The sequence below is a fragment of the Pollachius pollachius genome (assembly GCF_949987615.1).
Source record: "Pollachius pollachius genome assembly, chromosome: 2".
Classification (NCBI taxonomy): Eukaryota; Metazoa; Chordata; class Actinopteri; order Gadiformes; family Gadidae; genus Pollachius; species Pollachius pollachius.
Window position 1 is genome coordinate 41,837,188 of NC_136935.1, and position 127,436 is coordinate 41,964,623.

Genomic DNA, 127,436 nt, shown 5'->3' on the forward strand with positions numbered 1-127,436 from the left:
CATATATACACATGTCTATCCTATGCTTTGGTTTAAAACCAAACTGATTGTCACAGGAAGAAAGATACCCAGTTACTCTACCAAGTAGGATTCTTTCCACAACTTTTGATGTATGCTGGCTAGCGCTATTTTGCCTATAATTATCCATGCAACCTACTCTACCAGCTTTGTCCTTAAGCACTGGGACAAGCAAGATGGATAACATTGAATCCAGTTCTATGCCACGGATCATAAAACCAGTGAGGCTGAGAGCTAGGAGAGGAGCTAGCCTCAAACTGGCATTTTTGAGATGTTCAGCTGAAATAAGGTCCAAATCACATGCTTTATTGTTTGGCAGTGTATGCATGGCATCAAAAACCGCATGATTACTTATTGTTTCAACACTCATATCAGAGTCAACCACATATGGATCCCTCTTCGTGCAGTTAAACAAGGAGCTGTAGTGCTGTCTCCATAATGCTGCAATGTTCTCTGTACCAGAAATCCCTTCAACATTACATGGGAGGGATGGTTTACATTTGTTAAGAGCCCTCACCTCCAAAAATCAGTGCTGTTATTACACATAATTTTGTTTGCCATAGAATCAGCCCTCATAACTTGCTCATCTGGCATTGGCAAGCTTTTTATGCTCCAGCTCAGGGCTTTGCCTAGGTTTTCCAGCCATGTCCCAGAGTTAATAAGCTTCACGAGCCTCAGTATGATACATTGCTACATGCTCATTCCAACCAGGTCTAATGTTAGATTTCTTGTTCTAAGTGTCATGTTTATAAAAAGGTTTACCACCATCATACAGGGCCGACACCACATTGTCATACATGGAACAGAGGTCTCTCTTATGCTCAACCCTCTTACAATTGGCATCTTTACACAAAATAGCTTCTTTATGCAGATGTATATTACTTAGATTGTCTGTGTTGTTATAATAAGCCATCAAGTTATCTTTAGTGAGAGATGACCAGGGCCCCGTTTCCCGAAAGCATCGTTAGCCTAAGTGGATCGTGAAGTGCGTTGTACGAGCATCGTACAGTTTTCACACCGTTTCCCGAAAGCATCGTTGGTAACGAACGTCGTGAAAACGCTCGTAGGTAACGAGGAATCCAGGGATACTCGTAGGATGCTAAGAGCATCGTTAGCCTACTATAGCCTCAGTGGCGTCACCAGCGGACATTCCGTGTATTGGATGCGTTTTATTAAAACACATCCAATACCACGGAATGCCCTGCCGGCCCAATTTCTCAACCAAAAACAGTGGTCACTGCCGATATATAATTTATTGCAGCAATTTAAAATTCCAAAAATACATGCGCAGCCGAAATGTACCGATCAAACGCCACGTCCCAAGACATATAATAAAATCAAATGATTCCATTGCTCTTGTGTGGGAGGTCACTTTCGAGCTGCACTTGTTTTCTCCCTCTGATATTAATTCAACCATCGTGGTTAAAATGTCCTCATATTGATCAATGACAGAAGACATAGGCTACTGTAGACATGCATCATGCTGAGACCAGCGGGTTTCGGAGAATTTCTGCAGGCGTTTTTTGTTGCGATTGTTTGCATTAAGCACTGTAGGCGCTTCGGTGAGGCTGTGATGAAGTTCACTATTTATTGGACCCTGTCTAGACAGTAATGAACATCCCTGACCATAGTTAATCGCGTTTGTAGTCTATACTCAGACCTGAACTCATTATTGCATGCGGGTGTCTTCATTCATAAAAAAATTAAAACATTCGGGAGTATGCAATAATACAAATTATTCTAAAGAGGTCAGAGACTCCGTGCGCAGCCCCGCCTTCCCCAGTGAACCAAGAAAGCCCGCGCCATGACGAACGGGGGATTTGACCCCCTCGGTTTTACACAGGAAACTTGAGATAAGAAGGTGAAATCTCCGGCCGTGCCAAGCTGCGACCGAACCGGCTTGGCAGTGTAAAAAGACCTATAGCTTACTTCATCCTGCCCAACAATATGGGCAGGATCTAGAACAAGCTCTCCTAATCGGGTCAGCAATAGCGTGTGTCAATGCCTAGCCTCTACGTTTGAATGATAATGAATGAATGGAACGTTGCATTTTTAATGTCTACAAATATCCTAGACTAGAGAGTGCACGCCAATAAATGAAACCTTATGTGGAATCAGATAAAGTCTGCTCTCTTTGCTGTGCAAAGTATGTTTCGGAAACCAGCACATTCAAATGTATGTAGTTGTCACACAAGCTATTTTGGATTTTGTAATATGGAATTATTTCAGGGGGGAAATGCCGTGGAAAAAATGTATGCACAGTGCGTTCAGGATTAGGACTGATATAGCATATGTCGGCCTAGGCCTAATCAATTGTGTTTTAATATCTTTAGCATTCATATTATTGCAGTCTATTCTTTTCGTAGGCTACTCTGATGTTGGCCTTGATGGGGAGATATTTTAACCCTTTTTAACCTCATTTTCCTGCGACATTCCTGCGTCTCCCCCTCCTACATAGCCCATTTCAGCACTGTGTCAGTGGACAGTTACAATCCTACGAACGTCGTGAGTGCAGTGAACGCGCGTTCATGTTAAGAGGAGTTTCTGGAAATTCACAATGGTTCGCAAGATCCATCGTGAGAATGATCGTACGAGCGAAGATCCATCATTATGGGGAAACGAGGCCCAGCCCAATTTTGCAGTGAACTCATTATTCAAAGCACTTTCATTACTGACTGTTGTTGGAATATCACCAACCTTTACAGTAAATGCAAGGGGTATAATGTCTGTCACTGCCACCCCATACTTTATGCTCATATTCCCTAAAGCCATATGCCAATCGGCTTTACTAATACAATGGTCAAGCCAAGATGTAGTGTGCCAGGCCTCACTTATGTATGTGTAACTTTCAATGGGCAGCAGCAGTTTGCTTGACAAAACAAAAATGTTTTCCACACAGAAGTGGGCCAGGTGGTTAGCAAATACAGAGTTATTGTCTGCAATATCAGCATTCATATCCTCAATAACATATACGCTGGATGTATTGTTGTCTTGTATAAAAGCACTGATAAAAGCCAGCCTGTTAAGATATTCTTCTTCATTTACACAAGACTCATATGGTGTATATACATTTAGGATAACAATACCATTATTTTTATATGTATATTGTAGACCAATACACCAATCAACATCCAGCCTCATTGGCTTCATCACAGCATCCCGTTTTTTTGTCCCAAAGCACAGCCACTCCCCCTGGTATCCTGCCTCTAAGTACTGCTGTGCTGAGATCAGTCGTTGGTTCCCCCACTCCATGGAATTTTGGGTTAAAAGAGTTCAGTTTTTCCAGTTCTTGGACAGGTTAAAAAAGTCTCTTGCAGGCATAAGATGTCACATTCCTCTAGCAAACTGTCAATAATAATGCGACCAGCTATATCCCCTGCACTCATCCCCAAGCGCATGCCACGGCAGTTGTATGAAAGTACCCGAATAGACATACTCATAGTGTTGAATTGACCCCGGAGGGCACATTTACCTTTCCTACGGAAGGCACATTATTTGACCCAACAGCACTGGCCTTGCGTGGTTCATAATAACGCCGTACTAGGGAACCCTCAGGCCACAGCTCTGGAGTGTACATTTCACTGATGTCATGATAGGAGGCCGATGAAAATCTTGGTCCGGACGTGGATGCGTCATCTGAAAGTATTGAGGTACATTTTTCTTGCCAGTTACAATTAATTTATGATGATTAAACTAAACTAAGCATTGTTCACATACCCACTTGTCTCTTAACAGACTGTGTTCTAGGAAGCTGCTCTATCAAGCTCGCAATATGAGCAATATGAGCACGTAAGACATAGGCCTGCTCACTTTATTGGCCAAGCAGATATTGCTTGAATTTTAAAACAATATTTCCCTCTATTTCAGATGACCATTAAAGAAATATACAGAGTTCATCTCCAGTGGGAAATCACGAAGGCCGATATGGAGATGCCCTACATGAAACAGCTGATAGAGGTATTAAAATAGGAGGCTAATGGGCAGAAATTCCACGGGGACATGCTATTGTGATTCATTGAACTAATTATAGCCTATTATTTTTACTCCCTCAGCAACTAAAAAATATATGAATCAGACAAATTTGGTCTCGCATCCTTTGTCCAGCCCTTCCATCCATTTGTGGAATTTGTTCCTCCTCGAGGAACGGGTCAAAGGGGGGAGGCACGTCTTTGCGTAGGATGGCGATGTTGTGGAGGACGGCGCATGCAACAATAATATCACATGCCCGTTCCGGGCAAACCCTTAACCCATGTAGGCATTGGAATCTGGACTTCCAGATTCCAAATGTATTTTCTATCCTGACGCGGGTTCTGCTGTGAGCAAAATTGAATGCTGTCTGTGCTGTCTGTGATAAGTGTTGGGAGGTATGGATACCCTCGATCCCCTAGGAAATACCCATCAAATTGGCCTGCAAGCAAATACAAACTTTGAGCTAACTTGCACAACAATTATATGAGGTTGAGATATGTTCATAATGCAACACACCCTGTTGTAATTTATAGCTCAAATTGGATTCCTAGCATCGTGGACCGAAACAGGCCATTTTGCCTCCACATTGGTAATTAAGTAGCAAGCATCACAAATCATCTAGAAATGACAATAAATAAATAAATCGAGATCGACAGCGATTAACAAACCATCATGAAGATATTGGAAATGGCCAATATAGGCTGCGTATACCTACCTGAACATTTATGCTGTGATAGCCTTTCCTATTCACATAGTTGGCCTCATTTATGGCTGGGGCCTTTATGGGCACTTGCGTGCCAACAATGCACCCAATGACATTCGGAAATTCGGAAATATAACACCCAGACAAAAATTTCATTCAATTTCAAAACATTTCTGGGCCATTTGGGAACATTAAAATCATCTTGCTGACCTGCGAGTTGGTGGAGCTCTATTTTTATGACCCTCGTGGGTTTGTGTCCAGGGAAGCGGATGAAGTCACGCATGTACCGTTTCAGTGCAAGACACACTTCACGCACGGATCGGCACACCGTAGCTTCCCCAATGTGCTCAGCATCTCCAACATTATAGAGAAAACTACAATTTGATAAAAAAAAAAAACTGAGGGCTACTGTTACGTATTTTAAGCACATGGGCTACCATGCATAGCCACTAGGAAGTAGGATCGAACACATAAACTGTAATTACTATACATAGCCACAAGGGGGGCAGGACACGACATATAAGCTGCAATAACTATTCCAGCCACAGATGGCAGCACCTTTAGACAGTTGAGGAGGGCGGAGCCAATACGACACATAGGCCACGCCTACTCGGTATTAAAGAAGGGCCTGGAGCCAACAAAATCAGAAACATCCGGCAGTCCATACTAGGGAGTTAGATACAGAGGCCTGCTGTTTGTCGCTCACACGCGTGTCCATACAATTCCCCTCCTTTTGCTTCATAGTTACCATACCAAAATACTTTAACAAATAAAGTGAGTTAAAAGCGATCCGGATTAGACTACTTTCTTCAAGAACGCAACACTACGCAAATAGTCTGGAGTGAACTGAGGCCAGGTCCTAGATTGGGAGTATTGGCTATGTAAGGCTGGAGAAGGCTATTTAAATATATTAAAGATTCGCGCGAGTATCTATATCTCTCCAGCAAAAAGTCAACCGGATATGCCAAGATGTCGAGCCGTGGTCTTAGTAATCGCTCCCGGTGCATTGCACAAATAATTTGCGCTCCGATATCAACAGGCCTCCATCAAACGGGCATGCCATTGTGAACACATGAAATCTGCGGTGAACGCGGGTTTAAATACCCAAAACCGGTTATGTTCCAAACTTAACCTGCTCCGACCAGGTTTGGTTCAGAGCATATGTTTCTATAGTAACTAACATATACCATGTTCATTTTGGAACGGAAAACTTAGGGTTACCGCAAACCCTGGGTTAACTTACCCGGTTATGTGATAAACCGGCTTTGTGGAATACCCCTCAGGGGCATTAAGTGTATGCCGAAGTCAGCTGCAAGATCCTACTCCAGGGGGGGCTGATTGGGGTTAGGGCATGTCTGACTTTGTCAAATGTAATTCCTGTCACATTGTTGTGCACATTGTACCCATTCTCATGCAAACAGACAAATTGGGCTGGATTTCATGAAGAAAAAACAAAAAGTTTCACATTTTTGTTCACATTTTGGGACTTGCTCCAAGTTTATACCAGGGGGGGGTGGAGGGGGGTGTAATAAACCCTGTTGTCCCAGTTGGTTTCACTGCCACAGACTCCGCTCTGCCAAGTTTTTAGTTCATTTGTTTGTTTTCCGCAGCTGTCCTGGTTCCAGTAAACAATGGAACCGAGCAGGAAGGAACACGGCTCGTTCAACTTTGAATCCTCTCATACAGCTTTAGCAATAGGACCGTCGCCCGTCGTTCATTATATTTCTTCCATTATTTCTCCATAAATTCTGTCTTCGTAAGGGATGAAATGTCTCTTAAAGTGATTTGTGTCCAACTTTGTAAGGAAAATATGCTCAATTTTAAGAACACGGCCAACTTTTGCGAAATGCATTACATATTTAAATTGAAATAATTACAAAGACATCTTTGTGGTGATCTTTAATGTCCCTGAGGAAGGAAGATAAAGAAAAATAAGTCAGTATGTATCCCTTTATACCTTATTCATATGTAATCCAGGTATGTACATGGACTGTCAAGACAACACATACAAAGACCCGTGTATGGAAGACCGAAGGAAGGCAGTTATCTGTCTCTGTGGCAGTTCGAGATTTCAATGGTGCAACATTGACACACATAACAGACAAGATACATACATATGTGTCATAAAAGATACACCAGGCAAAAAACTGTGGAAATAATGGTAAGCTTATGGAAAGTAAGTGTTTGTGTAAGACAGTTATTAATAAATAAATTACGTGCTTCCATGCATTCATGTGTGTACAAAAGATGCGCTGTCGTGTTTTATTTAGGTCAAGTAAACAATATTCCGGGTAAGTATACATATTACATCAGTGTGTAAACAGAATTGATTAAGGAAATAAGGCATGTGGGAAAGTTGTATAGAAGAAGCTTGAGCATTTGTGTATTGCGTGTGTGCGGAGGGGGAGTACATTGAACGAACTCGATAAACAAAAAAAAGCTCTTGGATTCTATTCATGTGACAAGGTCGTGTGGTAATTCAGACAGAAATTAAAACACAAAAAAAATGTCTCACTTTCCGCGCTTGTCTTTTTAGTCAGGGGCTCCTCTGCTTTCTCTTACATCGAGAAATGAAGGCAACTTATTTTCCAGTCACTATTTTTTAATTGTCTCAAAATGAAACAACACGTGATTTCATCACAGATCAGACTATTAAAGGCAAACAAAAGTCATTAGAAAGAAATAATAAGAAAGAGAAATAAATTATAATAACAGACATAGTAATTGGCATCAGGTGGATTAGGCAGTTTTGAACAGATGTGTTTTGAGTTTGATGATTTGAAAAGGAGGAATGAATCGATGTTCTTGAGTTCGGGTGATAAAATTGAATTGCAGAGATGGGAAGCAGAGCGGCTGAATGCTCTGTGCCCCATGGTGGTGACACGGCTAGAGGGGACTGACAGGTGTATGGAGGAAGAGGATGGGGAGGGAGTGGGTACATGGACGAGGTCGGACAGATATGGGGAGCGAGTGGGTACATGGACGAGGTCGGACAGATATGGGGAGCGAGGTTGTGGTTGTTAACATCACCTTGAATGTTAACAGGAGGACTTTGAATTTGATACGGAACTGAACTGGGAGCCAGTGGTGCTGTTGGAGGACAGGGGTGATGTGGTGGATGGATGGGGTTCGTGTTTTGATGTGGGCAGCTGAATTCTGGACCGGTTGGAGTTTATGGAGGGATTTGTGAGGGAGGCCGAGAAGGAGAGAGTTGCACTAATCTAGACGGGAGGTGACGAGGCTGTGGACAAGAATTGCGGCAGTGTTGGGGGTCAGGGAGGGGCGAAGGCGATTGATGTTTCGTAGGTGGAAGTAGGCAGACTGGATATTGATGTGGGATTGAAAGGATAGTGTACTATCCTTTCAATCCCAGTTATGGATGGTGAGTGAAAAGCTGTCAGTTTTGGGTAAAGTTGATTTTGTACCAATGAGGAGAACCTTGGTTTTGCTACTAATTAATTTGAGGAAGTTGTGGGTGAACCAGGTTTTTATTTCAGAGATGCAATCAATGAGGGAAGGAGGTGGGTGGGAGAGTGGACGAGGGTTTAGTGGTGAGGTAGAGCTGGTTGACGTCAGCATAACAGTGGAAGTGAATGTTATATTTATAAAAATGATGAAGAGGAGGGGCCCCAGGACAGAGCCCCGGGGCACACCTGAAATGACGGAGGAAGGGATGGATTTAAAGGACTTCGGAGTGCGGCCATATAAGTACGATTTGAAACAATCGTCTATCAGAGTGGGTGATGGCAATGGAAGATGGCCTGCTAAGGAGGGTGTTGTGTCAGAATGTGTCAAAGGCTGAACTCCGATCGAGGAGGATGACGATGGGGAGGAGTCCAGAATCAGCTGCCATTAGGTGGTTGTCGGATTTTTGACGAGTGCTATGGAGTTGGCGGAAACTGGACAGAGAGAGAGAGAGAGAGAGAGATTTTGTGAATGCAAAGCTTCAGTCCACAAACAACATGCTGGAATATATTTGGACAAAGGATTTCCACTGCCACTGATGTCAACGCCTGTACGGGCCTGTAATCATTATGAAATCTGATCCTGGCCTTATTCATAAATAGGGTTTATTGTTAGTCGGATTGTTAGGATTTCACAGTCTCTGTGCTGTGAAAATGTGAAGCGAGATTTTCCGAGCCCCCTACTCCTACTGTCGACTATTTTACCAAGTGACACACAATTCAGTATATGTGTAACGGGTCCACACACACACAAAGGCGAGCAGGCAGGGGTGCTGTCCCTCAGCGGGAGGTCTCTTTTATTGTTTTAAAAGCGAGAACACAAAAACTCGTAACGGTAACGAAAAAGGGGTTCGTTCCCACAATGTCTCTCTCGGGACTCGTGTGGGTTTCCCTCGTGCGGGATCTCGGGCGTACGTGCTCCGGGTTTTCTTCTCCTACTACAACAGAAAGCAGGCACATAAGTACACCCTCCCTGATTGACCCGAGTGCAGACACCTGCTCGCCACCAGGTCCAATCCCCCCGGCCAATCCCGTGCGCTCCCAACCTGTCCATACTGCAGGCCAGACGTTGCACGTCCCCCCACAATATGTCACCGGATGTTTGCTCCAGACAGTGAGCAATATACATTGCAAAAAGACTTGGATGAAAGAGATGCGTTGTTCAGACAAGGATATGCTTTAAGACTTGAACAGCATTTCCAGCAAAAGCTGAAGCAGAAATCCAGTCTTAACGTCCACAAAGTAATTTACAATAAAAAAATAAGTCAGCTGGTCTTATCCCACAGTCTAGACCTTAACTGCTAAACAGCGTTTTACTCATGAGAGACATCTGCTCCCCATCTCTGTGCCTGATTTTATCCTGTTATCCTGTGATAAGAACAGAGTATAATTAATAATCTGTGACTCATGTAGCTTTCATCTACAATGTTTTCCCTTTATCAATGGACAAAATGTGTTTCATTTAATATATGACATTTATGATAAGCAGACAAGGAAATTAAACATGAGACAGTGTTCGTATCAATAGTTCATTGGTAGTACAGATGTAGATAGGCCACTGTATCCCAAGCGTTCCTGACAGCCACGGTGGCATTCCGTTTGGGCTGTTTTAATGGTGATTTTGGATGCCGGTTGCCTAGCAGTGAAGAAATGTTTTTGAGTAAGGAAAGGGTAAGAGTTGATGGTATCATTTTCTTTTGTAGTTCTTTCAAAGGACATCCTTTGCTATTAATTAAGACCAAGGTAAATTTAGCTTTTTTTTATTAATTAGAGGGTTACAGCTGTTGCTTATGACAACAGGTAAATGAGATCAAGGAGAGACTGCTACATTTAGTTTGTTTCTTCAGTTTGAAGTTGCTGTAGGAGTAGATCATTAGAATAACTAAGATTTTAGTAGTTACGATGACTTAATCATAATCAAAGCCTATGCTCTGAGTGAGTAGTAATGCTCTGCGTCAAATCATACAAATATATATATTTATACACATTCTATAATGTGATTGAGAGAATCGGTTCTCAAGCGTAGAACAGAGAGCACGAGAGTGAGACAAAGCTATGTTCAGGAAGTAGGGCTTCTAAAACAGTTTCCCTTTCATCTCCAGCACCATTAAACCGTGCCACACCAACGGCTGGCTAAAGCCAGTCGGGTGAATTTTCCACTTTCCTCCTGATAGATATTGGTGCCCTTTGATGTTGAATCAATAGCACTGGGAGAGGTAGAGCCAAGGAGAAAACGGTGACATTGTTCAAGAAGATACTAGAAGAGTCTTTTGTATTCTACACAAGCATCATTCTCACCAAGAAAAGCCCAAAACGTAACGTTATGCAGAATATATATATATTTTTTTTTTAATAGCCTAACTAATTGACATTTTACATTTACTATCACTTAAATTGAGCAGATGGTACAGTGAATTTTGACACCATATCTAACATCATGCATCTGTATCATTCGCATTATGTTTATTTTAATTCCTGGTTTTCCCCCTGGTTTAGACTTCCCTTTGTTTGGCAGGCTCTGATTGCGTGTGTGCTAGCGCGTGATCAGTGTATTTATACTCTGCGTGCTTTGGAGTTGCTAGACTTCTCTCAACTGTTGTGTTTCGTTGCTTGTTATCCTGAGAGCCATGCAGTCCTTGGTTTTGGGCGAGGTATTGACGTGTGCAACAATAGAGCTATAGCATTGTCTGTCTCTCATTATCACTTGTGGTTGTAATGGTTATTTCTCTGCTTCTGCTCAAAAGACCAAAATGATGAGGTCAGCATCTGGTTCCTACAATGCACTTTTTAGGCATTTTATCCCAAGAGTTTTGCACTGATATTTCGTTTAGATGTCATTAATGAGCAGGTAAGGGTTAGGTGTCTTGCTGAAGGATTCCTACATGTATACTGCTGTTTTTGTGGTACAAACCTTCGGCTTGGAGTCAATAACCCTAACCAACCACATTGACGTTTCTGCCACCTGAAACCTGATTTTCCTTTTGTAAAGTTATTTTAGCCTGGTCTGTGTTCAAGCCCAGCATGTTAACCTAGAAATCACTTCAGACTCAATTGAATTAAATTTTATTTGTATAGCCCTTAATCACCATTATAGTCTCAAAGGGCTTAAGAGGCCATATATGACACCCAACTGACCCAAGCCCCCAAAAGGGCAAGACAGAACTCCCTTATTCAGCAAATAAAAAATCTTGAGGTTGAACGCAGAGTGGGGGATCCCTCCTTCCAGGGATGATCAGGAGTGCAGTGGGTGCCACAATTGACATACATACATACATACATACATACATACATACATACATACATACATACATACATACATACATACATACATACCCCCCATGAAGCAATATAGCCAGTGCCATCTTGACAAAAGAAAAACTGGTATTCCAACTGAAAACCATTTCCTCCATCCTATTACTGTTGCTTTATCCCCCAGAAAGCAACACTGACATTATGCTTGGTGTTGGTATTTCTCAAAGCCACCCACTCTATATAAAACAGCGCACTCCAATGTTATGATGTCTAATGTCATGTTTGTTCCCAAGGTTATTTCATTGTTGAACGTTCTGCCGTTCAGCACTCTCAGAAAGTTCTCTGTTACATATTGAGATCTCTATTTTCCCGTCCATTTGCATCCATTACTTCAGCAGATGAATTATTTAAATGGACTTGGAGCTTGAGTGCACTATCCACCAGCTGGAGGGCACCGTTGGTTTCACAGCAAACATCCCGGATACAGTGTGAAACACAATGACATGTGTAGAATGGGCTACAACACACTCTCTACTGTGGTCCCATGCAAAGGGAGTTCCCCTTTAAGCCAAAAGCTTATGGCCATGTCAGGGCACACAAAATCCTGTTTCTGACCTTTCACATCCAAAACAGACTGGACATACAGACCGCTACATTCGCGCTCTGTGTTATTTTGCTTCGTTGTAAACAATGATTATATTTATTATTTGGGTCGTGCTACAAACATGAAGGGAAATGTTGCCTTTGGTGTTAAGAGTCCTTCCCGTAGATTCAACCAACCACCATTTCGATATTTCAAAATGGTTTCTCATCACAGCTAATAAAAACAATGCACATACAGCCATTCAAGATTCAAAGATTCAAAGTGTTTATTGTCATATGCACAATAAGAAACATGTTCTCAGTCATACAATGAAATTATTTCTTTGTTTTCCACAGACTGAATACCAAGAAAGAAATATAAAAAATATGCAATATACAAATAAAATAGAAAAAAGCAGCAACAATATAGAATATATTTACAAGGTGAATAGAAGAGCAGCAACCAGATAAAATAATAAATTTAAGTTAAAATAAATAAAACGGAATGGTGCAAATCAAAGAAAGTGTTCCGTGGTGCATGAGCAAAATGTAAACAGTGAAGGCAGTCCTGAGGTAGAATAATAACAACAACAGACTCCTATCTGTTGTTAAGGAGTCTGAGGGCAGTGGGGAAGAAAGAGTTCTTTAGTCTGGTTGTTTTGGACTTCATACTTCTGTACCTCCGTCCTGAGGGTAGAAGTGTAAACAGTCCATGCTGGGGGTGGGTGCGGTCCTTGAGTATGGAGGCAGCTCTCCTGTGGACTCTGCGGTGGTAGATGCTCTACAGAGAGGGCAGTGGAGTTCTGATGATCTTCTCTGCAGTCTTTACCACTCTCTGGAGTCGTCTGCAGTCCAAAGCAGAAGTGCTGCCGTACCAGACGGTGAAACAGCCGGTCAAGATGCTCTCAACAATGCAGCTGTAGAAGTTTCTGAGGATCTCAGGCGACATGCCAAACTTCCTCAGCCATGTTAAATTAATTATTTAATTACCAAAATTTCTTACACTTCCATGGTCTCAGTGTGGAAAATAGATTTTTAAGATGAATACTTCTCACTTGCTCTCTCTCACCAGTTGCTCCTCATTTCAGAAAATCATATCTTACAATATAATGCAATGAGTTCAATCTATACAATTTAAACCACACACACACACACACACACACACACACACACACACACACACACACACACACACACACTATACATATAATTTTAGCAATCACAGCTTAAAGTAAATTGAGTCCAGAGCCATATATGTGATTTAACCTGGTATCAGATACACTGTAAGTAATTGCTTTTTAATTGAACACGTTATAAATAGGAAAGCCAATTTTCTAGCGATTCTCTTCGTACGTGCAGTGAATATGAAAGAATGTGTGCTGTCAAGATATATCGTGACTTCAAAGTATTCACGACATGTGCTATTCTCTCTCAAGGTTGTTCTTAACTAATGCTGTATTTATTTATTTATTATAATTTTTTTATTTTTAACACCTAATGGCAAGGATGGAGAGTATCAGTAACCCACTCAGCTCCATTGTGCAGATCTAGGGTTTAGGGATTGAGTCAGGGTGATGAACAGGGTTAAGGTAAGGTTTTGGGTTAGGGATAGAGTCAGGATCATTGATAGGCTAAGGTGTTGGTTAGTTTAGGCTCATTGTAAAGGCGAGGTGTAGGATTTTGGTTCTAATTATGCTCTTAGTAATGTTTAGGGTTAGGGTCAGGGTTATGTCATCCTACCCCCAAATACAATGCCATGCAAACTGGGATGCCATACTTACCTTTAGCAACTAATCCAATTCGGCCTTTACTTCAGTTTAAAGGTCACATGGCATGCTACTTTATGGATGCTTTAATATAGGTATTAGTGGGCCCCTAACACAGTATTTGAAGACGTTCCCGAAATTCAGCCATGGTACGGAATTACAGCCACTACGAGCCAGTCGCACATTGAGCTTTCCCCAAAACGCGTCATTTCGGTGTCTGTAGCTTTAATGCAAATTAGGAGGAGAGAGGCGGGTCAAAAAGGAGGCTGGGGGTGTGGCCCTGAGCAGCTTTTGGCCACGGTACCATGCGCTCTGTTTACAGTTGTTGTATCGCCATGGCGAGGCGCACACAGCCTTTGGCCGTGTTCTGTAAATATTCTAGAACACTCCGGGTGCTCTGGCGGGACTCCCGGAGCTCTATATCTAAATAATATCACATTATACATAGATTTCTATGTATTTTCAGTGGCAGGCGGTGGGCAGCGGGGCTCTGGCGGGAGACAATCACGGGCAACAATTCTTTTTTCCTCCTTGTCGCGGTTCACGTACTTCAGGGAGTCAAAGCCAAAGTTCCTTTCCCCCTAATTCATTCTCAAACATGGCTGAGATAACCCCCACTACGAGTCTTGTTGTGGAAATACCAGAGACGTCAGAGAACCGACGCGTTATGCGCCATAACATCAACAGCAGAACGGTTATCCAAATAACAAAGAAGTGCACAACGCTTGCGTTACAGTCCTGGAGCTCTATATCTAAATAATGTCATATTATACATAGATATCTATATCATATAATACATATTATCACGGCCAAAAGCTGTGTGCGCCTCCAGACGATATTATGAATCTCAAACAACTGCGTCAGGTTCTCCGACGTGTCTGGTTCTTTCACTTCCACTTCCACGTCAATCTGAAGTAGACTGAACCATGACAAGGAGGAGAAAGGGATTATTGCCCGCGATTTTCTCCCGCTGCCCGCTAACGAGGCACCACCGCCTCGGAAGAGGGCAGCGTGCCTCGCAGTGGTGGTGCCTCGCGGTTCATGTACTTCAGGGAGTCAAAGCCAAAATTTCTTTCCCCCCTAATTCCTTCTCAACCATGGCTGACTGGTTGAGAATCCACAACGAGACGAGTCTCGTGGAAATACCAGAGACGTCAGAGAACCTGACGTGTTATGCGCCATAACACCAACAGCGGAATGGTTATCCAAATAACAAAGAAGTGTACAACAGTCGTAGCTCATTTTCTCATTGGCGGGCCAAATTCTCTGGGCGGGCAAAGCAGAGAAGGTGAGGTAACATTTACAAAAACTCCAAATCGGCGCGTCTGAGCTTTGTTTTTTTCAAAGGCAGAGCAGGATACCTAGTGCTCGTACACACCTTACACCTAACGCCATTTCTAGCTACTGGGGCACCATAGTCAGGCTAGGGGAACTCATATTAATGTTAGAAAACCTTATAAACTGACATTTTCATGCCATGGGATCTTTAAAGCAAGAACAAAGGGGGTGGGTGTGGGGGTTTGGGGTGGAAAGTGACTGCATGGAATAAGTATGTTACGTCATGTTTAGACAGCTGAAACCTCATCAGACTGCCTTCAGCAGGTTGCTGCTGTATGTGTTGTGTCCTCTGCATGGATTGAAATCACATAAGAAAAGCATCATGAATCCCAGGCGGGGGGGAAATAACATGAATGTATGGAACGTGCGGTGCCTCTGGTTATAGCAGTTTCATCCCTGACCTTGATGGAAGCAGTTTGAAAGGGGCTTGTTTTAAAGACTACTGCTAACTATGAAATGTGTCTCTGGAGCAGGGGATGTTGCTGGAACTCTAGTGATGACAGGTAGAACAGTCCCCCCGATTGGTTGAGAAGATGCAATGCATAATATCCAACAACAAAGAATCATTATGGTTACCTAACACATTATGTAAATGTGTGTGTGTGTGTGTGTGTGTTTTTTTTAATGCTTCTATATTGAGGCATCAATAAGAGATATTGCAACAGAGCTATTGTTACAACATACAATGATTCATATATATTCAGGTCATAACAGCCGTAATGGAAGGGATCATTTACAGACAACTGGTCTTTATCACCAAATGACGTGATGCTAGAGGCCCCGATTCTGGTTACACGGCTACTTTCTAAAGAATTCAATAATTTCACACGAAATATATCACGAAAATATTCAGGCATTTAGCAGATGCTTTTATCCAGAGCGACTTGCAACCTTTCATTCACAATAATTTCAATTCGATTCAAATTAATTGCATGGAAAATAATAACTTTATTACAAATATCAACCAATTGACATAAGTAAATCATATCAAAAGGGTAATGCATACACCAACAGTTTGAAAAGATAATCTGTACGTCATGCCTAGCAGTATACTCATGGTACATATCGTGGAAGTATTAGCACTCCTTCCATTACTTCCTCAGGAAAGGCTTTTAACTCCTGTGAAATCAAAGTGCTTCAACAGTGTACGTGACTGAGTGTGAGGCTTATCAATTAGTAAGGGGAGGACATCTGTTAAGACTCACATGAAGAAGTCACATAACTTTAACACAGAACTCCCAGATGCCAGTGCGCCACATGATGTCACCAGATCGAAACCATGATCCCTCCTTTAATCTGAGCTCTGCAGCCATGTGATTCCAGACCTCCACCACTTCCTCCTCGCCCCCTCCCCCTCCCCCCAAGAGATCCAGGCATGTGGGACTGCTTATTAAGTGAAGTCACCAGCTCTGCCACCTCCATCTCAACCCTGACCTTCATTCATCCCTCGTCGAGAGCTCAGATTGCAATTATTATCACCTCCCCGAAGGCTTAACCCAGTGAAACATTTATCATGTGAAGATTGGTGACTGCCAACCATTTACCGAGAGGAACCCTTCACTTATTTGACCTGAGTATTCAAGCTGTGTTTCGCCCTTCATTGCTTGCTACAACAAATACAAGGAAATGTGAGTTAATTGCTCTCCTTGGCTTTGACCAGAGCCGGGGAGGCCAAATGGCTGAGTTCCATCCCACACAATGTTGTGGCTCGGAGCTCTCCTCTTTGCTAACAACAGAGACACGAAAGACAAGCTGATTCACGGAGGAAGTTCCCGGATTAAATATATTTAACGATGGGATTTTGTTAAATTCTCATGGATTTTCATGCACTAAAAGTATGGCCACACATTGTCCAGTGATGTGACCTCACTTGTACATCAGAATACTTCACTGGATTTTTTTTAAAGCGATACTCCGCCATATTGAGAGGACTAAAGATAGTTGCGGCACTGTAAAACCCAAAATCATTGTAAATATACTAGTGCTGTTAATCTCACCCTACTGCAACTATAGGGCTTTGCCAATCTAAATGACGTGCGTGGTAGAAGACGATGGATTGAGATATCATTCAAATTGCATCGGGAGACACCTCACATCTACCCTCGAGAAAACATTGTGTCAAGAATACACACTTTGTATGAAGGCGAGCAGGCAGGGAGGATGAACATACAGTATTTGAATTTAAATACTTCCTTTGTGTTGATTCTACAATAATTCCATAATTTTACATTTAAATATCCATTATTAGCTTAAATGTTAAGAAGAAATGCGATTAATTGTGATTAATCACAGCAAATTGTGCGATTAATTGGTTATTTTTTTAATCGATTGACAGCACTAAAATATACCTAAAGCTAGGCTAATGAAGAATGGAAAACGCTGCAGCAATTTCAAACACAACAGTCTCCCGCTAATGACAAATAATTTTACGATTAATTACAGAACAATTACCAAAAATACATTATTACTAACATTATAATTAACATTCCAAATGTTAAGCTCCAATGCTTCCAAAATGAGGGCAGTAGTTTTCATGTGACGTCGCCATGTACAAGCCCTATTAGTGATAAGGTCAAGGAGGTGTCTCCTAATGTTGTAATGTTAACACTGAGTTAATGAGCTGCTTCTCCCTTTTGATGATGAGACCACTGTGGCTGGGGAACCACAGTGGTAACAAATGAAGCCCCATTCTGTCTGATCTGTGTCCCACGCGGGCTTCCAATTATCCAGATGCATGCACAATACACGTGCACATGTGTTCTCGAACTCACGCACACACATGCACGTATGCCCTTTGGCACACACACCAACACATACACGCATGCACGCATCCACACACACACACACACGCCACCATGCATGTGCACACAGACACTTGCCGGCACACTTTTTTTCTTGTGCACATAGTCAGACATGCACATAGTCAGACATGCACAACACAAATCCCCTTGTGCGGGCACACAATACACAAGCACACATTTCTTGCGTGCACACCGAACGCCCACCCACACATGCACATGCACATGCAACACACATATGACTAACTCACTTGCGAAGGAAGTCGGAAGGCAGATGCGACCACACACACATGCACACTCCCCACACCCCTGTCTGAAGTAGATCCATACTTTTTTGAGTGCCAGAGGCCTGGAACCATGAGATGTGCTTAGAATCTGTGCAGGGACCTTAGCCAGTTCAGTTGTCTGTGCTGAATCACAAAGCCAGTGCTAAAAATAAGGAGAACAGGTGCAAGGGGCAAGCCATAGGTAAACAGTTGGACAAAAAGAGGATATGGTGACAGAAGAGATAGCTTTCCTTAGACACACGCTCTGAGGTTTGTCACAGCTCACACCATTGCACCTCCTGCTCTCTCTTTACATCTGTGGGTATATCTCACAAAGGACTGGCAATTATTGTTGTTGATCATACGACACTCTTTCTATCCGTCCCTAGGGTTCTCACTAAATTTTGGCTATCAGGTCTTTGTTTTCCGCCTCTGCAGCCTGAAACCACCTGCAAACAGATGCAGCTTGTCTTGAAGGGTTCGGATGCAAACTCAATTGGACTTTGTAATTGCTTCACTAGCGAGATCTGTCTCAAGCAGTCTGTTGGCCATATGGTTCTGTGAACAGCATATGTTTTGTTTTATGTACTTTTACATTTGTTGTATGTTGTCTGAAAACGACATTGCTGCTTTCTGGGTCAGAGCTCCCTTGCAAAAGGGATCTTTTGATCTCAATGGCACTTACCTGGTAAAATATAGGTTTGATGCAATGAAATATTGAAATAAAAGACAACTATGTCACTCAATGACCACAAATTTGCAGCTGACATTTAAATATAGACTTAGAGCATTTATTTGTTGTTAGTATTAAGTAGTTGAGTGGAACTTTAATGGATACCATTAAAATAAGTGGACACCTTTTGGCATATCGATGTAAATGCTGTGTCAGCGAATCACAAAGTCACGTGTCGCACATATTGACAAGGCTTACAGTAGACGCTGCATTAAGGTACTCACAGAATTGACCCACAAACCACATTGCCCAAGTGCATGGATAAAAAACCCTGACGTCTCAGCTCATGTGTCCTCCATGTAGGCCCTGGGTTGCTGACACCCACTTTGATGTGACTTTGAGAAGGTGAAGACGTGACTAAGAGACGTCACTGACCTTGGCATGTGAGCGGGGGCACGCACGCACGCATGCACGCACGCACGCACGCACGCACGCACGCACGCACGCACGCACACACAGACACACACATACCACAATGCACTAAGGTGGGGGGAAGCCCAGTGGATGTTGCACCTTGCTGATTGGGGTGCTGTGCTCACACCCTGGGTGTCAGCATAGTGGCGATGAGCAGAGTCAGCAGCACCTAGCATGCTCTGCTTGGCTTCAACCAATGATACACTGCCCTGAACATCCTCTCCAGTGGAAACAGTTATTTTGTACTTAAAACAAGAGAGTCGTTTGTACATTGTGCTCCGAGTTGGCCTAGAGGGGGGCATGAGGCACTTGCATCGCCTTGGAATTGGATTTGGAGGATCTGCAACAAGATGCCTCTACAAAAACAACAACAATGGCTTTGGGCCATAGCTGCTGGGACCTGGAACATCAAAAATAATATATAAAAAAGACGTATATTTATTTATTTATCATACAGAACACATAGGAGCAAGAGCGTAGCTTACAAATTATAAGAGACCGAACCCGACATGCACACAGTCACGCACACACACACAAAGGAGATAGAAAATGTCATTGCTTGAGGTCACACGGGACAAGGGGAGACAGTTACGAGGCATGGTCATTTTCTCATTAGGAAGTGTGTATGGGATCTCATTACTTATTAATATTACTAATGTATGCTAATCTTTCTTAATTACGCAAGAGATTTTTAATTAATTATTGATTGGGTAGCTTCCATACCATTGATCCCCCGACCCCTAGCCTGCAGACAGCTTTTATCTAGCCAGGATTGACATCACCAAGGGCCTGACTAGGAACATTAGACCTTGATTGTCAGGCCTTCATACAAGCAGAATCCTAAAAGAGCACACATCATGACTGGTGATTCAACGTCTTGTGTGTTTCATTTAAACCTTTTTTTTCCCAGCCGCTAATACTTCATGAAGAATATTCTCTCTTATCCGTTTCTTGGCAGTTGGTTAATAATGCAATAATGGCTGTCACTGTTGTGGTGGCATATTCAAAAAGTTGAATTAGAGTTAAAGAGACACACATACAAACAGCTTATTATTAGGGTATTTTGCAGGTGGGTTAAGACCCCAGATTACTTGTTGACATCGTCTATGCCCAGATGTAAATCCGAAACTGGGCAGTTGGTGAGTCATTGTCATCCATTATATTCCAAACGAGAGTCTGGCTACTCCCATAGCTTTAACTGTGTTTTGTCCAACCGAGGTAAGCGCCTGCTAACGCCCGGACTAACAGCTCTCTGAAGTAGTGGCCAAAAACAAACCACAAGTTTTGATTCTGTGTTTACGTGCCACTGCTCATGCAGGCCAACAGCTACCATGCTGTGCAAAGATAGTGGCTTTGTTGTAAGCAGTCTGATCATTTCAGAACACAGTCTTCACAGCAAGAGGGGCACATGCATCCACACACACATACACACACTCACTCACACAGACGGACACAAACATATTCACACATTCCAATATCTACACATAGACATGCACTAATCCACACATACACGAATGCACACAAATAGACACTTGTATAAACATACAAACATCCAACCCCCCTACGAAATCCCTCCTAGCACATAGACAGCACTGAGCTGGATTAGCACTTGAAACATTGCAGCGTGGGAACCACTTCCTCGCCTGCAGCTCCTTGAAGACCCCCTCCAGAGGGGAGGGCCTCGTGAGGCTTGAGGGGACGGGGGACATTAAATCAGGAGTAATGTGAATCAATTTAATTGTTTCACTGCCTGGAAGAGGAGAGAGAGAGTGGGCGGGTGGCTGATTGGCAGGGACGTAGGAAGTCGTCCCCCCCCCCCCCCCCCCCCGGCGGCCCCTGGCTGTAACTGCAAGTGAGAAAGTTTTCTGAACAAATCAATACTTTTTTTGTTAGAGTATAATTTTATCATACATGATTTTTCATTAAATTATTGACATCCACCCTTTTTATGATATTTATCATATTATCATTTCATTTAGAACATGGTCTGTGTAGGCTGACGTAGGCTATGACGGACAACGCAGAACAACGCTATGCGCGGCGGGAAAATTCAAAAATTCAAGCTTGTTACAAGTGCAACATGTCGCAGAAAAGATGTATTTCAGTTTTTTTTGGCCCGAAGAAGGCAAAACTTCATCAAAACACCAGCCGGTCATCCGATTCCCTGTCAGCAGCCCGCTGTCTCCCCAGCACCCCTGAGGAAGAGAGTTCATGTTCACAGACGCTATTGCTGCAAGACGGCGCCGGCAACAATGGTGCTATTGCTATCCCCCGCCGGGAGCGTATCTATGTTCCCCGGGTCCTATGTTCCCTGCTTTGTATGTGACCGGGGAACATAGGACCCTGTGAGCAAATCTTTTTTTTTGTAGGATGGTAGGGGCAAGTACCGCCTTTTTTTTCGCCTCTGATTCGCCTGTGATGGGTTAGAATGTCTCTCCTCAGATTGGTTATGGTTAGGGTTAGGTTTAGGGTTAAGCCTCACCCTAACCCCAACCATAACCCTAAACCTGACCCTAACCCTTTGCACCCGGGGAACATAGGACCTGGGGAACATAGGGATGACCCCCCCGCCCTCCAGTCGAGCCTAATATCGACTGCGCCGGCAACAATGATGCTAAACCCCCCTCCGGCTTTGGCTAACGTGCAACTGCCGGCAATCGCTACAACTAGTTATTCTGTGAAGAGCCCTGCCAGCCAAAGGATTTTCACCTCCCAGCCAAGCGATCGGCAAGTGAGAACTTTAGCCGGTCATTTAAGGTTGGTTGGTTTGGCCAGTGGACGTGGCTACACTACGTGAGGGAAACCGACACCGTGTTATGCTTCGTGTGCTGCTCTGCAATAGAGAAAAAGCTTGTCAGGGCAGACGGGACAATTAATGCTGGTAACTTCATTAAAGGAGGGTTTGACAATTGGCGGAAGTTTTGGGAGCATGAAAAATCTTGTTTCCGTACAGAAGCCATAAGCAAGCTGGCGGCATTGAAAAGCACCCCAATTAATGCGCTTATGCACTGGTGTAGTCCAGGGTATACGCGGGTATACGGCGTATACCCACTTATTTTTCAGTCAGCATTGCGTATACCCACTTCTAAATCCCCCTAGATGCGCACCATTCAGTAGTATCTGCAAGCCAAATCGCCCACTTTTTCCTTAGGATGGTGAAGCCACGACCCACGCTACTCTGCGTCTTATTGGCTAATACCCGCTGCCTTTACTGATTAGATTGGTTAATTGTAGGCATGACGACGAATGAGCCAATCAGAGGGAGAGAAGGGCGGGTCATGCCGAGGTATATATTGCGAAAGGCAAATTTACTTTTACAAGTATACTTTAAATGATTTGCTATAATAATCCGGTAAAATGAATTGAGCTATCCAAACAAAAATTTAATTTGACAATTTCAAACGTCCTCGCGAATCAATATCAGCCAGCAGCTCAGCTAATGTTAGCGATGCTACACCGGTACAGTTAACGTCGACGCCCGCTCTGACCCCCACCCCCGTCGGAGAGGATGCTGTCAGTGAAGGAGATGCTGCCTCTCCGCTCACAGCCAAAGATGCCAGTACAACTTCGGATGAAGACGTCAACTACGGTAGGTGGGCGTGGGCCCTTTTTTTTTTTTTCTTGCTGGACCTTGTAAATGATGTTAATAACATATCAGGGCTCGACAGTCACGGATATAGCTACAGCTACTTCATGTGTAAGTTACATGAAGACAGCATCCATGTCACCTCCAGGACTCCATAGTAATTGACTGTTTACTGGGGGGGGGGGGGGGATTATGCAACTTAAAACGAAAGGGATGATGCAACTTTACACTTTCGAATGGGTTGTGGTCATTGTTCCCCTTGATACATTTAGCCTATAGTTACTCAATCACTTTAGTTATTTTATAACCTGTAATTCAATTACTTTTGTTGTTTTTCTGTATACATTAATATTTACTGGCCAGACTTGTGGAATGCCAAACAAAAATAAGATTTTAAATCCAAGAACCCCTGGTTGGGATCCATAAACAAAAAAATGGGTAAGTTTAGGTAGATTACTAGTTTGGGTAACTTCTGAAACAGTGGACACAGAGAAATATTGTGTGTGTGTGTGTGTGTGTGTGTGTGTGTGTGTGTGTGTGTGTGTGTGTGTGTGTGTGTGTGTGTGTGTCCTTGGATGTATGTGGAAGAAATGGACCATGCACACATACAGCTGTGGATAAAGTACTTCAAGTTATCTCAGGACACTTTTCAAATAGAGAAGGTCTAGACCGAACTCCCTATAACATTTACAGAGACCCAACAGTACCACCATGAGCAAGCACTTGGCAACAGGGGCAAGGAAAAACTGCCTTTTAAGAGGCAGAAACCTAGGACAGATCCTTCGGCTCTAGGTGGGTGTGTGAGAGAGAGAGAGAGAGTGAGAGAGAGAGAGAGAGAGAGACAGTTGCACAGCAACGACACTAGCAACAACTACACTAATAGTAGATGATGACGATGACAACAGCAATGATGGGGAACAAAAAGCAGTGACAATAGTAACTAGTAATACATTTTTGTACTGTCTGTATTTTTTGCATTGTTTGTTTATGCTTCACAGAATGTCTGGTCTGTAGAAGTGTGAACTCCATTGGGATCAACAAGGAGCAAGGTGTATCACTCTCAAGAGAATGGATGAACTTTGAAATTCAAGTGTCTGGCCAGGGAAGTAGAACAACAAGTCTGTCTGCCTTGAGAAATAAGGTGAGGAAACATGCTTTGTCCAAGGCCCACACTAAGGCAGTGAACGTGGCAGAGCAACAGGACAAAGCTGCCATTGAGAATGCAATGGAGGCTATGACTGAGTCCTACATGAAGGAAACTGAAGCCGTGTTTCGAACAGCCTACCATATTGCCAAAAAAAACTGACCCTTTTCTGACCATGAGAGCCTCATCGAGCTGCAGGAACTGAATGGTCTAAAAATGGGCAGAATACTTCATTCACGTTATAGTGCAACACAAATAATACAACATGTTGCCGGTGAGATGCAGAGCAAAATCGTCAGTAACATTATAGCATCATCCAGTAAGTTGGCTGTCCTAATTGACGAGACATCTTCTTTAAGTCACAAAGCTGTCGTGACAGTTTCAATTAAAGCATCAATTCAAGAAGAAAGCCCTGAGTTCATGTTCATTGAACTTGTTGAACTAGAAAATCAGAGAACAGATGGCATAGAACAGGCGTTACTCACCTGTTTGACTAATGCTGGCTTTGCAGAAGAGGGGCTACATGAAAACTGGGTAACATTTGTATCTGATGGAGCCAGTGTCATGTTAGGAAAGAAGTCAGGAGTAGCAACCAGGCTGACCTCGAGATTCCCAAAGCGTTTTGTATGGCACTGTATGAACCATAGACTTGAACTCGCTGTGTCAGATGCAGTTGATGAGGTAAACTCTGTCAATCACTTCAAAACTTTTATCCAGAAGCTATATTCTCTGTATAGTACGTCAAACAAAAATGAGCGTGAACTCATAAATGCAGCAGCTGAAGTAGGCTCACAACTTCTTCGCATTGGCAGAATCTTGGATGTACGCTGGGTGGCCAGTAGCTTTCGGACTGTTCGTGCTGTTTGGACATCCCTGGGAGCTCTTGTGCAGCACTTTAAAAATGCTTGCTGTGATGAGACGAGGTCCACCAAAGACTGGCAAATGTACAGAGGTTTACTAGACCGTGTTCAAAGTCCAGAATTTATTTGTGACCTTGGGCTCATGTATGACACACTCCATGAACTAAGTCTCCTGTCACAGGAGCTTCAGTCTCGTTCGATAACTCTGCTCAGAGCTGAGCATCTGCTGAAACGCTCAATCAGAGTGATCCAGTCATTCAAAGAGAGTCCAGGTGAGAAATATAGTGAGGCTTTAGAAGCAAAAAAGACTGGGGAGTATCGGTCTACAACACTGAAAACAATGGCAAAGCTGAAGTCTATCAATCCAGGTCAGTTCTTACAAAGCCTTGTGAACAATCTGGAGAAACGCTTGTCTTTTGAGGATAAGACCATCAAGGACCTCAGCATCCTTGATCATAGTAAATGGCCATCAAAGCCCAGCATCTGCCATGGTGAAGAACAAATTAAGCGACTGTGCAAGCGATTTTAACCTGTGCACAGACCAAGCACTGAATGGGATGCGGGACCTACTGGAACAGCCCACTAGTGAGCCCAAGGACGTGAAACCACTCATGAACTGTATGAAAACATTCCCTGTCAGTACAGCAGAGTGTGAGAGGAACTTTAGCCTTATGAATAATATAAGCTCAGACAAAAGGGCTGTCCTACTGATCTCAAACATATCAAACTTGATGATGATTAATATCAACGGCCCGCCTACTTCCAAGTTTGATCCTAGAAAGTATACAAGGACCTGGTTGAAGAACCATTGTGCTGCCTTTTCTGTGCGTTCTAGACAGTGCAGTGTGAAAACTCCTGCAGAAAGCAAGTCTGTCTGGAAAATACTGTAATATGAGCAAGGTTAGAAACCCAGTACTTCAGAGAGTTTATATCACTGTTGATGTGTTGTAAATGCTTTTTTTTCTTTGTAAACTAAATATTGTTGTTTTGTTACATATTGTTTTGTTTAATAATTTCAATGATGATGTTCAATCATCATATGATATTTATATATATATTGATATTATATATATCTAACAAGATGATTGATGTGGAAGAGAATGATGTGCGTTTTTTTAATCTAAGGTGAAATATGAACAAGGATGCATTGTCAAATTCAGATCTGAAGTATTCTATTTAAATAAATGTTCAAAAAATTACTGAAACACCATGTTTGCACATATGCAAATCCACATATAAATGCAGACCAGTTCACACACAAATGCAAACAAGTTCACAAATGAAAAGCGTCTTGTTAATTCAAGTTTAACAGTTTGTATATGAATGTAACAACATCCAAATACATTTTTTATGAAAATTGCATTTTTTATTTTTATATTACATTCATTTAAAACAAGACACATTTGTGTGTGGATCAGAAATGTGTCTGTGAAACCTATTTTTGTTTATGGATTTATTTTACAATTATACATACCGATATCCATTTGTGTGTGCATTGAAATGTATTTGTGAGAAGAGTCATTTATATATAAATCACAAATACATTTGTTAATCCTTCTCTGTGCATTCATTATTAATGAGACTGTTCTGACCCCATACATATGCGATATGAACGACATTTATCCAGAGTGGGCCAAGCGCGCCAAAATAGCGTGTGTGATGCCTGTCTCTAGTGTTTTGTGTGCTTTGACCGGCAGTTGGTCTGCTTATAGGTCAGAATGAAGCGGCCACCGATTATTGACAGGCTGGGTACTTAATTCTACCGGACTCGTTTGTTTCTTCACTAGACACACACAGGCTACCGCTCGCTCTCCTCGCTCGTCCACTCACTCGTAGACGTCACTCACGCACGCTGCCATTCTCGCGCACACATACGCTACTCGTAACACTATGCCTCGTTATTGCGAATCAGACGTTCATGTTTTTTCCCATCTATTTGAAAGTTAGGCTATTAAACATGTTGCATTCTATATGGCCTGATTATGTCATTATTTAAGCAACATAGCCTAATAAGAAGCGATAATGGGATATTTGACTGAAAGCGAATACTATGCAGGTCACTTTGACCGTTTTTTTTTAGCGGGAACGCTGGTTAGTGCTACCAAACTATTCAAATTACTATTATTTATTTGACATTTATATTTTCAAATATGTAAGCCTAAACCATAAAACTAGTTGAGGGTTTTTGGCCTACCTGCAAGCATCCTCCAACTGCAATCTTTGGTTATTTATTTACTCATTTTGCTATGGGCCTACTTTAATAGTATTCTTTCTTTTCAAATCTGTTCACTGTTCAAGTGTTGTTTGAATAAAATGCTTTTTAAATTTTAAAAAATCGTGGGATGAATCGAATCGTGGGTCAGAAATTGTGATACAAACCGAATCGTGAGTTGGTGTATCGTTACAGCCCTAGTTAGCTCCCATGCTACAAACTTTAAAAAAAGGCCATTAAAGCACTTTTGACCAAAAGTAGGTCAGAAGGGAATTTGTGGACAAAATAACTGTGACTGTGAAGTACTTTACAACCGTCTTATCATAAAGAAAAATGCTCTTTATTGCTATGTGCCACATAGGACCGTTATCGCAAAGTGCTTATTTGGCTCTTGGCCAAAGAAGTGCTTCGACAAATTGTATCAGAGCGACAGAAGCCAGGAGAGAAAGTTATGATGGTTTGATCATCCAGATCAATTTGTCCAAAAAGAAAATACTACACCATACAAAATATGCTGAAATATTCCACTCATTAACAGCAGCAGTTGACTTGTTATTGATTGATATAAACTTATTCCACAGCCAATTTTAGCATTGTTTTCTAGACAGATACTAATCCATTTCTCTTCATCTCTTGTGGGCTGCCGGTGAATCTCTCCTGGAGTTGGCCCTCATCCACTCAGAAATCCTATTTTCTCACAACATAGCTTTTTTCGTTTTTCTGTCCTATTCTTACATATTGATTAACCTTTGGTAGTTAACCATTAAAGGTCCCATGGCATGCCACCAGGTGTGGTGTGATTAGCCGCTACAAGCCGCTTTGGAAATCTGCCCCTTATGACATCACAGGTGGGCGTGTCCACCTAGATGTGTGACGGATGTCACACATCCGTCTTGCCATGTATGTCAAGAGGCAGATTTCCAAAACAGCCTGTACCGGCTAATCACACCACACCTGGTGGCATGCCATGGGACCTTTATCATTTTCTTCTGTTGCTTTTTAAACCCTTCTAAACACTCACCATTACCTGACGAGAGAGAGAGAGAGAGAGAAAGAGAGAGAGAGCGCTTATAATTGAATTGTTATGCATAAATGAAATGCCTACTCTCTTATTTTCTATATTAAACTTCAAATATATAAAATGAAGGATAAATAAAAATATATAATAATAACACTTGTATTGTCCTTGTATGTGCCCTTAGTATTACCAATACTATCCAATGCACTCATGTGCTTCATGATCTGAAACAAAGAAAAGTTGTATGGTTTCTATATTTTATATCTATATAATTTCTCCAAGTCCCAGCAGCTAGGGACCAACGTCTTTGTTGTTGTTTTAGTTGTAGAGGCAGCTTGTTGCGGATTCTCCAAGTCCAAGGTTATGCCAACGGCTCACACCCCCCTGTAGTACAACAACTGGACTCTCTTGTTTCAAGTACAAAATAACTTTTTCCACTGGAGAGGACACTTACTGGGAGAAGAGGGTCCAGCCTGATTCAGGGGCTCCTCCAGGGGTTTAAAGGGACCCTCGTAAACTGATCAATACTATAAGGGCCCTCGTTGTTGTGTTGTGTATTTGTTTCAAATGATTAAGCACATGAACCCTGATAAAATGGCAAATGTTTGGATCTGCGTGTTTCTATTTATTTGACACATAATGCTGATGCTACACAAACCCTTAATGGGGCAGTGAACCGAAAATGTTTAGATATAATTTTCTTTACGTGGTTATATCTTCAGCATAGTAGCCTAATATATGTCATTTTGTCACTGTTACTAAAATAGGACCATCATTTGGAGAATCTGTATGTTTCTGCCAGCCAGTTTTTGAACAGTGTACTCTACAAGGTGTGGATATGTCTGAGCCAATTTAGATTTCAGACTGCTCCCAGGTCGGGTCAATCATGGTGCATGAATGCAACAATTCCCAATGATGGAGAAATTTTGGGAGGGAGCAGAGAACAAGGTGTCCATTTTTTTTTAATTTAAATTCTTGCTCTTTTCCGGTCATTTCTGCGGGCTCTCTCCACAACTCTCAAATCGTACTTACTGTCTCCTTAATGCATGTCGAAAAATGCATGAAAAAAGAAGGAAAAAATACTACAGACTGGAGTATGACTTTGTAGCGAGCTGGTGGAAACCTTTCCAATCGGACAGGGATATGGGAACGTGACCTGTGATTTTTACAGTTAATTTAGCTGTGAGATTAGGTGCGCCCCCACTTCAAAGGAGCCCATGATTGCATGACCTTGGTACCTTGAGGGGGGGAGGGGGGAAGAGAGAGAGAGAGAGACTCTAGTTAGTCCAGTCCAAAGTGAGTAGCGTAGGTGTGTTGAGCAGACAAAGCTATAGGGTCTACGCTTTGTGTAAGGTGTGGTGTAAATCTTAAAAATGTCAAAAGCAATAACAACTTCCTGTTATTGTGTGCACCCACGATTGCGTGGGAGCGCCCTCCAAAACACAATCACGTGAGAGTCCCTGACAAACTATCTTTGTGTGTAGCGTTGGATGCACAAGTGCACAATGTTTGGGTGGAAGTCGAGGAAAACCCTGAAAAAGACTTAGTCAGTAGGCTTACTCACCAAACGTACGCAAATGTTGAGTGACATTTTTTGATTACTGGATATACTTTATTTAGTACACTTTTTTTTACATCAAATGTGTTATTCAAAAGCAGCCCTCTTACAATTGTGGCCACTGAAAATACCATTTATTATTCAAATTCAACCTCAACCTAAAAGTATTGCTGCTTAATCAAGACGCAGCTCCTCTGTCTTAGTTGAGGTGAGGTTTCTCCTCGTCGGGAGGGGGGAGCAAGCTGGTGGCAGCTCCCAGAGAAACAGCATGGGACCACCAGAGATCTACTCCCTCCTCTCCAGCTTGATGAGGATGCCTTTCGATGGCCGCAGGATTAGATCTGCGAAGGGGTGGAGCTCCTCCCGTTTCTGACACGCCTCGATGTTGAAGGAGCGCAAGATGGACGCCAGAACCACTTTCTCCTCCATCATGGCGAAGCGCTGGCCTGCGCTCAGATACAAAAGAAGAACAACGATTCAAACCAGATTTTTAACAAGCACACAAACATTTTCACGACTCACTCATGACGTGGTCCTTTTCCACTCTTCCCCCTTCTCAGATAGTTATTTTAAGTTTGAGTGTCGTTACAAACTCATGTCGTTACATTTCCATTTCTATTTAGGGGATTTAGCTGACGCTTTTATCCAAAGTGTCTTACAACCATTCATTCACACATTCACACACCGACGGCAGAGTCAACCACGCAGGGTGACAGACAGCTCGTCAGGAGCAGTCAGGGTGAGGCGTTGTGGTAGAAAATAACCGAGTTCTATCACTTCTAAACTAAATAAGAGAGCAAAAGAAATTGAGGGGTCCGGAGCAAGTATGACAAAAAGACTTTATCGTTACAAAGGCAACAACAAAGCCGAGTAGTTTGCAAAGCACTGCCGGTCAACAGATCCCGGCCTCTTTTTTATCCTCACGTGCAAAGCTGTTTCTTGTTTGAGGTGTCCGCCCACGGCCACCCATGGCCGATCAGTCATAAATTCCTTTAAGCGAGTGGCCGGCAACACTAATCTAAAACACCAGGCTGAGGTCAGCACGCATTGACCCCATAGCCTCTGATGTCGGGTTGGCTTCTAACTCACTCTCTGACCCCAGACTCCCTGGCACTGTGCCAAGTCCTAGATAAGAGTCCAGAGGCGTTTTTAGATGCTTTCTACCATTAGATATATAGGCCTAATAATAATCATTGTTTACCTTAGAATATAATCATTAATTTCTTCCACAGCGTCTTGCTCAGAGACACCTCAACACTTAGCTTGGAGGAACCTGGGATTGAACTAGCTACATCAAAGGCATCACCATTTACGACGTCCACCAGACTGTCTAGCAGATTGAAACCAATCCACCATATAACCCCAGCGACTCCTTCTGCTCTTACCGATGCAGTTCCGAAGGCCAGCAGAGAAGGGTATGTATGCGTATGGGGGTCTGCCGACGGAGTTCTCTGGCAGGAAGCGCTCTGGCTGGAATTCCTCAGGGTTGGGGAAGTAGCGGGGGTCCCGGTGGAGGGCGTAGGTTAGGACGAGGGCGTTGGCTCCTTTGGGCACCTTGAAGCCGTCTGCAGGCAGAGACATAGTTGGAAGATTGGGGTCACGCTCAAAATGGCCGCCAGTTGTGATAGATTGTGGCACGTGTTTGTTTAATATCAAATAACTATATAGTTATTGATGATGAAGTGAAGAGGCACTTTATTAATCCTAGATGGGAAACGTGGGTGTTACAGCATTAACACAGGACAGTATTATAATTAAATGACATCACATTTCATTCATTTCGCTGACACAGTTATTTAAAGCGACTCACAATAAGTTAATTCAACCATAAAAATACAACTCCTTCACACCCTGTCCTTTTCGCCTGGGAGTTAAACACACGCACCACTTATACATCATCCGGCCCCCCCCCGAAGAACTGCAGAGCTTTTGTGTTTTAACTTACTAATGACGATGTCGTCACAGAGTGTCCGGGCGAATAAGGGCACTGAGGGGAAGATCCGCAGGGACTCCTTGATGACGCAGTCTAGGTACTTCAGCTCCTTCAGGTCCTCCATGGTAATGGGTCGTTTGGACCCGCCTGAGCAGAGGTGCAAAGTGTCAAGCCCATTAACGGTGATTCATAATGTAGCAGTGTGATGCTGTTGCTCTACGTTAGAAGCAGATACCCTTGTTTAAAGTTCTATCACTAGATATGCAGGGGTCTTTTATTTTGAAGGAGCAGATTGGCCAAATTAACAGAAATTCGGGAACGTGTTAGTTTGCGATCTCTCTGTTTTGCTGACTTTGAATGAGAAGAAGATGCAAGGCTGGTGATAATGAATAGGCCATCATCTACCCGGTCGTCGAAGTGTCTTCAATTAAAATACACAATGCAGAGTGAACCCCACTACAATAATATTATTATTTCTTTATTCAAATTTCTTTATTAGGAGTAACCCCTTGAGATGAACCAATCTTGTTTTCAAGATGAAAAGTGGTTTGTCTGTTACCAAGTATCTGTCATATTACTTGGTGGGCAGCCAGTCCAAGCCAGAGGATCCATCTTTTCTGATAATCTCACAGGGCTTGCATGGCCTTGTGAGACCATCCTGATATTCAAGTATGCCCTTTGCAATGTATTTCAGTCTGGCCGTGGCCTCAGCAGCAATTCCTTTCCACATATAGGCACATCAGAATGTTGTGCTATAAACTCGAGCCAATCAGATTCATTAACTAAGAGAATCTGATTAACTTAGTTGCTATCTTTGCCCTTGTCGAATCCGGTTGGAAGTAAAACAAAAACATCTTCCCTTCCGAGAAGTGTTCAAATTTACGCTAATCTTTAACATTGGTATTCAGTCAGTTTCGGATAAAACTCTTTTGATGGCTCTGTCAATTTTTTCAATTTATTTTGGTTCTGCTCTTGTTTATTTTGATTCAGTAGACTGCAGCATTCTTATCAGTTTTTAATCTTGAGAGAGGCTTTTAACAGGCTTGAGGCCTGTTAGGCTTGAGAGATGTGCTGTGTTGTGTACAAACGAATCCTGGAATTTACGTGAATGCAGGGAATGCAGCTCTGACCTACAAGTTTTTGTGGGGCAGGTTACGCCTCATTCATATTCATCATATAATGTTCCAAGGCACAAGGGCAGAACCAAAGGTGGTGGGGAATGTTTGCATTGCACCTGCTCTTGCCACAGGCTAATCTATTTTACATTGTGGAACTAGAGCGTGGAACAACCTTCACACTGCCCGGACTAAACAAACACACTGTTTGTTTTGGCACACATTTCCTGGGTGCTTATTTACACATAAACCTACACCTCAATCTTCTCTACCTCTGATCCTCTCTCTCACTCACTCTCGCTCTCTCTCTCTCTCTCCCCTGAGAGGAAATGGATCTCATCAGCGATGAGTAAGAGGAGGGGGCCCCGTGGGTCATGGAAACAGGTGATGTCATGAAAGTGAGAAGGTGAGAGGAGCCATTATGTTTATTTTAAAATCCTTTTTTTACCTAAAACCTTGTCGATCTCCAGATGTACCTTCCTCTGCACCTCTGGGTGTGAACCCAGCAGGTGCACGGCCCAGTTCATGGCGGCGGCGGTCGTGTCATGGCCCTTGGGAGACGAAAGGAAAACACAATATTAGAGGAAAGCAAGAGAGGTGTGAGGTGATTTCCCCTGAAATGTCCCCCAGGCATCGGTGAGCAAGATGCCCTAACCCCCCAACCTGCACGACTTCTGAGATCATTAAGCCGCTTTGGATAAAAAAGTCAGCTAAAGGGTAGTGTATCAGCTAGGGGTGTTCCACACCCAGCCGTTAGGTACTGGCTTCAATCCCCAAAGTCCAAAGCCTAACCTGTAGGCATCCTTGAGCGAGATGCCTTACCCATACCAGTTCCTTCATAACACAGATGACTTAATCACAGCTAAAAGAATAACATGGTGAAGGCAGTATGATTGGCATTCATATAAATCTCTGTGTGTTTTGATTGTGGTTAATTAGTGACACCATACTGATAGTTCACATATGTTTCTCTCTGCTGAAGCCCCCTCAAAGCCTTTTTCTAAACATAACAAAATAAAAGGGAAAATCCTTTAGAGGGAAGGAGTTACAGGTAATGAAGGACAAGGAGTGCCACAGTCCACGTCATTTCCAAACATTTGCAGCACTGGAGAAAAGATCTAAACTAGTGCCGCAAATGTTTTTTTATTTTTTTATTTATATGTGATGCTGGATCACTTTATTTTATTATTGCATCTTTTATATTCCATGGGCTGCTGTAACAAGATAATTTCCCATGTATGGGATGAAATAAAGTTCTTATCTTATCTTATCTTAGAGGGATAGATTAGCTGGAGCAACAGATAAAGCAAGGGATAGTTCAGAGAAAGTGTCACTCATAAAATGAACATCTGTGTTTTTCCATTTAAGTTAATCGTCTTAATTCGTTTATTTGAAACTCTTTGATGCTGCGCCAGATGCACTGGTCTTGGTCATCCAGATGTTAACTGCATCATCTAAGTGCAAAGCACAAGACAAAGTACTCCAAATGCAAGCTAACTTTTTAAAGGCTGAAAGCTTTTGGTCATTCACAAATCTAGTGGGCTCAGTGTAGGGCTTCCTGGTAGCAGGTTTGTACAGGAACTTGGTCTTCTTTGTGCTGATTATTAGGCCAAAGGCCTGAGGATAGGGGCTCATACTGTCCTGTCCTGTAATTCTTCATTTAATCTAGCAGCCAGAGCGCAGTCATCAGCAAATAAAAGTTATCGAATAGTGACTTCCTTTTTTGGCTTGTATCCTCTGCAGATTGAAAGCCCGCCCTCAAAACCATAGACGAGGCATAACCCAGTGTTGTTGTTTTGAATGTGTCTTGCAGCACGGGAGACATCCCCCTGCTGAAGAGCATTGGCACTATGACCCCCTCGTATCACTCCATTTTACGAACTCCACATGCCATTGTGGATTTTTTGCATTGTACCGATGAACTTGCCTGGACACCTGTATTTGGCCTTGATTTTTTTATAGGCCCCCCTGCCATATTCTTTCGTCCTTTCCTCATCTGCTCCTTTCCAGTATTGGCTAGCCGGGTCTCAATAAGGGCAGCAATATCCACATTGAATCCAGCTACCTCATCTCAGCCCATGAGGGTGGTGCGTCTCTAAGGTAGTTTTGATCAAGAAGTGTACGTCAAACTGGGCAAATTCCAGTTACCAACAGAGAGCTTGACTTTCGGTGGGTGCAGGTTTGTGTCTGCAGCCTTCTGCGTATCCATGCCTGCTGCTTTGTGACTTTGTCCACGCCACAGGATTTGGATAAGTGACGGTGATAAGGGGCCAAGACTTGAGAAAGAGAACGTGCATTTCAGGGAGGGAGATTTGCAAAACGTTGACTTGACTCTCTCAACCAGCCCCATCTGCCCGTTGGCGAGACGTTGTCAGACGACAGCAGATGGATGGTTCCAGAAACCCCTTTGGGATATCCTCTGCCATTGGATCCAAACGCCTCCCGACTCAGACAGGCTGGGTCTTTGGGGTGGCTTACCACAGTCCAGTGTTGGGCGGTGGCAGCTGCTGACTGCACCACCTCACCAGGGATATTCCACCCGGTGTATGCCTTGGGCACTTGCACATTCTCCCACACACACATGCTTACCCCTAAACAAATCCACAAATCCACACATACACCCACACCCAGGTCGGTCCTAGAGACTCCTCACCTCGAACATGAAGGTGTCCACCTCCTCCTGGATATCCCTGTGGGTCAGCTTGTTCCCTCCCTCATCCACTGTCTTCAGGAGCATGTCCAGGAAGGCCCGCCTCTTCCTGGTCCCGTTCTCCGGAACACTGTCAGAGTCCTCCTCCTCCAAACGGAGGTGGTCCGCCCTCTCATGAATCACCTGGGGGGAGAGAGAGCGAGAAAGACTCTTTTAGGCTTGACTCTCTTTCATCCTCCAGTCCGTCTTGGATAATAGATGTGGGATGAGATCAGGGTTGTGGGTTGGTAGGGAGGGGTTGAATACATGATTTATTCTTCAAAACTAAATTACCGGACCCACATGATCAAATCGCCAGTCATATGAACCTCCTTAGGCTGTTGGCTATCAAATGACTCGATGTTGGAGTGTCCCCAATACCAGATACAGCTTCTTCTATTTATTCTTTCCTCCTCTAACACTGTATAAACAGTGGAGATAGCACTCACGTTTGAGGTGACTTCATGGAGGGTCTTCAGTCTCCGGTTGTGCTCCAGCCCCTCGCCAAAAAGGTTGTAGCTGACGTCCCACCAGAACCAGGGTGCCTTCTGCCTCCGAATGATGATGTCACTCATCCTTGGAAAGTGAGAGTGAAAAACGTCATGAGAAACGTCATGAAAGGCTTCAAATGCATCAATGTGAGGCCTTTTGGTGTGTGTGTGTGTGTGTGTGTGTGTGTGTGTGTGTGTGTGTGTGTGTGTGTGTGTGTGTGTGTGTGTGTGTGTGTGTGTGTGTGTGACTCACTTGTACACACTCTGGACATAATTGGATTCTGAATTACTTTGGGCATACATTTTCTTCCCCATTGCAGTTTCTGAAAGACATTCGATTCGAAATGAAAGAACCATGCTTTTTTACACACACACACACACACACACACACACACGCACACACACACACACACACACACACAGTTCAAGCACCCTTTATTATACAACGACAATAAAAACGTTGTACTTGGACCACCAGTGCACCATTACTGACAGGCCAGGGACAGTCTTAAGCTGTCCTCCTCACCACAGATGATGTCCAGCGCACACAGGGTAATAGTTTGGAAGCAGTCAAAGGGGCCCTCCCCCACCTCCCTGCCAAGCTTCTCCACCAGGATGTCAGCCTGCTCGTTCATCACCTCCAGGAACTCCAACAGGATGGAGAAGTGGAAGGTAGGAGTCAGCATCTTTCTTCGCTGGCGCCACTTAGGCCCGGTGCTGTTCAGAGAAGGGGAGCCATGGTCAACTCATGGGCGCTTGACTCGACGTGATATGATTTGGCCGTTTGGAAGTCATTTCGTGAAACATACTGTGTGGCTGGTTTAAGCAGCCTCACCTAGCCTTAGTCTGACATTTTGGTCTCTGGGGCTGGGTGAGGCTGCAAAAACGATGATCTATCAATGTGCAACAGGTTAAACCAGCCATCCCCACACACACTCGGGGAGATCTTCTACATGGCAGCATGGTCAATGGATCAACATCTTCCTCTACCACTGCCTTCAAACTCTATAATAAAGGGGTTCACCATCACCACACCACTGTGACCTTGTTCAGGAGGAGCCCTGTAAAAGCCACCTAGGTTGAGTGGGGCAGCCACCCAGGTGACTTGTAGCAGCAAACATGCTACAAATACAGTATATTGTCTGCATTGCTCTGCAAAAGTACAGTTGTGAAAAGTGAATAGCAAACTATGAAATACAAATGACACGCATACCATGTCAGATTATTCATGACATCTGAATCATGTTTGATAACACAACATTGTTGTGTACTGAAAAAGCCATATTTACTGTAATGTAAAACTGAGCTATGAGGTTGGACAATACCTCTAAACACCTCAAGGGGGAGTTAATCCCACCACATCAATGTATTCAGCATGGCACTTTGGGCAGTGTTACATACAACAACAAGCTTAATCTGTCCATGTAATCCCCGGGATAGGTTTTGGTGATATGTTTTGGGGTTGGAAAAGCACAGAGATAAGGTAGTAATAATGAGGGAAATATCCAACTGAAAAAGGAAACAAACAACTATCTAAATTATCTTGTGAAGAATATTAGCAAATTACATTACAGAATAATGATGTGACCTGATAAAAAAATATTACAAATCTGCATACTTGGAAGCGGGGAAAATATCAAGGGGTGCGCTGTATGCCTCACAGGTCAGTATGTAGCCTACAATGGACTCAATGAACTCATTTGCAATAGCATTGGTTCTGAGCATTTTGTGCAAGTTCAGGGAGGCCATGGTGGTGGTTAAGTACAAGATAATTAAAGTAATGGGAAGCAAGCTCTACAATAGTAGAGGATGTTACAATCTACTGACACTTAGAACAACATCACTAGCACACATTGCTAGTGATTTGATTCACCATGTGTAATAAAGTATGTAACACGTATTGAAAAAATGGTGTAATCTATGTTCATATTTTGTGATTAATTTGATATTGTGTCTTTTAATGTAGGGCCGCTGTGGTTGACTGTTTTGTTTGTTTAATGTGATAGCATTCAGAATGGTACAGCATTTTGACAGTAGTATAAGTATAAAGTAGTCATGTGTTTGTCGCTGTACATACCTTGTAAGTAAACCTGTGCCAAGCCATGGGTGAAGAAAGCTGTATATGTGGGCCTTGTCCATGTGAACTGAGTTATTCAGAAGAGCCTAAATCCATGTACAATAATTAAAATAAATTAAATAATTAAAATCGGATTATTGGTTTTGTATTGAATTATAGTACTGCATCCCATACATAAAAAAAAGAAATATAGAGAAGACAATAATGTAGGTAGGTAGGCTTTATGTCTCACTGTACTGTGATTTCAGAACAGAACCGATGTGAATGTACCTCAACCGTTTCCGGATGGTAGAGCATCAGCATGGGGACCGGTCCGAGCCATATTTTCAACAGTGGACTGCTACGGAACTCGTCTGTCGCCTCCACAATTTGGCAGAAGAAATCTGGGAAATGCATTCAAACATATAGAACCGAAACCGGCTGTGAGTGTTCAAAGTGATGCACCTTGAGGACACACGTCCCTGGCATTCAGGGGGGTTATTGTATCTTGGTCCAGGATGCCTACACAGCAAACTTTGTGGATCGCAGTATGTTATTGGCTGGCCGTCGGAACACAAAACTCCACAACTTCTACCAGTCCATAACCATAGCCAACACAAGCCAGAATAACTAAATAAAGTACCATTAATTTTCAACCCGGGTCCATGACCCCTAGGGCGACCTGCAGAGGTACTATTTTGATTCCCATTTAATGCAATGGCAACAAACCAGACCCAACATGATGAATGTGAATGAGTGATTAGCATAGGTAATGCTTTATAGGTAATAACCTGTGACCTCAGTTGTAGCTCCCCAAATGAACAGCTTTACCACACAGTCAACATAGGGATGATAACAGCGTGTCAAGGCAGAGTGGTGGGGGTTCTGTCCCACTACTCCATAAATTGTTGAACAGTACCACATATTCAAGTCAAAACTGAAAATAGTTTATCATACACATATCATTAAACTGCTGGTACAAGTTAGACGTCTTGCTCAAGGCAGCCTACATTTGGCTTGCAGAACCCTTGGGCTGCTATGCTAAAGTGCATTTGTTTTATAATCCAGGGGATCCTTGCTCTGTTTATCTATCCAACGAGGGGTCCTGCTTGGGCAGATGAAGGTCATACACCCCTTGCCTAAATCCCTCTGCACTCTGCTAGCCTCTTTACTCTATTGAGTTGTAATTTCAGTGAGAGTCTCTTTGGTTCCTCACCTCCAGCATTTTTTTTTAGCATCAGCGCGTGTCCAATGAAGGGGTACGAGGTTCCGAACTCTGGAATACTCTTCAGCTGATAAAACTGGAGAAGGTGTCCTGTGAGCAGGCGGTAGGTTAAGTAGCTCAGGATAGCCACGAGAATACTGGTTGCGACTACAGTAACTGAAAGATCACTCAGCAAAAATGCCATATTTACACTCAAAGCATGTCTGAGGGGAAATAGATATGAAAGAAAACGATTACAACTAAAACCGTCTTTGAGTACTTAGAAAAGCGCTATAAAAAACTGATAAATTATTATTATTATTATTATTAAAAGTACCACTCTGAACTGCGTGTCAGGAAGGACGCTTGCCCAGTATATATGCTGTTATCTTTTCTGTTTGCCAGTTGGACTCTTGAACTGTTGTTTACCTACCCTCCCTTTGGTGTTATAAGGCCTTTACCTTAATGCCTTATCTCATCAATGACGTATTGTGTAGTATGTTACTGTTTCATAAACATTAAGACACTTTAATCCAAAGTATCAAATCCTCAACACAATAGGATGAGCCGGGAATCTAACTAGCACAAGGGTGTAGGTTTGGTCTGAGCTTTGGTGGGGACACTACCCAGACTTAATTTTTTAAAATAAATTAACAACCCCACTCACACTCGTGCTATATTGCTTAAAGGTGTCAATGCATCGTTTTTCATTGATTTTGCAGTGGTCACTAATAGCAATGAATGCCCTCTGAGTCGGTTTTGGTGCAAAATATATTAAAAATATGAATGAATATTCATGACATGCAAATGTCTCACCTCTGATTGGCTAACAGCACTGTCCATCACTGTAATAAGATAAGATAAGATATACTTTATTTATCTCAGCAGAGAAATGTAGGTGTTCCAGCAGCCAGCATACATACACAACACAACACAACACATGTATGCATACATATCCCACCTAAACAAAACCATGCACCCACAATACCTAGCCTAGGATAGAAAAAGTGGAATGGATGGTCCATGTGCATAAGAAGAAGTAGCTGTTACACAGACATAGCAGTACAAAATGTGTGCAAATATACATGTGTGCAAATAAACAGGTGTGCAATAAACATGTGCAAAAAAGATAAATAAATAAATATATATATATAAGCATATATAAGTATATATAAGTTTGATATATATTAGCAGCGCAAGCTAAAGTTTAAATGAATATTCTTTTGTCTTTACTAAAAAGGGGAGTAATTATAAAGTGCAATTGCAGTAGGTAAAAAAGTATTCTTAAATCTGTCCTTTCTGCAGCTTAGCTGTCGTAGCCTCCCACTAAAAACACTCTTTTGTTTACTCACTAGATTTTGCAAGGGATGCGTGTTATCATCCATAATACTCAACAATTTCTGTACCATCCTTCTCTCCATCACCACCCTCAGGGACACTACAGCAGTCCTCAGCACATAGCCAGCCCTCCTAATCAGCGTGTTAAGCTTTTTAGAGTCACAAGCCCTGATGCCGCTGCCCCAACTGATCGCTGCAAAGAAGATGGCATTTGCCACAACAGACTGATAAAACATACATAACATTTTGCTACACACATTAAAAGACCTAAGCTTCCTCAAGAAGTAGATTCTGCTCTGACCCTTCTTATAGACAGCCTCCGTTTGTTGCTTCCAGTCCAGTTCATGTGCACACCCAAGTGTTTATAGCTCTCTACCACCTGCACTTTATCCCCAAGGATAGAGATAGTCCTTAGCTCAGGCCTGGCCCTCCTGAAGTCCACCACCATTTCCTTGGTCTTTGTTACATTTAAAACAAGGTGGTTTTCCCCACTCCATGCAACAAAGTTATCCACCAGCTGCCTGTATTCTGTCTCATCTCCACCACTGATACACCCCACTACCGCAGTATTGTCTGAGAACTTTTGTAAATGACAAGCCTCAGAGTTATACTGGAAGTCTAAGGTATATAGTGAGAAGAGGAAAGGGGACAGCACAGTCCCCTGCGGCGCTGCTGTGCCACTGACTGCCTGCTTAGAAACAGACCTCCCTAGCCTCACAAACTGGGGTCATTCAGGTAATCCATGATCCATGATATTGTGGTGGTGTCTACCTGTATCAGCTCCATCTTCTCAAGTAACAGTACTGGCTGTATGGTGTTAAAAGCACTTGAAAAATCCATATAATAATAAATACAATATTATAAATTATTATATTATATAATATAATTATTTAAATATAATAAACCCAATTAAACTTCCAGAGCGACACGGGGGGATTGAGAGAGAGAGAGAGAGAGAGAGAGAGAGAGAGAGAGAGAGAGAGAGAGAGAGAGAGAGAGAGAGAGAGAGAGGTGAGGAAGAAATGGTTGGATTGAACATTCATTCACCGTGACCGCGGTGCGGGCACTCCCGCGACTCCCGGCCGCCACGTCTCCCGTCGTGCCCCGGCAGCGGCACCCCGCGGCCCGGGCAGCGTGACCTTGGGCACCGCGACCACTCCCGCGTCTCCCGCCGTACCCCGTGAACGAATGAAGTAATGGCCCGGGCACCGCGGCACCGCGAAAACAGATCGCGCGCAGAGGCCTAATTCGGCCTATATATTTTGTATTTGAAATGCAACGGTCTTGTCGTGGAGACTACGCTCAGAGCAGCTAGAACTGAACAACAGCAAGAGGAAGGAGGAAAACGGGCTAAACAAAATTTGTTATTTTTTTCTTGCTATCGGCCATGTTTGATTGTGTTGTGTTGGTTATTGAACTGTTAACCCGCGAACTTGGGTTATGTTTATCAGCGTTACTAAAGAGATCATGACGATAGCTGATGTAACGGGAGTCCAGGCGTGTGCAGGACCGAACCGCGCTGTATGACCACTGTTCCACTGCGCATAAAGTAGCTGAGACGGTAGAGGGGTTAGAAACCAATAAATGAAAATAGGCTATTTATTCACCCAAAAAAATTAAAAACAATGAAAGTTTAAAATCCCCCCCCCCCCAAAAAAAAAATGGAATCACGTTCCCAGCGCCCCCATAGGTTGTGCGAACGCCCCCGTTGAGAAACCATGACCTAACACTAGACCAACCTGTCGCCTTCCCCTGTCTGTCCTGATTCTTTGTCTCTCTTCTTTTCTACATTCTCTCCATCCTCACACCTGAATGATATGAACTTTGTGTTTAGGAGGTTTCACAAACAAGTTCCTTTATTGTTCTTGTCATGATATGTTATATTGTAGGCTCAATTCTGATCAGTACACAGTTGCAAGTCAACAGTTTAGCTAACCTGAATATTTACAAGCCTCCTCTTGATACAGTGACATAAAAACTACTGTCTTTCAACCACTTTGAAAAGCTTTCTTTCATCCCTGCGCACTCTTTCTCCTTCCGAATCTTTCTTTTTCAATTTTGTGACCCCGAGAGCTTTCTTCTCTGCCTCTCCGTATTAGGTACCGGTCATCAGATGACAATTCAAATGAAAACACTCTGGCGCTCGCCTCCAGCGCATGCTCGAGGGGGCGTGCACTGGAGCGCTGTGTGAGGAGGAGGAGGAGAAGGGGGGAGGGAGGCGATGAGCGGGGGGGCGCCTTATCCTTGACGTGCCTCTGTTATTAATCATCATATCATTTACACAAACGCTGTTAAAAACAGAAAATGCCGACTCAAATAATTTTACCTCCATCGCTTTGGCGCCCCCTCTAGTGCGGCGCCCCTATGCGCCGCATATAGTACATACCCACTTTTTGCGCCACTGGCTGTACCGAAGTGGGGATTTAACGCTTTTTTTTCGTTTCAACCTGAATATTGGTTGGGGCACGTCCCCTGGTCCCCACGTAAATCTACGCCCTTGAACTAGCAACCGTCCAGTTCTATACTTTGTCATTTATAAATGTTGGCTGCTGGGTGATATGTTAGGTGAAGAACAGGGGGAGATTTTGCTTATGGTTTAAAGAGAATACCATTACTACCATTACTACTACTACCATTAGTACTACAAATTCAGCTACTACTACTACTTCAGCTATTACTACTACTACTTCCGCTACTACGACTACTACTTCATCTACTACTACTACTACTACTACTACTACTACTACTTTAGCGACTACTACTACTACTTCAACTACTACTACTACATCAGCTACTACTACTACTACTTCAGCTTCTACTACTGAAGACACAGGCGGGTGGTAAGGACAATTTCCTTAAGGAAAGTTGTGGCATACTGTAACTGACATCCACTCAAGCAGTCCTTTCAGACATCCATACATAGTTTATATGCCACACTTGTCAAGGCACAGCTTAACTAACTTTAGGGTCACAGTGGTGCATTCCGTAGCCTACTTATACAATTCAAACCCACCGTCCATTCTCACTTCTCCTCTGAGACAACATAAGATTTCGGCACATGCGCATTATAACACTTTTGAAGACAGAAACAATGAACATATCATAACTGTATTGATAAGAAATTACACTGTACATTAGAGTGTAATGTTGAAATTATGATCAATAGCCTAATAATGACATTATTAAGTAAAAATACATGGTGACTTGTTCAGGACTTGAAAAAGTTTGGGACTTGGACTCGACATGGCTTTGGTGTGACTTTGACTTGGACTCGACTTGCCTTTCCCTGTCTTGACTTGGGACTCGACTCGGACTTGACTGCTAAGACTTGGGACTTACTTGGGACTTGCCAAACAGTGACTTTATCCCATCTCTGGTTATAAGTGATACATATTCACGTAAAGCAATCACAACATCAGACATTACTTTCCAGTCAGGTTGCAGCTCATTATATAAACCACTAGATGTCAGAATGATTCTGTATTTTATTATATAAACTCCAGTATTGAGCAGTCTCCAAAAAGTCTCACAAAAGAGTCATAAATAGTGTTGCCACCCGTCCCGTTTTTTCCCTTAATTGTTCTCTTTTTTCACCAGCTGTCCCGGGAAAAAAGAAATCTCTCCCGGGACACAATTTGTCCCGTTTTTTGGGGGGCAAATGCCAAAACCTCATTTGATTACTTTCGTTCTGTAGTCTAATACGGTTCCTGTGCTTCTATGGCTCTTAAAATTGTCCCCGTTCTCTTCCCGTCTATGCGTACGTGACCGTGACGTCCCAGGCACGCGCCCCCATTTTTGCGCTCCTCAGACAGAGCGGGAACACAAACATAAACATATTAAAGTTGAGGAAAGTCACTCAGTGGGAGTGGAGCCAAGCGCTGCGTCTTCATTTGCAATGGGAGGAGAGACTGACGAGGAAGGAGAGGAAGCAAATAATACATGCAAGCCACCAGTACGAAAAAATCAATCCTGACTGGGCGAAACTTTCAGAGTTTGAATGGGTACGGCCGACCCAGGGAGGCCATTTTTCAGCCACATGAGTTTTGTGTCCGGCGAAAATCTCCGTAAAATATGAAGGGGAAAAACGCATTGGAAATTCAAGCAAAAACAAAAACAAATCAAGTTGTGCTATCAAGCAAACAAAAACAGGCAGCCATTGCAACCTTTATGACCAAAAAAGGTTCACCAGAAGCAGCAGGCCAAGGAGTACATCCAGAATCAGTGACACAGAGCATCTGTGTCAGAGGGACAACCTGTGTCACAACAAAGAGGTAAGAGGAGCTGTGGGAAGTCCTAACAGTTCACTTAGTATATCTGATCTGAACATCTAATCACTAATGATGTTTTCATCTGTATTTCTTCATCTATTAATGCAGAAAGGAGCAGCAGCAGACTAAGGAGTCCATCCAGAATCAGTGCAACAGAGTCAAAAGCATCTTTGTCAGGGTCAAGAGCATCTCCATCAGGGAGAGAATCAGTTTCAGGACGACAAATGGGTAAGCAAAGAAATAGGGAGTCTTACAACTGTCAACCTAGTATATTTGCATGTCCAATCATGTTTTCATCTGTATTTTTTAATCTATTAATACAGAACAGAGTAGCAGCAGCAGACCATTGAGTCCATCCAGAATTATTGCAATAGAGCCAAGAGACAACCTGTGTCAAGAATAAAACAAAGGTACAATAAGAGAGGCAACAGGGATTCCTATTACTTAGTATAGCCTAGATAACTTGGTAGTCAACGTATACGAGTCTCGTATAAACATAAACACATACTTATCTAATCACATACGTATAATCAAACACACACACTCACAACACCAAAACAAACAAGAAATACAAAAATATAAATGTTGAAATAATAACAATGTTAAAAGTTTGTGATCAAGTCTCATGTGATGTCTCTCTGCGTTCTAGTGTGTTTACATGGCTGCTGGTCTGAAATTATCTGCTGGTGTACATCCACCCTGGTGAAAATAAGTTTGCGGTGGTCAATAGTAGCAATGAATGCCCTGTGAGTCGGTTTTGGTGAAAAAAATGCTCTGGTGCTCCTGCTTCATGCTGTTCTAGTGTGGTGGAGGAGGTGGGCGGGGAGGAACGACATGATTTTGGATCTTACTCACGACATGCAAATGTCTCGCCTCCACACCGGCCGCCGGGGTACCGACGTGCCACGGTAATGTCCAATCCATCCATTTCTTCCTCAACTCTTCTTTCTTGGCCAAGAGATGCAACGTTGATTTGTTATCGCCACAAATATCACATGCACAAACTAAATACTGTCTTCCCGTGGGCCGTCGCAAGCCAAGGTGGGCGAGGCAATAAATACTTATTCTCCAATTGACGTCAGTTGGTGAGGCTTTTCTGATTCACTCGTTTATGCGTCTATTTTCTTTCATTTGGTAACGCAGGCAATCGAGGTAGAAGAATCTTTTCATGTGTAGCATGCATATGCAGCTCCGAGTGACCTCTCGTATTTCAAAAGGAACAGCACTATATGGTTTCTCGGGGAACGACACCTTTAATATTGAAAAGGCACAAAGTAATATCAGGGAATAAAGTACATAAATAACAATGTAAAAAAGTATTCCCAAATTATCAAAAAGTAGAGAAACTAAGTCTAATGTCTAAATATTAAGAAGGGGCACAAAGTATTATCAGGGAATAAAGGACCTAAATGTTTCTATAACAATATAAAACAGTATTCACAAATGATCACAAAGTAGAGAAATTAACTAAGGGTGGAGCATGTGGCCTGATCTGAATATGTCCCACAAGGTGTAGTTCTGCTTATGAACCTCCCCATGATGTCCCAACGCACACAAGAGGAGAACTGGAAGTTCTCATGACATGCATTTCCCCTCTTCATGACCTGTAGATCCTCTTGTAATGTGTTACATTAATTAAACACATAACTTTTGCATTATGCCTGATGAAAATAGTCAGCCAGTGAATATACCCTCTGACTTAACAATGTATACATATAACAAATATTTGTGGAAAAACAGCAAATACCATTGCAAATTTATCATATTTTTTATGAATTAAATGGCATGAGACATGCTGCCACAGTACAGTATAGTAATAGTAACAATGAGAGAAATAACCAACAGGAAAAGGGATCAAACGATAAATCTAAACAATCTTGTTTAGATTATTAGATTAAGGCTATAATTACAGATAATGATGTGACCTAAAAAAAAAAAGATTACACAACCTCATATCTGTATTAAAGAAGTAAACACATTATAAACATCATCTTGGGTAAAGGAGAGACCTTGCCTTTGGAATGGCGTGAATCATATTGACATGGGCTAGTGCAATAACAAACGCTGGTGCGCTGTATGGCACAGTTCAGGTTACAAAAGAACGCGCTGCATTGGTTCCATCGAGGGAGTAGTAGTAGCAGTAGTAGTAGGGAGGGTGAAGCAACACAGCGAGGCCTGGGTGGTGGTTAAGAACAAGATAATTGAATATATTGAATACTAGGAGCACAAAGCATTGCATTTATTAAATATTACACAGATAATTTCAATCCGCTGGGATTTTCTTTCTTGAGCTATAATTTCCAAAGTGTTGTAAAAACCATCTTTGACAATAACCAAGCTCTTCACTGGGGACGATCCCTCATTAATCCCTTCATCTTCCCTTCTCAAAGAAAACAACAACTGCAGTTGTCGTTCTCAGGGCTTCGGCGTGTTGGTCGTCCCTAGTGCGATGTGCAGCTTCTCGTGGAAGGCCGGGATCCTCTCCTTGTGGACGGGCCAGTAGAGGAGGCAGCGCAGCCGCAGCATGCCCCTGCGCAGGAACAGGGAGCGGGACAGCCTGTAGTCGTTGATGTCCTGCAGAAAGACCAGGATCACAGCGTCCCGCCTCTCCTCCATCACCCGGTGAAGAGCGTGGTGGGCCTTGAATCTGGACGCCATGAACGGAAAACCGTTAGGGGAACAAGAATCATGTTAGGGTGACCGAGAGAACGAATGGAAAGACAGGGACACATGTTGACGAACATGTCAACATGTCAAAAGCATGGTGGTGCAAACGTTTTCAACATTTCTTGGATTTAAGATGGAACCAATAAACTCTATCTTTCACCTTCCGTCCCCTTGTTTTCCACACTATTGGTCCATTACTCACTCATTACAACATGTATAAAACATATTTAGTTAACCTGCTAATTTATTTAATATATTTAAATTCACTGCTAGTTGTAACTGTTACTTGGGGTTAATGTATCTGCTATATGACAAAAAAAGTATGATCATTTAATAACGGAACAAAATATTTACCCTCTACACCAATGATCATTGAGGAGACTCTCCGTGACAACAAACAAATACTTTCGTGATCTTCTCATGTTATCCACGATGGCTTCAATGCGGGATGTGCCGGGCAGAAAATCACGACCCTCCATGCAAAACACATATTTGTCAGTTTCCAGAGGAAGTAAACTACGCTCCACCCATTTCTGGTCTTCATCGGCGTGTATCACATACGCGTCGAATTCAAACTCCCTTCCTTCCTCAACTTTGGCATCGCTGAAACCCAACGTACGGTTGATCAGGACATTCCAATAGAACTGAATCCTCCAACCGTGAAAGCGAACCAAAAGTGCGCCTAACATCACTGCGATGACAATGGTGCTGCTGAGTATGTACAGTGCCTGGAAGGGAGTGGAGTCTTTGCAGGACAGCAAGTCAAAGTCCATGACCGAGCGGTTGAAGTAGGCAAGCGGAGTGTTGCACGTGAACTGGTCCTTGCCTCCCGTCACGCTGGCCTTTGTCGTGTTCAACCATGTCACGAACCACAGGATGCTCTCGCAGGTGCAGTCAAATGGGTTCCTGCCAATGTCCAGTAGAGTGAGGTTCTCCATGGCTGGTTTGAACACCTGGGGCCTCACAGATGTAATCAGATTTTTCTGGATACTCAACGTCTGCAACGATAGCAAGTCATCGAAGACCGAGTCCTTGAGGTTGTTAAGGAGGTTGCCTGTGAACCTCATCTCTTTAAGCTTCTTTAACCCTTTGAGTGCATCCGTAGGGATCTCATCCAATCCATTGTACTCCATGTTTAGGACGGTTAGGTTCCCCAGGTCTTTGAGGAATAACACCGGCCCCCCGACATTGGCACTTTTCCACACACGCGCCAAGTTATTGTGCTGCATCTTGAGTACCATTAGGTTTACAAGACCCTCTAGCATGCGTGCATTGATGTTGGCAATGTTGTTGTTGCTGAGGTCGAGAAATTTGAGGTTCTTCAGGGAAGCAAACGGAGATGGAACCAGGTCCAAGCTGCCGGTCAAGGTTCTGCCCAGTGTCAGAAGCCTCAGCTTAGGAAGCTGGACAAAAGACAAGGACCTCAGTTCAACATTCTGGCGGTTGTTGGAGAAGAAGAGTTCTTCAAGCTGACCCAACCCTTCAAACTCTGTCCCTTGGAGAGTTTGTCTGATGAAATTAAAGTCCAACAAAAGAGTGGTGAGGTTTGGAAAGGCAGAGAAGGAGCTGTTGCCGATCCTGGTTATGGCAGTGCCCGTCAGGTTAACCAACCTGAGTGGGGATGCTGCGAGTGACACAAAGGTCTTTTCGGTGAGGGACTTGAGGGATGTGCAACTGCACCAGCCAATGTAAAAGTACTGAAGACTTGTCAAACCTGTGAACGTGTTTTCTGTGATTGAGCGAATCGCGGTGTGCTCCAGTATGAGGGTCTCCAGTGCAACCAATGGGCTAAAGGTGTAATCGTCAATGATTGATGTGGAGGATGTTTGACTTTTCACCAAAGCCTGTCTTAAGTTGAGTTCTTTCAAACTTTCAAGCCCCACGAAGGTATCCTTGGTCAGGTGCTTGAAGTTATTGTTTTCCAAATGGAGAGTTTTTAGTGTTGGCAGCCATTGAAATGCCCCTTTTTCAATTGCACCCATTTTATTACTTGAAAGGTCCAAAATAGTCAGATTGGTTTTATGTAGGCCTTTAAATGTCATGTTGGTGAGTTTGACAAGGGTTGCATCTTGAAGAGACAGGATCTGAATAGCTGTGTCTGATAGCTCTGTGCAAAGTTTAGTGATCTGAAATGCCAAATTACATCCATCCATTTTCAAAACAGATATATTAGCAATTTGTTGGAAGCATCCATCCTCAAACTGTAAGTAAAGAAAAAAACGAATTACCACAGTGTGAACACAAAGTTAACAAAGATCCACTGATACCATGATAAGGAACAGTGACATTATAATTTCCTGTTTTTTTCATTACCTTTTTAAGAGGCAGATATGACAAGTTAAGAACACGCAGCGACGGTGTGCGACTGAGGAAGTAGAAGTCCTCTTTCTTCAGGGTAGAAATCGCATTATGTGACAATGTCAGTGCCACGAGACGAGGGAGCTGGGGTTTAGATCCCAGCTTGGCCGTCGAAAGCATGTTTTTGGATACATCGAGAGTCATCAGGTTCTGTGAATTATGCAAACAGAGACACATGACGGGGTTTATAGAGACATAGGCTTCAAAGGGACATTGTCATCTATTACTTGTACCACCATTATCATCATCATACTATAAAGGGATGGTATATGGATTGGAGGAAGAAAAAAAAAAAAAACATTTCATTCTGTATTACCATTGTTTTTATTTTCCCCTTAGTCTGCAGCAATTTGTTGAACTGCTAGTTTTTCTTGCATTCATGCCAACCCCTTGTGTTTACCGATCTTATTTGCAGTGTGGTGCACACTGTGAAACCTGCTTACAAATTACTTGTTACTTAGCAGTCTCACCAGGCCCATTCAGGAAGATGAAGATGCGACGCTCCTGTGTTGTTAAATAATGACTAGAGATTTAGTACAATGCATGAAGAATAAGGAAACAAGCAGCTATATAATACCTATAAGCAACGGTATAATAACATAAGAGCACACGTTTTTATTATTGGCCTGTGTTCATGCATGTTTTTTAACCATGTAATGCATGTATATCAACAATTTCCATCGGCTCATTGATTTAAGGGGAATGCTCCAATCCTCCCACAGTGGCCTCACCCTTCCCTTGCTATGATCGCGCGATCCAAACGTCCAAAACCTTCTGAAGGCCCAAAAAAAACAACGAGGTTGTGCACCTCATTACCTCGAGGGCGGCAAACGGGTCGGGCGACTTGGCCTTCAACGCCAGCCTGTTGCTCGCCATTTTCAACACGGTGAGCTGGACGCAGCCGCTCAGGTCCTGATCCCGCAGCACGTGCACTTCGTTGTGCTCCAGGTTCAGCGTGCGCAGCCGCGACAGTGTCCGACACAGGCTGGGGTCCAGCTTGGTGAGGCTATTGGAGGTGACGTCCAGGTCGAGGAGCCCGGCGTACCGGGACAGGTTGGTGCCGGGTAGGCCGGTCAGTCTGTTGTGGGACACGTCCAGGCGCGTGATGTTCTGGGGAAGGTCCTGGGGGATCTCGCTCAGGCTCATGTGGCTGCAGTCGGCCGAGACGCCCCGCACAACGCAGGCGGTCTTCTTTGGGTCCAAGGCCGCCCGGCCGTGGTTGGTGGCGGTGAGGTGAGCGAAGAGGGCGAGCCAGCAGAGGAGACGGGTGTGCCTGTGTGGGAGAGGCATTGTGCTGGAGGAGGGTTGAATGAATTACTGTGGGCGAGAGAGTGAAAACACGACTTTCAATAGTAGCAATCTAATAAGAGAGTACAATAGGAAGATAATTTATGTTTTAGGATGACATCGTTATTTTGGAATAGGACAGATGTCAATTCTGAATTCTATCATTCTACGTATATTCAACTTGTAGAAACTCATTGTCAAGTTATCAAGTTTAAATTCGTACGTAGTATGTTCCTGCAATAGAGGCTGCAGTTTCAGGACCGCTGTTCTAGGACCCTAGTTCATCGTGACTTCGGGACGCGAGTATAGTTTTCCTTTGATGGATAACTCATGACTCATGAGTAACTCAAGAATAACGTGTAAAACATAATGAAGCACAACACGTAAGTAACACGTACCTAATACCTAAACTTAACCATATCGAACCTCATGAATTAACCATCTCAAACTAATAATACCACAAATTAATCATCTAACCAGCCAAATTAAGTAATATCAATGTAGAACTTAACCTAAACATATAATTTGCAACGCCCTCAATGAAAAAGTCTAAAATAATAAATCATATAATAATGAAGCATAATGATGATAATGTATTGCGTCTATAAAGCACTTTTCATAAGCCAAGCCTTTCAAATGCATCTGTAATTCACAGATTCACCTGCCAACATTTATTTTGCATACCTCAGATCACCTCTGGGAGGCTGCCTGGACCCATTGGAGGTGGGTGGAGACAGGGGAAGGATGACAAAGCTATCTTCCCTGATGGACAAGATATTCCTGCACAGTGCAGTATGCCCACTGCAGCACGACAGGGAGGGATCCAGCAGGCCCTTCCTTCCAGCTGCTTTCAAAACTTTTCAACCGACACTGCTGACTGCTACACTCATGTGTAATATCAATATATATTATACTGTGCAATATCAATATTCCCTATGTGCAATAATGTGAGCTCAACCATTGAGACTGTTAACTCATTTATTGTATCTTACTTTGTACTGTATCTGCTATTTTTTTAATATATATCTTGCTGTTTTACCTGCCGTTGCACTATACCCTTTTGCTGATGTAACCCTGCACATGTCCCTGGTGGGATTAATTAAGGATTATATAATCTAGTCTACCGGTAATTTAGTCATTTTTTGCGGTTATTTAGAAGTTTCCTCTTTCCTTAAAAAGGTTAAAGGGGAACCAAGTATTTGCTACACAATGTATCCCTCTATAATTCACATGTGTTTTATTTGCAGATACTTCAGATTAAATTTCAGACTATACCTAATACCTATTTTGACAGATGAGCCATGTGTAAATTTAATTTAAAAAAACATCGTTGGTACAACCACAATACTAAAACGATTAGACCAGTGGTTTTCAAACTGTGAGGCGCACCTCCCCTGGGGGGCGCCAGAGTTCTTCAGGGGGGGCGCGACGTGAGAAAAAAAAACACAGACACATTGCGTCTTCACAGCGAAGACGCGTTGTGTTCGAAATCGTTTCCTATTCACTCACTCACTATTCCCTATATAGTGTTTATGATATAGTGCACTGTATGGGGAACGAACAAACGAGAATTCGGACACTACGCTAACATTTCTAAACGTCATTTAGGTCAGTGAATGCGCCGGGTATTTGTGTGACGCAGACAGATGCGCCCACATCATGTAAACAAACCGGGCACCCACGAGGAAAGCTGGAGGTTGTATTGATGTTGAATGTTACATTTCCTTGATCAAGTTTTTTTTTTATTGATTTTGAATGTTATATTTTCTATGTTAAATCCCAAATAAATTGTTGACATTTCTAAACTAAAGCCGGAGACTCCATCATTAAGTGTATACGTTTTCGTTATTATTCAGCTTCTTCTCCTCCGGAAAAACACGACTGCATTGCACTGTGGTATACGGGAGTAACATGTAGGGAACATCGTATGTTCACTCAAATTTTGGGTATTTTAAGTCTACTTTATAGTGTGTGGAATTTACCACGGAGAATTCGAACACCACTACAAAATGGTGAGCACCCTATATAGTGCACTATATCCGTGATGGGGAACGATTTCGAACACAGCTCCGCAATCTCATTGCTCCCACTAAAGTTGAGGTGAGCTAAAAAGGAGTCTTAACTGGCAGTTTACAGATTAACATGTTCAAATGTATTTCAAAAACGTTAAGCAAAAACATGCTTGGATGTTGATCAGATGTTTAAAATGTGTAAAATAATTAAAAGATCTTTCAAAACAGGGATTTAGAAAAAAAAAATTGGGGGGGGGGCTCAGCTGAAATTTGTTCTCTGAGGGGGGGCTCACTCTCATACTTTGAAAACCCCTGGTTAGACTATTAAACCACGGGAGATCACTTGAGTCAGTCTTAAACGCAAAGGGTCATAGAAATGCGTTAACAGGAGTGCAGTCCTGAAACTGCAGCCTCCGCTGTTGCAGGAACAGACATGTTTTGGCGAAAGCATGAGCATTAAGCCTACTCGTATCGGTTAAATGAACAAGCAAATTTGTAATTACCTTATTTGTGTTTAATGTTGTTTGTTGTGGGAGCCACCTCCAGTAGACTTCCGTACTCCCTTCTATTCAGGAAACGAAATTTATCTGAGGATCTGGAGACGAGCCATACAGACGGTTACCTGTGTGTACAAGGCTGGGTTTGAGGAATTTAGATACGTTAGTGAAACCTTTTCGACTTTAAATTCAGCTCGCAAGCACTACATTTGTCTACAGCCACATGCAGTAGCGCGTAGCTGTTGCAGGTTGGTGAATAAAGACACTATATATAACCAGATTCAGATTGCGTGTCACGTTTTATGTAGGCCTACGATGCAGCTTTAACATAGTAACTAACCGGTTACTGTCATACTCCATTTGATCAAAGGGGGAATCACTTACACAGGCAGTTACAATTAGACACAAGAGCTGCTCGCTGCAGAGCTGACTTCAGAATGGTGTATGACCTAGTCCAGCTCCAGCGCTATTTCCAGCTCTACTTCTATGTCCAGCCCCTCCCAGGCTGAGCGAGCCAGCCTATCCATAACTCACCCACTCGCTCACAACTTGTTGAAATATGAAATAAGTTAATGTAGAACCACAGCCTGTCTAGAACCCGATATAACCACTGCTTTGTCGATTATTGTCGCATTGGTATATTCTATTACTATTCATGTAATCCAATTACTTAGTTACTTAACTGAACCTGCTCTGACTGAACGTTTCAACACATTTCTATGGCTATAGCTACACAAACATATTCAACCACTAGAGAGCAGCAAAATACAACGTAACGCATAGTCCTACATTTTTTAACTATGTTTCAGGGACTTGGAAGTAAGGTATTCAGTATGAAACGAACTTGAAGTCGAACTTCGCCATCATGGTGGCCTTTCTTCCCTTTTTAATTGTTATAGCTTGTTTTGGAAAAGGCTTTGTGCAACAAAAAAAAATAGGTGCACTATTGGCCATTTCCATGGAACATGATTATAGCAAGAGATGTACAGACGTGATACCATGTCTATAAACACAGTGACTAATGCAGTCATGTTGAAAGCACAGGAAAACAAACATTGTACCAAATTACCTCAATTTCCCTTCAGTGTTTTATAAAATAGCATCTTATCATTCCATGCCAGTCTAAATAAAATAAAAAAAATGTGCATGGTGGGAATTCATGACATTCACTCGCTTGGATCTGGCAGTGATTATTATAATTGTTATTATTTTGTCTTACCTCTAACCAACCCTTTGTATTAACTCAACCAACTCCAAAACAAGCATTGATCAAAGGATGTTGTTGTGGATGTACTCTCTATCAAGATGTTATTACTAGGTTATTATGATTACTATTATTTGTAGAGGATGTCTCATGGCTTTTTTTTGACTACATAACATATACGTGAATACTGGTAGGCCCAGAGATTTGGACGCGAGTCACATGACTTGGACTCGAGTCAGACTCGAGTCATGATTTTGATGACTTCAGACTCGACTTGACAAAATTACGCATGACTTGCGACTCGACTTAGACTTGACTGCTATTGACTTGAGACTTGACTCGGACTTTGCGTCTTTGACTTGTAATGACTCGACATGTCTTGAGTCAAAAACATTTATTGTTTTAGATATCTAACCTATTTCCCGCCTAAAGGGCTAGACGCCCAAGACGCATTCACTTCCGTGAAGATGAAAAAAAAAACAGCGAGCGAAGACAAATCTACACTTCAATAATATCAAAACGAAATTTCGATATCGTTTATACTTTATTCAGAATAACAGTTTTAGTTTCATATCAGCTGCGTTTTGAGTTGGTCCCATTGAAGCCGTCTGGCCAGCCTCTGACACTTAAGACATCGTAACTAAATCATTGTTCAACCATTTACCTTCGTTCAAAAAATATAACAAATCTACACACTCGTATCTTCAAAAATATCTAAACTGAATTTCGATATAATTTATGCTTTCTTCAGAATCACAGTTAAAGTTTCATATTGGCTTCGTTTCAGTTGGCCTCATTGATTTACGTTGACGCTGGAGGTGAGGACTTTCAGCAGTGTTGCCAGATTGGGCGTTTTTTACCGACCTATTGGCCTACGTTTTGATGACGTCCAGGCAGTGTTGCCAGATTGGGTGGTTTTCCCACCCTATTGGGCTACTTTTAAAAACTTAAGATTTCGGCGCATGCGCATATCATAACACATTTGAAGACAGAAACAATGAACATATAACTATTGATAAGAAATGACTGTACATTAGAGTGATATGTTGAAATTATGATCAATAGCCTAATGATGACATTATTAAATAAAAATACATGGTGACTTGTTCAAGACTTGAAAAAGTTTGGGACTTGGACTTGGACTCGACTTGGCTTTGGTGTGACTTTGACTTGGACTCGACTTGCCTTCCCCTGTCTTGACTTGGGACTTGACTCGGACTTGACTGCTAAGACTTGGGACTTGCCAAACAGTGACTTTGTCCCATCTCTGGGTAGGCCTACTGTAAACTTTAATGGAGTCACAACTTCTGAATACTTTTTGGTTCATTATTCAGACCACCTGATTGGTTTAGCCAACGGTAAGCCAGGGCCAGTTTAGGGCATCTGGCTTACCGGGCGCCAGATGCCCTAAGGACTTTGGGCAAAAGTCCTTAGGACTTAGTGCATTAGTGAACAAAGTCCTCTCATTCATTAAGGGATGTCAAGTTCACACGTTAGACTTGGCACAACAGCAGCGCAATAGGTTCATGCAATGCAATGCAACCAAAACATACAGTTTAAGTTTGTTTAATTGACTGCAACAAACTTAAGCAGTGGCATTAGGTGATGAGTACACAGCCAAGAGGTATTTTGCTGGCAGGACCAAAAGATGAATGTATGTCCTCCAGAAAAGGAACATCACGCACACACGCAAACACTTTCCCCCACACAGACACACACACACAGGCGCGCGCACGCTCAATACACACACACACAGCAGAGGAGAGGAGTAAGGTAACATGATTTAAGAGATAGGCATACAGGTTCAGGCATACTGTCAGGGGCATTGCTGTTGCACTTACTCTCATTGTGTGTGATGTTGCATGTGGATGTGTGTGTTGCGGGTACATGATTAAATGTAATCATTCAAAGGGATAAGTGAGGGTGGCAGCAGTGGCTGTTTGATTGAATGTGTGTGTGTGTGTGTGTGTGTGTGTGTGTGTGTGTATGTGTGTGTGTGTGTTAAGTGATATGTTACTCGTATTACTGGGAAACCTTGAAACTGAAACTGAAAAAACTACATACAATACAAAATTGTTCTTGTAAAAAGAGGGTACACTGTACACTGTTTGATTTGAAAGCCCCTAGAACAAATCAAATGTTGAGTTTGCCCCAACCCAACTGTGTGTGTGTGTGTGTGTGTGTGTGTGTGTGTGTGTGTGTGTGTGTGTGTGTGTGTGAGTGTGCCTGCAAACCCATATATGTTGTCATGTGTTGTACTATCATTTATGCTTCTTAATAGTTTCTCTGAGAATAAAAGATCCTTCTTTAATACATGATATAAACCAATGTTCATTCAAATAAAAGAAGGACAGGGGGTGGGGGCCTGTCTTGCGTGTACCATAGCAGCAGTCGTGACTAGGCATGTTACAGTATGTTCCCTGTCTAACCACTGCAGGAGGCGCTGCAGTAGACCCTCCCCCGCCCCTTCTCCTCATGATGCTGACCAATGATGTTTAGAGGTCAGATTCACTATAGCTCTGTCGCTTGGGGCAGCCAGTAGGCTACATGCACACTGACATGTGGTGTGTTCAGCAATACACTGGTGGTGTAGTGGCAGTAAAGGGATGGATGATGAGAGTGAACCAGCGGACTCATGCCACAAACACTGCCGCTTCTGGGGCAGGGGGATGCACGGCCCGATTAAGTTAAACCTTGGCCCCTTCCGTGGCTCTCCTAAATGTGAAGTTCAAAATAATTATTAGTGAATATTATTTGGAAAAGGATGATACACAGACTTATATTGGCACATTGATGTTCTTTGCAGCTAAGAAATATCTAACCTTATTTCATAATAGTTACAATCAACATGGCATTAAGAAACAAACCGGAGGAAATTAAAATGCAATTTAATTTCAATTGCAATGTTCTTTGCTTAAAGATGTACCCTATGTTAAAGTAAAATTTTATTCTAACATGTAAAAACAGAAGGATAAACATTGCTAAACACATATGAAATAAATTATCCTATATTCTAAAAAGCGACGGCCAAAGAACCATTGCATGGTACTCAACATGGCTTCATGGCCCCACGAACAGATCAACTGACCCCAGCCTGGCCCCCCTAGATGAAATGGCCTAGAACCGCCACTGGCTACACACATGAAGCCCTTGTGTCTGTTCGACAGTGAAGAAGAAATACAGCTCATTTTGTATTCATCTGTTTCGCAGCATAGTTTCTCGTTCTTTCATGTTCGTCCCCATTTAATTCATCTGGATTTTTAAATTCCCTTATAAATGGGCAATAACTCTCTCGTAATAGTAGTATTTCATTGGTTGAAATTGATTGGGACTTTCTAATCGCCGGGCAGAGCGTGCTTGGTAGGGCTGGGTATTGCCAGGTACCTCACAATTCAATTCTATTAGATTCTTTAGGTCTCGATTCGATTCGATATCGATTCAATTCGATTTGATATTGATCCAATTGCTTCGATATCTATTCAATAATACGTGCAGATGACAAAAATGCCTAAATATTATTTAGAATTAACCATTTCAAAATGAATTAACCATTTCATTGTGCTTTAACTAGCAAAAATGGAATACACCATTGTATAGTATTGTTCCTGAGCTAAACTTGCAGCATAAAAGTAATAATCATTGCATGGACAAATGTAAAAGGGCATGTACATTTAGACATACTCGCTTCTAGATTACATGACTGAGTATGTTTTGTTTTTTTCATCGAAATAATCGATTAAAAAAAAATCTGAATCGAAATTGAATCGAGAACAAATAAATTGCAGTGCATTGATGAATCGATATTTTTACCCAGCCATAATGCTAGGTGCTGCTGACTCTGCTCCTCTCTTACTATGCTGAGACACTGGATGTGAGGACATCAATATTGAACAGCATTCTGCAGGCTGCATCATCCACTGGGCTTCACCCCACCTTTGTGCAGAATGGTGTGTGTGTGTGTGTGCGTGTGTGTGTGTGTGTGTGTGTGTGTGTGTGTGTGTGTGTGTGTGTGTGTGTGTACGTGTACGTGTACGTGTACTGCTGGGACGCGTTTAATATCACAGACGGTTGAAAGCACTGTAAGCGTTGTTGTTGAGGCTGAGTTCCTGTGTGTTTTTACAGTTAGCACTCCTGTCTCTATTTCCTGGCAGCTCGCTTTTCTTCTAACTATTCTTCAACTCTGTGTGGTTTCCGTGTGAGGTTTTGTAAGCCACTCCTGGTCAGTCAACACTGAAATCCTGATCACTGCAGAGGGGACTTGGAGACCCATGTTCTGGACCAAATACTTAATCAGTGATGGCTTTTGGAATATAGATCTACCTAACACTTTTTACAACAAATACATATTGCTTGTGTTACAGGGCCTTTAAAGTAATCGTGATGGAAAAATATGACTTATGAATCACGGACATCAAAAGAGGGGCCTTAAAAAAAGGAAGACAAACCCAATGCTTGATAGATAGATGCCAACATAAATAGATACAGAGATAGACCGGTTATTAGCCAAAGCATTCATCAACCTCTTTAACACATAAGGCCCCTGTGTTCATTGATTGCTTCCTCTCGCTTTCGCCAGGGACAGCTGTGTGTGTGTGTGTGTGTGTGTGTGTGTGTGTGTGTGTGTGTGTGTGTGTGTGTGTGTGTGTGTGTGTGCATGTGAGTGTGCATGTGAGCGGGTGCATTAATGTACCCTTGTTTGTGTGTGCTTCTGTGTGTGCTGAGTGGTTCTTGGCCCTCTCAGGAGGTCTTGGCAGACCTTCTTGTGAGTAGGGCTGAGTTCTGGGCATCGAGCACAGGCTTGAAGCTGCATGGCAATTGGCCTTATCGCAGGCAGATTACAGATGTCCAGCCCCAGACGAAGCACATGGAAGGGAGTGCAGCATGCCAAGCTTAACTATAGCCTGGCTCTGTCACTGTCAACTGATTTAGTCTGTCAGAGATAGTCGCTGCTACCTACTTTCACCAGTTATTTTGGTAAACAAAGTCAGAAGCTTATTTGAGGATATTTGTAATACAGTATAAGAGGTTAGCTGAGGTATAAGCTAGCTAACTATGTTCATTGACTGCTTGCACTGAAAGAGATAACCTTAGGTGTCTCATAGGACTAATGCCTTGCTGTAATAAGTAAATAAAATATCATGAATTAATTGGGTTGAAAACAAGTTTGCTGACACTAACTTTTGAAAGGTTTTGATATTTGGAAGAATGTTCTTATTTTAAATTATATTGTCAAATGGATGTTTTAAATATGTATATCCCATCCTTACAAAACTGCGTCATCACACAGAGCTTTCCTATTGGGCCTGTAGTGGAATGCAGGCTGCAGACTGGAGGATTTGCAATAATTCCATTGAGGAAACCGAAAGGTGGTACCACAATGGAAAACATGCTTTAAGAATAACAAATGTTAGTATAAGTAAAACAAATTATTTTAAAGAGAGTCTCTCTATCCTCTCTCGACTTTACTTCATTCAGTAACGTGACATAACTTGACTCAAGTACAACATTCTTAAGCAAATAAACCCAACCTAAGACATGTCAACGGAAGTCTAAGAATACAGTATGAGTGACATTTATTAGTCCCTTTACCGCCCCATTTCAGTTTTTCTTCCCTGATTTGATGGATCCTGTCTGGTTTAGCACAAATACTTCCCTGCATTATGTGGTCCAATAGATCTTGTGTCTCATCTCGCTGCCCCTGCTGAGCGTTGACCAAAGAAGGAAGAACGCTCCAGAACGACATTCCTCAGCCCAAACCATTAGGCTAAGCAGATTGCTTTAATAACACACTAAGCAATCTCATGCACAATGGCTGTTTCAGATGCTGTGATACAAAGTTGTTGCAACACTTTGTCTCTCCAGTACTCTGAAATTGCGTGTATTTTTGATGGTTAGGGAAAAAATAAGCATAATTTAAGCATAATAATTAAGCATTATTGTTATCAGTGATACAAATAAATGTGCTTATTTTTGTTGTATGCCAGGAACAGATCACAGTTAAGACTATAAAATAAAACCTTCTACCCATATAACCTGCCAACTCTACTTGAATCTGTTCCTCCGATATGCAGAGAATCATGAACTAAAGACACACTCAAAAGATTTGCACATAGTTTGAATGTTAATATCTTAAGTGGGACCAGAGGCTACGGATAACATCAGATACCATTCCATTGTGTGTGACCCTTATTCATCTCTTTCCTATTGGCTTGTGTAGAACAGGCCTGCTGCTCTACTTGGCAATGCAGGTTTGATAGGATTAATTGAACCATTACTTAATTACTGGCCTGAGAAAAAGCTGCAGATTGGTGAAAGGGATTTATTGGTTTTCCAATAGGCACAGGACTGAAGAGCCGATTTGTAATAGTTCTTACTGAAAGACTCTTTATGAAACGTCCACATGTAAATTAGGTGACTCATGGCATTGTTGTTGTGCACGGTAGGATTCTAAATGTAATTGTTTGTGTGTGTGTGTGTGTGTGTATATATATGTTCGTTTATGTGTGGGTGTTTGTGTGAGGAGAGAAAGATAAATAAATTATGAAATTAGGCAATGGGTATTCAGTAAAATGTATGGGGAATTTATTTGACAGAGGTTTTGCAGTCAATAAAGATATAAACAACGGCGCATAGCAAAGTTAAAGAATCATAACTTTCCTGGTGGATGTATAGCCTCTTGTCTTGCTAAAAGGGAATATTCGGACCACATACATAACGCAATACTTTGGCTCTTTCTCTTGACTTTGTATACATCAATGAATATGTATTAATAGTTATGTACCTGGTCAATATTTTATGTACACATGGTAGGATACAAGTTTAGGTACAGATTGCCCTCAGATTCAACCAACTGAAAATGATTTGAAAGACTCTCTGATGCTTATGAAGCAAAATCTCCCATCAGTTTGCAAATTGTGCCTCATAATCACTTCCATTGTGCTATCACCTGCTAAAGCCCTAAAGCCATAAAATGCTCAGTTTATTCATATTTCATGAACTAGGCCTTACACACACTGTTCCCACTTTTTCCTCTATAGCGTGCCTCGATTCTGCTCTTCCGTCTTTACCCTTACAGTCTCACTATCTTGCCTCCTCATCGCCTTGCTGTTTTTCTCGACTCGCCCTCAGTCTCACCTTTACCCCTCGTCACCAACCCACCACATGGTCCATCCGTCATGACTCTTGCCACCCCAAAGGGCAGACACTGCAGCGTCCCCCTAAACCACCAGCAGCAGCACCACCACCACCACACTTATCAGGCCTCTTAACTGTCACACAGGGAAGCATGGTGTCTCGACATAAAGCAGAGGTGAGGCTGAATCAAGTTGGGGGGGAGGATATAATAAGGCACACTGGGGAGACTGTCCCTATCAGTTATCGTGTTTGAAATACACATGCGTGAGCCAGGCCTGCTTCTTCTGCCATGCCTCCATAAGGACATTTGCAGAGGTATGTGATGCCGTGATCTTTGGTTGTGGTATGAGAAGGATGCATGGTCCTGGGGTGGGTTAGTTGTGGGTTAGATGTCATGGAAGAAGTGTTTTAGGAATAGCTCTATATAACGGCTTGAAATGATCGGGGGCACCTATCAACGTATTGGTATGGAATCCAATCACTTGGATGTTGGCATGCATTGGTGTCTGGTCATGATCACAAACCCTGGACTTCAAATGGAATATGTTTGGGGTCTGTTGAGATAAAACCAAGGTCACATTCTCATATGCATCACTTCATTGTATTATCTTACTGCTATTGGAAATTGACACAGACGCTCATAACTTAGTCTTGGATCATTTGCTCGTTACAATCTCTATAATTAACTATCTCATCCTTGAGTTGAGCAATCCTAATTACTTGTGACAGACACATCATCAGCCAGCGTTATATAACAGAGCCGCTATCTCTAATAGTGTTGCATATTTTAAAGTGACAAGAGAAAAGAGAAATGTCTTTGTATCTGTATTGAATGGTGCTGAACAGCCAGTAGCTGTCGACTTTATCTGTGGTATTGATATGCTCTATAGGGAAAAAAGAGAAAAGTGTATTTGCTGTTTCGCAAAGCAATCTTTTCTTCCCTAGATAACACAGGAAAAGGCAATTTTTTCAAAGTGTGTGTGTGTGTGTGTGTGTGTGTGTGTGTGTGTGTGTGTTTGTGTGACTATATACTCGCACATTGTGTCATCAGAGGACACAAACAAACAAAAAAATCCAATCCTCTCTCCATAGCAAGGTGTGTTTTGGTTTTGACTCACCCCTCTGATCTCTATTGTGCTAACTGTCCACATCAGTTTCTCCCTGGCCGGTTTCTCTTCATGTGGATACACTACCATCACAATAGACTAACCCAGATGGGCCAGGGACCTGACTGTCTCCAGACCTCCGGCTCTAGGCAGGACCTTTGCTCACTGGGGCTGTTAGGTGATAGGACAATTAAATTAAGGATGGCAAGTCAATGACGGAATACCTTGGTCTGTCCTACTCCAAGTTGATCAATCACCGTGCCGTAAATCAATGCTATGAGCAATGATGATGTGAAATGTGAATGTATCAGGGTAGCCTGTGACAGCTGGCGCCAGTTAATCAAGGAAATAATGTCTGCTGACTTGCAGATGAAGAGAGGAATTCGGTAATGGATCTCTATTACAGGGATACACATTGTATTGATCATCAAACTTCTGGGCAGTTGATCATGGATTCTCTTTTTAATAACTTTTCATATATGCAGCTACGCTGAACCTGCTTGAATGGGATAGTGAATTATGTTTGAAGGGGAAAGGTTTTATTCTCCATGTACTGTACTTTCAATATTTGATGTAATCGTAGATCTTATCCATTTAGGGGACAGGATAGTGTTCTGGGTTCTGGGTTCCAATAACTTGGAACCCGGATGCCTGACACCTTCCTGCTCCTTATGACATGAATCTGAATTCACTGTCGCTTAAAAAGAGACTGATGAATAACTGAATAGTGAGACTTTCCACCATTCGCAACGAAGAGGCTGGAACCTGACCAAAATATTAAACTCCCTCCTCTAAACAGTGGACGCTGATTAAGACTGGCACAGCTGAGATAAAGAGGTATTTTCTTTGACAGATCCATCAGCTGGTGCTGGTGTTTTACTGTGGACTATTGAGGTATGAAAGTCTACAGCCACAGAGTGGTTGTATTTATAGGGTGCACAGGCCTGAGCTTATGGTAGACCTGCTGCTGATAGAGGCCAGTGTGACCCTCTAATGCAAGACATTGTGGTAGGGGAGGTGCTAGTGCACCATGAGTGTTTTAGCAGCCCATGAAATGCTTGATTTACATGGAATGTGCTAACATGGCTCAGGAGGTAGAGCAACAGAGGCAGATGCCTGACACCTTCCTGCTCCTTATGACATGAATCTGAATTCACTGTCGCTTAAAAAGAGACTGATGAATAACTGAATAGTGAGACTTTCCACCATTCGCAACGAAGAGGCTGGAACCTGACCAAAATATTAAACTCCCTCCTCTAAACAGTGGACGCTGATTAAGACTGGCACAGCTGAGATAAAGAGGTATTTTCTTTGACAGATCCATCAGCTGGTGCTGGTGTTTTACTGTGGAATATTGAGGTATGAAAGTTTACAGCCACAGAGTGGTTGTATTTATAGGGTGCACAGGCCTGAGCTTATGGTAGACCTGCTGCTGATAGAGGCCAGTGTGACCCTCTAATGCAAGACATTGTGGTAGGGGAGGTGCTAGTGCACCATGAGTGTTTTAGCAGCCCATGAAATGCTTGATTTACATGGAATGTGCTAACATGGCTCAGGAGGTAGAGCAACAGAGGCAGATTGTCTGGCACCCATGGGGGGAGGGGGGTGGGGTTGCTGGTTTGATCCCTGCTCTTCTTTGTGATGAGTGACACCTGACCCCTGACTGCCTCCGTTGAGCTGGTGGCTCTCAGTGGAATAGTGCACACCTCAGGTGGTGTGAGGGTGAAGGTTAAGCATTAAAATAGATTTAATGGTTGTTTTAGCTTGTAAAAAAGCATATATTTATCTATTGATCAATATATTAAATACATATATAAATTTGTTTGTCGGTGTGCACACGTATAGATTTGGAGCTGGTTGTTGAACGCGATGCTCTACCCACGATATTGATACAGTCCTGCACATCATAGTTCTACCTTTGTCCTCTAGGCGTGATAAAAACGAGCGTTGCCATGACTACGTACACGAAGAGACTACCGGTCGATTGGGTCATAAAACAAAACCTGACGTGATGAAAAATAGCACAATCCATTTTCCACGTTGAATAGACGCTCTTATCGCTCATGATAATAACAAAGCTGTACGTGCTTTAAGTCGCGTGCTTAAGCGCTTTATTATTTTGGCTAGTCGCAACAAGTGCAGAACGCGAGAAGAGCAAGACGTGCATTCAAGTGCCGCCGCTACCACTCGTTTCTCCGCGTCGTCGGTAGATGTCGTCCGGATGGCTCTATTCTAGCTCGGCAGCACCGAGCCCCAGTGACCCGCGACGAGGGGAGGAGGAGGCGGAGAAGGAGGAGGGAGCAGCTTCCACTGAGCGGCAACATCTATGCGCGTTTTCACCCCGTTCGGCAAAGAGAGCGTCGAGTAGCAGGTGCGCGGTTCATACTTAAGGCTCCGGAGTCTACCCCTCCTGCGAGCTCCAGGTCTATGCCGGCCGGTGACGTTATCGTCTGGCAGAGCCGGAGAATTTGAGACATTATTTTCTCTCATGGACGCGAATGCCAGACACACTTGTTCTCAAAGGTGAGTAAACAACGCGTCGTTAGCTCTGATGTTGTCTTCTGGCAGCAGCTGGGTTTAGCCTCTCGTGGTCGTCAATGAAGGAAGGGCTCGCCTCTCCCACATCCAGTAAATCTGCAAATCTCATCTGGTGTGTTCATTATTTAGTGCTATAAGCGATGGCATAGCTTTTCTGTCAAACCAGAGGTGATGTTACGTGCTCGCTGTGTGCTGGCCTTTTTTTCCTTCTATTTTCTTATGGTAGTAATTGCAGCGTCGTCGCCTCTGCTGCGGTAACGTCACTTATTGCTTTCCATGCGAAAAGAACCGGGCCGATGGAGGCCATGCTTTGAAGGCAGCTGTCTTTACATTCCAATGGATAGGTGCCATTTTGGATGTAAAACATCCTATAGCCTATTGTTGTTTGACAAGGTTTATGATTCGCCCTAGACGGATGCTCCTGGCTAGTTTTTGGCTGTAAAAACGGACCCCACTAGAAAATTGCATCCTTTAAACTCCATTTCACGTCAACCATCTCAGCACTATCTGGTTTGCATGTGGCCTATACAATGTGTTCAGCATTGGATGTCCAATGCTGAAATTGTGGATGTGAATGCATTACACTTTGTGTGTGTTGTTGTGTGTCATATATCCACATATATTGTTTAAGCAACTATATGTCATAGTGTACAAGCTTGAATGTGATGCTTCTTGCTACTAGATCTATTATACCAGTGACACTGGTCATTATTATCCATCTGTAGCCATATCCCAAATGTGCTGATCCTAGTTTAGGCAGGGGGGAAGCAGGGATGAAAAAGGGTGATGTAATGAGGAGAATGTACCCTGCAGGTCACTCACTGTCTACTGTCACTCAGCTGGATCTCGTAAAGAGCATATAGGTGTTGAGCATAAATAGACTATGCCAGTTATTTGTACCACTCCGGCCACAGTACAGCATCTCATTGCTAAACACCTGTGTGTGTGTGTGTGTGTGTGTGTGTGTGTGTGTGTGTGTGTGTGTGTGTGTGTGTGTGTGTGTGTGTGTGTGTTTGAAGCGTAGTCCTTAAGTCATTGGATCAGGGGTAGGTGTTCCCGCTGTGCGAAATATCTGTGATGTTGGATCTTGTGTATTTATTTATGTGGTGGAAATGTACCCCGGGATGCATGATGTGTAACTATTTTGAGAGAGAGGGAGAGAAGAGAGCTCACTTTACCAATAAACAGCCTCACAGTTAGACCTAATGATAATCGCTCACGCAAATGTCCTTGCATTACATCCTGATAAATGACACTTTGTGCGGCAGGGAACTATGTCTGTGTTCGTGCTATTTGGATTGCACCTGTTACCTGCTAGTTTAGGGTTACGCAGCGAGGAGGGAGACACAGAGACAGAGAGGGGGGATACGAGGGGAGGGGATCAAAACGGGCCCTACAGGGGGAACCTGAGTATGCGATACATTTCCCTCACTGAAGTGGAGTGTAACGTGTGGTTACTTTATGTATGTCCCTCGGTCACTCTTATCTGTCTGCCTGTATGGCTGTCTCCCTGTCTCTGTCTCCCTTTACCTCCGCTTCTCCCAACAGTCTAATACTGTTTACCGTCCTCCTGCTGACCATTATTATCATTATCAACTCCCCATCAACTTCCATATTGTATACTCTGCCTTTTCTACTCTTTTACCCTTCCCCTCCTCATTTATCTTACCCCTGCTCCTCTTGCTTAAAGACGAGAGTGATGTCATGGAACTAGTGGTCTGTGAGGATGAAAGCCCCCCCCCCCCCCCCCCCCCCCCCCATGAACAACCAGGGGGTCCACCAATGCTCAGTGTAGGCCTTCTCTGCTCTTTCCCACAGGCGGTTTAAGTAAGGACTATGTGAAAAGCAATTTATCGATTTATCGATTTATAGTAGTAATAATGATAATAGTAGTACTACTGGCTATGGAAGTCAAATGTAATATGCCTATACTGTGTAAATGTGTGCCGTCCCTCCTCAATATTGTACATTAGCCTCCTTCACCTCTCTCTGTGGAATAACACTTATTTGAAACATGGAGCTTCCCTTTACAGTACAATTTTTGTTTTTTTCAGATATTTTGTTAGAGAGAGAGTGTTGCTGAGGCTACTATTTTGTTTAGACTGAAGTCCGGAGTGAGAAAGAGAGATGGTGAGGGAGAACATGAGAGAATGAGGGATAGAAATAGAGCATTTGAGCCTCCAGCAAAAAAGAACAAAAGGGACAACAGGGCCAATAGGGCCAACGCTACAACTTAAAATTCCTAAATGTTTAATGGACACACTCCCCCATCTCTTCTGTCTTGTCCTTTGATGAAAGAGGTCCTGCGACATGGAGGAGTCCTGCTAAAGAAAGTCAGCTCAGACCCTTAACCCTACACCAGGCCTGGACGTGCGAGTCCTCGGGCTGATACAGCGTAAGCCAAAAAGGCTTATGGCTATAGCTCTGCCAACACGCAGATACTGTTACTGGTTCGCAGCAGGGCTTCCTGAGCCTGTCATGCGACGTTGATTGGCTGTCTTAATGAGCTAACGGAAGATTTGGAATGGAGGGGGCGGGGCTGTTTGTTTTTTGTTTTTTTGAAAGGTTTGATGGATGGTGTTGTCACTATTTGTTTACGTTGGTCTAAACTGGGGTTTGGAGGGGCTGCTTCTGTTCGTTTGAGGTGGTAACAGAGGTGGATTACATTCAGGCTTTTTTTTTTATTCTTCACTGTATAGATCATAACAACATTTTAAGTAGAGTATCACATGCAAGTCGGAAGACTCAAAGCCTTTTTAACTAAGTGAAATAAGAGCCGTGTACATTAACTCTCTATAAGAGGTGTATTTTATATCAAAGTACTTCCATGTTAGTTCCCGACTTACTATACAAGATATATGATGTTGGGAGAAAGCAGTATATTTTGTTTTTACATTTGTTATTTATATAGATAAAAATATATATTTGTATCTATATGCAAAAAAAATATAGATACATATATAAATAACACATCTAAAAATAAAAATATGTATATATATTTAGATATTTGCATTTGTTATTTATATATTTTATTCATTTGTTATTTCTATAAATATATAATTTTTTTATAGAATAGCCAAAACAGTGCTTCTTTTGAACTAGCGGCATTGAAGACGTGGAACTGCATAGCGCGCCTGCTTTTAATATCCTGCCACTTACTGAGCTGGCAGGGCCCTCACTGCAGCTGATAATGAATTGGGTGTTGAAGCTGTACTGGTGCGACCACGTCGACACGGCCTGGGTAGCTATGGTCTGCTCATAGGGCTGTGTGTTTATGTGGGTGTCAGAGTGTAAAACAGCCATAACAAATTTTGATGTGGTATTTTGTGTGGGCACCTTAATGAGCGGATTAATAGGCAAGATAATCATTTCAATCCATTTTTGGCCTCTCACACTCACAGTAATTGATTGCAGAATGGTTAACAGGAGGTTGTGTTCCCAGCTACTGAGCATTAGCTTGCTTGAGGACTTGTGTCAGGAATGTGACATCAAATCATAATTCAACAGCCTAGCCGTCTGTATTATGGCTAGATACGTTCTGATTGGTCAAATATGGCACTATACAGTCGGTTATTTCTGGACTGTTGTGGAAACAGTTAACGGACCGTTTGGGAAACAATAAAATAATTGTTAAATCAATAGAATCATTTGTTGTTGTATTTTACATCAAATTATTGATTTCTTTAGTAAGTAGCCATATATTATGTGGGATATTGTACAGCGAACCAACCCCTTCAGGGTGATTCAAGACCCTTCCCCTTCGTGATGGGGACTTCCACTCCTGCACCACCTGTCAGAGTTTATTCCGCAATAATGTCAGTCTCGCTGTAGGTTATCACTAACTAACTGTAATGCAAGTACTGTTGAAATGTACAGTTGAGAGCGACAGGTGAGAATACTATTTTGACCCTATCTGGTCGACACTGATCTCCCCTGTGATTCTGTTCCCAAGGTTACCACATTAGCACTCAGCCCACTTTTGAGTTCTCGGGTTAGACGACCATGCCAGCACTGGAACCAGCAGCTTCTCTATTGGCTTGTTGATCGCGTCTCCTGACACGCCGGGTCATGGAGGCAGGCTATAAACATCTCCCGGTTCTCATCTTGAATGTTTGAGGGATGTACTTGTCTGGATGGTGTGTCATGTGTGTGCTAGCTTGGTATAGTGTTCTCAGACTGTTGCCTTTGCACCGCGGGATGGCTACATTAGTGCTATAGCGATGGCTTCTTAGCAGACGTAGGCGATACAAAGAAAACTACAAGAAAATGAAGCGTTGACAAAGTGCCGGATTGATGCTTGTTTGTTTCATCTGGTACACATAATAAAGGAAGGAGCAAGCCGTTGGGTTAGTTTGACTGTTTCACATTGACGTTGTTTTTTCATATAAAATATAAAAAAACATTTAAACAAGTCTGATGTATTCATCAAGTAAGGGTGTACAGGGATAGAGGAGGAAGCTGGCATTATACAGTAGCAAGGTTGGCTTTAGATAAACAGGTTCTAAATATGAGATGCTAATAGTAGTATTGACATCACCACTCTGGGAATAGCAGGGGGTCTGAGGTCTAGAGGTGCTTCAGGTTGACCTGTCTTAAGTGTGTGTGTGTGTGTGTGTGTGTGTGTGTGTGTGTGTGTGTGTGTGTGTGTGTGTGTGTGTGTGTGTGTTAGTATATGCATGTGTGAGAGAGAGTGCCAGTACATGTCTGTTTGAGCGCCCGTGTGGGTTTGTTTGTGTGTGTTAGTAAATGTGTGAGTGTGTGAGAGAGAGTACCAGTACATGTCTGTGAGCGCCCGTGTGTGTGTGTGTGTGTGTGTGTGTGTGTGTGTGTGTGTGTGTGTGTGTATGTGTGTGTTAGTATATGCATAGTATATGCATTTGTAAGTGTGTGAGAGAGAATACCAGTACATGTCTGTATGAGCGCCCATATGTGTGCGTGTATATGTGTGTGTGTGTGTTATATGCATGTTTGAGAGAGAGTACCAGTATACGAATGTCTGTGTGAGCGCCCATGTGTGTGTGCGTGCGCCTGTGTGTGTGTGTCTGGGTCTATGCATACACACACGTGTAAATGTGCATATCTATGCATTAGCAGGCCTAACCCTAACCCGCCTCATCTCTTGACACACTATCAAACTGTCAGCAACATGGAGTGAAATCTCCTTTTATGTGGAGGATACGTCTGACACTGGGGTCAGATTCAGCCCTCAAGGCCCACTTTACATGTTGCCACAGTGACATCATCAGCCATTGGGTGACATTTAAGCGTACAAGGAGAAGTGGGCATGTGCAACCAATCCAACAGCACAACACTCTCCCTCTCTGCCTCTGTGTGTGTGTGTATATGTGTGTGTGTCTCTCTCTCTCTCTGAGAGCCTGCCTATGCCCTGCTATCCATCAATGTAACCATTCAGCTTATCTCATCTGTGGCATGTCTGTCTGGGTTCTGAGCTTCTGACCGACCTGAGACCACCACTGGAATGGTGTTTAACGATGCTTGAAGGTGAAGTTTTTTTTCTTTGTTGGGGTGTCCAAGACTGTGTGTGTGTGTGTGTGTGTGTGTGTGTGTGTGTGTGTGTGTGTGTGTGTGTGTGTGTGTGTGTGTGTGTGTGTGTGTGTGACCGACGGATGGCCTGTCACGTAGTCCACACCTACCTACGCAAGGCTCTAGGGGGTGGCTTTCCAGCAGCACAGACCAGCGAGTCTGAAAATAGCCCCATCTGATCACAGCTTTACCCAAACGGGGGACTCTCGGAACGCGTCACTCAGTGTGCCTCACCGACTCTAAACGCCATTTCACCTGTCTGTGTTCCTCAGGCGCCGAACCCGAGGCTAAAACCTGGGAATAAAGCTTTACTTCAAGTGGAGGCATCTCGGCGAAAAACAAGGATTTGTGTTTGGGTGACCACAGTCGACAATCAGACGAAGAAGAAGTCAGTCGGATATCCCGCACACCTATACCTGACTCCTTCTGAACAAGTGCCCTGCTTTTGTGTTTATGACGGTAAGAGGTTTTTTTTTATGCTAGCCTCATTGGCTCGTGCACATGTGGCCTGCTTGACACAATTCACTCTCAGTCGGCCTAAAGTGTGTCACAATATGTATACAGGAAAAATGAGAGCAAAATGTACCTCTTCTACATCCTTGAAATTTGGGGGACTGCACAGTGTTAACATGTCCGTGTAAACATTAACCTTAACACTCACGCCAATGGCTGGTCCATTATCTATTTAAGATGTTAGATAAATGACAATACAAAATAGTCAAAAAATGTAAAGAGGAAACACAAAATACGCTTAATATCATGGAAGAAACAAAACATATGAACAAGTTATTTCAAATATTGCCGTTCTAAACATGTAATACAAAAAAAGTATGTCGCAAGAGGAGAGAAAATGAAAGATGTCAAAAAACGTGTTTAAAATATCTACTGAAACTGTGGACATAAACATTCTTGTCCTCCTTCCCTCTACCACTCTACCTTCCCTTGTTTCACTCTGTCACCTACACCTTCTCATCTCTGGTTACAGCCCTCTTTTTCTCATTGATCTCCTCTTTCCTGCCCAACAATAGCCACACCGAAATCCCTCCATTAAGACAAGTCTCAGAGGTGTTTTGGAATGTTACCTTGACCCTTGGGTACATAATAGATACACACACATATTTCCAATCCCCTTCCTTCTCAAACGCACTTCACTCACTAAGCCATTCTCTTCTTGCCAGAAGATGTTTTATTTTTTTCACAGGATGAAGTCTTGTTACTGAATATGGTCAGATTCATTTCCAAGTGCCAACCGTGGAATTTAGATTTATTTTCAATTGGCCTACATCTGGTTTTTGCTATTTTCTCAAAAGTTTAAAGCCTGGAATGTGAGAAACAAACCACGAGTTGAATAATTTCGCCCTTGAAATTCTCCCCACATTCTTATCAAAGTAATGATTTCAGCTGAGATCTTTGTTACATCAGAAGAAATGTATAATCAAGATCACTTATGTGGGATTATGCATCCGTTAGTCATATGTTAGTTTGTATAATACTTTATAGGTGGCATAAATCCACACAAAGTTTGCACCTCTGTCTCAGGGACACCTCCGGCCTGTGACGTCTTCATTGTGGCCAGGGACTGCCTCGGGGCTCCTCAAACGCAGATCTCATGCTCCTCCAAACCCTTAGCCCCCAAGGCTAAGGGTCTCGTCTAATGGCCATAAATATAGCCCCCCCCTTGCCCAATCAAGCTCCCTTATCATCCTGACCCGCGCCACACTTAACACTGGTACCTGTGGAATCCTGACTATGTATGGAGATGTAATTTTAGCTCCCGCCCGTCGCCTTAAAGTAGCCAGTGTCGTGTGCGTCGGACATTCCAATCACTTTCGCCTGAGGATCCTAAAGCGCCGTAAAACATATGGAGCCACGCTGCCGACATACTGTGTGAATCAGCATTCATCGGATACAGTTTTGCGTAGGCCTACGGCCGTGGGTGTGACCCAAAAGGCCCTAGTTTGTAAAGGCAAGCATCTAGCCCTACTGAATGGGCTGTGTTAATCATTTAGAGACATCTTTTGCTATATCTAAGGCATGACCGGGTTGCCATGGTGAACACTCGCTTTCCCCCACCCTTTCACATCCTCATTCCAGAAGAAAGCTACAAGTGTGTGTAGTGTTGCCCCTTTGTATTGATTACGGCACACACTTGCTTCTCTTAAAATCAGAGCTCTGCAGTCTGATAATGCGATGAGGTCAGCAGAGTGGGATTAAGGTTCTTTGTATAAATACCAGGTGGCCCGGGCTTGGCACACTTACCCATTTTATTGTTTATTTTACACAGTCTCTATTTAATTTGTAATGCTTCCTGTCAAAATTCCCCTAAGCAAGGTAAGCTGTTAACAGCCTCCAAAAAATGCAGTCCCAAGGTTGAGTATTTAGAAGTACCTTTAACCAAATACTAAATAACATTGAATAAGGTAAAACTTGTGAATATTCATTTATATGTGCCAAAGCATGTTTAGGTGTGTCGATTCCCCTCAGTAACACTTTGAAATCAGATTTTTTCTGTCATGTGTTGAGTGAGATGCAAACTTTTCTGCTCTCAAAGTGTTGTTGGCTTTATCTCCAAGCTATCTCAACTCCATCACATGTGGCAGTACCTATATGAACAACATCTTGCTGTTCTAGCCCTACCATCTTTGTTGTTTACCGAATCCAACAATTAAAAGTAAAAGTACTGCAATTGTCTAGATTGAAGTACTGTGAATGTCTAATTCTATGTCTGGACTCTCCAGACTCTCCATGTTTTCATTGTCTCTGTTGATCTGTGAAGAGACATTTTTCAATGTCTCTCTTCACGACTCTCCTTCAGTTTTTTCCTGCTTGCGGCCATGTAAATAAAACGGAGTGCATCTCTGGCTCCACATTGCAGTTCAACCCCGGCACTTGTCAAATCCTATTTGTTCCCCCCCCTACACCTCCCATATCCACTGTGAAGCCTGGGCTCGTATTGCATAATTGCATTAATGCTCTCATGCCAGTAGCTCTGCTTGTTAGCCTGGCACTGATACAAGTTTTGGTGTGGGGGGGTGTACACATGGGCCTCTGTTGTTGGTAGTACGAAGGAGACAGAGAGGGGACATGGTTGCTTGCCCCCCAATCACTCCTGTCCATTCATACCGCCTGGGAGGGGGTCTGCTAATGAGTGGCAGGACTGACTAAACCAATCACATAACAGGCAGGCTGTTGTTTGTGCTGGTGGCGGAGAATTGATGGTGACTGACATGGCGTGGAAACCGGTCTCGGTGTCTCGCGGCGAGCTCGTTGGAGAGGGGAGACCTGTAGAAGCTAGGGAGAAATTGTTGTGTTAAACAACACTGAGCGTAATTTATTTTTTACCTTCTTGGTCAAGTTACAGTATTTGATTTCTTTGGAGAATAATGGGTGTGGCGATGTCTTTTTTACAGTGTTGTTCATTTATATATTGAGTTATTTATTTCACCACTGTGGACGGGACGTAATTGCAATGTGGCTGAAGTAGAATGAAGCTTGGGAAATCGAATACTGCACTTTTTAACCCTTAAGCTTATATTTCCTTGTAAAAACAATCACTGTGTTAAATCTACCACATCCCTCTGTCTGATGTATTAAAATCTTGAAAAAAACAGCTGCTGTGAAGAAGCAAATAAACAGCCACGGCTAAAGGATAAGAATCCAGAAAACCTACAGCGTCCAACAGAATACACTGAAATAGCTCCAGACGTATTTTGATTCCCAAGCCCTGCTGCTACCCCACATATTTCCCACCAAAAAAACCTTTTGCTGAAATAACATGAGGCTGGAGACCAATTTGAAATTCTGCTTTTTTTGGAAGGGTCACTGTCAGGCAGTATTTAGTCAATGGGGATCATATCGGGTCCCTCAAGACAGTTTGTTGACATTTTGTGCATTACATTTAAACATGATAGACTTGCATAGTTTATAATCTATAATATGTTATGTATTACAACAGACATTCTTTGTGTGTGTGTGTGTGTGTGTGTGTGTGTGTGTGTGTGTGGGTGTGTGTGTGTGTGTGCTTGTGTGTGCCTGTGTGTGCCTGTGTGTACATGTGCGTCAAAATGGTCATGCGATCCCTGTGATCTCGTTTGTACAAATGGCAGGAGCAAGTGAGCTGCCATGTGGAGATAAATGGGATGCAGCCTGCCCTTCAGGGTCGTGACCTCCATGTTCCCACCCCTGAAAGGCACACTCACAGGATATACGTAAATCCAACTCTTTACCCAGTCTATTTTAACACTTGGCCCCAAAGCATTTTCAATAGCCTGGCTGATGGACATACAAACAGTGTGACAGCACAGTATGGTAAAACCAATTATTCCTAATGGAGAAATTAGAGTACTGTAATAAATAAAATAAAATAAGTTATTTGAATGTATAAACTTTGTTCAGATGTATTTGTTATACTGAAAAATTAGGATGACAAGGAGCAAGAAAGCAGATTACCAATGCAGTCTTTCGATTTTTTAATTCTGTAAAACTGTTGCACTGAACCTAGTCGCAGTGGTCCTGTTAGCTTTGCTATCACAACTAAATTAAGCCAGCTAATGCAAAAAATGCATGCAGCGTAAGCACTTTTTAGGTGGCTGATACAAACTTTTTGAGATCGACGAGCTTAGTTTTTGCCAAGGTCATAATTCTCATAGAGCACTTCTATGTTTGGGAAAACCTTTAAATCAACTCAGTCCATCAGCAGGCTGCTCTAGTGTCCATCAGCAGCCTGCTGATGGAAGTGTCCATCAGCAGGCTGCTGATGGACACTAGAGATCTTCACTAGAAGACTACAAGTCACTAGAGATCTTCTGAAAGCCTTCTGCGATCACAGGCCTCAATCTCTTTCTCAGGCCTCTAGGAGAGCGATTGCTTCAACTAGTATTTTTGTGGACCTCGCAGAAATTGAATTCAGTAATTATACGCTTGCACGTCTCCTAAACGACCAAACCGTGCCTTTATTACAACCAGCAGATAAACCACTGGAACCTCAGTAAATATACTGACTAAAAACACACTAAACATGCCAAATGTTTCAGTGCCTTTAGCATGGGAGTTGGCGATGACGACTTTTTACAGAGAAAGTATTTCAGTTTTATCAATCAAAATTGATCACAAATATGACACGATCATAATGTATCGTTGTTACAGTTCTGTACAGCATCAATGATGTGCCATAACATTTTTATTTAGCTGGAAAGTTAAACAGTTTGAAAACTGAAGTAAGCTAGGAATTAGGCAGATTCTGACGCTATTCGGCTATTCTTATAGCAGCCTGCTAAAGATCACACAGAGGGCGACAGCAACCATGTTGTTCCAAAATCCTCAAACATATACACACTAATACATAGTAGTTTTTAGCGGAATATTACCAATGTCGTCTGGCATATATTGTAATTAAATATGTTTATTTCAGAATATGTGTATAATATATCATCTAGAGAATATTTTTATATGTATACATTTTCTCTGTGTGATATATCATACAAATATTCTTAGTATGGTGTATCACACAGAGAAAATGTTTATAACATATATAGAGAATATGTGTTAAACATATCATATAGATTATATCTGTAGGATTTATTGTAGTTTGGAGTTTGGATGTTGTTTAGTAATTGGGGGGTTCCTACACAGCCATGTGGACGGCCCATCCAGATCTCAACTCTCATCCATGAACTTCTCCCACATTCCTCTTCACCCTGCTGTGGCCCATTCTGGTTAGTGGATACTCTAAACCAGTGGTCTCCAGTGACCTACCCTCCCAAAAGATCGTAAAACTGGTGCCAGTGGATCCCCTGAATTTCATGAAAAATAAATTCCTTCTCTTTTTTGTGTGCGACAGTCACAAATTCTTCTTCTTAAAGTTTGCTTTGAGGTCCACGTTCTGGTTCAGCCTCGATAGACCAATTTTCTAGCAATCTCATAATGCTTTTACTAACCACAATATGGCAGTCTTGAAGGAATATACTCCAGATGGGATCCAAGTCTGGATTAGATTTTGAGCTTTTTATATTACATGACATAGGATTTATACTATGTACATGTGTTTATTAGATGAATGATACAATAGCATTCTGATTGTATTCGAGCAAGGCATTTTGAAAGATTATAAAGGCACAATATTGATTGCTTTTGATTCCCAAACTATAAAATCCAATTATAGTGAATTACATTTTGCTTTACTATAGTCATAGACATTTAGATATTACTGTCAAATTTTACAAATAAATGCTGTCCAGGTTCCTTCAACCTCATATTGTGATTTATTATATCTTTATAATTTGGCTATTCTTATGCATTCTTTAAAATGTAGACTAATGGTTTTAAACTCTTCAAATCAAATCTAAATGATCAGGATTATCTATTTGCCATAATATTGAGAGGTGACATTGGTGCATTTATTAGCTAATTATAATGGGTAAGTTTGATTAACAAAAACAAATACTAAAAAGATTGTTGCCGCCGACCGACGGTTCACAACACCACATGGTGTCATGTTTTCGACCAACTTAATCACAATTATGACAGGGTAGTTTTGGACGCCATCTAAAAACAACCGTAAGCTTGGGTTCTATATTTCTCATGCATTTAGATATACCAGGCGAGGTAATGCCTATTCCTGACCTCAGATAGTAGATTCACTTTTACACAGGAAAGGAGCAGGAAATAGAAGTTGTGTGTGTGTGTGTGGGCGGGGGGGGACTTGTGGACTGTGGGTGGTGAGCAGCCATAACATTACACCATGCACACAGCTGCTGTGTCGCCACTAATCTGTCCCCCAGAAACACGATCCTGTTTATAATCTGCTCATCATTTGGTCGGCGACAGGCTGCGACGCCGGGACTATAATTTACCCTCGTGTGTGTGTGTGTGTGTGTGTGTGTGTGTGTGTGTGTGTGTGTGTGTGTGTGTGTGTGTGTGTGTCTGTCTGTCTGTGTGTCTGCAAGTGTGAGTGCGTGTGTTACAAAGGTGTATGTGCATATATGCGGAGACTTCAGGCTCTGAAATATCTTTGTTAGACTGAACTTTTCAAGTGGTCTTGAACTATTTCCTCAGCAACATAAAGGTTAATGAGGCTTTGATATATTCACTAATGTCAACATGTTAACCATGTGTCCGAACTACGAAACACAGCGCTACTGTATGTCTGATATGCTATATTATTGCATGCATTTTAAAGCGCCGCAGTAGTGCTAAATCGAGCACCTGAAATGTTGCTCATTGCATAATCCACGCCTATTTCCGACCGCTTGTGTGAGCTATGTGTCATGACAGTCTTCACAGCGGGCTTAGAATGACGTATTGCTGCTCGCTCGGGATACACTAGAAAGATAGATGTCACAAGGTCCCGCATCTCGGTCTGCGATGACTTCTATCTAGGTCCACATTATGGCTTTGAGCCACACAGGGCACAGAGAGCTACCGGCGGGGAAGGCCCGGGATGGTGTTGCGCTGTGTTTTGAAAGGCTAGGAAGCAATCCGTCTTAAAACCCGGGCTTCCATTTTATTTTGGTCCTGACTTCAAGTGTCGTCTAAAGGGCTACAGACTTGTTTCCTACGTCTTAAAACACGACTTCCATTTTATTTTGGTCCTGACTTCAAGTGTCGTATGCACTGCTTCAGACGTGTTTCCTACGCCATATAGCCTGACTTCAAATTGTATTTTGGTCCTGACAACTATCGTTTAAACTGCTATAGACGTGCTTCCTGCGTCTTTAAACACGACTTCCATTTGGTTTTGGTCCTGACTACAACAATCGTCTAAACAGCTAGAGACGTGTTTCTTATGTCTTTCCTACGTGTTTCACTGTCCAAACGGCTACAGACCTGCTTCCTTCCCCTAGGCCTGACTTTCGATCGATCAATCGATCCGTCATTCAAAACTAATTTTGGTGCCTTGTATCCTCAGCCCTCTACCAGCCTTACATCAGCAGCCCTTCAGGTTCACTGAAATATCAGCTTGTAGTACACGGCTCAATGAAATCCATCATTTTTTCCTAGGAAATTATTAAAATCAATCACCTGTGCAATTTGCTTTGGCCCGGCCCCCCAGGAAAGAATTCCATTCTAATCAAACAAGTAGTCTTTTAAGCATGTTGAACCACACCGCCATGAAATGCCATTCATCTGGTGGCACCCGCCCCTTGTGCGTGTAGGAAAGGCATTTTTTTGCACTTATTGTTAAAGAGGTTTATGTTTAGCTTAGCCGTGGTAAGCCTTGGTAATTGATAGCAATTAGCAGGGCACCCAGAGGAAATCTACTCTGAGGTTTGCAGCTGTCTCCGGCGAAGAATTGCTGTTGACACACTCGCAGACTTATTTTTTAATACGCTGACAAAAGCAGGGCATTTGTTGAACTTCCTTGCACACAATAAAGATGAGGCCTTTGGGTGCACCATGCCTTTGTAGACTTTAATTACACAAATACAGACACGACTGAGACATTAGTGCAATACTGAGAGCATCACCAAATGTGATTCAAGCATAACATTTGATATTAGATTAGCTATATAAGCTTCCGCTTGTGAATGGATAAACTACTGCAATAAACATTCACTACCCCGTACATTTCATGCATGCCCATTGGTCAACGTGAAGTACTTTGGTATGTTTGATTGTCTGGTTTGATGAGGCCGACAAATATGAATAAATGAGCAAACAAAGTGGTTGAAGGCTAACAATAAATTTTTGATGAGCATTAAAAAAAAGAAATCTGCCCTCGTAACAGCAACATTATGTTTGAATTACATTCACGCCTTAATGATGACGGATAGGCCAATCACATAATGCTGACAGCGTTACGCGAATGACGACTAAACCACCAAGCAGTGTGCACATCCTCATCGTCCCATCTGAATCCCCTGCTCTTCCTGCCAGCTCATGGCAGCAGCAGGTGGCCCTGCATGGGAAACAGCAAGGTTCAACATTTGCTGCAGTTATTTCCATACCAGACATGCATGAGCACCCACAGCCGCTACAGCACTACGACCCTGCCGTGCGCATTAAGTCCCTGCATGACACAAATTGCACATGTGTGAACATGTGAAGTGTGTGGTGTGTGTGTGTGTGTGTGTGTGTTTGTGTGTGTGTGTGTATGTTTGTGTGTTGCCTTCAGAGGATTCCGTATCATCTATATCAATCATACCCACCCTCCAGCGCAACAGTTCCAAGAAGCGGTTGCATATATCACCGGTGCAGCCGACAGACCACGCTATCTGGTTGAAGTTATGTGGACGCGTGGAGCCCTGCAGGCCCCATTATGTGCCATTTCCTCGCAGGGAAAGCAGAGACCGTAATAACATTGGATGGTTCTCTTTGCTTGATCGTGTCACATTCAAATGATGTCTTCTTTACCAGCGATATGCTGCTGCATACTGCTTGCGTTAGTTCTGGTCCCTTATCTTTATTCTTATCTAATAGTCTCCGCTGGGCAATGATCAGACTACTGAACACTGATTGTTTTATTGATTTGTTGATTAATTGAGTTTGCATAACAATTTATGGTTTATTCTCTTCCACAGAAAAGTGTGTCCATCTACTTTGAATCTGCAAGAAGTGTCCTTCACAATGAATACAGGTATAACACGCACATACACTCGCCCGCGCGCACTGCTGTGGGTCCATGGCTTTGTTTGATTGGACAGTTTTACAACACTCTAACACTCTAATCCAAACTCTTGTGTCACATGTTTCTGGCACATAAAGACACTTTAACACAAAATGAACCACTAAAACAAAGTAAGTTACTGAAGAACCATATCATCGCTGTGAAAACATTATTTTAAACACTATTAAACACTATTGTGGTTGTCACTCTAGATTTCAACAACTTAGAATTCAGTTGATGAAGGTGTGTTTCCCCATGTGCCCTTGGCCTCGCTTGGCGGTCAGCCCAAACAGGAGTGCATATTAAGGCTCATGTTGACAGGTCGCAGCTTTTATGTTCACACCACTGTGAAGTCGCCAATAATAACCACGTAATGGGGTTGCAGGCTTTGAACCTCAACTTACAGCTCCCCCACGCGCTCGGCTATGAACTTCAGGTTAAAGTACACTTCCGCTGGAAATATGTCGTGTTGTTGGCTGACAGATAACGATCAAGATTGTTACAATAACATTGTTGTTGAAGGAAATAAATGGAATAACAGATGGCAACTGCATTGCAATGCAGGTCAACATGCCAACGTGGCCAAGCATTCAGATAATCTAAAAACATACAAAAGGATGTGTTGACAAGGCACAGCGCTACAATAGGCCTACTGCAATGTGCCATGCCTCTACTTTCCCTCATGTTTCTCTAACAAAAGCCTTGAGGCACTTTGTGACGGCAGAGTAGTTTTATAGCTCTGAAAACAGCACATTGTCAGCGATACAATCAAGGAAGATAATCTCGTGTTTCAAGCTATTTAACACTCATTTCCCAAAGCTAATAGTCTTTTGTCTGTAGTGGTACAGTGTTTCACATTCCTAAGATATTAATGGTTGAAGGCATTTTCTTGTAAATAAGAAAATAATCTGGGTCAAATGTCATAGCATCAAATTAAGAAACATTTCTAGATCTGCTCTGAATGGAAGGTAAGGAAGTGGCACTCATCTCTTTAGCAAACTTTAGGCTAATATTTCTGCAAAATATACTCATAAACAGTAGCCTAACTAAATTGCATCCAACCGTAGACGTTTCACACTTCAAAATGATACCAATGGATTAAGAATGTCTAGAGTATCCCGCTAGCTCTAGAACAGTAAAAAGCAGATAAAGAACAGTGTGACCAATGAAGCTCTATTGTGGGCATAACAAATGTAGACTGTATATAATAATTAATAATGATTTCAATTTTGCGTCATTTTACATGACATACTAGACAAAACAAAGATAACATAGTTTGCCTTCTATTCATTCTTATCCACAACGCTAAAGCAATTTTTATTACTTTACTGCATTTCAATTCATCTAAAACTCTCATCCCCCACTGCAACAATTTCAATGTTGTAATGCATGTGCTTTGCGTCTTTCTTTTTTGCGTGTATTTTGTGTGTGTGTGTGTGTGTGTGCGCGGGCTTGTACGTATGTGTGTGTGTGCCCACGTGCGTGTGTGCGCTCTTACATGCATGTGCACGCCTGCTTCTCCCAGATAGCGGAGGATCATGCACACGCCGCACCGCCATGTCACTCACTCTCAGCCCTATGAAGAGGGTCCAGAGCTCTCCCAATCTCGCCACAGGTACTGACACTCACTGACGTCATGACCCAAAAAACTAGGTTAAACGTCGAGAATAGCGCTAGTGGTCGAAACATGAGGTGAGTCGGAGAGAACGACCTTTCACTTTGTTCTCCTATCTTCTTCATTATGTGGTTTTGCGCATTAATATTGTAGTAGATACTCTACTTCTTATTTTTTATTCTACCTTGCCCCAGTGCATCATGGTCCACCCTACTGACAGCCTCTCTCAGCAACCCCCCCCTGACATTGGTCCCTCAATCGTGCTTTAAGCTTATTGTGGTTCATTTCCTCATGCATCACACATGAGTATTGACTTTGTTGGATGCATGAAGAAATTTACTTAACTCTTGACTCTTTGAGGCAGATCTCCAATGTAATCAAATGAATATAATAGTGCGTAAGTCTGTATGAATAATTGTAGTGCATTGCATGCATGTGGGCTGGTTAAAATAAGAATTTAGTTGAATGTTGTCTCAGTGCCGTGATAAACAGCTCTGACTGTTTTGGAAACTTTTGACTTTCAGTGGTGGAAAAAGTTTCTTTCTCTGTTATAATAAATTGGAGGTTTTATACCCACTGGATCTAATCGGTTGTTGACATTGTAGCTGTACCAAAGTGAATGTCAAGTAAATATTCACGTTTGCCAAAAGGGGGAACTATAAATATGAGTTTTCACTGCTAAAGGGACCCGTATACTAAACAAACTAATTAAAGAATTGAAGTTAAAACCATGTTTTTGATCTGATTTCTGCCGGTATTAATATAAAGAGCATGAGTCATTTTTCATTGATACATTTCAAGCTCTTACCTGCGTCACTTTTCCTCCTTTCCATCGATATATCCAAAGGCTGTTGTGAGCCAAACCATTAGAACCATTAAACCATTAGGCAACCATATACACAGAGCATTAGAGTCTGTAAGCTGGTATAGCTTTCAGGCTTAGCAAAGGTTATCTCAGGGCTTTCCACTGAAGGAGTCCCTGTATCTGTCTTCAAACCCCACTCCCCTCATAAGCCCCTTAACCAAGGGGCTACCCTCAATCTTCGGAACACTTATCTTAGGGCTTACTTATGACTTGCACTTCTCACTCTACTCAATCATGTAGAGTAGGTGGCTGAACGTGGCTGGTATACTGCGGTATATGTGCTAGCGAGGGTGCTATCTTTATTGTTGGTCTTTGGTGGTTAGGCATCTAGATGTCCCTGTGCACCAAGTGGCAATAAATAGACTATAGGTTTAAGAGTTTGTTGTAAATCATTTAGCTTTTTCCAAACACTTTCTTCTTTCTCTCCAAGTCTGACATAGTATGAGCATTGTTGAAATGTTAATTATAAATATAGAGATTTTTTCTAAATTATTCTTTATTATGTCTGGAAAGATTAGTTCTGGGAAAGACCTAGAATAGATACGAAAGATACGAAAAATGTGCAGGAACCTTGATTTGGATGAAGCTGTGCATTGATCATTCTGAAGTTTTCCTTTTATCATTTCTACCCCAAGGTTGTGAATCTAACTCACCAGATTCAGGTAATTAACCCTCTACCAACCCAACCACCACAATGTACACTGTGACCACTCTATTCCATTTTTCACTGCGTGTTTACTGCGGTCCAATCCCATTGTGAATGAGAAATCTGCGCCGTGTCGTGTGTATCATAAAAGACTGCTTTGTGTGTCCAGATGCATGGCGGTCGCAGGGTGCCATTGACGGCTTCAGGAACGGAGACGCCAATAGCTCCTCGCTGGCAGCTAAAGGCTTCCGTAGTGTGAGGCCCAACCTGCAGGACAAGAAGACACTCTCACAGGTAAAGGAGGTGCCCCTCTTATCTTCTCTGTTTTTCACTTCCCAAGTCTTCTCTTATTTCTCCTTTTTCCACCCTCTCATTTGTAAAGGTGGTGCCTCTCTGCTTTTATCTGCTCTACTTTCCTCCTCTCAAGTCATCTCTTCTTGTTTCTCCTTCTTTCTTCTCTCTCATTTCTGGCTCATTCTTCACGCTCTCATAGGTTAAGGATGTGCCCCTCTTCTCTTCTCTTCTAATCTCTTGACTAAACTTCCAGTTAACCTATGTCTCGCACTATTGCTGTCTCTCTCTATCTCTGTCTCTCTCTCTCTGTCTCTGTCTCGTTATCTCTCTGTCTCAATCTCTGTCTCTCTCTCTCATGCACTTATTCGGTCTTTCAGGAAACCTATCTTCATTGCTTTGATGTTCATGCCTCTTTAACTCTTATATTCATCATACATTGTTGACAAATTATGTGATAAACTCAAACTGTTTATACTTCATTTGTACTGTGTGAGTTTAGAATTAGTCATTTTCCTGTCTTGTCCTTGCAATTGCCATTTTTTTCCCCCGGTCTCCGTCATTATGCAATGCTGTTTATTATTGATAAAAGTGTTTGTTTTCTAACTGGCTATTGAAAGGCTAATGAAAATATTCATTTTTGTGGTGCATGTTAATTTGTACTGTTCATGAGCATTTGTGGCTTCCAAAATTCCTTTGAACAAACTTTTTTTACAGGGAATAAACTGTACTCATATGTTATCTACAGGAAACAAAAACGTTACCCCAAGTTATGCATTTAAAACAAAATTATTTCTTCAAAATGGTACACTATGTTTTGAACTTTTTAATTGCATGTTCCTCATTGACAAACCAGGCCTCCACCGCGATGCCGTTCCCGCCCCCCAGGAGGGAGAGTTTCCTCCTCCTCCCCACCGATACTAACCCCCCCGCGTACTGCTCCCTGCAGGCCCTGGATGCTAGTTTGAATCCCCATACCTTTGCACCATATCATAATGAGGGTGAGGCATGGAAAGAGTCCTACACCTTGCTAAGCCAATCTTCTCACTCCTTCTCCGAGTTTAGCAGAACAACCTCCACCTCTTTGCCTCCAGGTGTCCCCCCACAGGCTAATCAAGGCTTAGGATGTGTCTCAAACGATATTGGCAGTAGCACCTCCACCGCAGCTAACGCCCAGGCTCAAGAGCGAAAGGTGTCTTCCCTCAAGCTGACCCCTGTCACCATCCCTGACCCTCCGGCTCACCTCCACCACCCCGAACCCCACCCTCAGCCCCCCAAACCCCAGAGCCTGGCTTCCCCTTCCTCCGCATCCCCTCCACCACCACCCCCCCGTAGAGATTCCAGCATCCATCCCCCAGCCGCGACGCAGAGGGCCTCGCCTTCCCGCCCGCTCCACGGGACCCCGCCGTTGGGTCCTCCTCCGGGCCGGGCGGCTGAAAGCAGGGACTGCGCCCCGGCCGTTCCTCCGCGGCCCTCGCCGGCCAAACTGTTGGTACAGAACCGAGCTCCTGAACCCCAAATCCAAATAGGAAACTGTGCATTCTTCTGCTGTTTGTCGATGTGTGTATTTGGGTGTACTGCGTGTACAACTTTATCCAAACTAACTGAAGATGTGTGGATGTGTGTGTGAGATCTGGTATGGTAAAAGTGTTTCTTTTCACACTTTGTGTGCAAAGTGTTTTCCTTTACACACTTTGCACACATCGATGCACTGGTTACTAATCGATGCACTAGTTATTAGTTTGACACTAATCTATGCTTTTCTGTTCCCGGAGAGCAAGCATTTTGTGTATAGGTTTGGACGGAGCACACAAGGGGGCTTTAAACATCAATAATAAAGACCATGATTCTTTATTTATACAATCCCACAACAGGGTGTAGCTTCTGTCCAACGTCACCCGGGTACCTCCCATCAATCTCTATTGTATGGCCAGAAAGATCACTGAACACACTGTCCATTTCCCTCCCACCCCCCAAACCCCACCCTGACCCCTCTCCCTCCCCACAACCAGGGCCTGTACCCCCCTGACCTTCCTGCGGCATGGCGCCCCCCTTACCACAGCCACAGCACAGACTCCCTCCACTACCAGTCGGGGCTGCTCTTCCCCATAGCCCTCTCCCCCATGCCGTACACACCATCCCGGGCTGGCAGCACCACCCCCCTCCTCTCCTACACCACGGTAGCTCCTACCGCCGCCGTTAGCATTGGAGGAGCGGGTGGTGGCGTCCGCTACCCGTCCCCGTCGGTCTCTCCGGGGACGGTGTCGGCCCTCAGCCAGTACTCGTCCACGTCCACAACAGGACTGTTGGAGGAGCTGCAGATCTGTGGCCTGGACAGCCCCAGCGTCTCCCCCACACCCTCCTCCTCCACCCTCAGCCACCTGTCTGCCTACATGACCTCCACCACCAGCTCCGCTGCCGCCTCCGTCGCCACGGACGACACGCTAACCGCCACCACTGCCTGTACTGTGGTTCCCGCTGTGGCTAATGTAATTATGACCCCTGCTGTAACCCACGTCACCACCACCACCAACCCCCTGACCGCCTGCCCAAAAACGCCGCCGTTACCCTCCTGCTGTGTGGTTAGAACTCGTCACTCTCTACCGCTTCCACACCCTACTCCCTTCCCGAAACGTGGTGTCACTACTGGTTGTTTACCCTGAACTAACTGCCAACGACACCCTCTCCCCCAGCCTACTCCCTTCCCAAAAGGTGGTGCCTCTTGCGGTTGTTTACCCTACACTAACTGTCAGCTCTAACCTACTTGCAGCTTCATGCCGCTGAGGTCCCTTGTCAACAAAATGTGCGTCACAATGTCTTTGTTCCCCCCTATTGTCGGCATAATGGACTATTAAGTTTCCCTTTTGAAATTCCCCCCTCTCATCTTCTTTGTCTTTTAAAATGGGAAATCTTTTGTCTGCCTCTTGTGTTCTCTGTTGTTTGATTATACTGTTAACGATACACAAGTCACTTGGCTGAGTGTAGTTATTTACCCTTGGAAGACGTTCATCCCCCTACACAAATCAAAACACATCTCACTTTAACGAGATGTTTTGTGATTCTCTTAATTGCTGTCTGGGTGATGCTGACGCTGGTTTCTACTTTTGTGTCGGAGTATACGGTCCGTCTTTCACTTTCTCCCTCCCCTTAACCTGATATCACACTGTACTCATCTCATGTTCGATGTTTCCAGATTCAGCATTACTTTCTCCACCTTCTAATGACACACGATATCACTTCTCCTGACCGTGTGTGTATTTCTTCTCTACTGGTCCATCTCTAACCTATTAACTTTGATTTCCTTTCCCTATGTTTTTAATATAACAAACTCTAAAGGACCTGGATCTTTTTCCTATCACATGATCAACTGTACAGTGAATGTAACCCTAAACCTGCCTATCCCTACAATACACCTGATTGTCTGTGACGGTTCTCGTGACCCCCCCCAGGGCCAGGTCCTCTCTCAGGCCATGAATGGAAGCACAGGCCCCCCCCAGAGGCCCCTCTCCCCCCCTGCCTACCCTCCTCCCCCAGCCTCCCTCCACATGGGGCTGCACAGGCAGAGCAGGAGTTCAGGTGAAGGCACGCACCAACACACACACTCAACATCCTCATTGTTGGTATTTTGGCTTTGTTTAGGCTGACCACACCCTACTGGGATTGTGATGGTTGGTTACCAGTATCTGTTATCCACAACACCATGTGCAACAGCAGGGTAACATCGCGTACGATTGTAGACAATCTAACAATATTGGACTGGGTTGGACTTACAGTATTTATTGAACAAACTACTAACTGCGTAGACATAACACAAATGACTGTTGAAGTCCTCTTATCTAATGGCTAAGCGTTACAGTTGTGAAGAACACAATGGGAATGCAACTGAATACAGCTTCATATAGGTTTCTGGTTACTCTGACAGCATGTGGTTGGATCCTAACACAGGAGTGAGACACTAGTCCTATCATTTGACTTTATATCTCGAGAGGAAAAACGAACAAACACATCCAATCAGAGATAATACGTATTCACACAGGGCTACACACTCTTATCTAGAAAACGTTGTTGTGTGGCCCTGCGTTCGCGTGGATTTTAAAAAGTTAATCTCACGCTCTCTCTCTCCCTCTCTCTGTCATTGTTCTTCACGTGTGTGTGTGTGTGTGTGTGTGTGCGGTGCCACAGAGGGCAGCGAGTGTTACACCCGGGAGACGGTGACGTCAGGCCACTCCAGCGGGCTCTACAGTACGCTGCCCATCGCCCGCTTCTCTGAGGAGGAGAGGAAGGTGTCCCTCATCAAGGCCCCCCACTACGAGGGCATCGGCCCCGTGGACGAGACGGGCATCCCCATCGCCATACGCACGGTGAGGCCCAACATACACTGCTCTGGGCGGGGGCCGGGGTGGTAGATGAGGCCCACATACACTCCTTCTGATGGGGGAGGTAGTTGGTAGTTGAGGTTAGTAATCTACTCCCCTTAATGGGGTGTGTGGTAGATGATGGGCTTGATTTAAACATAAAGGCTTAATGGACTCATCTAAGGTGGAGCAGGTGGGCGTAGGTGCTGTGTGGAGGCTTGAGCAGGAATGTGGAGTGTCTGGGCGTTTGGTTCATTAGACACAGTTTCCCACTTCCTCTGATATGTGAGCAGACCCAGGAGAAAGGGATTATGTTTCGCTGTCAACGGCTTTGGACCGGCACATTAAAAAGCCTTTTCCTCTCTACTTTGCCCTCTCGGTGACTTCCTCTCTCTTTTCATGTGCTATATCCCCCCCCCTTGTTCCTTCCTTCCCACTCCTTTTGTGGCCTTGTTGTGATTAGCAGCCCATGCATGGTCTTTGCTACAATGGTATTGTATGCGGCTCATTCCGCTGTGCATTCTGGTCATTCTGCCTGTGTGTGTGTGTGTGTGTGTGTGTGTGTGTGTGTGTGTGTGTGTGTGTGTGTGTGTGTGTGTGTGTGTGTGTGTGTGTGTGTGTGTGTGTGTGTGTGTGTGTGTGTGCACATGCCCCAAGTGGGTGGGATGTGCGCATGTGTGCTAGTGACCTCTATGTTGACTCCTAAAATTGCTTAACCAATTTCTAAGGAGCAGTTTCTAAAACGGGGTTCTGAAAAGTGTCAAGACAAAACCATCAGGCGGGGCAATAGAAGCGAGAGAAAGAATTTGGTAAATTAAAAGTTGCCGGGAAGACAACACACACATATGCTCAGTGTCAGAGTTAGCATTTTTGCGGCTTCTCTGGTGGGTAACCATAGCGAGCGCTGCAGTAATTGGTTGTTCATACCGGCCAGCCCAATGCCATCTGGGGCCACACTGGTCATACAGACTGCCTTTCTCTGCTCTTTAAATGCCTCCCTTTTCTTCCAGTCGAGCGGGAACTGTGTCCGATGTCCTCCCACTGCCAACAGATTAACTTCCCCTTCGTCCAACAGTATTGTTGGATAGTCGATCCTGATCGGCCAATAAATTTCCAAGGGATGGCATTATTTTTCGTTAACAGGACTCCTCTGCCTTTTAACAGTTCTCAAATAATGTGTTACAAACCCAACATTGACGACAAAATAAAATCTTCTACCAGATGGTTGAACACAAAAACATTATGCTCAAATATTAGAGAAGAATATTAGCATTTCAGCTGATTAAGCTGACAAAACACCAATAATGTTATAGATGAAGTAACTAATATCTAATGCCAAAGACTGCTCTGGGGTGTTCCGTTATCGGACTGACAACATGATGTCAAACAGAAAGTCACGTGTTTATGTCTTTATCCCCTACAGACAGTGGACCGGCCCAAGGACTGGTACAAGACCATGTTCAAGCAGATCCACATGGTCCACAAAGCAGGTAGGACAGAGTGGTTGTGTGAGCACAGAGGAGCCATTACTATATAAAGCTCCATAGGCTTATTCCACTCTTATTCCACTCTGGGGGGGGGGGGGTTATGCGCCACATGTGCTTTCAAGTATACGCTGTATGTACTCAATGTAGGTTTGGACAAGACCTACCACATGCTGAATGTATTGTATTGTCATTTTATGGAGGTGTGTGTGTTTGTTTGTGTTTGTGCGTGCGTGCGTGACAGCTCTCGTTAGGAGAAGAGGTACATTAGTGCCAAATCTCATTACGCTGGAGAGAGAGAGAGAGAGAGCGAGAGGGAGAGGGAGAGAGAGAAAAAGAGAGGGAGGGAGAAAAAGAGAGGGAGGGAGAGAGAAAGAGAAAGTGTGATATAGAGGCGGTGGGTTTGGATGAAATCATATTTAATTGATAGTGAGGTGGCCTGGGAACCCCGTGATATTGCTTTAGGCTTCACTAAATCAGATCGTCAATACAAAGCTTGTTTGTTCCATTTCGCACCGTCGCTGTCACTCAAGCGCACCGATGTGCTTGCACATTTTTGATGCATACTTGACTCCAAACGGATGCACGCACACGCCTACTTACCGTCCTGTGTTTATTTAGTTTGTGTATATCTTGTTACTTCTTAATTGGTGTCTAAATAGTTTCCTAGTAGTATCAGAGTCTTATCTATGTTATGACTCTTATCTATGTTCTGCGGAAAACTCATGTGGACCAATAGAAGGACAGTGTGACCTTGTTTTTTGTTATATCTGGATTACTTATGGGCCATTTGTAAGTGGGCAAAAATATATAATTATATATTTATATATTTGAAGGGTGTTAATGTCAGTAAGAACTGTGATAATCTTGGTGTAAATCGTTGACGCACTGTGCTATGAAACGGGTGGTGAGCCCAGCAGATGTGCGTGTAGCCCAGTGGTTTGAGTGTGTGTATATCAAGAGGTCTTTCTGTGCCAATACATTGACAGCTGCTGTCTCTTCTTTCCACAGACGACGATTATTCAGATACCTACAACGCCACGTACGCCTTGATAAACAACGGTACAACACTAATGATGGTCCTGAAATGTGTGTCTGTGTGTTTTGCTCTATCGGGTAAACTATACAAGGCTGTATTCCAATGCATTTAGCTTCCTTAAAGGTGACATATTCTTCCTTAAAGGCGACCACCAGGTGTGAGTGTGTTTAGCCGTTACAAGCCGTTTCATAAATCTGCCTCCTCTGACATCACAAGTGGGCGTGTGTCCACCTAGATGTATGATGGATAGATTAGCAATGTTTGGTAAAGTCCACTGGGTAGACTGGTAGACTGATCCACCCAGCACACATCTAGATAGACACTTAGGATGCCAGAAGAGGCAGATTTCCAAAACAGCTTGGAACGGCTAATCACACTCACACCTGGTGGTATAATATGTCACCTTTAACTCAAATATTCAGAGAAAATCTCTGATGTGAGGCTGTCTCCATCTTTCCTCATCTCCACCTCATCTGCTGTAAAATACTAATTATTAATAAAATGTCATCCTTCCGTCACAGAGGCCCACAGCATGTCCACGGACCGTACCGTGGCCCACCCTCCCCCCAGGACACACACCTACAGGCCCCTGGCCAAGAGCCCGTCGGGTGAGCCGGGGATCCCGGGCCCCCGGGAGCCCCCTCCGTCTCCCGTGCCTCCCCCACCGCCTCCACCCATGGCCTCCCTCCTCCAGCTGAGGACCCGGGACAGCGACCGGGAGAAGGAGTCCCACGACATGTAGGGGCTGTTGTGTGTGTGTGTGTTGGGTCGATATGGTGACCAGCCCCAGAGCAGGCCGTCTCTGAACCTTGTGACGCGCCTTGCTTTGAAGCCTCTAGGTCTATATTTATCCGCCTGTTGGTCCGTCGGTGTGTCTGTATGTCTGTCTGTCTGTCAGTCTGCCTACCTATCTGTATGTCTCATTATATATCTGCCTGCCTGTCTGTCTATATGTCTATCTGAATCTCTATGCCTACCTGTCTGTGTGTGTGTCTCTCTGTATATATGCCTACCTGCCTGTCTGCATGTCTTATCTGTCTGTCCATATGCCTCTTTGTATGTTTGCATACCTTCCTATAACATACTTCTATCTGTCATCAGACTTTTCTTACCGTATGTCTGTCGGTCACACAAGGTTTGTCTTAACATTGTGGTCCATGTTGTTCCCTAGGAACCAGTGGGGTCCCCCGGACAGGAAGGTGGATACCAGGAAGTACAGGGCAGAGCCCAAGAGCATATTTGAGTATGAGCCTGGGAAGTCCTCCATATTGGCGCAGGAGAGACCAGTGAGTATTGTAACTCTGTGATGTCCAGATACACATCCCCTCACCCCTCCTGTACATCACAGCTCCTCCTTGACTCAATACAGAGAGGTGTGTCTGAGGAGCATCACATTAATCCTTGCTGTCCCAAGCTCCTCCTGTACACCTTTCTGTTGGGTCATTGATCTGGAATCTGCTTTTTTATTTTTCTTATTTCCCCCATTTTCTCTCAAGCCATTTATTGTCCATAAAATCACAAGTCCATTCAATTAATCCCTTCTTGATTTCAACTTTAAGTAAACGTACAATTGTCTCTTAATGCTTTACTGAAAATGCAGAAATGGGTCCTGTTTAGTTTACCCATTTATGTTTTGATTCAGACCCCCTGTGGTCACCTTCTAGACGTCAACGATGCCAAACGTCATCCTTGAATACAAACCGTCGTAGTAAAAAAATATGTTTCCAAGTTTGATCAGTTGCTAGGAAGGAGCCAGCACTGGCACAGACACAGGCAGAGAAGACAGAGTGTTTCAGAGCCGTTACATTAATAAGCCATTTATCTGATTCTTCTGCTATGTAAATCACCTGTGAAGGGGAAATGGCTTTTAGCCAAATGGCAGTAAACGTAGATCTCTATGTGTGGGTGTGTTATTTGGCCCATTTGCTTCATGTGCAGGTAATAATGTGTAGCAAAATGCCTTGTACAACAGGATAAATAGTGCATCACTTAAAACCAACGCGCTATATGTCCACTCTAACGCACATACAGCGATCGGTGAGACACACTTAATGTCCATCAGAGATCAGAAGTTAACCAACCATCTCCGGGAATTTCCCTACATTTCAATGGGCCGGCGCTTTCCGTACAGTCTTAACACAAAGCCCCCTTAGTATATCAACCGTGATTCATCCATGTCTCTGAGCTTAAGTTCTCTACTTTGCAAGTCAAATGTAATGGCCCAGTAACATTCAGAAACCCTGCTAGCTCCCGTAGCCTGTGAGGCACTGGTGACTCACTGATTCTGGGTTCCCGTCCAAGCTAGCATTAAAACACACTGAGAGCAGCAAGACAAACATGCCCCACAGCTACACATTGGAAGTAGCTGTAAGCGTTTAGTGCCACAACGTCTGATAAATGAAGATGTTTCTATAGCATTTTCCTTGAACATAGCGCTGAAAAGAACAGATGTTACAGCCAAGTCGGTTAAACCTGTGATGATTTAAAATGCCTGTGTAATGGTTTGACCATTCATTGTATGATATAAAAAAAAGGCCATGAAATGAAATACATAATTGCAGTGCCAGTCGGTGCCAGTAGAATCGGAATGTGTTTGTTGGCCGAGTAAGGGTCACACAGAAGGTATTAACACAGGAGGAATTTGTCTTGATACGCTTGCTATCAGAACTAAGCAAGAAATGTTTGCAAGACCCTGTGTGTATTTTCTCAGATTATCAGTCTTACCACTGAGGTGGAGTTGGTGAGGCTGCCAGGCCACAGAGATGAGACTGAACAAAGCCCTCGCTGGAAGCGATGCTCATTATCCCCATTAATATACTATCTCCAAGGGCAGTCAGTGTGACATAACTGGCAGCTGCAGCAACTATTCCTTTTATTCCTCTGCTTTAATTCCTTGTTGAACCGTCAAGCATAAATTGTGGGTGATTTGTTTTCACCGCCATGCCAATTATTGACGGTAACCTTCCATTCCTATACTGACATTCTCCTCCGAACCCTCAGCATCACCAGTCTGATCTTAACCATGAACTTCATCCCTCTCTCTTTCTCTCTCTCTCCCTGTCTCTGTCATTGTTCTTCCTCCTCCTAAACATGTTGCTGGCCGGCCTCTCCCTCAGACCTTTGATGATATAGATTTAGAGAACGAGCCTTGGTTTAAGTTCTTTTCAGAGCTGGAGTTTGGGAGACCGGTAAGTTGGGGGCTTTAGTCAACCTCCATCTCTCTCTCTCTCTCTCTCTCTCTCTCTCTCTCTCTCTCTCTCTCTCTCTCTCTCTCTCTCGCTCTCGCTCTCGCTCTCTCTCTCTCTGAAAGCACAGCCTGCCCTAGGTGTACACTGTCTATATCCACCCACCCACAAGTGTTTTTATCTTCTTCATTTTGTGTTTTGCACCAGTAGAAAGGGGTGAGACTGTAGTTGCTTGGGCATGAGGTACTGTTGAGTGCTGTGACCCCTCACCCCCCTCCTCCCCGCCTCTCCTAACCACCCCCCCCTCAGCCTTTTTGAGAGGGAGGGTGTGTTATTTTGTTTGTTTCTTCTGTTCCTGGGTTGTTTAGTCTCGTGGCAAACAATAACAGAATGTTCAAACAAGAGGAAAGAAAACGGAGTGCATATTTTTTCTTCTTCTTTGAAATTGTTTGTTTACGGGCCAATGGCCTGATGTTGCCTTTTAAAAAAATTAGAAAGAACTCTTGGCTCTTGGCCGTGTGCCAATCGTTAATGAAGATTTCTTTTTGTTATTTGAAAGGGGCAGTGTGTTGAATAAAGTGGCATCAAGGGGAATGGACTTGGCAGGAATGGGGTAAAATAATAATAAGTGTGTTTTAGTTAAGTATATTCCAATGAAAATAGGAATCGTGTTTGTGATTATCATTAAGATTAGCTCTTTATACCTGCAAAGGGAGGGGATCCTCTTCTACTGAGGTCGCCATATGCCACTATAGAAAATGCACCGGCATTTTGCAACAGTAGCCCAGAACATACACATGCTCGAGGGAATCCCCAAATCCCCACAAACACTCACCCTGCTGTTCTACTTTCTGTCTGAGAAACTTAACCCTCTGTTGGAAAAGGACATCACAATCAATCGGCAACCTTACCTCTAGATGCTGCTAAATGCTAGACACGGGATCTTTAACTGTGAAACTCTTGTCTTCATGTCATGTTGGTGCCCAGTCATCACCAATCACACAGCTCAGTGTGGAAGCAACAGAACAGAAAGTATGTTTCTGATGGGGGGATATTCAGATGGTTGCAATCTGCAACCACACCACTAGTTGCTACTAGATTCTACACAATGGCCTTTAATACATTTTTTTATTTTCAATCCTGCTGGGTTAGGGTTACTATTTACGAGTATTGAGCCTTGAGCGCCCCCTGCTGGATTCAAATGACTGCCCGCCTAAGTTGCCTGATGAAGCGAGTGTGTTGGGGGCAGCTCCTCTGTGTCCATGCTGGAGTAGAGTGTCAGTACATGACTCCCAGGCTTTTCTTCTCAATATTCCGCTAGAAATGTGAAATAGCACTATTCACCAGTGTTGTTGGGTTATATTGTCATATTTCTACCGTCAATATACTCAGTGTTACACCTCACTGGATAAGCCTGTCAAATGAATACAAACTCACCCTTTGTCCTCACTCCATGGGGGAACGACTAGAACCAGAACGTCCAAAACAGTTCTGGGGTAGGTAGGACAACAGGCTTTACCTTTTGAAGGACTTGCAATGATTCAGTGTGCTGGAGATGATCTGCACTTGTGAACCAAAACTAAACAACTGCTGTTTGAGTGCACTCTCCACCCAACACGCCTATCCCCTTATCTGCTCCTTCTGCTAAACCTTTGCCATCCTACACTCTGCATGCTTGCGTTTGTGTGTGTGTGTGTGTGTGTGTGTGTGTGTGTGTTTGTGCGTCTGCGTGTGTCTTTTTTAGTTTGTAGCACATTTGTGTGTGCTTGTGTAAATAACGTAGGTTGTAGCACCGTGTGTGTTTGTGTGTGTGGTCTTTAACACAGTTTAATTATTTTAAAGTTAACAGGTAATGTTAGTATGTCTTTCATTTTACTATGTTCTTTATGCAAGAACTGTGAAGAGACAGTTGAGTATTGTGGTATTTTGATAGACAACAGAAGAGAGGGACAGGTGTGTGAATGTGTGCACACGATTACCTAAATTGCATTATATTTGCATTGCAATTATTAAGGGTGCTCCGAGTGATCATCACTTTTAATAGTTTAATATGTGGTTTCTATGAATGTTGATCAGATGCCGATCAATTAGTGCAAAACACACAGGGCAATTTCTCTACACTGCTAAAATGGCTTTAAAGGTCGGTTGAATTTGTTGAACATGCTGCTCATAAATAAACAGTTGTCAATTCATGATACCTTCTCAGCTCTAATTGTAATACATAATATAGAATGTTGTTAACAATAGTTAAATAAACAAATAATGCTACACAAAGGAAAAAGACCCCTTGATCGTTACCTGATTGGAGCACCCTTAACAATTATACATCTAGCTGTTAAGTATATAGTCATTTATGAACTGGAACTCCACAGTGAAGCCATAGTTTGGGAAATGTTACTGCTAATCTTTGAATATTTATGTGTTCATATAATCATAGGGTGGTGTGTTACTTTGTGACCAAACATCTCTAACTGGTTCTCACATTACTTTTTTTTTTGGTTTCTCCTCATGACCACCGCTTATCCTCCTTCACCTCATGGTCACCTACCTGCTTTCCCTCCTGCTGCTCTTCCTCCTCCACCTCCTCCTCCTTCTCATACTCCTCACTGCTGCCCCTTGGGCCTCAAGCCTCCTAAAAAGCGTCTGGATTATAATCCAGCCGTCTCCACCCGCCAGCATATGGAGGTAATCATCTCATGCCTTGTTGCGCTCCCATTAGCACTGCCAGCAAGGATATGCTAATCCTAACTTGTTGAGACGTACACAATGTGGAGGAGGGAATGTGTTGACATTGTCATTATTTTACCATCGATGGATACCTGTTATCTATCACCATTCTCATGTTGTCTCCTCTACTTTGCCAACCACTTGCTGCAAGATGTTTCTTGTGACACTTTTTTGTTATGATGACACTGACACTATGATGACACTGATGGGTTTTAGTTATTTAAAGAATGTATGTTCCAATACTTTTTTTAAATTGTATCGACATTGGTAAATATACCTTTGTATTAATATTATGAAATCACATCCAAAATTTTTTGTTCAAATGTATTATTTTACATTAGTACATTTAATTACCATTTGAGTGCAAACCCAATGCAGTAGCATATTAGTACACAGGAAATATACACGACACCCATTCCACTTAACTCCATCCCAGGATTTTCTGAGGTGAACATCCACATCCAAAGCTTGACTCTCATATCATTTTGCTATCAGAGGTTCATGTCATCCTTCAGAGAATCCCTCCCCCCCAAAAAAAAAATACAGAAAACTCGCAAAGACACCAAAGTAAAAGCGCGTCTTCACACCCATATCTCTCCCACCCGGCTCAGGTGATCCAACGTGGAACCCATCTCATCCACTTTACACCTTACTGCCGGGAAGGGGGGGACTCTTTTGAGTGTGACACAGCAACAAAAGCTAGCGAGCGAGCATTAGAACCAGCCTGCTCGGTGTCGGGGTCTTTGTTCATGTCGGCTTCATCGCTCTCCTCCTCCTTGTTCTTCTCCTCCTCTCCTTGTGCGTGTGTGTGCGTGTGTTTGTGTGCGTGTGCTGCTCGTCAAGACCTATCTGCACATCGCTCCGGCTGACACTAAGGCACCGGAGAGACCCGCGAGGTAAGCTTTATCTCCTTTATTATACCCCCACCCCCCCCTGCTGCTCGCAGCACACACACACACACACACACACACACACACACACACACACACACACACACACACACACACACACACACACACACACACACACACACACACACACACACAGTAAGGCACACCCCCTTCCCCCTCTCTCTCTCTCTCTCTCCTTAACAGTAGTGGGCCCTATTGTGCTGCAGTGTTGCGTCCGTTTGCTTGCGTGCTCTCTCTCTCTCTCTGTCTCTTTCTCTCTATCTCATTCTCTTTCTCTCTCTGCTCGGGCGTGTGTGTGTGTGCGTTTTTGTGTGTGTGTGCGCGTGCAATCTGCAGTGCTTCACGCTCGGGTCACTCTGTTTATCTGTGAATCCCGGTAGTCACTGCTGTGAAGACAGCCTTCCACCACACTTACCCCGAACCACCTACTCCATCTCTGAGTGGAATACATTTAGTCAGTCATCCTATTGATTCTGTCGGTTTCCCCCCAACCCCCCCTATGCTAATGTCATGCGTACTCACCGTGAAAGGCAACAGCGGCACACACAGCCACAGCACATGGGGATGAGTAAGACATGTGGTGCGCGGACGATCGAGTCGCTGAGGGAGCTTGGTCATGGTCCTATTAGGAGAGCTGCCAGACACATATCCTTCCTATTATGTATTTATATATTTGGACAAACAACAGATGTTACTGACTGAAGAGTCTGGATTTACAATTATTTTTGGGAGGATTTGTAAATGATTATTGGATTAATTAATTATTAAATTATGGCTGGCAGGCTGACATTTGTTCCACATGCACGTGTCTGTATGTAGATACATATCTACTACATAATAATACGGGTTCCCAAAAAATATTCTATATTTATTTCATTCATTATTATTACTACTATCAATATATCATTTCACCCACGCCTCAGCCAAGGCATTTGGCCCGTAATAACCTGCATGTCTTTCTCTGTGCAGAATGCACAGAGAGAGGTTCTATGCCTGTACGGCTGTATCATATGTCTGCATGACTGGTGCATACAGCAATCTGGCACGTGAGGTCAGCCCCCAGCCTCCAGCAGCGCAGGGTTGGCTGCCCCCGTTGCAGGGGTATTGCAGTGAGGACCGGAGTAGGCAGCGTTAATTGTCCCGTCGGAGCAGCGGTAACAGCGGCCGCTGCTTCCCCCCCTCCTCTGGGCTTTGCAGCGCGGCCGGCGACTACAGGAAGCGGAGGAAGTCTGAGCCCTCTGCTTCCCTTGCCAACAACCCGTCCGAACAGAGGAGATCTGCGGCCTCCCCCAAGCCCCCGGACTCAACCCGAGGCAGCACCCTGAGGAAGCCCACCGCCCACTCCTCACCTTCCTCTCCCTCCAGACCTAAGGGTGAGAACAGGCGCACACACATATGCACATGCACATATTCAAACGCCCACCCTCGCGGGCGCACATTCACGCACGCATACACACACGTGCACGCACACAAAAAAACATACACGCGCACAAATTGACACTTTCAAGCATGGGTTCACAGAGAGACACATACTCTTACAGACACACAAGTGCACTCACACATGTTTTTTCTAGTAATTTGCCATTTCTGTCCGGCTGTATGTCTCGCCCTCTTACTTTCTTCTTTCTCCCTCCTACACGTTTTTCTTCTCTTGTTTTTCGAGCATTTCGAGCAAGGGTTATCTGCAGTTCCAGAATATATCAAATATATCAACCAGTTATAACGATTCGGTTGTGAAGGGAATGAAAAGGCTGCGCCGGGATGTTTGCTCTCACGCCCCCTGCGTGAGCATTTGACCAGGATGAAACAGATGCTCTGCTTTCCAACTTGTATTGTCTGAGGTTCTTTAACATGCCCGCCCTTCCTCTTCTAACACTCTTTCTGCCTTCTCCTCTTCCTCTGGCATGGTTCTCCGCCGCTCTCTCCTACCCCTCTTCTTCTTCTTCTCCTTCTTACGCGGCTGTGTGTGTCGGGACATCTGAAAGGTGGGGACGCATGCGCCATGTACTCCCCCCGCGAGACCTCCCCGGCTCCCCCCAAGCCCCACGCCCCCTGTCTCACGCCCCCGCCGCGCTCCGACGCTAGCCCCACGCGGCGGGACGGCAGCCCGGACGGCAGCCGCTCCTCCTCCAGAGGCTCGGGCTGTCTGAAGCGCCGCCGGCCGGAAAACCACCGGCGGCGGCTGGAGGAGGAGGGCCAGGAGGAGATGGAGACCTGGAGCGGTTCGGAGGATCCGCCTGCCCCCCTGGCCCCGCCCATCCCGGCCGCGCCGGGCAAGCTGCGGTCGCGCAGCTGCGACGACCTGCTCAACGACGGGCTCCCCGGCTCGGGCGGGGCCGGAGCGGCCCGCTCGGAGAGTGTCGGCTCGTTGCTCTGCGACGGCGGCAGCCCCTCGGGCGGCCCCGGCACCGGGTCCTCCACGGGCTCCCTGCCCCGCCCCCGCCCCCACCGCCGCCGCGCGCACGACTCGCCGGGCTTCCTGCAGCTGTACCGCAAGATGCACCACATCGACCGCGCCCAGCTCATCCCGTCGGAGGTCATCCGCTCGGTGCGCGCCCGCATCTTGGAGCTGGAGGGCCAGCCGCACCTCCTCCGCCAGCACCTCTTCCCCTGGACGCCGTCCGGCGGCGGGGACGTGCCGCGCGACGTGGTGCCCAGCCGCATCTCCGAGTACGAGCAGCTGATCCAGAAGTCCAAGTCCATGCCCAACCTGGGGGACGGCGAGGGCCCGTCAGGCACCAACACGCCGGGAGGCTCGTCATCGCTGGCCAGCAGCGGGGGAGGGGCCACGCCCGTCTACCCCAAGCGCCGCTTCTCCATCGAGTCCCTGCTGGAGGAGGACCTCGGCAACGGCGTGAACGGCGGCAACGGCGTGAACGGCGGCTCCAGCTCCGCCGCCGCCGCCGTCACCTCGCCGCGGGCCGCCGACGTGCCGCGCCCGCTCCGCAGCCCGCCGGAGGGCCAGCCCCGCGCGGGGCCCGAGCCCGACCGTGTGGCGCGCGGCTCCTTCGCGGCGGCGGCCCGCGCCGTGCCCCAGGGCCAGCGGGCCCACCCGGAGTACTCGGACAGCGAGCAGGACGCGGTGGCCTCGGACCTCAGCGACTTCGTCCCCGTGGAGGGCTCGTCCTTCTGCAGCGAGAGCGACCTGGACCACTGCTCCCTCACCTCCACCGAGAGCCTGTATGGCTCCAGCGCGCTGCACCACCAGCTGCGCCACCACCACGGCCTGCTGCACCACCACCACCACCACCACCACCACCAGCCTGGCCACCAGAGCCTGGGCCAGAGCCAGGGCTACCAGCACCGCCACCTCATCAGCTCCTGCAAGGGCCGCTGCCCGGCCTCCTACACCCGCTTCACCACCATGCTGCGGCACGAGCGGGAGCGCGCCCGCCAGGAGCGCCAGAGGCCCTCCCTCCTCCAGCAGCAGCCCCTGCAGCTGGAGCCGAGGAGCCGGGACAGCCGGCCCCCCACCCACACCTCCCAGTCGCAGCAGGCCATGGCCAAGCTGGCCTTCCTGGTCAGCCCCGTGCCGTTCCGCAGGAAAAAGGGCTCTCCTCCTTCGACGAGGAGGAGCGGGGGCGGGGGCCGCAGCGGCAGACCCAAGTCCAAAGAGGCTATTTACGACGCGCTGGACGCCGCCCTGAGGGACATCTACGAGCACCTCCAGGCGGAGAGGGGCCACCGCGGGGCCCGGGCCCCCGACGACGGCATCCTGCGGAGGATGCTGGCCGAGCTGCTCCCGGACGTCCCGGAGAGGAGCTCCTCGCTGCGGGGCCAGCAGAGGTGTCGCCTGGACGGGAGCTCCTCCAACGCCGGGGACCCGGACGGGTGCCCCGCGGGGTACGCCTCCTCGTACAGGCGGGACACCTCCTCGCCGCGGATACAGTCGCCGCGGATGCAGTCGCCGCGGATGCAGTCGCCCATCAGCGCCTGCTACAGCCGCCAGCACTCGCCGGACACGGCGAACAACAACGATTATGGAGAGGAGCGGGGCAATGGAAACATTCTCTGTTACTCAGGTGGACAACAAACTCGTAGTACATACGGTTCACCCAGGACAAGATGAAGGCCCTTCACGTCTCCCTGCCTGAATGTGCTGCCCAGTGCTGCTTTGCGTTCGCCCATGACCTCATCCCGCGGCAGTCAGCAAAACATCCATTTGTGTTTCTGGAGAGTCTTGTGGAACACCTGCTTGCATCATACCATCGGCTCCCGCCTGCTGTATGTGTCATCCGTGTGATGTGATTGGAAAAAACAATCTTATTTTGTGGTTTGTTTAATTTTGTTCTGCATTGCGTTGAACCCTCAAATTGTTTCCTCTTTTGGTTGTTTTTCTTCCCCCTCATTCTGCAATTATCTTTTCTATTGTGATGTTTTAAATGTGGCGATTTTCACAAATATAATTTTGCCTGCCTTTTGGTCACATGCATGCGTTCCTGTGAGTGAAAAATATTTGTGTTGTCGAAGTGGCAATGAAACAAACTATTTTCATTTTCAGTACCAACCTTCCCGTGCCCTTCATGTTCCCTGTGGTGGACAGGCCGAGCCCCCTTCCCATTCAGCAGCATGATTCACCCCATCATAACCGCTTTGTGACTCTCCTCCTTTGTCCTCCTCTCCACCCTCTCCAGACCAGGACGTCTCCAGAGGCTACTCCACCACAGATGGACACCACACACCGCAAGGGAGGAGGGCCACCCCCGACAGAGAGGTATACTGGCCCTTCACTGTATCACACTCTTATCCTGCAGTCGGGAAGTCCATTCGTTAAGATGGTGGGGCTCCGTGTGGGATCTTATTTGAATGGATATTGCTTTAATATATCTTGGTAATCTTTGATCTTGGAATTGTAATCAAAGTAAATAATTTAATCTTGTCTGATTTGCGGTTGACTTGGAATTTTGCACTGGTCATTTGATGTGTTTTATCTTCTTGAAGAAGAATATTTATATGTGAATATATATATATAAAGGCACATTTTTAATACGTGATGAAATCCACGCTGGCTCTCTCTCTCTCTGTCTGTCTCCCGCTATCTCTCGCTCTCCTCTCCCAGGTCTCCCATAAGCAGATGACACAACTTATTCTCTTCTCTCTCCTTCACCAGAAACAGCCGGCCAGAGCCATTTATGACTTTAAGGCCCAATCTGCTAAGTGAGTACAGGACCGGCCATGTACAGTACAGTACATTTGTGTGGAAAAAACTGTCTTGCGTTGTAAAGCATGACTTTCCAAGTGCTGCCTGATGCATTAGCTCCTTGGAATCTTCCAAACCTTGTTTTGAAGCTTTTGTTGCTGAATGTTTGTACAACCTGTAAACAACCTGTATGTTCGCCTGCCTGATTCCAATCCAACTGACTTTACTTTACTGTCATGTTTTGCATTACGGCTAACTGAAACACACATTTCATTGGCTGCATTATTGTTATTGTTATTTTTACATAACCTCCGCTGTTTGAGCCGAAAAGTTCAAAGCAAAGTGGTTGGAGCAAAGAACCAAATGCCACGGGTGGGTGTGCGTCTCAGGCGTCTCTTCTGCATGTGTGTTGGGTGACATGGGTGGGGGGGGGGGGGGGGGGGGGGGAGAGAGAGACGGAGAGAGGAGGGTGACGTAATGGGGCTGTTTGACAGGGAGCTGACGTTCAAGAAAGGAGACGCGGTGAACATCGTCCGGCAGATAGACAACAACTGGTACGAGGGGGAGCACCGCGGCCGGACGGGCATCTTCCCCATCTCCTATGTAGAGGTTAGTCAGACACGCCCTCTTTTGTTTGTCTGTGTGTGTGTGTGTGTGTGTGTGTGTTTCTTCAGAGGTGGAGATCATTTTTTGCATTCGCTTTTACACTCGCTTTTGAGTCTGTATTCTTGTGTGTGTGTTGTTATGGTCAATCATAGATCATAGAGGTCATGCCATGATGTTATTTACGTACGGCTGCATAGGTATCGTTGGTAGAGAGTCAATCGTCCTTAAGTGTGTTTATAAAATACATGAATATCTATTACAATAAGAACAAGTCAAACCCAAAGCAGCCACATAAACAAACCGTACCAAAACATCATCATTCACTTTAATGCCTTCTCTGTTCAAACAAATTTTCTTTGTGAAGAGGCTGCATGGGTTGGAACGTATCATTTGTGTCTCTGTTCCCTGAAGCAAAGTGGTACCTCCCTTCTGCTGCTGTTGTTTTAGTACAGTGTGAACGATGGCCTTTGTAAAGTGAGTGTGCTGATGGGAATTCTTAAACTGATACTGTGCAAACATTGGGCATTTTCAAAAGCTTGGCACCGATGTGAAATCCATTTTTGTTGGACGTTAAGCGCCTCGCACAGTATCGAGAACAGAACGATAATTTTATAAACATAAAAAAAAATCCTCTTTATAGGAATATCAATACACATTAATTTGACTGGGTAGCATACTGAGCCTACGTGTGCTCGATCGGTAGAAGATGCCGTCGTCGGAGAGGCGGCAGCAGCCCGTCAGGCCCCCCCCTCCCGCTAAGGCCCGGGAGATGGGCGAAGCCGTGGCCCGCTACAACTTCAACGCCGACACCAACGTGGAGCTCTCTCTCAGAAAGGTATGTGCGTCTCCGTGTGTTTGCTGCTCAGATGCAGCAAAGTAATCACATTTGGGTTGACCCTTGTAACCGGAAGATCACCGGCTCCTCCTAGTTGAGTTTCGAGGTGTCCCCGAGCAAGGCACTTAACCCTATCTGAGCTGGCCGCCTTGCATGGTGGAGGCCGCCGCCGGTGGCCACTGGTTAGAAAAGCGCTACATAAATGCATTCCATTTACCATTTGAGTCTCAGTTAGTGAGACTCAGTCAAACTTAGAGGAGGTTTTTTTTGGGGGGATGTAATGAAAAGCATTTAATTAGTCTTCTGGATTTAGTAAAGCCTTTTAGTGATAAACGCACTGTAAGTCCCCTTTTATTACTATCGGCTCCCCCTAGTGGTTATTTTGTCTCTGTCCGATCCAGTGGCTTGATTAAATATATCTGGATGTTGCTGGTTGTTGAAAAAGTTGTGGCTATGTGCAAAATGCAATAAGGTTTACATTGAAAGACTATTGTAGTACTGCGCTGAATCTGTGCATATTTCAAAACAATTGTAATGTCTGCCTGTGTGTGTGTACTTGTGTGCGTGTGTGCGAGCCTGTATGTCTTTGCCTCTGTGTTTTTCAATGTGTATGTGTGAATGTCTCTCTCTCTCTCTCTCCCTCCCTAGGGCGAGAGAGTGTTGCTGCTGCGGCAGGTGGATCCTAACTGGTACGAGGGGAAGATCCCAGACAGCACCAAGCAGGGCATCTTCCCCGTCTCCTACGTGGACATCGTCAGGCACTCTCCATCCCGAAGCCCCGCCCACCACGTGGATCCCCTCGGATACCCCGGCAACAGGACACCCAGCTCCACCCCCACCAAGGTAGTCGAGTTTGCTGGTAAAAAGTACAGTGAAAATGGAATTTCAGAAATACAAAAACAGCACCATTCACGCACATTCACACCTTTGACGTGTCGAACATTGTTTGAACTCCTCTTTCTATTCCAGTATCATATCAACAGTTTCAGTGTTCTTACATTTGAGTCGGGTGGACTGATAATGTGATTTTTTTCTGAAGTTGCTTAGTGGATCAACACAGGTTACCAATGTCAGTGATTAAACCAACTTGTTAACGTATAGGTTATTTTAAAGAAACGAAAAGAGGAAATACAGGCCATAATAGCCTGCGGTCTCAATCTCGCTCGACTGCAAGTTTAACGCGCGCGCACACACACACACACACACACACACACACACACACACACACACACACACACACACACACACACACACACACACACACACACACACACACACACACACACACACACACACACACACACACACACACACACACACACACACACACGCACGCCAACAGTCACACCACACAGCTTTCTATTCCCCTATTTATTTTAAAGCCTTCCCCCTCTCTTTCTTTTCCTCTTTCAATTCCTGGAGCCTCCCTGCATCCTCCCGCCTCCTCCCCACCCCCACCAGCCCCCCTCCACCCCTCCACCGCCCTCCGCCCAGAGAGCCCTCCACCTGCAGGCCGTCACCAACGAGTGGCTCTCCCTCACCCTGGACACGCCCCCCCGCGCGACGTGCACCCCTCCCCCGCCCACACCTCCGCCCCTCCCCGCCCACCACCACCTCGTGTCCCTGCCCAGAACGCCCCCCCCTGCTCCCCCGAGGAGGGGCTTCAGCCCACCGGCTCCGCCGTGGCGAGCCTCCTCTGGCCATTCAAGTCCCGTGTTCAGACAAGCGATGCCAGACTTGAACTTCTCTCTGGTGCCTTTTGAGCCACCACCCACTCACACACCTCCTCCTCCTCCTCCTCCTCCTCCTCCTCCTCCATTTTCCCCCTCCTCCCACAGATCTAGTGTCTCCTTGTTTAATAAAACTCAATTGCCCCAACCTTCGGGGTATCAGGCTTGGACAGGACAATATCATCCTCCTCCTCCTCCTCCTCCTCCTCCTCCTCCACCACACTCTCCTTCCTCCTCAAGATCTAGCGTCTCCTTGTTTAACAAAACTCAACCACCCCAACCTTCAACCTATAAGGCTTGGACAGGACATAATCCTCTTCCTCCTCCTCCTCCTCCTCCTCCTCCACACTCTCCTTCCTCCCCAAGACCTGCTCTAAACGTCTCCTTCATGAAAAACACTAGAGGGCCCCAGCCGTCGTCCTATCAGGCGGGGTCGGGGCGGTTGTTTTGCACTGAGGTGGAGCCAGAGGCTTTGCCCAAAGAGGTTGCACAGTGGTGGGGCAGCTCAGATCTGAGCATAGTCGAACAAAGCCAGGAACTATCGGAAACCCCACCGCCGGACGCCGACCCTTACGAACTGTTGCTGTCCATGATTCTGGATTTCGTCACCGTCGACGACGACGAGAAGGCCCCCAGGTGGTCCCCGGTCGAGCGCTTGGCGCCCGAGCCGTTCGCCGGGAGATCGCACGACAAGCGTGGTTCGTCCGAGGCGAGGCCCCCTGTTAGCACGTCGCCCGTCGGCCAATCAACGAGCGCCGTTCGACCAGAGTGCCACAAGCCCGTTACTATTGAGCCTCTGTCTATCGGTTGGAAAAAGCCTGTGAAACCCGGGGACGACCCCCCCGTGGAGGCCGGCCGGCTGCCCACCGTCACAGAAGAGGGCTGCATTGAGCTTTTTATTCAGGAAGAGGAGGAAGGAGGCGGCAGTGACGAAGAAGCCGACAGTAGATTGCCTCACGACGGCCAAAAGGTAGAGCATGACGTGTGGGCGTACACTTGTGGATTTTAAAGTGCTGTGATGAGGTTCTGCGTAGCACATGAAGGGAACGTGAGGTGAATCATGTGTGTGTCAATTGCTAGTTGTGTCATTTGTGTCCCCGGTTAGTTTAGCTGCTGTATAATTCCGGGGGAGAATCTCTCCTTTGCCTCAACCCTGATCCCACGCCAGGATTCATCTCATGAGGATGGATGTGTGTCATTGCTTCCCTATAGGCTGCCGCCTGCCCGGCCACTTTAAAACCCCTCGCTCCACCCCACCCCTGTCCGTCGCCCGTGCTAACGCCGCGACCAGCAGCTCCTCACTCCGCCCCTACCCCCTCCTCCACCTCCGTTTCCTCCTGCTTCCTTGATGGCGACGATAGAGACGCCATCAATGCCCTCACTACTGCTCCCTCTTGCTCTCCTCCTCAACCAACCGATCGCCGCCGTATCGCGTCACCCGAACCCCACCTCCGCCCGTCTCCTCTCAGTCCACCACCACCTCGACATCTGGACCCACCGAAGCAGTCCGTTTGCCCCGGCTCCCTTCCTCCAAGCTCCTCCCTTCCTCCACCCTTGGAACCCTCACACATGCAGCCATCACCTCCCCCTCCTCTACCCTGCTCTCCTTCTCCTCTATCTTCACCTCCACCTCCCGCTCCTCATCCTCCTCCTTCTCCATCAACCCCACCCCGACAAGTGCCTAGGTGTGCCAAGCTCAAGGTACAGTAAAGCTGCTTGTTGGAGCTTGGATGAGCGGTTGAGCACGCTGGTAGTGATTGATAACACCGCCGACCTGGAAAGCCTAGTGTTTATTAGAGTCTGTAAACGTTGAGGTAACACACAGTGTTGAGTGTTGGCGTGGTGTGCCCGGTAACATAAGTGAAAGTGATAGAGGTTGTCGACGAGCACTTAGTGCCCGGGAGGAAGGATCATGGCCGCCTGCAGCGTGTGCGTGATTGGAGTGTGATGACCGTCTTTAACGCCTCCCTTCTGTGAACAGATTGTCTTTTTTTTTCGCGGCATGACGTGTGCTTTTTTTTGCGTATGTGCTTTGTGTCTGGGTGTTTTGGGCCCTCCGCGTCCCTCTGTCCAAAGTGCCTGAAGAGTGTGTCGCATCTCTGGTTCTTTCAGCCGGCCTATAAGCACCACGACACGGTGCTGGAGGGTAAACCTCCCCGTAGCCCCGTCCAGGCCAGGAGCTCACCCCTGTCCATGGATAGAGGGGGAGGGTAGGGGAGGTCGTCCTGTCCTAAGCCCGGCCATGCTGGGCCATGCTAATCCTACTTGCCGTGCAGTGACCTCTAACGCCTCATACATCCATTGAGGGGTCGGTGTAGTCCGTGGATGGCGCATGGTAGTTGGGATGGCCCTGTTTTAGGGGAATGAGAAGTCGTTCTGCTGAGTCATTGGTTTCAAGGCTTGGTTGTTTTGGTTTGTTGCTTGGTTGGATGCTGTTGTGGTCGTTCTTTCAATGTCCATTTCTGGAAAATGTGTCTGACTTTGTCTGCATTAACTGGCTTTATTTTTACTAATGAATATGTTTTTTTCTCTCTCTCTCTCTCACTGTTCTCTCTCCGTACTTCTCTTTGTCTCCTTTAGCGATTCCTTCAAGATACACTCCAAGGTGGGGGAGATCCGTAAGTGAACATCTGTTTCCTTTGGACCGTATTAAAGACTCAAATCTCCTCTAACCCTATAACGTTAAAAAGCATTTTCACGGTGTCATGTTATGTAATATCACATACTGACAATCAGCTTCTTACAAGATCATAACCAGGGACAGGACAGTGTAGTGGATAGGGTGTTTGTTTCCTGTCAAGAAGTTCCAGGTTCGAGTCCCAATGCCCACAGTCTAGCTGTAGGCATCCTTGAACAAGATGCCTAAATCAAGCTCATTAATGAAATGTATCTGGATTCACTGTAAATCGCTTTGGATGACAGCGTCTGCTGAATGAATGATTAGTAAATCCAACCACCGTCTCCGTCTGTGACTGCAGGTTCCGTGCCCTATACAATTACTTGCCTCGCAACGAAGACGAACTGGAGCTCAGAGAAGGAGACATCGTGGACGTGATGGAGAAGTGTGACGATGGCTGGTTTGTTGGTAAGAAAAGCCCAGCTCCCCTCTACCTTCTTCTGTTTAGAGAGACTGTGCTTGTATGACTATGGTCGTACACTTTGAGGTTGCAGATCTTTCAAAAATACCCACAAGGACTGATTTAGGGCATTAACATGTGTTTTTTTCATCTTGTTTAAGTTAAAGGACAGAATATGTTGGACAGTGGGTACCAGCTTTCAATAAATAGCAAACATTAGTATATTTGCCACCAGGGGGTGCTGTAGTTTAACTTTTAAACTATCCCTAAAGGGGAAGTTCGGAATTTTAGACATAGGGCCTGATTCCCAAGTTAGCTTTGGTGTTCTTTATCATTGGAGACAGTTTTCAACACATTTCATTCAGTCCTTCTAGTTGCAGAGTTTGCTCGTGCTAGGCTAGCGCATGGCAACGGGCAATACTAGCCTGCTAATAAAATACTAGCCCACTCCAAAGTACACCCGAGGCAATCAACTATAACGCCAGACGGTCGATGTAAATGTCTGTGTTGATAGAATAATGTTAGAAACAAAACCAACCTAGCATTGCATTGCATTTTTAGGGACTTGCTGTGTCTCAGCAGCAGTGTTATATTCCTGGTAGTAGGCTACGGCAGCGGCGGACTGATACCTAGGTTAAATTCCGCTGCTGCTGAGAAAGTAGTCCATCAAAATGAGATGATTCATGCGATGCAAGGTTAGCTTTATTTCTGACATTATTCTATCAACACAGACATTTACATCTATATTCTGGCGTTATAGTTGATTTACCTCGGGTCTACTGTGGAGTGGGTAAGACTGTTTTATTAGCAGGCTAGTATTGCCCGTTGCCGTGCGCTAGCCTAGCACGAGCGAACTCTGCAACTAGAAGGACTGAATGAAATATGTTGAAAACTGTCTCCAATGATAAAGAACACCAAGGCTAACTTGGGAATCAGGCCTTATGTCCAAAATTCCGAACTTCCTCTTTATGCTGCAGTTTCCCATTTGTGTCTTGTACAAAATGCAGGTCAAGAAAAATTAAACTATGCTTGTTTATTTCAAATGTGTTTCTCCAGCTCTATTTTCTTATTTTTATCAAATTTTGATTGTTTGTTTTGTTTTTTTCAAAAGGGACTTCTCGTCGGAGCAAGCAGTTTGGAACCTTCCCAGGGAACTACGTGAAGCGGCTATAATTACCCCTCCGGGCGGCCAACAACCTTGCCCTCTTCCCCTTTTACCGTACAAACCACTCAAGACCCTGAGCACGATTCCCACAGCGAACCACATCTCGAGAAGGGCCTTGATCCATCCAGCGGGGACACAGACACTGAGCTTTCAGCTGTAACTCGCCAACGTCAGCCTGAGAGACAAACGGTTTTGTCCTGTTTTTGATTTTGAGTATGGCGGTGCGCCCCAGCTTGGTGTACCCACCCGTGACCCTTCACACGTTTGACCCTGAGAGAGCGATACAGAATGACGAAAGGACAGTCCAGGAGAGTGATATCATTAGTGCTCCGCCCAGGATGCCTTTTGTCCACTGTATTCGTTTGACTATATTTATGGTGGTTCACTCCGCAGCAAGTATTGTAGCTTCCGGTGAACCGCCAACGTATGTTCACATTTGGCCTCTTATTTTTGCTACACCAACATTTCCATCATTCAGTGTTTTTAATCCCAAAAACAACCTCACGATGGCGCCGTCCCATCCAGTCACAGAGTTTGAATCAGTGAGGCGAGTATTACGACGCTTTCTGTGTACGTTATTAGTACACCGAAAACTTTAATGTGTGCTGTCTGTTTTGTATTATGCCCATTGCAGCCATTAAACGTGTCGCGTGGTCAGGTTGAAGGATGGATGCCTAACGGGTGGTTAACTTACCACCCGTTATGAATCAAAAGTAATGTTAAATAACATGTTGGAATCAGCCCTTTGTATTGACTGTAGCCACATGAGGACTACAGTGAATATAAATGTGTGGATGTTTTCTACCAGTGTGCCTGGTTCCCAACATGCTTTTCATTTATACTTTTTTCTATGCCGTTTTGTTCCTCTTCATGTTATGATTCATGCCCTTTGGTGAATTGACCTAAGCCTTTATTAATATTTCACACCCAGTGTATTAACTCTACACTGGCAAATATCATTTAGAGTTTATGGGGGGGTATAGGAATCATGTTTTGGGAATTTTATGCAAAAAGATAACCGAATTTGTATGTATTTATAACAGAACAATTGCTGATACAACTACATGGTAGATATTTTGTCCATCCAGAAAAGGGTTCACTTTGTACCAACCGTGTCTCCTTCGATTCTCATCCAATTGACTTAAGGTAAAGTGTGCTTTTAATATATTTTGACAGCGGTAAGCTGAGCATCTTTTTCTAGGTAGATGCACACGCGCGGAAGTAAACCAACGGAGTTGCTATGGGCCTATGATGTATTTCATGTCACAACCAGACCTATGATTTTTATTCTATATTTATTTTTGTCAGGTGCAGGTTGAATTAGCATTTCATCAAATAATACGTTAGCGGTATCATTCATTAGATTGCGACAGAAACGTAGCTGACTGAAACCACCATTGAGGGCTTAGGGTGTGACAGCTACGTCGTGTTGTTTTTTGTTTAACACATGGTGGCACGCTGCAGGGCATGCTGACCTCTGATGCCCAGTTAATATGCTTTGTTGTTTTAAAGGTTATTTTACTCATATTATTCACATAGGATTGGACACTGACAAAACAAACCATTGTTTAAGCACCTTATTTTTGTTGTTTTCAATCATATTGTTTTCTTCACATCGCTCCGTCCTGTATGCTCCTCTTGGTGTGAGATCACTGTGTGTGTGTCTGTGAGTCTGTGTGTGTGTCTGTTGTGAGTGTGGTTTTTTTGTAAGCCTTTTTGTATGAGAGCTGTGAAATGGCCAACATACCACTGCTTTATAAAGTCATTGTTTTTCTCACCAACAATTATATTTGGTTTCCTCTCATTCTTCCGTCACATGTCCTTGTCTTTATCCGTGGTGCTACCGTCACTACATTTAGTCATTTCTATTCACTTATTTCTTGCTATGTTAATGTTGGATTTGGTCTTTATTGAGCATACACACATATGGGGTCCACTTCAAGACTGAGGAGATTTCATGCCTACATTACATACATATGTAACCTCCTAAATGCAAAAAAACACCATGTTTTGTGTCTTGGCTTCATGAAAACATGATCCATACTTACAAGTTGGAAGTTGTTTGAGAGTATGCACATAAGGCACATCATTGTGACAAACTTATCCTGTTCTTTATATAGCTTGTAGAATGCATTTAAAACGGGTATGGACTGATGCCTACCGACACTGGAAATTCGTAATGAGCTTCTATTATGGGCTCAATCTATGATTTCATTTAAAAAATGATGGGTTTTAATGCATTCTTGGACTGAAAAATTTCTACAATCTTTTGGTTGAATTGTTTTATAGGGCTTTGTTGCTAATAAAACATAAGCTGATTATTTATTTTACCCTCTTTTCTCTCATCAGGATTATGTTACTGGACTTAGACTTTGGTGGGAATGAAGATGTGTCATAGGATGATACATATACGTGATTATATTGATGTGGTTTTTACCGACTGTCGTAACGCAGACAGACTTGAGAGCACTGTGACAGTGAACTCAAAGTTGTTCCGTTTGCCTCTATCCACGACAGTGTCTAACTATGCCGTTGTGTAAATCACCACGATGATACAACAAAAGGAGGTAGAGGAAATAACTTTTTTTTAACTAAGTCCCAGACAAAACGCAGACACCCCTTTTAGTGTCCACAACAGCTGTTTTAAGTATGAATGAATTGAAGCATGACACTAGTTCCTGTTGTGATCTTACAGAGACAAAGTGAGAGAGAGAAGGAATGATATAGAGACAAAGGGAGCATGATAATGAGATAGGGGGTGAAGCGAGGAGGAACCTGGGCTCCATCCAGATCAACGGGAGCAGGAGGAATGTGCCGTACAGACGGTCCAGAGCGCTCGTGCGGCGCTGCACCTCCACACCAAATAAGGACTGGAGCGGTGAGATCCTTCCAGCATAGCCAGGGGAGCCCACACTGCCCTGAAGACTTGTCCCAGGGCCGGAGCTCCCCGCTAGGCTTAGGGGAGAAGGAGGAGAAGGTAGGGGATTCCTTACGTTACATTACACTACTTCAACAAAAATGCGACCTAAATTTGCTATGCAATTTACGAATATCAAACTTATTGTTTGTCATTATTTGTAAGGACCTCCTCGAGAATGAGATGGTACATCTCAAGGGGCTATCCTTGAAATAAAGAATAAAAGAAAGAATAAAAATCAATGAATTCAAATCTCACGTTAAGCAAATGAAAGCATGGAACGATGAATGTTCAACCAAACGATTATATCAGAATGCTTAAATGTTATCGAGGCTGAAAACTAGGCTCTGGAGAAGCATTGAGGGGGAGGGAGAGAAAGCCCTGCACATGAGTGTGTTTGCTAAATCAGCCCAATGACCTTACAATTAGGGTGGGGTTAAAAAACTCTCCGCCCCCCCTTCTCCCCTCCTTTGGACCGCTCGCCTGGTTCAGAATATCCATAGTGTAGTCATAACCTTGCCTTTTCACTGTGATCGCCACAGGGTGCCGGGCCGCCAACACACACGCACCTCCACAGGTCTCTGGTGCCAGGGAGAGACAGAGAGACGGACATGCCACTCAACCTGGTTCTGATTGGACCGGCCCCCTGGGGGTTTAGGCTGACTGGCGGGAAAGACTTCAACCAGCCCCTGACTGTTTCCCGGGTGAGTGTGTGTTTGTGTGTCTGTGTGTCTGTAAATGTGTGCCTGTTTGTGGGTGTGCTAGCCTGTATTTGAATACATTGTGTGTGTGTGTGTGTGTGTGTGCGTGCATTTGTGCGAGTGCATTTAAGAGCATACAAGTGTGTGGATGTATGATGTGTGGATACAGAAATAGCCTTCTCACAACTGTCCATAAAATGTGGATTGCATGACAGTGTTTTCTATTTCAGAATTTCGTGTTCCCTTCATCTTTATCTCCCTCTTGGTCCTTCCTTATTATTCCCTGGTGATCGTTAAATGTGTATTCAACAACTCTGTTTAGCTGTGGGAAAGTTCTTCCCAAAGTGAAAATTTGCCTTTTGTTTTTTTGGGTTTTTTTTCTTTTCCTTTTTTCGTGAACCACTCTTAGCGTATACAAATATCTGCCACAAGGCTTTTAATTCCTAAAATGGTGAACTGTAAAATTGGGAAGCCAATCATAACAATACATGGTTTCTGTAATCACCCAGCCATCCCTTCCCTGCATTCTGGACAGACCATGGCTGTAACTGGGAAAAGTTTCTGGCTGGCGCCTGTGTTGCTGTAAAAGAGTGATACAAATATAGGATTACATTGTGTGTGTCTCCTTTGGTAGACCCACAGAGACAAGGCTTCCAGACGTCTACCTTGCAGCTTCTGTTACCCCTTTTTATTTGTCCTGACAAAAATCTTACCAGGCAGAATATTCAAAACATTTCATTTTGACAGCTGAGCCAACACTGATAAGTTCACAACAAAGCAAGGATCACATTAAAGCTGGTATGTAATGCATGTATCCTCGAACAGGAATACACAAGCAATGTACAATAGTACCTCATGGTTCCAAAATTATGTTCAGAAAATAACTAAAAGATTACACTAATCCATCAAGAATGGATTACACATTTTCCAAATCACTGAAATGTTCTAAAACATTGTATTGTTTTATTTATTTATTTATTATTATTATTATTTATTATTTAGAGAGAGAGAGAGAGAGAGAGAGAGACAGAGACAGAGACAGGTACCTAAAGAGAGATAGCGCCACGCAAAAGTTCTGTTGTTTTTTTTTCAAAGTCAAATAATCACGCCCATGTTGATCAGATGAAGGATTGCCAGTATCCATGCTGTGTTGCGATGATTACGGCAAGTCTATTTTAGGACTGGCACCCTGTAGCACTGGCTATGAGTGTTATAGCTCCAGACCAGAGGCTCAGTGCATTAACCCCCCACCTGTTGTGTAGGCCTATATGAGAGCCATGATGAGAGACGCCTGGGATGGAGTGAGTAGGAGGAGGAGGAGCTCAATCCTCCACCACACTAACCAACTAGGCAGTACGCCTATGTAGCGACCTGAGGTTCTACAAAGGTTCTTCATTCCCTCTGTTTTCAACACACTTGCCTGTCCGTTAAGTCATTAAAGCTTGAAAAAACAGAGGCAGAGGTTTAAAAGTGCATTCATGAGCACAGTTGACCAGGTATTTTCGGAGTCCGATTTTGTCTGGAGAGCTGAGGACTGACTGACATTGTTGTCTGGCTTGTAAATAGATGGAATCAAGCTGCTGGAGAGGTTCCCTGGAGGGCTGCCGGAGTAAGACCTCCCTTACATAGGCACGACTGCACCCTGGGACTCTTGTTTACACTGCCATTTTTGGTCCGAAAGACCGTCCTCCTTGGGCCTGGGCACTGCTTCCTATTGGTCGAGGCAGATGAAAGACCGGCAATAATTATAATGTGGTGATTAGAAGGAGAGGAGACACTTTGAGTCAAATAATTGAATGTGTTTTTGTTGATAAGAGGAGAGTCCGTCGACATGCTTGTATAACTCTGCTGGTTGTTTAAAGTCGGATGATGTCAGTGGAGGTCATTCTTCCTTTTTTTTTTACTTCTTTCCTTTCTTGCATATCCAATTCCAGACGTGTGTTGTTTCTTCCTCACTTGCCCTTTCTCCCAAGCGCCTTCAGGCGCACCTACGTGCGTCTGAATGCTTCCCTATAATCCGTCAACACGTGTAGACAGCGAGACATCATAAAGATCCAGAAGATGGAAAGTGTGTGTTATCCAGGCCGGAGGCCAATGAATGAAGCCCCTGAATGAATATCCAAGAAACGGGAAGCACAAGCCTGGCTCTGACCCTTGGATGGGCGGGGGGAGGGGGGGGGTGCCTATTTACTGCTAGCCGGGTATCCTCCCCGGGGTATTACATCAGTTATATCCAGGCTGATGACCTAACACCAGTGTCAATGAATCCTCCCCTGGGGGGGGGCGCATACAATGCATCTTTAAAGTTCATGTTTCCTTTGGTGCTGTAACCCAGTAGGGCCATCCATGGGCCATGTGCGTCTTTAAAGATATCCTTTGGACGGCTGCTCGGTGGGGTTTGAAGTAGAGCGAAAAGGAAAAGTTTCCTCCCGGGATATCAGATAGTTATGTCCAGCGCGCTTCCTATACTCATCACATCACTGCTGCGGCTCGAAGGCAACCGTGTTCCATCTGGGCGACATCACTTCGGCGGGAAGACGTGTGTGTTTACTCTGTCTCCACGGCGATGAGCGGACGGTTTACACGACACACGCATACCGAACAGGACAGTGTTTTTTTCCGTAATGGGAACCCGTGTGTTCTTAGGCCAAGATGAACTGCCTGTGATAGGTTAACTATGATAAAGCTTGAACACACAAACACACTGATAATAAGCCTTTTAATGAAATAGACATTAAATACAGCCCAGGCTTTGTTTTGGTCTAGTTTTGTTCGGAAAAATGAAAAACAATGGAGGATTGTCCAGAGGTATCATGATCCCAGTTGTTATAATATAAGAGATACTAAAAGCAAAGTCTTAGAGATCCTGTTTACTGTAGAACACTGAGTTCCTGAAGGGCCAGAGTTTGACAGGACTTTCTTTATGGAGTTGGCTGAGGGAAGAACATGGATCCAAGACAGGAGAAGTAAGGGGAAGCTCCTGGCTCTAGATGCCTTGACCTCATGGATAAGAAGGGCGCAATAAAGATGTGGATTTGGGGGGAGGGAAGAAAAGACCTAGCATACGAGGTGCTCTTGATTGAGAACAGACTGTACATGAAGTGAACAGTTTCATTAGCTGCATGTCATTCACACTGAACCTTCTGGGCTTATGTCATGCTGCAGAGACAGGGACAGGGGGGTGTAGGAAAGGATTGTATTTATGATACCAGGAGATCATAAAGTTGCGATGGAATTCAGAAGTAGTGATGTAATGGCCTTGTAAAGTCAGGATGGATATCGTGGTGAATTTGAACATAAGACAGAAGTCAAATATTTTTCACACAACACACCGATTTTTCTTCTCTTTTGAGGACCTTGGTGTTCTATGTGTCTGTAGATAACCCCGGGCAGCAAGGCGGCCCTCGCCAGCCTGTGTGCTGGGGACCTGATCTTGGCCATTGAGGGGGTCCCGGCCTCAGACATGCTGCACTGTGAGGCCCAGAACAAGATCAAAGAGGCCTCCACCCAGCTGTGCCTCACCGTGGAAAGGTCAGGCACACACACACACACACTGGCAATCCGCAATACACTACGCTCTAAATACCATGTACAATTTGCTGTGCTTGTGAGTGAAATATTAGTCACACAGAATATGGGGACATACGAACATAACCATAGTGTTGAAGATTATTTTCAGAGGGGAATCCCCTATAGCGAAACATAAATTATTTCAGGCTCACATGCCCCTATACACACGGCCATACACACATTTGAAAGCACAATTGATAGATATACACACTGACCAGCATACATGAATGATCTTGACCTTTAAGAGATCCATAAATGACAACAGGTCATTTCCCTGTTAAATAACAGCGACTTCATTCGAGCGCACCGCAGCCGTCCACTGCCCAACACAACACATACCATCAACGCCCCATTACTCCATTGCTGATTCGACCGTCTGAACCGCCCATCTCGTCCAATCAGGACTGAGCCCAGGCTGTGGTCCCCTCAAGTTAAAGAAGATGGTCAAGCTAACCGTTTCAAAGTCAACCTGGAAGCAGAACATCAGGTGTGTGTGTGTGTGCGTGTGAGGGTGTGTGTGTGTGTGTGTGTGTGTGTGTGTGTGTGTGCGTGTGTGTGTGTGTGTGTGTGTGTGTGTGTGTGTGTGTGTGTGTGTGCGTGTGTGTGTGTGTGCGTGTGTGCGTGCATGTGTGCGTGCTTGCGGGTATGCCCATGTGTTGGTGCAGTACCTCCAAAGCAAAGGAGAGAGGAAGAGAATCGTAATTTTTTTCTCTTTCTTTCTGTTCAGGAGTACAAACCTATCGGAGCGGGACATAACCGGAAGGCTCAGCCATTCATTGCAGCTGCAAACATCGACGACAGCCGTCAGGTGAGACCCTTATGTTCCCCTTAGATGTATGAATACCCCTACTTTTTGTTCTTCACTTTTTAGCTGTCTTGGTTTGACTTGCTTGACTTGTCGGATGTTCTTCTTTAAAGGTGACACATTATACCACCAGGTGTTAGTATGATTAGCCATTTAAAGCCGTTTTGAGAGAAAAAGATGTGTGCTGGGTAAATCAGTCTACCAGCCTACCAGTGAACTGTAGCAAAAGCTGCTCATCTATCCGTCATACATCTAGGTGGACACGCCCATTTGTGATGTCAGAACAGGCAGATTTTAAAAACAGCTTGTAACGACTATTCACACTCACACCTGGTGGTATAATAATTCACCTTTAACTTCTCGATAAACTTCGATAATAATAGAGGCCTTGTGTTATCTAAGGTGGTCAGCTCGGCATACAACACCCCCATAGGCCTCTACTCTTCTGGGAACATCCAGGACGCAATGCAGGGTCAGATCAAAGGCCTGGTCCACGACAAGCCTGACAGGTGACCCCTACTGCTGTTGAACCACTTACCAATCACAGCCAGTCGTACGCACTGAGCTCTGTGATTGGATGATTGTGAATGTGTCACGGCACCACATGTTTCATTATTCGAAATGGTCACCCTTCATCGTACTGTTTGCGTGAGCATCTCTTTTTGATGCAAGCTCTGAGGGCAATGTTAAAAAGGTCAAATGTAAACAAATTGTACTTCAATATGCACTGTATTTTATTAATTATAATAAATTACATTGGGATTTATGCTTTTGATTAATTAATCATTATTTTAAACACTTGTTGTGTCTTGGGTGGATTCTTACACACCAATAAAGTAATTAAGCAGCTCCATCTGGTTTGTATCACTGTGACAGTGGCACTACGTGACTGTAGTCAGCATGGCCCTGACCTTTCTAGGCATAGCAGGCATTAGACATATGGCCACACTATAAAGTGACCTGTGTGTGTGTGTGTGTGTTTTTGCGTGCACGCATGTGTGATTGCGTGCGTGTGTGCGTGTGTGTGTGTGTGTGTGTGTGCGCGTGCGTGAATGCGTGGGTGTGTGTGTGTGTGTGTTTGCGTGGATGCATGCGTGTTTTCCTGTGCGTGCGTGTCTGTGTGTCTGTGCGGCTGTAAATGTATGCATGTGTGTGTGTGTGTGTGTGTGTGGGGGGGGTCCAGCCCTAGGACCCTGGCCTCCATCGAGGAGTCTGACGTGTACCGGATGCTGCAGCAGGACCACGAGGAGAGCCAGGAGCCTCGGCAGTCGGGCTCCTTCAAAGCCCTGCAGGAGTTCGTAGACAGCGATGGTACCGACGTCCCGATCCTATCGTTATCCCATCACTTTAAAGTGCATTCATTTCGGTCGTGGATGGTTCGTGAGGTTATGGTCGATTTCAGCAAGAGCTCAGCAGATGACAGACGACCTTGTTCTTTTCTACACATTTCATATTTTCATTACCATATTTAACCACGTTTAATTAGTGTATATCCTTGAAATTTGAAATAATGGATTCTTTACTATTTTGATATGACAATTATGTATATCCTAAAAATGTCAGCAACACATGTGTAACGTGTGTTCAACGTGTAATTTGCATGTGCTTCATTGTCACTGAGGTGGTGAAGTGCTGAAGTGACAATGACTGCAACCCCCTCTAGCATCTAGCATCACTTATAGGTGCTCACAGTGCGCTCCTGAGGTTAGCCATCTCATCCCACTGTTCCCATTGTGCTGCCGCAATCATCTTTTCTTTTAAAGTATTCACTTTAAAGGGCTAATTCGTCCGGCAGGTACTCGTCCCATTGTGACCAAGAGCGTGAGAGCCCCCATGACCAAGCCCAACGCGCCCACAGGCAACCTACAAAAGCTGCCTCTCTGTGATAAGTGTGGAAACGGCATTGTGTGAGTTTATTTGAATTTATATTTAGCGCTGCAATGGTGTGTCGTGAAAAAAGATTGTCCTCAATTAAAATTTAAAAAAAGTACTACTTAAAAACACTAAAACAAGTGTACAGCTAATGCTATAACAATATAAAAGGATAAACACTTTTTTATTTGAAATATATATATCGTATTGGCTAGACATGGTATCCAAATAAGTATTTTTCTCTGCAACCAATTAACTAATTATCCTTAATTGGTTTTGGCGCTACCTTCTGGATGTACTTGACTTTGTTTTCATATGTTCTGGCTCCTTTTCTCCGTGTGTTTTCTCTGCTCCAGGGGCACCGTTGTCAAAGCCAGGGATAAGTACCGCCACCCTGGCTGCTTCGTGTGTGCGGACTGTGATGTCAACCTGAAGCAGCAGGGATACTTCTTTGTGGAGGGCCAGCTGTACTGTGAGGCTCACGCACGCGCACGGACGAGACCCCCAGAGGGTCACGACCTCGTAACGACTTTTACCTCCGCATAGGGGTCCGTGTTCATGAACATGTTGTATAGGGACGTCTATATAACCACACACACCCACACACATACATAAACACACTCACATACTCCTACCATTGCGTCATATGTAGAGTTAGTCTACATTGTTGCGTTCTGCCACATATAAGCTTTTACATTGAGTGGCTACACTGACATTTTGTCAAAGAGATTTGAGCAGAATTGAAAACCAATTTGATCTGTTCCTCACATGCAATAAAACCTGATGGCATGTGCCTCTTTCCTCCTAACATATTGTCAAGACACATAGTGTCTTCAGATCAGAAAGGGACTATGGAGTGGATGGCTCCACGATAGACATCGATTGACATCAACGCTTTTTAAAAATAATTTTTGTAAAAGCACATTTAAACATTGCTTCACTTTATCGACATAAAGTACAATGTCATCAAAACGAACAAACATATTACCTTATTTAAGAAAGAGACGATTGAGTGATTAACTCAACAACAACTGCAAATACACTTGTACTGCTGTTCTATTTTGAACTGAATTAATAATAAGAATATTGATAATAAAGAATTGAGTTAAACACTGAAGTTACACTGGAGTCCCTGTTTTATTTATAAATCATATAAAACCCATCAGGACAATATGAATGAAGAAAGATGCTGACGATGAAGATGCTGACCATATTACTTTGTTGTGTCATTTTGAGGTCTCTCTTTTTGCCTTGTCTGTTCATGAGTAGAAAGTAGATCAAGGGCTATGGTTCGGGGGTGGTGTTCCCTAGACTTCTAAAATGTCTCTAAGCCCAACAGTAAGGCAACACATTTTACATGGAAGATTCTTTAGGAGTTAGGATCAAGATTAAGATTGCTTTTTATGAAGTCATTACAGTATTTCCTCTCCACAACAGGCTTCGGGTTGTCTCTCATGTCTCTTGCTTCTCCTAATGAGTCCTTTTTACCAAATCTCTCCTATCCACTGCTCAGATGGGTTCTAAGATACATAATACGCCCAGTTAAAATGAAACATTCTTTCGAAAAGTCAGGTTCTTGTACATGAACAATCAAACCACATTAAATGCTTTTGAATGAATGTGTTAATAACAGTGAACTATCAATGGAACTCGATTAAATCCAATTTCACAGTAATTTTTTTATCTGGACAATGCAACTTTTACATAATACAAAATTAATGATTCCAATCCCCTTCTAACATTGCCACTTCGTTCCCATATGTCCTGCTTGTAATGGTATTTTGGTGTCGGCCAGCAGAGTGTGCTAGAGTATCAAGTCTAATGCCGTGAGGCCTTTTTTTCAGTGCCTGTTGTAACAGTCGTGAGCGGATGGTGGCGGATTATGTTGGTCATTGGCCCCTATGCTACTATTTGTGTGAGCCCCCTTACTGATCACGCAAAATAACTTAAACTTCAAACAAAAAAATAAATACATTTAGTGCCATGTGCAAAAGTGTTCTAGGAATATTCATGGCCCACACACACACACACTCATTGAGACAGACTGTACTAAAACAGCAATGATACAGAAAAAAGTGTGAATTTGCTATAGGTGCAGCGATTGACAGAGGCATTCACTGTGCATCTGCAAGCTGGTAACAGCTTTTAGCATTCTAATGGTGTTTTCGAGATGCCTCGTACACCACCCACACGAGTTGCTCTTGTGACTTTATTTCCTGGCTTTTAGCACTCATAGCTTTCCCGTTTGTCTTTGTTAGTCATTGGGTATTCATTCTAATTGTTAGCTACATTAGCCTCTTTATCAAACCAGCTTGAAAACAAACACAACATTACATTGTATTTCACACACAGCAAGACCATGCAATGAATAAATTGGTGACCTGATTAAAGCAGCAATGCAATAAAGTGTGTTAGACCATTTAAAATCAACATTAAAATGACCAGCATAGAAATACAAAGAAATAGAGGGTTTTCACGGCGCGTCATCAGCGCGTCATCAATCCGGCAGTCGCCATGTTGGAGGTACTCGGCAAGGTAAATAAACCGCACGCCAAGGTAAATAAAGCGCACGCCGCAGTAGATCCCGAATATCTTCGTGGAAAATGGTAAATTATTGCCGTGTTTTTGGCTGTACCAATCGGTCAGACCGCGAAAAACATTTGGAGTATTACAGACTGCCAAAAGTTATAACTAATCAAGGAGAACAATGCCAAAAGTTGTCAGAGGAAAGGAGGCGCTTGTGGTTAGCGAAGCTGAACCAGGATCTACGTGGCAAAAATCTAGACAACGTCCGAATTTGTTCGGCCAATTTCTTTTTTTTTTACAAAAAACTATGCCAATGCAATTCAGGAAACATTTTGGGAAAAAATGTGCTGTTATTATTGACTGTTTTGAGGTTTTTATAGAACGTCCGTCTAACCTTATAGCCAGAGCAGAAACATGGTCCTCCTACAAGCACCATAACACAGTTAAATTCTTGATTGGTATTACACCACAGGGCAGTGTCTTACATTTCAAATGCATGGGGAGGAAGAGTCAGTGACAAATACCTAACTGAAAACTGTGGCTTTTTGGACAACATAGTTCCTGGTGATCTTGTCCTTGCTGACCGTGGCTTTAATATTCAAGCAACTTTGGGTTGTATAATGGCTCATGTAAAAATTCCAGCCTTCACTCGTGGAAAGTCAGTTGTCTCCTGTTGACTTAGAAACCACAAGAAAAATTGCCCATGTCAGGATTCATGTTGAGCGTGTAATTGGTAGCGTGCGCCAGAAATATACCATCTTGGGGGGGATATTACCAATTGATTTCTTGATGTGCAAAGATAGTGATGGTTATTGTACCATTGATAAGATTGGACTTGTCTGTTGTGCTCTGGTGAACCTTTGCCCATCCATTGTTGATTTTGACTGAAGAATATTTTTATATGCACTTTGTCAATAAAAAGACTATATAGCCTAAAATTATTTATAAATGGTTGTTAATTTACAGTTTTTGTTAATGTATTGTTGTGGAAGAGAACACATCATAACACTATCATCAGAACACAGATTTATTAAAGGAAAACCACACAGTTATCAGAACAGATAGCTTATAAACTATACAGTACTATAAATTATAGTATATACAGTATACTATAGTGCGAACATAATTTTGTATGTAATTTGAGTTTTACAACTTTTTTTGTCAGTATAGCATTGCAAAATCTCACCAACTTGAAATCAAATGCTAAAAATATTTAAAGAAAAGTTTCAAAAAAGGTACACGTTTCTAAATAAATTAAATATTGTTTTAACCAACATTAAAACAAAGTGCCTGAAGTGCGTAACTTCACAACAGTCCACTAAAAAATACAGTTTTGTTTTTTTACTTCAAAGGTTTCTTTCCCTTTTTTGGCTCAAACTTAGGTAGCTTTTGGCACTTTGGGCAATACCATTTTCCCTTTGGTGCAACCTTGACATTAATGCACGAGTAGTGAAACCACTTAATATGACATTTTGCATTGTCACACAAAATCATCTTTCCAAACTCAACCTGGCCACAGAAACACCAGGTTTCTTCTTGGCCACTGGCACTTGCAGCACAATCAGAGCCATGTGATTCAGCCGAGGTAGATACTCCAGGTTGCGAGGACACATTGGCCATGGTAGATGAAAGCCTTGTGTAAAACTTGCCAACTAACTCTGGCATAATGGCTGTGTCAAAAATATTCTTGCTTTTCTGGCATATTGTGTCCCAAAACTCTTCATCAAATAAAATGCACTCAACATGCAAATCCTTTTCTGTCCAAACAACTAAATAGGCAGATTCCAGTTTGCACACCCCAAGTTGAGTTTGCACCTGGTAGAAATACTGGTGGTTTCGGTTAAGTGTCAGTTTCCCTTCACTGTCCTTCTCCAAATAGGATACACTGTCCAACATGTCACTTTTCACACAGAATGGACATTTCACTTCAATTACACTGACACCACAACAATCACAAGAAACAAGGCCATCGGGAGAAGCACCCAAGAATGGCACACTTGGATTTATGAAAAAACCTGTGTCGTGTACTTTAACATTTTCATGAGATTCCTTATGTACATCTATAAACGTATCACGTGCAAATTTCTCATGATTACATCCCCAGGTAGTGGCTTTTGATGTGAATCTGTATGACTCAGGATAGCATACACTTTTGATTAAGCTCTGAGCTGGCTGTTTTGGATCAGTGCAACATGCAGTTTTCATTTTAGATGCTGTGATTCGACCAGCGCGAAATCTAAACCACAGTTTAGAGGAAGCTTGATCCCTTGTACCGGCCTCAACTGCCTTTGCTTGCTCCTCTGAAACAGAAATTTCAACATCTTTGCATGTGGACAATAGCTCACTATAGTCCATGTGAACTGCTTCATCTTTTCGCAATTCCGTCAACACAAGAGGTAAATTTTCTCCAATTGATTTTGGAATAAAACTGTCAGAGTAAGGCTCAATCAGGGACAAAATAGCAGACTTTGATCCAGTTGCGCTAAGAGCACTGAATAATGATGACAGTTCATCACTGGTTGGCTGTTGCGGTTTCCCAACTGTAACAGTAGAAGAAGTGGAAGTATCACTTGGGTCCTCAAGTGGCTGTCCAAGAGCAGCACATTTCATCCTGCCAGCTCTTTTACTTGAGACCTCTTGGTTACAGTGAAGTCAATCTTCCGGCATTCCCTGTATTCCACCTTAGACAGTGCAGTAGGTAACAGCCAATACGCCTTCTCTTGCGTCACTGTCTTTGAGTCCCTCAACTTCACTGTTTCTTCTATGAGAAACAATAATGCAGCAACATGTGTGCACGTCTCTCCGAGGCCAGCCATACACGTGCAGTGGGCTCCAAGTATCCGACCAGACTTCTCAGCGATTATCCAGGGTTCCAGGGGTGTTTCTCGGATTGATTGAGAATGGAGAACCTGAATAAAAGACATGACAACCAAATAAGTAAGAATAACAAAATAGTTTCTCACCGTTTCACTTTAAAAAAAAATGAATAACAGTTAGGCTTATCTGCATCACTTGTTCACAATGTGGCCACACAGGCCCCCAGAGGTTATAAACTCTGATAGTGATAAATGCACTATAAATAAAGTTGATAGTGTACAGTGTACATAGCAATCTAGACTGTGGTCTGTGGACTGCATATCAAACTGGGGGTCCTTGAAATGAAAAACGGTTGAGAATCACCTGGCTACAGCTTGGGTATTGCAATGATATCATACAGTTATGGTTAGGTTGATTAAAGACATTATTGCATTACTTACTTTGGCCTTCGCAACACATCTGTCGTCGATGACTTGGTATTGAATCTCCCTCACCCATCCACACACCATCTGGTTATAGGCCTCCAAACTTTTGTACGCTTTAAGGTCTTCCGCTGTGTATGGGCTTGGCGAGAAAACCAGGTAGTTGACGATGTCAGGATAACAAACAGACGGAAGACTCTCCGGGTCGTCATTGATCCAAGACGAGGGAGCCAACTCGTAGGGATCTGCACCACCAATCAAATCTAACTTCCTCAAATATCGTGCTTTTTCGCCCGGTCCAAGTCCTTCCCTGTATGCCTTTGCATCTATAACGCCTTTTGACGAGCTTTTCTTGGGTTTATGACCTTTATCCATCGCAGCGTTTTCGTTTATCCAGCGCAGAGTTTACATGCATTACAGCGCAGTGTTTACATCGAGTGCCTCCAACATGGCCGCGCATCCGGGTTACTGCCCAAGACGTGACGTCGGTGAAAACCCTCTATACATCTCTTTACGGGCGCAGCCATTTTTGTTTGTCGAGTCGTACGATCAACCTCACCGAACTCCGCAAAAAGGCTGGGAGATTTCCCACTTTTTGCAACTTGTGCGGGTGGTATATGACGCATCTCGAACACACCATGAATGGGAAATTTACTTTAGGAACCAGAGCTGTTCAAAAAGGGGGCGGTCACTGTTACGCTATATTGCTGTGGCTGGCAATCGAGACAGTCATACCGTTGGAATTTTGAACGGATGCATAAAATGGTCGCAGCACCTGATTTTGTTTTTCTTCCCAAATAGCTGTCAAGTTCAGTTCAGCCATTAACCATGAATCAAGAGTTGCGTGCTAGCCCAATATATTTAAATATTATTAGAAAAAGATTCCACAGTTTTTGTTTTTTATTTAAACAAGTAATTATAGCCTTGCAGCGTAGACATTGCAACATTGCAACTTTTCCATTTATGTCTGGATCTCAATTATAGAGAGCCAGTAAAACGCATTTGAAAGGTTTTACGGTTTAAATAACCATTTGGGATTTGTATAAATATCTTAGTTTCTTTATCCTTTTAATTCAATTTAAATTGGAATGGTTGAAGGGTACTCAAATATATTAAAGGATGCGCCCTATTCAATGGCCTGCCTTCGATTTCAAGGGTACCATTCTTTATAGACAGCCAACCAGCTAATATAATTATAGGCCTACCTCCTTCACATGCAAAGCCACTTATTCTTTTAATCAATACATATCATCTGTTGTCTGTAGAAGAATAGAAAGTCAGGGACACAGCTGTGGCTTCAATGTCCCCTGCTTTATATAAATCCCGGCGGAACGAAGGCAGCAAGCAAAATAAATTAAATTACTTATTTCCATAAAACAATTACAACCCTGCTAGGAGACCCTTTATGA

At 44.0% G+C, this 127,436-nt stretch overlaps 4 protein-coding genes and 1 long non-coding RNA gene across 9 annotated transcripts; 3 read left to right on the forward strand and 2 right to left on the reverse strand.

The window, feature by feature from the left end:
- Nucleotides 1–29,966: 29,966 nt before the first annotated feature.
- LOC307091777 (cytochrome P450 4V2-like) lies at nt 29,967–39,374 on the reverse strand (the record flags this gene model as incomplete). Its single annotated transcript, XM_079758579.1, has 12 exons — nt 29,967–30,127; nt 31,067–31,246; nt 31,627–31,761; nt 33,178–33,280; nt 35,383–35,562; nt 35,868–35,994; nt 36,163–36,232; nt 36,436–36,626; nt 36,745–36,786; nt 37,987–38,072; nt 38,257–38,369; nt 39,182–39,374. 12 exons carry the CDS (start codon nt 39,372–39,374, stop codon nt 29,967–29,969), a joined length of 1,581 nt encoding a protein of 526 aa, XP_079614705.1.
- A 4,948-nt stretch (nt 39,375–44,322) lies between these two features.
- Nucleotides 44,323–47,296, forward strand: LOC307091778. The gene is made up of 4 exons (XR_013812758.1): nt 44,323–44,778; nt 44,884–45,003; nt 45,099–45,683; nt 47,166–47,296. It is a non-coding gene; the product is annotated as an uncharacterized lncRNA (long non-coding RNA).
- On the reverse strand, nt 46,009–54,057 carry tlr3 (toll-like receptor 3). Of its 5 annotated transcripts, none has more exons than XM_079758574.1 (6): nt 53,981–54,057; nt 53,603–53,735; nt 50,617–51,094; nt 49,756–49,950; nt 47,797–49,643; nt 46,009–47,422 (listed from the first exon to the last, which is right to left on the reverse strand). In XM_079758574.1, exons 3-6 carry the CDS (start codon nt 51,088–51,090, stop codon nt 47,191–47,193), a joined length of 2,748 nt encoding a protein of 915 aa, XP_079614700.1. In that variant the 5' UTR covers nt 51,091–51,094; nt 53,603–53,735; nt 53,981–54,057; the 3' UTR covers nt 46,009–47,190. The 5 variants fall into 5 exon arrangements, with proteins under 5 accessions (XP_079614700.1, XP_079614699.1, XP_079614701.1 ...); XM_079758573.1 differs by having other exon boundaries at nt 50,617–51,117; XM_079758575.1 differs by having other exon boundaries at nt 50,617–51,117; nt 53,603–53,721; nt 53,981–54,054.
- Nucleotides 54,058–65,378: 11,321 nt separating this feature from the next.
- sorbs2a (sorbin and SH3 domain containing 2a) lies at nt 65,379–112,616 on the forward strand. Its single transcript, XM_079730344.1, has 27 exons — nt 65,379–65,563; nt 71,395–71,581; nt 80,641–80,696; nt 83,842–83,868; nt 84,022–84,146; nt 85,000–85,144; nt 85,238–85,635; nt 86,156–86,632; nt 87,593–87,719; nt 88,326–88,504; nt 89,922–89,988; nt 90,994–91,044; nt 91,543–91,759; nt 92,193–92,307; nt 94,138–94,209; nt 96,835–96,891; nt 97,777–97,829; nt 99,042–99,217; nt 99,812–101,866; nt 102,479–102,558; nt 102,955–103,001; nt 103,479–103,593; nt 104,294–104,425; nt 105,074–105,268; nt 108,736–108,773; nt 109,134–109,240; nt 110,344–112,616. The coding sequence occupies exons 3-27, from the start codon at nt 80,687–80,689 to the stop codon at nt 110,403–110,405; spliced, it is 5,127 nt and encodes a 1,708-aa protein (XP_079586470.1). The 5' UTR covers nt 65,379–65,563; nt 71,395–71,581; nt 80,641–80,686; the 3' UTR covers nt 110,406–112,616.
- A 1,232-nt stretch (nt 112,617–113,848) lies between these two features.
- On the forward strand, nt 113,849–121,346 carry LOC307091857 (PDZ and LIM domain protein 3-like). Its single transcript, XM_079758689.1, has 8 exons — nt 113,849–114,018; nt 117,395–117,546; nt 117,988–118,072; nt 118,313–118,393; nt 118,793–118,899; nt 119,574–119,701; nt 120,186–120,297; nt 120,619–121,346. Exons 1-8 carry the CDS (start codon nt 113,926–113,928, stop codon nt 120,806–120,808), a joined length of 948 nt encoding a protein of 315 aa, XP_079614815.1. The 5' UTR covers nt 113,849–113,925; the 3' UTR covers nt 120,809–121,346.
- Nucleotides 121,347–127,436: the final 6,090 nt, after the last annotated feature.

Coding starts and splice junctions, on each gene's coding strand:
- tlr3 (XM_079758574.1), bottom strand. CDS start 51,090: ATGCCTCTCCCACACAGGCACACCCGTCTCCTCTGCTGGCTCGCCCTC. Junction 49,644..49,755: donor CATATCTGCCTCTTAAAAAG/GTAATGAAAAAA, acceptor CTTTACTTACAG/TTTGAGGATGGATGCTTCCA. Junction 47,423..47,796: donor AATGATCATTGGTGTAGAGG/GTAAATATTTTG, acceptor CATGGCGTCCAG/ATTCAAGGCCCACCACGCTC.
- sorbs2a (XM_079730344.1), top strand. Junction 92,308..94,137: donor TATTGGCGCAGGAGAGACCA/GTGAGTATTGTA, acceptor CCTCTCCCTCAG/ACCTTTGATGATATAGATTT. Junction 96,892..97,776: donor CCACCCGCCAGCATATGGAG/GTAATCATCTCA, acceptor CTGCTCGTCAAG/ACCTATCTGCACATCGCTCC.
- LOC307091857 (XM_079758689.1), top strand. CDS start 113,926: ATGCCACTCAACCTGGTTCTGATTGGACCGGCCCCCTGGGGGTTTAGG. Junction 114,019..117,394: donor AGCCCCTGACTGTTTCCCGG/GTGAGTGTGTGT, acceptor ATGTGTCTGTAG/ATAACCCCGGGCAGCAAGGC. Junction 117,547..117,987: donor CTGTGCCTCACCGTGGAAAG/GTCAGGCACACA, acceptor TCGTCCAATCAG/GACTGAGCCCAGGCTGTGGT.